Source organism: Humulus lupulus, chromosome 1, assembly GCF_963169125.1.
Source record: "Humulus lupulus chromosome 1, drHumLupu1.1, whole genome shotgun sequence".
NCBI lineage: Eukaryota > Viridiplantae > Streptophyta > Magnoliopsida > Rosales > Cannabaceae > Humulus > Humulus lupulus.
Window position 1 is genome coordinate 247270717 of NC_084793.1, and position 144179 is coordinate 247414895.

Sequence of the window (144179 nt, forward strand, 5' to 3'; positions counted from 1 at the left end):
TTAAACCTTGGCAGCTCTGATACCAAGTTGTAATGTCCTCCTAATTCAGGACCGTTTCACTATGCACTTTAAATAGTGTCAGACTTATTAATCAAGTCATTTGATCATAAACGTGTAACTAAGGATAATGTCAAGGGTTAGGGTTAAAAAATTTTGTCAAAGAAACTGTTGAATTTTCATTTAAAAGTTTATTACATACATGTGATCCAAAAATATTACAAACAGATGTTTAAAAGGGTATATACAAGTCAAAAGTACAATCAGCCAGCCTAAGCGGCAAAAGAAGGGATACGACCCTAGTTCCTCTGAGATATCCTGGGTCGTGGTGGATGAGCAGAAGCATATGTACACGCCCCAACCGAAGCTCTCAACTCATGGCTGATCAAGCTTTCCTTTTCCCTTACCTGCACCACATAACACTCGTGAGCCAATGCTCAACAAGGAAACTTAAACATGTGCATGAATAGTAATTACATATTCAAAATACTTATCTAGCATGCCCATTAGTAATAACCTACTCATGCATGCGTACAATTACAAATAGCTTATCATTGGATCAATTTGGGGCCCGCTGCCCTAAATAGTTGACCATAGAGTCAACCCAGGGCCCTATGTTCTAGCTATGTGACCATAGTTGTAATGCCCTGGATAACCAAGATTGTTACACCGTGTGTTTAAAATAGTGCAGGACTTGCTAATTAAGTCATTTAAATGAAAATGTGATCCTAAAGTCATAAACAAGTTAGGTTTAAAAGATTTTGGTCATAAATGGATAGTTTTCATTAAAATAAACGTTTAGTACACGGGATCCCAAAAGCAGGGTTTTAAAGGACATATTTATAAAATTTCCAAAAGTTATAAATAATCAAGGCCACTCTAATGGCAAAATACACATCTTAGGTTTCAGTCCCTGTACAATCCCTCGACCGTGGCAGCTGAACAACTGACAATGTACACCTCGCCCCCAGAGCTCTCCAACCCATGGTTGAACCATCTTACCCTCGCCTTTACCTGCACCACGTAGCACCCGTGAGTCGAGGCCTAGCGAGAAAACCATAATATCATAGCATGAAAAATATTTATAACCAAATAATTCATAAAACATAACCAAAGATTCAACAGTCCATAGCATTCACATAATCAGCGATAACAATTGACAAATCAACAATCTATAATCCAAGTATTCAACATGCCATAATCATAAGATTAACAACAGTAAACATATCATACAATATATAAGGTCAACGCCCTTAGGCCGCACCCTCTGTTTAATCCACTGTCTCCGGCTCACTTAGGCCAAGCCCAGTGTTTAACCCACTAACTCTGGCTCACTTAGGCCAAGCTCAATGATTATTTAATTAACCTCAGCTACCAATGGCTGAGCAGCGCCCTGTGCGCAAATATCAATTTCGGCACTCTTAGGTCGTTTATTTCATGCTCTCATGGCATATCATAATCATACAACAACTGTATTAAGATATAGGGAGCCCTTAGTCCCATTACAGCCACACAAAACGGTGTAGTTTTCTTACCTTTGATTCTGAGCGGAGAAGGTGAACTAGTTCCCAGCACGGTCCCTATCCTCGATCCTCGGCGATAAACCTAGTCATAAGGGCCATTGATATCCATCAACTTCCAATCAGAAATAAAATACCTAGGGAAATGAAATAGCCTCCGGGACCTCAATTTCTACTAAACCGGGTAGTAGAAATTATCCCGAGCACCTAGGTTCGAACCCTCGAGCCCTAACAATACTTGAAATACTTCCAAGACCAAACATCCCAGGCGGGTCGCGACTTGGCTCAGCAAGTCACGACTTGCCCCAAGGCAGAGAGCAAGCTCCCAAGCCAAAGGGGAGACGGGTCACGACTTGGCCAAGCAAATCGCAGGGCGACCCCAAGTCAGAGAGCATCCCAGGCCAGAAGGGCCACCCACTTCGCGGTGCCCCTGGCTAGGTCGCAGTGCGCCCCTTTCGACCCAGAAAATTCTGGGTTTGCTCCCCATTCTTCCCAGTCAAGAACATCAAGAACCACCTAGAATTTCACCCAACAAACTTCCTTAATTCAACTCCAAACTAACTACGAATTTAGAAATAAACCACAAACTTTAAACATTGATCTCCTAAGTAATTAAACCAAAGTCAATTACCCCAAATCAGAAGAAATCACTACTAAATTCAATCACACTATAATACCAAAGTTAATACCCAATTCAGCAGCAAAACTCTACCCAACCATCAAAATCCTCTAACAAAAACAGTGAGAAGAACTTGCCCCAATTATGGTTGACTCCTCACCAGCCTCTAGCCTTCCACCCTTGAGCTTAAACTCCTAGATTTCCCAGCTGATTCTCTCTGATTCAAAGCTTCAACTCCTCAAGACTTTCCCCAAGAATTCCCCAAGCTTTCCATGAAAATCATAATTTCCCCCTAGGCTCCCTTGAGAGAGGAAAACGTGAGATGGAGAGAGAGTAAAAGAAGAGTTGAAAGTTTTCTATAGCCTTCAAGCTAAACCTTAGGATATTACTGAATTTATCCCTTACTTAAGAAAAGACTATTTTGCCCTCCCATATAAAACTTAGTACCTTAATTACTCTTAAGGGTAAAATGGTCATTTTCCCCAATTCCCGCTAATTCCTCAAATGCTCCTAATATTTACCAATCAATCCCGTCATCCAATTAATTACCAATTATTTATCAAACACCTAATAATTCCCAAAAATACCCCCAGGCTCCCCTGAGCCTGGTATAAATCACCGTTGTGACTATTTCGCCACTCCACCCACTAGGACCGTCTCAAGCCATATGTTGCAAATATATCCACATAATAATGTGGTCTCAACATTTTATCACATATAATTTCATTTATGCCCTCAACGGGCCAAAATTACAAATATGTCCTACAAGCTAAACAAGGCCCACATGCATATTTAATACTCATAAACATGCACTTAATCATATCCATAAAATCATATAATCATGCATACCACATAATCATGCATTTTATCATTAATTCACATAAATACCAATGCCATCCCAGCGCACTAATCAAGGCCATTAAGCCTTATTAGTAATTTTGGGTTGTTACAATAGAGTCACCTGGGGCCCTTGCCCTTAGATCTGAGTAACTAGCCATGGAGTCAACCAAAAGCTTTGTTTTCCAACGACCATACGGTCGACCAACGTAATAGCACGTTCTTGATTGGGCCTAAGCCTTTTGACCAGCGCGCAACGCGCTATTGCCGCCCTAGACTAATAAGTCAAATCCTGAGCCAGGTATTCAGATACAAATATAGAGACAGATAAGTATACTTCAAACAATACAAGTATGCATACAAATTAATTATATAACACCATTAATTAAATGCAAAAATATTAATAACCATATCCCATAACGGGCCAACCCCTAACTACGCAGACCATGCGATTAATCATATAACACTTAACCAGAAATAGAGTATTCGAGTATGTTTAATCAACAAGTACAAACTTAACTCAATCACATTCATTCTCAGGGGCCCAAGCCCTAATCACATATATCACGTATTGGGTGCAGTTTTCTTACCTTAGGAGTTTGTGCAAAGTTTTCTTACCTCACGTTCATTCTCGAGGGCCCAAGCCCCCCAGCCTTTTTAGATTTCACCAACATATTATCCACGTAAATCTCCATGTTATTTCATATCTGGTCTTTGAACATACGGTTTACCAGCTGTTGATATGTGGCTCCATCATTTTTCTGTCCAAACGGTGTAACTCTATAGCAATACAGCCCCACATCCATACGGAAGTTGGTGTGTTTCTGGTCAAGTGGATGCATACTTATCTGGTTATACCCCGAGTAAGCATCCATAAAGGTTAAGATCTCATGGCTGGCTATAGAATCCACTAACTGGTAAATTTGCGGAAGTGGGAAGCAGTCCTTTGGGCATGCCTTATTTACGTCTGTGAAATCTATGCACACCCTCCACTTGTTATTAGGCTTCGGTACCAATACGGGATTGGACACCTATACTAGGTAAAAGGCTTCCTTAATGAAGTTGTTATTTCGAAGCTTCCCCACCTCCTCCTTCAATGTTTTTGTCCTCATTGGATCAAGTAACCTTCTTTTCTGTTGTACGAGCTTGAAGTGTTCGGTATTCATGTTGAGGGTGTGGCTTATAATGGTTGGGAAGATCCCCACCATATCATCATGAGACCAGGCGAATACATCTTGGTTGTTCTACAGGAATTAGATAAAGGTGGATCCTATGTTCCCGGACAACCATTTCCCTACCTAGACAACCCTAGTCTAGTGTTTTGGGTCGAGCGAGACCTCTTCTAATTCTTCGATTGGACTCACCCCGGTATCAATATCCCCAAAACGAGGTCTAATACTCCCCCCCCCCCCCCCATTTTGGGCTGCATCCTATTTCTGGTGACTTGGCCCTGCAGGCTGTGTAGTGAAAATTGCCTTCCCTGCCTTTTTTACTGATGAATTATAACATTCTCTAGCCACCAGTTGTTTCCCTTTTAGACATCCTATACCTACACAGGTTGGTAATTTGATGAGCAGATGGAAGACTGAAGTTACTGCTCAGAGGTCATACAGGGTTGGTCGGCCTATCATGGCATTGTACGGAGAGGGGATGTCTATTACCACAAACAAAGCCATTATAGTGGTTCTATTAGGTGTCATCCCTACTGTCAAAGGCAACCTTATGCTTTCTGTCGGGGCCATGCCATTCCCTGCAAACCCATACAGTAGTTGCTCGCTTGGTTCTAGATCTCAGATGCTTAAATTCATCCTCTCCATCATTCAGGCTATGATCATATTACCGATCTATACTTCTACCACCAACGGATTGTTATGTGGATGATGTACGTGACTTGTGTCTTCCTCGCTGAACGTGATGGGCTCAAACTCGTAGTGAGGCTATTCGGGAGTACGCTCCTGGACAGCCAGTACATATTCCTCTTGCTCGTGCCTAAGGGAATGAGCGTATCTTTCTCAAGCTTTGCCGGAGTTGCTGGCCAAATGCAGCCCGTGACAGATCATATCTAACTGACCATCAACTGGTGGTGGTAGGAGAGGCTAATTGCTCTAATACTTTTGAGACTATTGCTGAGGAGGTTATTGATGATGCCGGACGGCAGTCGGTCGTACATACCTCTTCAGATGGCCATTGTTTTGTCTAATGAGGAATTCTATCTCCTCCTTCAAGTGGTTTTATTTATTGGTTTCATGACCATAGTCATTGTGAAACTAGAAGAACTTAGTCATATCTTGTTTGTTAACATCCTTCCTCATTGGTGGAGGTCTTCTATACAGTACGACTACCTGTGTAGCATTAAAAACATTTGCACGGGACTCCAATAGGATGGAGTAAGTGGTAAACTTAGGAACATATTCTCATGGCTTGTGCTACTCAGAGGTCTTAGTTTTCTTATCGTCGTTCTGGTTACTGCTACTTCCAGCCCCATTACTGTGTTTGTCGTTATTAGCCCCATTCTTACCTCCCTCTGCAAGTTAGTGGTATTCCCAACATCTAATTTCTCCTGCCCAGCAGTTGTCTGAGTTGGATTATCCACCTTCCGCTTGGCTTCCTCAAGCTTGATGAATTCCTCTGGATCAAGGAATTCCTAGGTGGTACATGCAGACTTCCTTTTTAAATTGCTCCAGAACAGACTTTTTACTTTGACTCACGAATTGATAGCTATCAACTTCCCATCAGTATTGAGGGATTTTATTCTGGTGGCTTTCCACATAAAACGTTGAATGTAGTCCTGTAAAGGTTCATTATTTCTTTGCTTTGTGTCCACCAGGTCATTCGGCTCGGAGGGAAGGGGCATTGCTGAGGAGAATTGGAAATAGAATGTGCGTACAAACCTATCCTATGATGTAATCGACATTGGCTGTAGCTTGAAGAACCATTGCTGGGAGATTTCTGACAGGGTGGCCAGGAAGATCCTACACCTGGCATCATCCCAAACCCCCTGCAAATCAGTCTGTAGTTCAAAGTTGTGAATATGAGATACTGGGTCCTCTAGTCTAGTGTACATCTTCCATGTTGGCATTTTTAATTTGACAGGTATGGGCAGATAATTAATATGTTCACAAAATGGGGACCTCTCTGCCTCTCCATTTCAATATCTATTAACTTGGGAGTTGTCAAGTCCCTTACCATTTGGGTTAACAGATCCATCTAGGCCTGGATGTAAGGGTCTGCAATTGCCTGAGGTTGTGCTGCATTGCGAACCTCATCAATTCTCGGGTCCCGAACAGGCTCAAGCTAGCTATGTTGTTCGAATCTTGATTTTCCCTGTTACAATTAAGAGCATCCCGAAGGTCTTCAGCTCCCATGGGACCCATTCGGTTGAAACCGGAGTTTGGCTGACGCCTGCCCCCTGCATTCTGGCTGTCTGCTCGGCCTGGTAGGGAAGGACTCCCAGAAACCCTCCACCTCGAAGTGGTTGGTTGTTTAGGATATCCTGCCCTTGTGGGACAAACGGTCCTTCGGGCTGGTTTCCTCTCTGGCCCTGGTTATTCTTTTGGCCTTGATTATTTTGTTGGAAAACTTGGCTCACTACCTCATCATTGTCATACCCATCAACATAATGGGGTCTGTGTGCACTTCTAACTTTCAGCTCTTCCCTTCAGGATCTTGGTCGGTATTCTTGGTGCAATCTGTACAGACCAAGCTGTTGCTGGTAGTTTTGGGGCTGACCGCTCCTAGTTGGCACTGGCGCTTGGGGGTGGGCATCTTGACTTGATGCATCAGGATGTCTTTCTCGGCCACTTCCTTGCAATCTTGGCTGAAAATTTCCTGCTCGATCCTATCCCATGTAGTGCCCTGGGAGGATATGTTCATCGGCTGGTAAGGGATGCCTGTTGTTATTGGCTTGGATCCCCCGACCAAATCAGTGACTCCTGGTCAGACCCTGATTTCCATTCTGTGGCCAAGCTTCTGGTCCATGCATGACACCCTCACTAAGACTAAAATCAAGAGGACATTGTTGGTTGTGGGCAGTAGTTCCAGCTACAGTCCTCATACATTGGGTTTGCTGCTATTGCATATAATTATGGATAAATTCAGCAACCGCCCTTGTTCGACGTTCCATATCTTCTTGGCAGACCTGAATCTTTGCTGCTTCTCGAAAGCTTCGTTGATTGCTCACTGGGCAGTATCCCGCCCTTGGTTCATGGTGGCAAGCTGATCTTGCATTTGGCCCATGGCTTCCCTCATTTGTTCGATCTTAGGATCGAACCCTTTCATATGTACGTGGGGCTCATACCGTCCATGACCTCCAGCTATGGGTACTAGCTGGTCGGTACTACCTTACCTTACCTTGTAACCCTGCTTCCTTAGCCTTGGTACTATAAATGAAGTTACTATTCACATCCTGCTTCTAACTGGGAGTAGTCTAAAACAGCCTTGATCAATCTGAATATGACTTGTCCATACCATTCCTGTACTTTCTGTGTAGAGTCGAAGAACTTTACTTAGCTAGTTAGATAGTAGTATTATAGTATTTATAGTATTATCTTTGTAACTGTGGATTTTTGGTTCAGACCGGGAATTTTTTGGACACTCATAGTAGTACTTATAGATTTTCTAAGTTTAACCTATAGTTTAAGAATATTAATGTTAACCTAAGGTTTGATTATATGACTGATATTAAGGATAATATTTATTATACTATAAGGTTTAGATAAGGACCAATAGGATTTTAAGCACATGTTATGTATGGATGATTAAGGATTAAGTATTTTGAGGATTAAATTTAATAAGGGTAAAAGTTTGAATGCTATAAAGTCAGTCAGCAGCTTTGAATACGTTGAGGGCTTAGTCAAGGCTGTTTACTCCATTCAAACTTAGCTAAAAATGTGTAATTTCGTGTTTAATTAATCAGCGTGTGCCGATATATCGCAGCTATAGGGGGCGATATATCGCAGCACGTAGATACAGAAAACATGAGACGATGCACGACAGCCTCGGGCATACTGGCCCAGGCGATATATCGCCTACAGGGGGCGATATATCGCCTCCTTCAGCATATTTTGACACATTTTGAATTTGTTTTCCATTCAGCCATTCAACCTCTTGATAAGTCCAGCACCTTTTTGAACGAGTCTTCAGCCTCTGCTGAATGATTATTCAAATTATTTTCACCTAAAAGGCTATTATTTTTATTCAAGTAAAATTAAGATCATTTCATTCCTAAACTCTATAAATAGGACCTAGTACCCAGCCATTATTCACCTTTTACTCTAAGTTCAGAGGCTGCAAGTGCTAGGAGAGTGTGAGAGTTAAACACTTGGGTGGGGAAATCATAAGCTTGATCATCATAAGCTTATCAAACACTTGGGGAAGTAAGGTTTCATAGTATTTCGGTTTGAGGTTTAGATTGGTCTACAAGTCTTCAAGGTATTTCTATACCCTAGTTCATTGGTATTATGTTATTTTCTTTCTCATAGTCTTCTACTGAGTCTTCTAACATTATTCTTATTTTGGTTAGGAAATCTAAGAACTTGCACATAAGTTTTTGGTAAGTTTATCCAAGGTTTAGTCCTTCCATTCCTTTCATTTCTCTTTTTCTTCTATAGACTCACCTTTTCTTAATGGTTATTAGGAGTGTTCCAAAAGTCCCAACGCTGTCCTCTTATCCCGGTAACTTTGGTAAGGAAAATAGGATAGAAATGCATATGTTATATGTTTTATATGTTATCTTATGTTTCTTATGTTATGATAAGTGTTATGATATGTATGTATGTAGGCTTGGGCATATGACCAATATGTCTAACAAGACCCCAAATAGATTATGGGCATATGACCTACTTAGCTAGTAGGACCCCACTAATCTAATGGGCATATGACTTGATTAGTCTATGGGAACCCAAGTAATAATGGCCATTATAGTATGTGTATGATAAAGTGTTATGTTAAGTTTTTATGTTTCTTATGAAATTTATGTATATGAACTATGTGTTAGATTTTTCCTTGCTGGGCATTAGGCTCATTTCTTTTTGTTTATATGTGCAGGAAAATAGCTATAGTGGCGGTAAGATTTGAGGATGCTTGGGGAATGTGTATCAGTGTTGAATGGAGTCAAGGAGTCGAGAGTTCGATTTTCGAGGATGTAGTCCTGTTTTACCTTTTTTATGGTTTTACATGTATTTTTTCCGCACTTTCTATGTAACTCATTTTCACTTTAAATTATGTTTTGTTTTAAAGACAATGGGATCCCATATCCTACTTGATATTTTATGAGAGTAATTTTTATTTCTACAAGTTTCTAATAAATTTATGGTATTTTCGCAAATGTAAGTTTTATTAAGGATTTGTATGTATAGATTCGTTAATGGTCCAAAAGTCTAGAGTAGTGGGTCATTACATTCTGCTTGTCAAACTTACCTAGGCCACTGAAGCATTGGTTAGTTTAGTAGTCTTCACCAATAATCCATCACACCCTACTTAGTGCAAGAGGCAATTCTTGAAATGTCTCTTGCCTTGATCCTCAACTGGTTAATTCTTGAGAGCATTGTCCCACCCTCGCAACTGGGGAATAAAACCTTTATTCTAGGAAATGGGTACCTATCTTTAACACTCACTTCCTTGACTATCCATATGCGGTACATATCCTTGTATACTTTTCCCTTCTCTTGACAAATGGTGTTGATGTGTCCCATGATAAGATGCTCTGTCTGATCAACCCTCAAGTCGAACACTTCTTCAACTGAACCTTAATTCTTCCTATTGATCTAGTGGAATTCTTCATAATGTCCTGGATACCAATTCTATCTCTACCTTAATCCCGTAGCACGCTCAATTCCCTAGATCTGACAATAATCCCAACAAATCCTCGTGAACCCAACTAAAATCGTACCAGTCGATCTAGTTTTTATCTGGTCTAACTCATATAACCTCATTGGTATCTTCCTCAACAACTAGGCACCCTGTAACTACAACCGAGTCCTTTCCTTTTAACCTCAGAAGTCACCATCATACCTTTCAGTCCATGGCTGTCCCTTATTTGACAAAAAAAATCCGTACTCGGGTTTACCTCAAAACCCTCATAGAACTAGTTTAATTAGTTATTACTAATTTTCCCAGGTAGATGCTAAAATCTCAAGCCCCATGACGTGACAACCATATAGCATGTGCCACACATCAATATCTCTCCTGAGAGGTACGTAGCACCAAACTCAATCAGCTCAAGTTATAATCAGGAACAAGAACTAGAAAACCAATTGGTCGCCTCTGAAGGGCTAGCCTCAGGCTCTAACCATATCGAGATGATCACTCGAACTGGGGCAGTGCTATCTGTACTCTTTGGTCCTCCCGCCTTTGACTTTGGCCAGTTCCTCTTGATGTGCCCTACCATTCATCATTGAAAACATGCCTTCGGTTGGCATTCGCCTAGCGCAAACTAAATAACTCCTCCAAACCTCATCGTCATCCTAGCAGCTACCTTGAACACTATGAACTCTCCTGTCAGAACCAGAAGCAATAGAACTATCAGGGGTCTTTCTTTCCTGGTTACTGGGCCTCCGCCCGTACCTGATCCCGCAAATGGGGATACCATTGCCCAAGCTTAGGTAACAGTCTCATATACTTGAGTGATCCTAATGCCCTGGGCTATCCCAGGGTTCAGTCCTCAAGCTAATTGCTCTTTCCAGCCACGTCTATTGATACCAAATCAAATGCGAATTTGGTCGATCTATGAAACTCACTAACATACTCTGTCACTGTCTTACTATCTTGAACCAAGTTCATAAACTCACCAGTCTTTGCAACTCAAATTGCATCACCATAGTGCCTCTCATTGAACCATTGTCTAAGTTTCCTTCCAACCCACCATGACAACATTCCGAGCCTGGGATATAACTTCCCACCACGTTCGGGCATCCTCCCACAATATGTATGTGGCAAGCAACCCTATCTCCGCCTTTCGCTCCTATATAGCCAAGGATGGAGCTAACCATGCCCATCCACTATTCAACTCTAAACGGGCCCAATCCTCCCTCAAGAACTGGATGATAACACATCTAAAATCTTTCATATAGTAATTCCCATCTGTTTCCACCCTCAAGTTAGGTCGTAACTAGTGCCATTATTGCCAACACACACCGGGCTGCATTCCATGACGGAACCTACTATCTCAATCACCTAATCTCCTCATCTTGCATTTACAATCCTACTTGAATGCTAGCAAACACCTGTCGCCAATCCCAGGGCTGACAAATGATTATGGCCTCAACGTCCATCGTTAACACTGCCTGATCCAGTGACTGCCTTGGATACAAAACTTCCAAATTGATCTGCAATCGAGAACTTGGCCTACCAGCCCTGATACTCATATCTAGTACTAAACCAAAGCAAATCCAAACAACACAATATCCATATAATACATATACCAGAACATAAATCCAAAATACTCATTCATCACTCATCAAACCTCAATCCCACCAAATACAAACATATTTATCATAATCCCTATTGCATTTAATACAAACCAACCATGAGTCAAGCTTGTCTCTGGCAGCGAGCGTGCATGTTCGGTCAATTTCCATGAACCATAAACCTTAGCACCCTCTGATACTAAGTTGTAACGCCCTACTACCCTAGATCTGTTACCATGTGATTTTAAAATGTGTCATTACCTCGCTAATCGAGGTATTAGACTAAAAAGTGTGGTTAATTTAAAGATGAAGACTTGGTTAATGAATATTTAGGATAAAAGGGGTGGTCATTCATTAAAATTATAAAAGTGTTACATTGGGATCCCAAAATATTGTTTAGAAACATATTTACAAATCAAAAGGTTACTTTATAGTTAACCTAGGAAAGTAAATCAAACATCTATATTCGCTCCTCAAAACACCCCAACCGTGGTGGTCAGGTAGGCCAAATGTAACGACCCCAAATTCGCTATTAAGGCTTAAGGGCCTGGAGTAGTGTGCCTGGAGGGCATAATGGGATTATGTGTGTGTAACTTTTATGAATTTAATGCATGATTATGATTTAATGCACGTTATATGACTATTTGATTAATTGTGATGCATGACTATGTGAATTAGTATGCATGTAGACCTGATTGAGCATATTTGTAATTTGGCCATGTTGGGCATGACTACGTTGATACCTGTGATCTATGACTCGAGACGATCCTAGAATGAGCGGGTTAGCGGAAAATCAAAGCGGGAACCTGTACCCGTCTTGGTTTAAGCCTAGGGAGTTTAATTGAGAATTTGGGAATATATTTGATGATTAATCAGGTATTGGGTAGCGAGCAGGAATTATTAAGAACACTTGAGGAATTAGTGGGAATTTGGGTAATATGACTAAAATGCCCCTTTATGGACATAAAGGTTTAGAATTAGTAAGGGAGGGCATTTTGGTCATTTGGCTTATAAGAGATAAATTAAAGAAGGGCTTTATACTTAGTGGATTTAGTAGAGAAAAGTTATAGGCTGAAAAGAAAGAAAGAAAGAAGAGAAAAGAAAAGTGAGGGAAAAGCTGAAGGGTTTTGTCCAAGATCGATTTGTGGCTCTCCCAACCAAATTCCTTCTTTTTTCTTGGAGTCTAGCTCAGTGGAGAGCTAGGGTAGGCTGAGCATCAAGGATCCTAAGCTAGGCTTGAGGATTGGCAAGGGGTTAGCAAGATCACATTTGAATTTGAGGTAAGTTCTTGGGGATTTTCTGTTTTAGGGCTTGACTGGTTTTGAGTTGTGTTTTGAGCTAAATGGATGGGGTTTTTGGGGAAAACAGGTCAAGGTTGTAAAAGTGCAAGCCAAGGGGGTCTAGGGTTCGATTCAAGGTCGAAATTCTACCCACGGTATGATTTCTAAGACCATATCCTTGTTGTTTGAGTGATTTTCTTGTTTTTGGGTTCCTTGTGTTAGATTTTGAGTTGTGGGTTGCTTGAGCTTGGGATTGAGTTCATGGGGTGCTTGGGATGAGTGTGAGGTGTGGTTGTGTGTGTTTTTGGGTTTGGAAAAGGTTTGGGCAAGATTGGTGTTGAAATGAGAGAAGAAAATCGCAAAATGCGATTTTGGGTTTGGTCTGGCTGCAACTAGCGCTACAGCGCTAGTCAGGGGGCGCTGTAGCGCTAGCCCCTGTTCTGGTGGGGTGGTTCTGCTTGTAGCGCTACAGCGCCCTCTTTTGAGCGCTGTAGTGCTGCACTGTTCACAGAGGGGATTTTTGGGCTTTTGTGAAGGGATTTGACCTAGGGTTCGGGGCTTGATTCCGCCACTTTGTTTTGGGGATCTAGGACTTCCCGGGGGCTCGGAATTAGTCACGAGGCTAGGTTTTGGTCTTGGGATTTGGTGATGACTTTGACTTATGGATTTTTCTTAGGTAAGCGCTAGGGCTCGGGTAAGATCGTGCTCAAGGAGTCAGGTTGATCAAGGCTACCGAATCTAAAGGTAAGAAAACCGTAACACTCGAGAATAGGGCATGGCCCCACTGTGTGATTGCAGGGCATGGCCCTAGATTGTATTATGTGCAAATGTTTAACCTTAAATGAATCATGATGTGTGCGAATGATTATTTCGAATGTACTATATGTGTGATTATAATGAAATGAACGGCAAGGGCCGAGTGCGGCGTAGGCCGGGTACGGCCGTGGGGCCGAAAGTAACACTCAGCACATGGGATGCTTATAGTCAGGGTGGGACCCAAGGGATACATGAGTTATCCTCGCGGTGAGAACCGAAACCCTAGGCTTTGGTAAGGCCTCTGGGGCGGCATGGCCGTACTTGTTTATTATGATGGTTTTCCTATTTATCAGTGAATTATGCCAGCTATATGATTTGGATATGTTATGTACTATTTGGGTTTTCTTGCTGGGCTTCGGCTCACGGGTGCTCCGTGTGGCAGGTAAAAGCAAGGAGTCAGTCAACCGGCCATGAGTATGGAGAGCGTGGGGGCGGCGCGTACATGTTCGGTCTGCCCAATTGATTTGGTTGGGGGCATTTTGTATATGGCTGTATTAAACCATTCTTTTGATAACTGATCAAGTGTAAATCTATTTTTGAGTTGTAAATATTTTGTAAACCTTATTTTGGGATCCCAGATGTTTTACATTTAACGTTTTCAATGAAACTAAACATTTTCAAGAGTACAGCCATAAACTCTGGTTTATTCACACTTTTGATTTTAGAAACCACTTAGAGTCAGTCAAAAGCACGATTTCTATTTTAAACTCACTAAGTAACGGCTCTAAGGTAGTAGGGCGTTGCAACTTGGTATCAGAGCGAGCCAAGGTTTATTGGTTCTGGAGATTGACCGAACATGTACGCACGCTGCCATTGAAAAGCTCGACTCAGGGTTGATTGGTATGGTAGATTGATATATTCACGAATAGGTGTTTAATGCTTTGTGTGCCTGCCTAGATTGTTTTGAGCATGATGATTGAAATAACATATGCATGATGCCAGGGCAAGGCCCGTTGTATGCTGTATGATATTTGTATGACATTTTGGTCGATTGATCTTGGTTGTTGTTGAGATTGAGAGGTGGAAATTGGACCTTGTTATCATGCCTAATGAGCGGTGTCACTGATTTCAGGCATTTAGTTGTAATGCCTCGCCAATCGTCGAGACTTCGCGGCATTCAGGTCGAGGATGATAACCAGGGGCAGGACCCTCCACCTGCTCCTCAGAACTGGCAACAGATTTTAGCAGAGATGGAGGCTAGGTTGAAGAAGACAGAGGATGAGCTTAGTCAGTTGAGGCAACCAGCTCCTCCACTAGCCACTGTGATACCACCACCGTCGAGTGTGGTACCAGCTCCGGTTCAACCTGTGACTGAGAACATGTTGGAACCCCTGTATGAAAGATTTAGAAAACAGCAACCTCCTACCTTTGAGGGCGGAGCAGACCCACTGCAGGCTGAGCAGTGGATGAGTACAATGTCTGTGATCCTGGACTTCATGAGGGTTGAAGGAAGGGATAGGGTTGATTGTGCCAGTTATATGCTTAGAAATGATGCACGAATATGGTGGGAGGTAGTAGGGCAGCGAAGGGATACTGCAACTATGACTTGGGAAGAATTCAAGAGCATTTTTAACGAGAAATACTACAGTGTAGCCGTTCGAGCTGCGAAGGCGGATGAGTTCAGCAACCTGACTCAGGGCAGGTTATCTGTCACTGAGTACGTCCTGGTATTTGACAGATTGGCGAAGTTTGCGCCAGAGCTAGTGCCGACTCATGCGGCCAGAAGGGACAGGTTTATACGGGGATTAAATGTAATGATCGCCCGTGACGTGAGTATTACAATGGCTCTAGAGACTACCTATGCGCAAGTGGTAGACAAGGCCCTCACTGCTAAGAGGGCTGAGGATCAGATCTGGAAGGATAGCGCTGCTAGGCGTGATACCAGGAGGGTAGTGCCTTCTTCTTCTGGGCCTAGTCGGGGCAGCGGCCCCAGTGAGCAGAAGAGGAGAGTACCGGACTCATTTGCTCCTTATGGTTCTGACAGGAGGGTTCGCGGTTCTGTGGGTGGCCGCCAGGGCGAAAATGACACCTGGAGGGGCTCTCCATTGTGTCCTCGATGCAGGCGACGGCATCAGGGCGAGTGCCAGTCCAGGGCATGCTTTGTTTGTGGAAGCACCAGTCACTTGAAGAAAGATTGCCCGCAGGCTAAGAAGAAGGAGCCAAGGCAGGGTGACAGCCTCGCTCCTGCTAGGGTTTTCACCTTGACTCAGACTGAGGCAGAGGCCAGTCCATCAGTGGTCACAGGTCAGATTTTTAGCGCTGGATCCTTGTTTACTGCATTGATTGATTCTGGTGCTACGCACTCATTTGTTTCTGCTAGGGTGATTGATCAGCTGTGTAGACCTAGTATTTTGTATGCTAGGGGTTTTCAGACTATATTGCCTACAGGAGAACTGGTGGTCTCTAGGAGGTGGGTTAGAGCATTACCAGTAGTAGTGGACGGTAGAGAATTGTTTGTTGACCTGATTGAGCTAGATATGGACGATTTTGATATAATATTGGGAATGGATTGGTTGACGCGGTATGGAGCAACAATTGATTGTAGGCGACGAATGGTGACCTTTGAACCGGAAGGCGAGGCACCCTTTATGTTTGTGGGGACGGTGAATGGACCACGGGTGCCTCTGATCTCAGCACTAAAGGCTAGAGACCTGATGCAGGAGGGTTGCATAGGATTCCTAGCGAGTATAGTAGATTCCTCCAAGGTGGTGACAGTGGGACCGAATGAAACTAGAGTGGTCTGTGAGTTTCCAGACTTGTTTCCATCAGATCTACCGGGATTGCCGCCCCAGCAGGAGATTGAGTTCCGCATAGAGTTAGCTCTGGGAGCAGAGCCAGTATCCAAGGCACCTTACAGAATGGCTCCGGCAGAATTAACGGAATTGAAGATTCAGTTGCAGGAACTACTTGATTTGGGGTTTGTCAGACCAAGTTTCTCGCCGTGGGGTGCTCCAGTATTATTTGTTAAGAAAAAGGATGGATCGCTCCGGATGTGCATAGACTACAGGGAGTTGAATAAGCTGACCATCAAGAACAAGTATCCATTGCCTAGGATCGACGATTTATTTGATCAGCTTCAGGGGAGTACAGTGTTTTCAAAGATTGATCTCCGATCAAGCTACTATCAGTTGAGGATCAAAGAGGAGGACGTACCAAAGACTGCTTTTCGGACGCGGTATGGGCATTATGAATTTTTGGTTATGTCCTTTGGGTTAACCAATGCCCCGGCGGCATTTATGGATTTGATGAACAGAATTTTCAAGGATTACCTGGATAAGTTCGTGATTGTGTTTATTGATGATATCCTAGTATACTCCCAGACAGAGACAGAGCATGAGCATCATCTGCGCCTAGTGTTGCAGTGGTTAAGAGAGCATAAGCTATATGCTAAGTTTAGCAAGTGCAAGTTCTGGTTATCGCAAGTTTCATTTCTAAGCCATATTATTAGTAAGGATGGGTTACTGGTCGACCCAAGCAAGACGGAAGCAGTGAGATATTGGCCTAGAACCAGCAGTGTTCCTGAAGTTAGAAGTTTCCTTGGACTAGCAGGTTACTACCGGCGGTTTGTAGAGGGGTTCTCCAGAATTGCTACTCCGTTGACAGAACTGACAAGGAAGAAGACCAAGTATGTGTGGACAGATCGATGTGAGAATAGCTTTAAAGAGCTGAAGCGGCGGTTGATTACTGCACCAGTGCTGAGCCTGCCAACAGATGATGAGAAGTTTGTGGTCTACTGTGACGCTTCCAGACAGGGTCTGGGATGCGTATTGATGCAGGCTGGGAAAGTGATAGCGTATGCATCAAGGCAATTAAAGGAGTACGAACAGAGATATCCCACACATGACCTGGAGTTAGCTGCGGTGGTATTCGCACTTAAGGTTTGGAGACAGTATTTGTATGGAGAGAGGTGCGAGATATACACTGATCACAAAATTCTAAAGTATTTCTTTACCCAGAAGGACTTGAACATGCGCCAGAGACGGTGGCTAGAGCTGGTAAAGGATTACGATTGCGATATCCTGTACCATCCTGGGAAGGCTAATGTAGTGGCTGATGCATTGAGCCGGAGGGGCCCAGGACAGCTGTATAGTTCGAGGCAGATATCTGACAGATTAGCTGGAGAGATGACCAGAGCAGGTATAGAGCTAGTGTTTGGTAGGTTGGCCAACATTACTCTCCAGTCAACGCTCCTCGAGAGGATTAAGGAAGCACAGGGAAGGGACCCCCAGTTAGTTGAACGTAGAGAGAATGTCCTAACTGGAGCAGCTAAGGACTTCTCTATTTGTGAGATGGGTTTGTTAAATTACAAAGGACGGATTTGTGTTCCGATTGATCCAGACATTCGGCGAGAGATTCTGGACGAGTCTCATACCACTCCCTACTCTTTGCACCCAGGCTCTACGAAGATGTACCATGACCTGAAGGTTTTGTATTGGTGGTCAGGCATGAAGAGGGACGTGGTGGACTATGTGGCTAGATGCTTAACCTGTCAGCAGATAAAGGCGGAACATCAGAGGCCAGCAGGATTATTACAGCCTCTAGGGATTCCCGAGTGGAAATGGGAAGATATTGCCATGGACTTTGTAGTTGGATTTCCAAAGACCGTGGGTCAGCATGACTCGGTGTGGGTGATTGTGGACAGGTATACCAAGTCCGCCCACTTCTTACCTGTGAAGGGGACTTATACTGTGGATCAGTATGCAGAGCTTTATGTAAAGGAGATTGTTCGACTTCATGGGGCTCCGAGGTCGATAGTATCCGACAAAGACCCCACTTTCACTTCCAAGTTTTGGAAGAGCCTGCAGAAGGCTATGGGCACACAGCTCCGGTTTAGTACTGCTTATCATCCTCAGACGAATGGACAGTCTGAGAGGACAATTCAGATACTGGAGGACATGTTACGAGCTTGTGTGTTGGATTTTGAGGGATCTTGGAGTAGGTATCTCCCTCTGATTGAGTTCTCGTACAATAATAGTTATCAGGCGACTATCGGAGTGGCTCCGTATGAGATGCTGTATGGAAGAAAGTGCAGATCACCGATTCACTGGGATGAGGCAGGTGAGAGAAGGTATTTAGGTCCTGAGATGGTTCAGAGGACCAATGAGGCACTTGAGAAAATTAGAGCTCGTATGCTCACCTCCCAGAGTCGCCAGAAGAGTTATTCAGATCAGAAACGCAGGAGCGTGGAATTTCAGGTTGGTGATCATGTATTCCTCAAAGTTTCACCCCTGAGAGGAGTGAAACAATTTGGCGTTCGGGGCAAGCTAAGTCCCAGGTTTGTTGGTCCATTTGAGGTTCTAGAACGAGTTGGGGAGGTGGCTTACAGGTTAGCAATGCCTCCAGCTCTATCAGGGGTTCATGACGTGTTTCATGTATCCATGCTCCGGAAGTATGTTTCGGACACTACTCATGTGTTGAGCTATGAGAACTTGGAGTTGGATCGGGATTTATCGTACGAAGAAAAGCCTATTCAGATCCTTAGAAAGGACAAAGTCTTGAGGAGCAAGACCATCGCCTTGGTTAAAATATTGTGGAGGAATAGCAAGGTCGAAGAGGCGACATGGGAACTGGAGTCGGATATGCGGGAGCGGTATCCCGAGTTGTTCAGGTAAATTTCGAGGATGAAATTTTCATGAGGAGGGGATAGTTGTAACGACCCCAAATTCTCTATTAAGGCTTAAGGGCCTGGAGTAGTGTGCCTGGAGGGCATAATGGGATTCTATGTGTGTGACTTTTATGAATTTAATGCATGATTATGATTTAATGCACGTTATATGACTATTTGATTAATTGTGATGCATGACTATGTGAATTAGTATGCATGTAGACCTGATTGAGCATATTTGTAATTTGGCCATGTTGGGCATGACTACGTTGATACCTGTGATCTATGACTCGAGACGATCCTAGAATGAGCGGGTTAGCGGAAAGTCAAAGCGGGAACCTGTACCCGGCTTGGTTTAAGCCTAGGGAGTTTAATTGAGAATTTGGGAATATATTTGATGATTAATCAGGTATTGGGTAGCGAGCGGGAATTATTAAGAACACTTGAGGAATTAGTGGGAATTTGGGTAATATGGCTAAAATGCCCCTTTATGGACATAAAGGTTTAGAATTAGTAAGGGAGGGCATTTTGGTCATTAGGCTTGTAAGAGATAAATTAAAGAAGGGCTTTATACTTAGTGGATTTAGTAGAGAAAAGTTATAGGCTGAAAAGAAAGAAAGAAAGAAGAGAAAAGAAAAGTGAGGGAAAAGCTGAAGGGTTTTGTCCAAGATCGATTTGTGGCTCTCCCAACCAAATTCCTTCTTTTTTCTTGGAGTCTAGCTCAGTGGAGAGCTAGGGTAGGCTGAGCATCAAGGATCCTAAGCTAGGCTTGAGGATTGGCAAGGGGTTAGCAGGATCACATTTGAATTTGAGGTAAGTTCTTGGGGATTTTCTGTTTTAGGGCTTGACTGGTTTTGAGTTGTGTTTTGAGCTAAATGGATGGGGTTTTTGGGGAAAACAGGTCAAGGTTGTGAAGGTGCAAGCCAAGGGGGTCTAGGGTTCGATTCAAGGTCGAAATTCCACCCACGGTATGATTTCTAAGACCCTATCCTTGTTGTTTGAGTGATTTTCTTGTTTTTGGGTTCATTGTGTTAGATTTTGAGTTGTGGGTTGCTTGAGCTTGGGATTGAGTTCATGGGGTGCTTGGGATGAGTGTGAGGTATGGTTGTGTGTGTTTTTGGGTTTGGAAAAGGTTTGGGCAAGATTGGTGTTGAAATGAGAGAAGAAAATCGCAAAATGCGATTTTGGGTTTGGTCTGGCTGCAACTAGCGCTAGTCAGGGGGTGCTGTAGCGCTAGCCCCTATTCTGGTGGGGTGGTTCTGCTTGTAGCGCTGCACTATTCACAGAGGGGATTTTTGGGCTTTTGTGAAGGGATTTGACCTAGGGTTCGGGGCTTGATTCCGCCACTTTGTTTTGGGGATCTAGGACTTCCCGGGGGCTCGGGATTAGTCCCGAGGCTAGGTTTTGGTCTTGGGATTTGGTGATGACTTTGACTTATGGATTTTTCTTAGGTAAGCGCTAGGGCTCGGGTAAGATCGTGCTCAAGGAGTCAGGTTGATCAAGGCTACCGAATCTAAAGGTTAGAAAATTGTAACACCCGAGAATAGGGCATGGGCCCACTGTGTGATTGCAGGGCATGGCCCTAGATTGTATTATGTGCAAATGTTTAACCTTAAATGAATCATGATGTGTGCGAATGATTATTTCGAATGTACTATATGTGTGATTATAATGAAATGAACGGCAAAGGCCGAGTGCGGCGTAGGCCGGGTACGGCCGTGGGGCCGAAAGTAACACTCAGCACATGGGATGCTTATAGTCAGGGTGGGACCCAAGGGATACATGAGTTATCCTCGCGGTGAGAACCGAAACCCCAGGCTTTGGTAAGGCCTCTGGGGCGGCATGGCCGTACTTGTTTATTATGATGGTTTTCCTATTTATCAGTGAATTATGCCAGCTATATGATTTGCATATGTTATGTACTATTTGGGTTTTCTTGCTGGGCTTCGGCTCACGGGTGCTCCATGTGGCAGGTAAAAGCAAGGAGTCAGTCAACCGGCCATGAGTATGGAGAGCGTGGGGGCGGCGCGTACATGTTCGGTCTGCCCGACTGATTTGGTTGGTGGCATTTTGTATATGGCTGTATTAAACCATTCTTTTGATAACTGATCAAGTGTAAATCTATTTTTGAGTTGTAAATATTTTGTACACCTTATTTTGGGATCCCAGATGTTTTACATTTAACGTTTTCAATGAAACTAAACATTTTCAAGAGTACAGCCTTAAACTCTGGTTTATTCACACTTTTGATTTTAGAAACCACTTAGAGTCAGTCAAAAGCACGATTTCTATTTTAAACTCACTAAGTAACGGCTCTAAGGTAGTAGGGCGTTACACCAAACATGTACACACCACTCCATGCCCTCCAACTCATGGTTGTTCGACCCTTTTCCTTGCCCTTACTTGCACCACAAAGCACCTGTGAGTCGAGGCCCAGCAAGAGAACTTCACAGCAGTGCATACAATAATTCACTTCAATAAATACAAACTTAATCAATGACAACGAATAATTACGTGTTTCTATTGGAATGCATAACATTACAGTCGTATAACATCACAGTAGCATACTGGCATAACAATCTAATAGTACAGGAGCATAGCAATACAGTAACACAGCAGTACAATAACACAATTATAAAATAATACAACAGTATAATAACGCAGCAGTACAATAACACAATAGCAGAACACCACAACAACATAATAATACAGCAGCAGCCTCTGCCGATCGGGGTGCATTATCAGGCACCAAGTTCGCGGTCCTAGCCAAAGGGATGTGTACAGCACCCTTGAGGGTCTCGCCCTGGCAGCCTGCATCTCAGCCCCTTGTCACTCCCAACTTTTGCGCTTCCAGCTCTTGCCGATCAGTCATAATCACGTGTATGGCATAGCAACTATAAACAATGCATACAAAACTATACACCACACATCTCTACTAGTACAAATAGTTCTCTTACTTGGAATCCCGAGCTGACAACCCACCGCGATCCCGAGCACGATGCCTAATCCCGAGCATGAGTGGTAAAACCTAGTCACAACGTATTAATAAATATCCATCATGGTCTAAATCAATTAAAAAATGTCAGAATATAATTCTAGCCTTCGGAACCTTGAATTCTACTAAACCGGGTAGTATAATACTTCCCGAGTCTTAACATTTGGGTTCCTGAGGCTAAAACCTTCATTTGGCCAAAATTGCTAATTTGAACCGCGGCCCAACCCTTAAGGGCCGCGACACACTCAAGTCAAAGAGCCTTGGGCTCTCGCCAACGGGATACGGGCCGCGGCGCGCCTCAACATGCGTCGCGGTCCTGGGCAAACTCGGAGGCTCCCAAGCCTTTTTGTTCATGCAGGCTGCGGTGCCTGAAGAACAAGGTCGCGGCTCGGAACTGCGAACCCAAAAATCCTTGCATCTTTCATGAGCTAAACTTCCTTAAAATTCAATCTAAACATACTCTAATGCCAGAATTTAGTCCCTCAATAACTCCACTACACTTAGACAATGTCAGCACCTTAGAAAGCTAGCTAAATCACCCAATTTGAACAAAATTCAACTTAAGCCTAGAACTTAGCTAAACTTCTGTAACGACCCAAAATTACTATTAAGGCATAAGGGCCTTGATTCGCAAGTGAGGAGGGCATAATTGGTTTATCTATGATTTAATTATTAAATGCATGATTATATGATTATATGGAGATGTGAAATGCATGTTATTAAATATGCATATAGGCCCTGTTTAGCTATAAGGGCATATTTGTAATTTTGGCCCGTTGAGGGCATAAATGTGAATATAGATAATAAATTGTTGAAACCACATTATTATGTGGATGTATTTGTTGTATATGGCTCGAGACGGTCCTAGTGAGAGGATTGGGGAAATACTCACGGTGGGGATTTATACCCGGCTCGGGGGAGCCTGCGGGTATTTTTGGGAATTTAGAAAATATATCGGGGAATATTAGACATTGGATTAATAATTGGAAGTTAATCAGAGGACATGATTAATTTATAAATGTTAGGAACACTTGAGGAGTTAGCGGGAATTGGAAGCAAATGACTATTATACCCTTATGGATTAATGTATTAAGTGTTAAGTGGGAGGGCAAAATGATCTTTTGGGTTAAGTGATATTCTCATAATTTTTTTTGAACAAAACAGAAGGTGGTAGATTGACTCAAGTGAAGAAAGAAGATTTCTTAGCTCACTCTCACTCATATCTCTCTCACGTACTCCCTCTCTCTCACTCTCCCTTGATGGAATTTGAAGCTAAGGAGCAAAAGGGGCATAAGCTTAGCTTGGGCTGAAGTGCTTTGAAGGAGGAAATTGAAGGGAAGGTTAAGCTGAGGCTTGGAGGCCAAAAATTGAACTTAGAAGCTTGGGGATTAAGCTGGGAAATTGAGCTCCAATTTGAGGTAAGAGCTTTAGTCTTAATCTTTGAGTTTTGATGAGTTGATTTAGGTAAATTCTATGTTCTTGAGTAGTATTACTCTAGAGTTTTGGAGTATTTGATTCTGGTGTAGTTGAGACAGTGATGTTGGTATTGTAGCCAAGGTTTTGATGATTAAAAATTTGTAATTAAGTCTTGAATTTGTGGCTGGTTTAATGTTAAATTTTGGGAATTAATAGGGAAAATTATGGGTTCAATTGGGTGTTCTTGGCTGAGAATGAGGAAAAGGAAAACCTAGATTTTTTGGGTTTCAAGGGGGCGCACTGCGACCCAGCGTGGGGGCACCGCAGCACGTGTTTCCATTTTGGCCTGGGGATGCCTCTGACTTGGGGGCGCGCCGCGACTCACTAGGCCAAGTTGTAGCCCGCCTCCCCTTTTGGCTAGGGTGCTTGATCTCTGACTTGGGGGCAAGTCACAACCCACTAAGCCAAGTCGCGACCCTCTTGGGGATTTTAGCCTTAGAATTTTTTCAAGAATTGGTAGAGCTCGGGGGTTCGACCCTAGGCGCTCAGGACAATTTCTGCTACCCGGTTTAGTAAAAAGTAAGGTCCCGGAGGCTAGTTTCTGTCTCTTAGGTATTCTATTTTGATTGTAATTTGGTGGATACCCATTGACCCTTGTGACTAGGTTTATCGCCAAGGCCCAGGGCTAAGGATCATGCTCGGAACCATTTCACTTTCTCCGCTCGGAATTAAAGGTAAGAAAACTACACCCTTGTATGGCTGTGTTGGGACTAGGGTTCCCGACATTTGAATATAAATAAGGTATGGTTATGATATTCCATGTGAGCATGAAATAAACGGCCTAAGAGTGTCGGGACTGATATTTGTGCATAGGCGTGGCTCAGCCACTGAGAGCTGAGATCAACTAAATAATCACTGAGCTCGGCCTAAGTGAGCCGGAGTTAGTGGGTTAAATAGAGGGTACCCTGAGTATTGTATGATGATTATGATATGCTAACTATTGTTAATTTGTTGTTTATGGCCTATGATTCGTTGATTTCCATCGCTGATTATGTGTCTATCATAACATGTTGAATATCTGTTTAACTGCCTTATGGATCATTTGATTGTCTGTATTGTTTATGCTATGCTATATAGTTTTCTTGCTGGGCCTTGGCTCACAGGTGCTACGTGGTGTAGGTAAAGGCAAGGGTAAGGTGGAACAATCCTGAGTTGGAGAGCTTTGGGGGCGGGATGTACATACTCAGCTGCTCGTTCGCCATGGCTGAGGGATAGTACAGGGACAGGAAAACCTAAAATGTCTATTTTTACATTAGAGTGGCCTTTGCTTGTATTTAACTTTTGAAAGCAGTAAATGTGTCCTTTAAACCCTATTTTTGGGATCCCAGGTACTAAACGTATATGTTTATGACTAAAACCTTTTAACACTAGCTTGATTATAACTTTAGGATCACATTTTCAACTAAACGGCTTGATTAGCAAGTCTTGCACATTTATAAACACAGTGTAACGATCTTGGTTATCCAGGGCGTTACAACTTGGTATCAGAGCCATCTAGGTTTAAGGGTTCATGAAGACTGGCAGGACATGTACATTCACCGCTATAGACAAGCTCGACTCAGGGTTTGGAATTTTTATATTCGTGTTTATATGCATAAGTGTTTGAAAGGAATATGAATGCTTTGATCTTTTTTATTAATAGGGAGCATGAGATACTGATAGGGCCTGGCCCTTGACTGTTGTGTGATGATATTGAGGCATGCTTATTAGCATTGTTGTTGCTTGTGGATGAATATTTGGATAATTGTTTATGTCTTGATTGCTTGTGATTGGTTGTGTCACAATGGTGGATCATGGAAAGATTGTTACCCTGTCATCATAGTCTGATTGCCAAGTCATTGATTGCAAATTAACTTGGATAGCAATGCGTCCAAGGTGATCTATACGACTAGCCAGCACTGGGTCCGAGGCTAGAGATGATGACCAGGGCTAGAACCCTCCACCAATCCCTGAGAACTGGAAACAGATATTGGTAGACATGCAAGCCCGGCTTCAGAGCCAAGAAGAACATATCCATCTTCTGAGACAGTAGGCTCTATCAGGGAGTGCTGCATCTATTGTGCCACCTGTTGTGGCACCATTTTTACAGACAATGGAAGTTGGGAACAGGCAGGAGCCACTGTATGAGCGGCTCAGGAGGCAGCATCCTCCAACCTTCGAGGGAGGACCAGATCCATTGAAGAGCGAATAATGGATGAGTATGATTACCTCTATCCTAGATTTCATGAGGGTAGAAGGTAATGACCGGGTGGCCTATGCCACATATATGCTGAGAGAGGATGGCCGCATTTGGTGGGAAGTGGCATCACAGACTAGAGATGTTACTACTCTGGGTTGGGATGGATTCAAGGATTTGTTCAGTCAGAAGGATTATAATGTTGCCGTCAGGGCAGCGAAGGTGAATGAATTTGTGGGGTTGGTACAGGGAAATATGACAGTTACAGAGTACGCCCTGAAGTTTGACATACTTGTGAAGTTCGTACCAGACCTTGTGCCTACTGATGCAGCTAGGCATGATAGATTCATTAAAGGGCTTAATGCTATGATAGCCCGAGATGTGAGAATTACAACAGTACATGGGGGACGACTTATGCCTAGGCTCTTGAGAAGGCTCTTACCACTGAGGAATCGGAGAATAAGATTTGGAGGGAGAACGCTGCAAGACGGGAGGTTCGCAAGGCGGTGCCTCCATATTTTGGGTCTGGTAGGGGCGGGGGCCCCAGTGATCTGAAAAGGAAGACCCTTGATACTTTGACCGCTACTGGTCCTAATAAAAGGGGTCGGGGTGCTCAGGGTGGTCGCCAGGGAGGCGGTGATGCATGGAGGAGTTACCCAGAATGCACGAGGTGTAGAAGACGCCATCTAGGCGAATGTCGGGCCAAGGCCTATTATGTGTGTGGGGTGGTGGGACACCTCAAGAAGTACTGCCCAATAGTGAAGAAAGGGGAAGCAGTGAAGGTGGACAGCTTGACTCCAGCTCAAGTGTTCACCTTGACGCAGGCAGAGGCCGAGGCTAGTCCCTCGATGGTGACAGGTCAGCTTTCTAGCGCTAGCTCTCCTTTTACTATGTTGATTGACTCTGGTGCTACACGTTCATTTGTTTCTAGTAAGGTGATTGATAGATTGTGTATACCTAGTGAGTTTTCCTGCGGGGTTCAGGACTATATTTCCTACATGGGAACTAGTAGTTTCTAGGAGATGGATTAGAGCGCTGCCAGTGATGATTGATGATAGAGAGCTATCAATAGACTTGATTAAGTTAGGTATGGAGGACTTTTACATGAATTTAGGTATGGATTGGCTGGTTGAATATGGGGCTACCATTGATTGTAGGAAGAAGATGGTGACTTTTGAGCCTGAGGGAGAGAATCCCTTTGTTTTTGTGGAAGCGGTATGTGGACCCCGCATACCCATGATATCAGCGCTAAGAGCTAGGGACCTATTACAGGGAGGATGTATAGGTTTCCTGGATAGTATGGTGGATACTACCAGAGTTTTGCCAATAAGGCCGAGAGAGACCAGATTAGTTCGAGAGTTCTTGGATGTCTTCCCTGAGGATTTACCAGGGCTGCCACCGCACAGGGAGATTCAGTTTGTTATTGAGTTAGCGCCAAGAACAGAGCCAACGTCGAGGGCACCATATAAGATGGCACCATATAGGATGGCACCAGCAGAACTGAAAGATTTAAAGATACAGTTACAGGAGCTTCTGGATTTGGGATTTATCAGGCCTAGCTACTTGCCATGGGGTGCTCCGATTTTGTTTGTGAAGAAGAAGGACGGGACACTGAGGATGTGTATAGACTACAGAGAGTTGAACAAGTTGACCATCAAGAATAAGTACCCTCTACCAAGGATCAACGGCTTGTTTGACCAGCTGCAGGGAAAGACGGTATTCTTGAAGATTGATATTCGATCTGGTTATCACCAGCTAAGGATCAAGGATGAGGATATACCGAAGACAACTTTTCGAACGAGGTATGGGCACTATGAGTTTCTGGTCATGTCCTTTTGTTTAACCAATGCCCCAGCAGCCTTTATGGACCTAATGAATAGGGTGTTCAAGGACTTCTTGGATCAGTTTGTGATTGTATTCATTGACGACATCTTATTGTACTCCAATTCAGAGGCAGAGCATGAGCAACATCTTCGACAGGTCTTGCAGAGGTTAAGAGAGCACCAGTTGTATACCAAATTTAAGAAGTGTGAGTTTTGGCTACCAGAAGTGACATTCCTTGGACATATTATTGGTGAAGATGGGATTAAGGTTGACCCATCTAAGGTGGAGGCAGTTAGAGATTGGCCGAGGCCAAGGAAGGCTTCAGAGGTTAGGAGTTTCCTCAGAATAGCGGGTTACTATAGACGGTTTGTGGAAGGGTTCTCGAAGATTACTACACTGATGATGGAATTGACATGGAAGAATTTGAAGTTTGTATGGTCAGACAAGTGTGAGAATAGCTTTCAAGAAGTGAAGCGACGGCTTATTACAGCACATGTGTTGAGTCTTCCTTCGAAGGGAGGAAAGTTTATGGTACATTGTGATGCGTCGAGGTTGGGTTTGGGCTGTGTGTTGATGCATAATGAGAAGGTTATAGCTTATGCATCACGGCAGCTAAAGGAGTATGAGCAGCGATACCCTACCCATGATCTAGAATTGGCAGCGGTGGTGTTCGCACTGAAGGTATGGCAGTATTATCTGTATGGAGAAAAGTGTGAAATATATACTGATCACAAGAGCTTGAACTACTTCTTCACCCAGAAGGACCTGAACATGAGGCAGAGGCGTTGGCTGAAGTTGGTAAAGGATTATGACTGTGATATTCTTTACCACCCAGGGAAAGCCAATGTAGTGGGGAATGCATTGAAACGGAGGGACAGTTGTTTAGTTCCACTCAGATATCGAGAGAATTGGAAAAAGAGATGTCCAAAGCGAGAATGGAGTTTGTGGTGGGCCGGTTCGCCAATATTACTTTGCAGTCGACCCTGCTGGAGCGAATTAAGGAGGGTCAATTGGTAGATGCGCATTTAGAGGGAATGTCTTAGCGGGAGCGGCTAAGGACTATTCCATTTTTTAGGTTGGTTTGCTACGGTATCAAGGTCGGATCTGTGTTTCGAATGATGTGGGGGTTAAACGAGAGATGTTGGATGAATCGCACACTATACCGTACTCACTTCATCCATGCACCAAGAAGATGTATTAGGATCTATAGACGTTGTATTAGTGGCCTAGGATGGAGAAGGATGTGGTAGAGTACGTGGCCAGGTGTTTGACCTGTCAGTGGGTGAAAGCTGAGCATTAGCAACTAGCAGGATTGCTACAACCTTTGGGTATTCCCGAGTGGAAATGGGAGGATATTACAATGGATTTTGTGGGAGGATTACCCAAGAAAATGGGGCTTCACGATTCGGTGTGGGTGATAGTGGATAGATACACCAAGTCAGCTAACTTTCAGCCAGTGAAGACAACTTATACTGTGGATCAGTATGTGAAGATGTATGTGAGGGAGATTGTACGTCTCCATTGGGTTCCTAAGTCTATAGTGGCAGATCGGGATCCTATATTTACTTCCAAGTTTTGGGGTGGATTGCAGAAGTCTATGGGGACTCAGTTGAAGTTCAGTGCGGCCTTTCATCCTCAAACTAATGGACACTCTAAGAGGACAATTTAGGTATTGGAGGATATGCTCAGAGCGTGCGTGATAGACTTTGAGGGTTCTTGGAGTAAGTATCTCCTGTTGATTGAGTTTTCATACAACAACAGTTATCAATCAATGATTGGAGTAGCTCCATATGAGATGTTATATGGGAGGAGATGTAGATCTCCCATTCATTGGGATGAGATGGGTGAGATGAGATATTTTGGACTGGACATGGTTCAGAAGCCTAATGAGGCTATCGAGAAGATCCGAGCACGAATGCTTGCTTCACAGAGCAAACAAAAAAGCTACGCTGATCCTAAGCGTAGGGACGTGGAGTTCTAGGTAGGGGACCATGTGTTTCTGCGAGTCTCACCACTGCGAGAGGTGAGAAGGTTTGGGAAGAAGGGCAAGCTGAGCCCTAGGTTCATTGGACCTTTCGAGATCCTAGAGAGGATCGGGCAGGTGGCTTATAGATTAGCTCTACCACCACGTTGTTAGGATTTCATGACGTTTTCCATATTTCTATGCTTCGAAAGTACGTCTCAGATGCAACTCATGTGTTGAAATATGAAGACTTGGAACTGCAAACAGATTTATCTTATGAGGAGTGACTGGTTCAGGTCTTAGACAGGAAAGACAAGGTTCTATGGAACAAGATGATTCCTCTAGTTAAATTGTTATGGAGGAATAGTAAGGTCGAGGAAGCGACCTGGGATCTTGAGTCAGCGATGCAGGATCAGTATCCGGAGTTATTCAGGTAAATTTCGATGACGAAATTCTCAATAGGACGGGATAGTTGTAACGACCCAAAATTACTATTAAGGCTTAAGGGCCTTGATTAGAGTGTTGGGAGGGCATAATTGGTGTATGTGTAGTTTAATGATTAAATGCATGATTGTATGATTATGTGGATATGTAAAATGCATGTTTATGAATATTAAATATGCATGTGGGCCCTATTTAGCTTATAAGGGCATATTTGTAATTTTGGCCAGTTAAGGGTATAAATGTGATTATAGGTAATAAATTGTTGAAACCACATTATTATGTGGATATATTTTTTGTATATGGCTCGAGACGGTCCTAGTAAGTGGATTGGCAAAATAGTCGCGGTAGGGATTTATACCCGGCTCGAGGGAGCCTAGGGGAATTTTCGAGAATTTAGAAAATATATCAGGGATTATTAGACATTGGATTAATAATTCGAAGTTAATTGGAAGATGGGATTAATTGATAAATGTTAGGAACACTTGAGGAATTAGCGGAAAATGAAAGCAAATGACTATTATACCCTTAGATGGATTAATGTATTAAGTGTTATATGGGAGGGAAAAGTGGTCTTTTGGGTTAAGTGATATACTCCGAATTTTTTTTGAACAAAACAGAAGGTGGTAGATTGACTCAAGTGAAGAAAGAAGATTTCTTAGCTCACTCTCACTCATATCTCTCTCATGTACTCCCTCTCTCTCACTCTCCCTTGATGGAATTTGAAGCTAAGGAGCAAAAGGGGCATAAGCTTAGCTTGGGCTGAAGTGCTTTGAAGGAGGAAATTGAAGGAAAGGTTAAGCTGAGGGTTGAAGGAAAGGTTCAGCTGGGAAATTGAGCTCCAATTTGAGGTAAGAGCTTTAGTCTAAATCTTTGAGTTTTGATGAGTTGATTTAGGTCAATTCTATGTTCTTGAGCAGTATTACTCTAGACTTTTGGAGTGTTTGATTCTGGTGGAGTTGAGACAGTGATGTTGGTATTGTAACCAAGGTTTTGATGATTAAAATGTGTAATTAAATCTTGAATTTGTGACTGGTTTAGTGTTAAATTGGGGGAATTGATAGGGAAAATTCTGGGTTCAATTGGGTATTCTTTACTGAGAAGGAGGAGGAGGAAAACCCAAATTTTATGGGTTCGAAGGGGGCGCGCCGCGACCCAACTTGAGGTCATCATGGCACGTGTGGCCATTTTGGCCCGGGGATGCCTCTGACTTGGGGGCGCGCCGCGACTAACTAGGCCAAGTCGTAGCCCGCCTCCGCTTTTGGCTACGGTGCTTGATCTCTGACTTGGGGGCAAGTCGCTACCCACTAAGCCAAGTCACGATCCTCCTGGGCATTTTAGCCTTAGAATTGTTTCGAGAATCGGTAGAGCTCGGGGGTTCGAACCTAGGCGCTCGGGACAATTTCTACTACCCGGTTTAGTAGAAAGTGAGGTCCCCGGGGCTAGTTTCTATCTCTTAGGTATTCTGTTTTGATTGGAGGTTGATGGATATCCATTGGCCCTTGTGACTAGGTTTATTGCCAAGGCTCGAAACTAAGGATTGTGCTCGGAACCATTTCACTTTCTCCGCTTGGAATTAAAGGTAAGAAAATTGCACCCTTGTGTAGCTGTGTTGGGACTAGGGTTCCCTATATTTAAATATAAATACGGTATGATTATTATATGCCATGTGAGCATCAAAAAAACGGCCTAAGAGTGTCGGGATTGATATTTGCGCACAGGACGCGGCTTGGTCACTAAGAGCTGAGGTCATCTAAATAATCACTGAGCTCGGCCTAAGCGAGTCGGAGTCAGTGGGTTAAATAGAGGGTATCCTGAGTATTGTATGATGATTATGATATGCTTACTATTGTTAATCTGGTGTTTATGGCTTATGATTCGTTGATTTCCATCACTGATTATGTGTCTGGCATAACATGTTGAATACCTGGTTAACTGCCTTATGGATTATTTGATTGTCTGTATTGTTTATGCTATGCTATATGGTTTTCTTGCTGGGCCTTGGCTCATGGGTGCTACGTGGTGCAGGTAAAGGCAAGGGTAAGGTGGAACAATCCTAAGTTGGAGTTCTTTGGAGGCAGGATGTACATAGTCAGCCGCTTGTCCACCACGGTCGAGGGATAGTACAGGGACAGGAAAACCTAAAATGTGTATTTTTCCATTAGAGTGGCCTTTGCTTGTATTTAACTTTTGAAAGTTGTAAATGTGTCCTTGAAACCATGTTTTTGGGATCCCAAGTACTAAACATAATTTACCAAAGGAAACATGGAAATAACCTTACCTCAATTAAGTAATTCGACTCTTTGCTATGCCCCAATCATTCCAAGCTTCAAAACCTTCAAGCCTTCAGTCAATTTCCCCAAGGGTCCCCCAAAGTTTCGACAGAATTTCCAAGCACCCTAGAGAGAGAATTCACCAAGAGTGAGAAAGAAGTTGAGAGTGTGTGTGTGTGTGTTGTGATTTCCCCTGTTTTCTCGTTAGTTCTAGAGACTTAGGCCAAAATCAAGTCTATCCCCCCAGCTGTAAAATGACCACTTTATCCCCTAAGACCAACCCTAGCTTCCTTGTATCACCAAGGGCAAAGTCATCTTTGCCACATCCCATTAATTCCTCGTGTGTCCTATAAATTCCTAGCTAACCCCGACATACCCAAATAACTACTAAATAATTACCTGTTACCTGGTAAACCCCAGGCACATGCCAAGTTCTCAAAATACCCTTAGGCTCACCCCGAGTCGGGTATCCGACCCTGTTGTGTCTATTTCACTGATCCACTCCCCTAGGATCATCTTGGACCACACATCACAAATATATCCCCATAACACTGGGGTCTCACTCATAATACAAACATAATTACATTTATTCCCTCAACAGGCCAAAATTACAAACATGCCCCTATTCACATAAATGGGCCCACATGCATATTTAATACACACAAACATGCACGTCTAATCACATTACAACATAATTCATTTATATCATATAATAACGCATATAATCCATTACTCACTCATACAATCCCAATCAAGTCCTCCAGGCACTGTAATTAAGGCACTCAACCTTAATATCAAATTTGGGACGTTACAAATGTAGTCACTTGGATATTTGTTCATTTTCTATGAAGTTTATATAATTTCTTCTTTTTCTATCCTTTATTTATATGATTTTTGCTTAATGAGTGTGGATAATTGATCACTATTTACATGATTTATGATTTTGATTCGAGATCTAAGAGGGGAGAGTTGAATATTCTATAATCATATAGACATAAATTGCATATAGGACGATAGTACCTATAGGGTTTGTGTAGCATTTAGGGTTTCCATGATTCATGTCTGCTATATGTTAAAACTTATCACAGATATGTAGAAAGTTTGCATATAGGTTGAGATATTTTTGTCTTGAAAAAGAATTAGAATTGTTTTAGTTAACTCGCTATGAGGATAGAAATTGAAGAATTATATGCACTAATTAGTAAGATTAATAGGTTCAAAAGTTGATGAAGTTAATACTCTAGGTTTTTAATTATTGAATCAATCTTTATAATTCCATAGTTTATTTCAATTTTCAGTTTTAGGTTAAAAATCACTTTATTTTTGACAACTAAATAGAAAGTTAGAATTGGTTATCGGTACTTGATTCATAGTCTCTATGGGAACGATTCTTAATTATTATTGATATTACTTAAAACCGATTGTGTATACTTGCGCACTATATTTTTGCTATCAAGTTTTTGGCGTCGTTGCCGGGGACCATTTAATCAATATCAAAAATATTCTTGTTCTACTTTAGCTTTTCTTTAACAGTTTTTCTAACATATTTCTCTACTTGTTTCTTAATTGCAAGGTCAATTAGTATATGCGACATCAAGGATTGGAGCCACTAGTACCTGTTGATCCTGAAATTGAAAAGACCTATAAGAGAAATAGAAGGCAGAAACGGTTAGAGAGAATGGCTCAAATGACGAATATTGGGGTAAATAACATTGTTGATGCCGTTGAAGTTGATCCACCATTAATAAACTATGTACTCCCGACTGTTACAAGGATACATTCATGCATTCGTCCGCCTACTGTAGAGGCAAACACTTTTGAGATAAAGCCCTCTATTATTCAGATGGTTTAGAATTGTGTGCAATTTGGGGGGCTGCCTAATGAAGATCCTAACCTACACATCACCAACTTCTTGGAATTATGTGCTACATTAAAGATGAATGGGGTGAGTAATGATGCAATCAGGTTGAGACCATTCCTGTTCTCTTTAAGGGACAGAGCTAAGAGTTGGTTGATCTCATTTCAAGACAACTCGATTACTACATAGGAGGACCTTGCCCAAAAGTTTCTTGCCAAATATGTTCCTCTTGCTAAGTCCGCCTATTATCAAGGAGAAATTAATAACTTCCATCATCTGGATGGAGAATCACTATATGATGTTTGGGAAAGGTTTAAGGAATTACTTCAAAAGTGCCCACATCATGGTATTGAGAAATGGATGTTGGTGCACACTTTTTATAATGTTTTAGGGGTAAATACAAGGACTATTATAGATGCAGCAGCGAGAGGAGCCTTTATGAGTAAAAGTGCCAATAAGGCTCATAATTTGTTAGAAGAAATGGCCATGAACAATTACCAATGGCCAACTGAATGTGAAAATAAGAAGGTAGTTGGAGCTCTTGAGGTTGATCTGATTGCTATGCTTACTACACAAGTGATGTCGTTAACAAAACAACTACAGCAAAATAATATATCTGCTCAAGCCATGCAGCTGCAAAATAAGTTTGTCTGTGAGATGTGTGGAGGTTCGCGTCCTTTTGAACAGTGTCCCACTACTGCTAATTGCTCTGCTGATGTCAACACTATGCTTTTAAAGCAGGCACATGCTATTGGAATTTTCCAAGACCATCAAACAATCCATATTCCATTTCTTATACCCCGACTTGGAGAAACCATCCTAACATTTCTGGGAAAAATAATCAAGGAGCACAATCGCCATACGCACAAAATCAACCTCAATATCCACCCCATCAACCAATATATGGGCTAAATCCTCAACCATATTATGATCCTCACCAAGAAATGCAACAACACCCACCACTGCATCCTCAAGAGAACCCATGAGAAGCACAGTCAGACACATTGAACCAATTTATGACTGAAACAAGGTCTTCGATAAAGAGTTTGGAGACACAAATCGCTCAAATGACAAAGTTGATGTCTAAGTGGGGTCAAGGGAATTTACGAAGATCCACTGAGGTAAATCCTAAAGAGCAATGTCAAGCAGTCACATTGAGGAATGGTACTAAGTATGAAGGGCCTACAGTTCAAGAGGAATTGGAGATGCCACAGGATCAAAAGGTAGCTACTCCACAGCAAGAGAAGGTTATAGAAGATCTTCATAAGAAAGGGAAAGACAAGCCTAAAACAGTGGAGCCTACCCCAAAAATAGCATATCCTCAAAGGTTTCAAAAGGTGAATCTTGACAAGCAATTTTCTAAATTTCTCAAGGTATTCAAGAAACTTCACATCAACATACTGTTTGTAGAGGCTCTAGAACAAATGCCTAGTTATGTGAAGTTCATGAAGGATATACTGTCTAAGAAGAGGAGAATGGAAGGTTATGAGATAGTAGCCTTGACTTAATAGTGTAGTGCCATATTACAGCGAAAGCATCCTCGGAAGTTAAGGGATCCAGGGAGCTTTACAATACCTTGCACCATTGGTAATTTTCAGTGTGAAATAGTGTTATGTGACTTAGGTGCAATTATTAATCAGATGTCGCTCTCTATATTTCGAAGACTGGGACTAGGAGAAGCTCACACCACCACAGTCACACTTCAATTGGCAGATAGATCAGTCAAGCATCCTTGAGGTATTATTGAAGATGTTCTTATGAAGGTGGACAAATTTATCTTCCATGCAGATTTTATAGTACTTGACATGGAGGAAGATGAGGATATTCCTATTATCTTAGGTAGGAAATTTTTAGTCGTGGGGCAAGCATTGATAGATGTATAGAAGGGGGAGTTGAAGTTAAGGGTTCAAGGTGAGGAGGTGGTCTTCAATGTGTTCAAGGCTTTGTCTTATTATCGATCAAGTGAGAGTTGTTGCAATGTGAATGTTTTAGATGAAGAATGGTCAAAGGGGAAGCCTACAGAAGATCCTCTTGAGTTGAGTCTGATATCGATCCCAGAAGAATGTGATGGCACTGAGGCCATTAAGTAGGTGAAATGGTTGAACGCAACTGGGATGATTTACAAAAAAAAAGTATGAAGAATTGGGTCAAGGGCCTGAGCGACCACTTCCATCCATAGAGAAGCCACCAACTCTAGAGATGAAGTCTCTACCTGACCACTTCCACTATGCTTATTTGGGTGAGAAAGAGACGTTGCATGTCATTATTTCTACTTCTTTATCTACTATGGAAGAAAAGAAATTACTCAGAGTATTAAGGGCTCCTAAGTCAGCCATTGGAGGGATGCTAGCTGATATAAAGGGTATAAACCCTTCAACTATTATGCATCGTATTTTAATGGAAGATGACAACATGCCAAGTATAGATGCTCACATGAGGCTGAATCTCTTAATGAAGGAGGTGGTAAGAAAGGAAATCTTGAACTAGTTGGACGCAGGAGTGATATACCCAATTTTGGGCAGTGCATAGGTTAGTACAGTTCAAGTGGTTCCAAAGAATGGATGAATGACAGTGGTCAAGAATGATAACAATAAGCTCATTCCAACTTGTACTGTGATGGGGTAGAGAATGTGCATCGACTATCGAAACCTTAATAAGGAAACAAGGAAAGATCATTTTCCTTTGCCTTTTGTGGACCAGATGCTAGATAGATTAGCGAGCCATCCTTACTACAACTTTTAAGATGGGTACTCTGGTTATCACAAAATTCTGATAGCTCCTGAAGACCAAGAGAAAACTACATTTACTTGTCCCTACGGTACATTTGCCTTCCAAAGAATATCGTTTGGATTATATAATGCTCCAGCCACGTTTCAACGTTGTATGATGTCCATATTCTCTGACATGATGGAAAAAGGTATAGAGATTTTTATGGATGATTTTTCAGTCTTTGGTTCTTCATTTGATTGATGTCTAAAAAAATTGGAGATGGTATTGAGGAGATGTGAAGAGTCGAATTTGGTCTTGAATGGGGAGAAAGTTCATTTCATGGTGATTGAGGGAATTGTGTTAGACCATAAAATATCCAGCAAGGACATTGAGGTAGACCGTGCAAAGATATCCACTATAGAGAACCTACCGCCACCGGTTTGTATAAAAGGTGTTTGAAATTTTTTGGGTCATGCTGGGTTTTATAGAAGATTTATTAAGGACTTCTCTAAGATCTCAAATCCTTTGTCTACATTACTTACGAATGGGGTGACCTTCAACTTTGATGATGACTACTTGAGATCATTCAACACCTTGAGAGAGAAATTGATCATTGCACCGATTGTGGTATCACCGAATTGGGATCTCCCTTTTGAACTTATGTGTGATTCGAGTGATTATGCAATGGGGGAAGTGCTTGGGCAGCGAGTTGACAAGGTATTCCACACGATTTATTATGCTATTGGAACCTTGAATGATGCTCAACTAAATTATGCAACTTTAGAAAAGGAACTTCTTTTAGTGGCCAAGGTTGCACCTCCAGACATGTCAATACAGCAATTAAAAAAGTTTTATTTGGAGGTTAAACACTATTATTGGGAGGAGCCCATCCTTTATCGGCATTTTGCAGACCAGAAGATTCATAGATGCGTGCCCAAAGAAGAGATGAACTCCATTTTAACTCATTGTCATACTCTTCAGTGTGGTGGTCATTTTGGGGCAACCAGAACAGCTGTGAAAGTATTGCAGTCTGTGTTTCATTGGCCTACCTTGTTCAAGGATGCCAATATATTTTTTAAAAGAAGTAATCACTATCAATGGACCGCAAATATTTCTAGAAGGGAATAAATGCCGATGACTGGAGTGCTAGAAGTGGAATTGTTCGATGTGTGGGGAATCGACTTCATGGGACCTTTTCTGTCATCCTTCAACAATAGGTACATTTTGTTGGTTGTGGACTATGTGTCTAAATGGGTAGAGCCAGTAGCAACTCCTACTAATGATGGAAAGGTAGTTTTAAATTTTCTTCACAAACACATTTTCACCCAGTTCGAAACTCCCAGAGCAAGTATTAGCAATGAAGGGAGTCATTTTTGTAATAGGATCTTCACTGCTCTTTGTGCTCAGTATAGAGTTCATCATCGTACCACTTTGGCCAACCATCCTCAAGCTAATGGGCAAGTGGAAGTATCATACCGAGAAATCACATGCATCCTCAAAAAGATTGTCAATACTTCAAGGAAAGATTTGTCAAAGAGGCTCGATGATTCACTCTGGGCTTATTGGAAAGCATTTAAAACTCTAATAGGGATGTCACCCTATCGGTTGGTACTCGGGAAAGCATGTCATCTGCCAGTGGAATTAGAGCATCGAGCATACTAGGCTGTCAAGAAATTAAATGCAGATTTATTTATGGGAGGACAGAATAGTCTCATGGAATTAAATGAGTTAGACGAATTCTGCAACGAGGCTTATGAAAATGCAAAGATATATAAGGAGAAGACAAAGGTTTTTCATGACAAACAAGCTCTTCGCAAGGACTTTCAACCAGGAGACAATGTGTTGTTATTTAATTCACAGTTGAAGTTGTTTCCAGGTAAGCTAAAGTCGAGGTGGTCGAGACTATTCACAGTGGTCACAGTGTTCCCGTATGGTGCAGTACAAGTTCACAATGAAAAGACATGACATTTTAAGGTGAACGGTCAACAGTTGAAGCATTACATAGATGGTCAGGTGGATCAAGTTAAGTTCTTGGTGATACTTAGTCCAATTTAAGTGACAAGGCAATGTCCAACTAAATGACATTAACGACAGCGTTGTAGGAGGCATTCCTATAATTTATTTTTACTTTTGTTTTAATTTTTAATTTTTTCAGTTGAACAATTTTATTTAAATTTTTTTTTAGCTGTAAAGATTTATTTTTTATTTATTTTTAGAGTAGGTTGTATTTAGGAACCGTGCAAATCGTGAAAAATGACTAATGGCTGAGAAAAAAATCACTTTAGGGGCCAAGTCGCGACTTTCTTAAGCTGAGCTGCGACTCCTAGGAGTTGCACAATCATAGGAAAAATTTGGAGTTTTTGCAGGAATTAGGGCTGCGACTTCCCCTTAGAAGTCACGACCCTTACAAAAGTGAAAGAGCACAGATTATGAATGGGTAGAGGCGGGCTGCGACTTTCCCTTATGGGTTGCAGCGCGCTTGGAAGTCAGAGACAATCTTTATTGGGAAAAAATAAGGTGAATTGTGACTTGCTATAGTTGAGTCGCAGTGCCTGCAATTAGAAAATTGGGGAAAAAAAAAGTGGCGGGTCGTAACTTGCTATAGCTGAGTTGCGGCGCGCCTCCATCAGGAAAAGAAAACTCAGTATAAACCCAATTTTTCTTAAACTACAACCCACATTCCAAACATTTTCTCCTTCAACCCAAATTTTCTCCAATTCTCCCATCTTCATCCTCCCTAAAACAACCATAAATCAAAACTTAAACCTTCATAGATTCATATTCCCTTCCATTCCTTCTTCTAACCAAAACCCTAGATAGTCTTATATGTAGCATTGAAGAAAGGAGGAATATTTGAAGATTGTGGGCAATATCAACAAATCAAAGGTGATTAAGTGTCTAATTTTCTATGTTTTTCAAGTTCTGGGATTGAATTAGTTTGGTGATTGGTTGAAAAGAGATTTCATTGGAATTGGGGGAAAAATTGCTAGCATATATTGTGTTCTTCAAGTTGGTATTGTGATTTACCTATTTGTGTGGTGTTCTTCATTTGAGGGAAGTAAGAAATTTAAGGGGAGGTGCTGCCGGATTTTCCTTAAAAACAAGAGTGAAAAAAAATTAATTGTCATTGGGCCAAGGAAAAACCCAGCTAGAGTTGCTTCATTGAAAAAAGCCTCACGACCCTCTTCATCTAGTGCCCCACCACCACCAGAAGCACAACCACCTCCACCACCACATGAATATGACTTGACCAAATTTATTAGCAAGGATTCTTTAGAGCATTATAAGAGGTTATGTTTACGAACAGTGGTTCAGGAGAGAGGGATGGAGTACCAAGATACCCCATAACCTCAATATCCTTATTAACTAATTCACGCTAAAATTCAACGAAGAAATTGGAAAAGTTTTGTAGATAGGAATATGACGAAGGCCAATTGCTCTTTAGTATATGAATTTTATGCCAATTTCCCAGGCCAAGTGGATAGGAAAGTGTTTGTGAGAGGGATAACGGTGGAATGCGACATTGACAACATGAATGGACTATATGGGTTACCCATATTGAGAACTGAAGATGATGAATATTATCAGTTGCCTTATTATAGTGAGGTGAATTGGGATGATGTGGCTGAAACCTTAGGCATTCTTGGTGCACAGTTTTTTTTTAATGAGAGTGAGCCCAAGTATTTAAAGAGATATCAAATGAACCAAACGGCTAAGGCTTGGACTTTATTTGTGAGTACTCGCTTAATGCCTAATACTCATCTTTCTGAGGTCAGCCCCGATCGATGTCTTTTACTATATACGCTAATGAAAGGTCTTACGATAGACATTGGTCAAGTGATCTACACGAGTAGCAAGGATTTGTGTAAACTCACCACCACAGTAGGCCTAGGGCATGGTTCCATGATAACTGATTTATGTGAGGTATGGGAAGTACCCGTCTAACCTAGTGATATATATAGGAAAGCCATCAATCCTATATCTAGAGATACTTTACATAATTTTCAACCACCCTCATTGTTGCCACCTGTGAGAAGACCCCGTGAGGCCCGAGAGGCAGGCGATGACGACCAAGACCATGAGCCAGCAAATGTTCAACCAGTCGCACCTCAACAAGAAGAGCTGTGGCAAGAAGAAGAGGGGAGGAGAGAAGCTTACCCTTAATTTCTGGCAATTGAGGCGCCACCAAATGCACACTTGGCAAGGTTGGATTACATTATCCGGCAAAACCAACATACCCATAACTATTTGGGGGAACTTCATGATTATCATCGAGCCCAAGCAGACTGACAAAATGAGTTATGTTGACGCGGTTCTTCGGCAATAGGTAATTAATAGAATAAAGAGTGAGATTAGTGCTAGATAATGAACCGTAACAGATGAATGATCTCAAAGTAAAATGGTGACACGAATACTTTTTTAGGTGGTTCAAAGGTTAAAATCCTTTTAGTCCACCAGCCAATATTATTGCTATTTTTCTGATATTCTTTACAGGGTATTTCTTTACAAAATAGAATCCAACCCTTTGCAACTCCCAGGGTCTCCATATTTATAGGGAGAGGGCACCTAGGGATTGGCAAAGGGGGGTCATCCCGTGACCTTCTTACCCATCATGTCACTTCTGTGACATTCATGATTAATTCCTAAAACCTGACACTGAAGTGTGGTCTAATCAATAGGTAACGGGGATAATGGGCCGCACGGCCCAACCCAGTCGTGGGTGCCTGAACACGCACATTTATGTTGCGTGTCCGAGAATTCAGGGATGGATCAGACACGTGATGTCTGATATATGCACGTTTACATTGCATGGTTGACTTTATAAGGAGTCAGAGGTGCCAACTCAAGCTCGTACCTCGAGGTTGATGTGCTCTTAGTCCGTGGTGTCCATACTTCTGACCTGCCTCCTTAGTAATCTCATTAAGCCTTTGGCTACCTCGAGCTAGGGAGGTAGGACCTGGTAACAGCAGCTCCAGGTACGTGACATCCACGTGGCCGATATAATTATGCTATTTCTCAGCTCGCTAATAGCCCGTGGATATTCAGGTCGTACATTTGGCCCCCAAGCCCCTGCTCGTGGCATATGACGTCACCTGGGGCCACAGTGGGGGCTTTTAGGCTTCTGTGTGGACTCTTCACATTCCACCCATTACGCTGGCATCGAATACATGGAGCGTCGTGCTTGGTGAAGGTACGTCTTTCGAGAACCGCATTAAATGGCCTAGCCTATACTCGGCCGTCGTTTCATCTTTCGAGTAGTGATCCTCGTATCCTACATCAAGGCGATCCAACGGCCCTCCTCCCTTGGCCTTTTACGTATATAAAAGGGGTGGCCACCTTTCGCATGGGCTACCCGTTCATTTGAAAACTTTCTCATTTTCTCACCTTCTTCTTTCTTCTCAGTCTCAAAACCCTCTTTTTCTTCCGGTCACTGTCCTCGGCGTTCCAGAAATTCAGGCACGAGAACTCCTTTGAGACTCTGGTACCAGCAATCCCAGCAGGATTCCAACCCCGACTACCCTTTCAGTCTCACCACAACAAAACAATTCTGTAAGTCCTCCGTTTGTGCATGTTTTAAATTTTTTCCTTCACTGTTGCTTAGGTAAATTGTCTCTGTAATCGCATGCAGTATGTTATTGGTTTTTTGCTGGTATTTTAGGCGTAGGTTTTTATCCTAGGGGCATCAGCCGTAGGAAAAGCCATTTAGAAGCATGACTCATAGGGTATACTTCCTGGGGAGATTTTCTGGGTAAAATTTTTGTATGCCTGTTTGGAATAACCAGTTTTTAGGGTGCAAAATCCGACTAGCTTAGGGGACACGCTTCACAGGTGGTTTTGCACTATTTTCCTACTGAAGCTTTCCTTCCAAGGCAAACCCTTACTCTGACCCTCCTGACACACGGATTCCGAGTAATCGGGGACCCGTTGGGAGCACAGGTGCGTGTTCATAGAACCGCGTGGTCTCACTCTCCACGGGCTGAGATTACCTCTGCCTGTGTTAAGGAAACACTTCACGCTAGATTCTTTCTTATGCTTGGGTCGCCCTTTCTAAATTTTCTTCTTTTGGTCGTTAGGCGACCAGATGGGACCAAAGAAGAGCGCACCCAAGAAGAATGTGTTGGAAAAGCTTATACAGGATCTTTATTTATTTTCATGTATATCTAATATTAAACAAATTAATACGAGATAGCCTAAAACATGTTTCTAAAATTGAATTCAAAGAAACAAATAATATAATACTTACAGTATACGCAGCGGAATTAAGAGTCCTTCCTTCAGTTTCTCTAACTCTTGTATCCTTTCTGTCGCAGAGTATTATCAAGAAACTGAACCGATCTTCTATTTTCTTCACGATCTTCCAATGTATCCTTAGAACCACCTAGACTAGTGTGGGCAATTCTCAACACATGAGATAGATATAGAGAGAAGAAGAGAAAATAACAAAGTGGCTTAGAAAAGGACTTGTGTTTAGAGAGAATATAAAACTATCAGAAAATCTGACTTGTGACTTATCTGTCGTCTCTAAAATCTTCTCTCTAAGCACTCCTTTTATAGACTCAATTAGGCCATTTAATTTAATTAAAAAATCAATAAAATAACAGCCATTTTGAAGTCCTAGGTCGAAATTATCATGGGCTATAGGCCCGTGAAATTTCCCATTTTATTATAAGCCCATTGGACTTAAAATCAAGGCCTGTATTATTTTCTATTGATTTAATTAATTAAATAATTATTTAAATCCTTTATCAAATTAATTATTTATAATTTGAACCTTGATTTAAACTTATTTATTAATTTAGATACCAATTTATCTTAATTAATAAATCTGCCATAATTTCTCTTTTCTTCTCAAAATTACACAACTCTGTGAAACTATCCAAAATTGACCTGGTCAACTTTGATAATTCTAATTGATGATTAAATCAATTAATTGAGACTATCTAGATGATTTTATCCAAGGTACAATGGGGACCATGGGCCTATGAAATCAAGCTCCAATAAGTTATCATAAATTTAACAAATAAATTTACTAACTTATTAATTCCTCGTGACTCCACTATAGACTTGGAATTGCACTCTTGAATTCATAGAACGCTCTATAACAAATATAGATACGCTATTAATTATCCATTGTTACAACCATAATTGTCACTCAATCCTCTATAGACGGTCTACAATGAGATAGGACTAAAATACCGTTTTACCCCTCATTGTATTTTATCCTTAAAACACTTAGTTCCTTGTAAATGATATTTCAGTAAACTAATTTAATTACTGAAATGAGATCTCTATCATTTAACACATTGAACCAAACTAAAAGGAAACCATCGTTTCACTTCTTCATCAGAAGCTATAGATGTTCATATCTATGATTAACACTCCCACTCAATTATACTACCGAGTTCCCAAGATGTAAGTATGGGCTAGTCCGTAGGGTAAGCTGGTAACGAACAAGTCAAAGAACTCAAATAATACAATCAGTTAGAATACTGACCACTCAGAATTGAGATTGAATTGACCTATGGTCAACTATATGATATGACTAGAATAGATAATAACTGTATGTTTACTTATCTTATCAACTGTCAATATCGGTCCTGTCCGATGTAACATATACATCCGATTTTATCTACTTTGCCAATGTTCTGGAAAGAACATAACACTGTAATGTGTAAGTAGATCATATCGTAGATTAGCAAGTCAGTGTAAATCCGGTACACTGACTAATCTTAGGACTAACTTATTTTTTAACATATAATCATATTTATATTCCACTGTGATTACGTCACTATAAATAAGATTAGCTATATGCTCGGGATTTAATAGAAGTTTATATTAAACAAATAATCATGAAAATAAAACATGTGAACAAAGTGATTGACCAAGTAAAAAAATGATTTCTATTCTTTTATTGGTAATAAAATGAGATTACAAAGAATTTGGGTTTTAATTAGGGCATAAAACCCCAACAGAATGCTGGCAGCTCGTCTTCCCAGCACGCCAACAAGGGAAAGGAGGTGGCCACGGACTCCCCTATCCCCACCTTCAGTCCAGCTGTGGAGAAGGAGGTCGAGGTGGGACCCGACGCTTTCATCGAGGCTGAGAGGATCACCTCGAAGGTCACCACCCAAGGGAAAGTGAATAAAATCTTCCTTTCCCATAACATTGAGATAGGGAGGGGCGCCCTAGACGCCCGACCTCCCCTTGAAGGCAAGTGGGGCTGCGCACCGCTCGATGAGGAGTACGTCGCCTGGAGCGACGAGCACCTCAAGGCTGGGGCCTTCCTTCCGCTGGACAAGTACTTCGCGGATTTTTTAAATTACATGAAGCTGGCTCCCTTCCAGCTCCCCCCTAACTCATATCGTCTGTTAGCGGGGTTGAAGTATCTATTCCTGAAGCAGGAATGGGAGGTCCCCACACCGGCGGACATCCTCTACTTCTTCTACCTCAAGGCCAGCCCGGAGCAGCAGGGGCGAGGTGACGGGTTCTACTACCTGACCCGTTTTCCAAATTCGGATGCGGTCATCGAGCTGGCCAGCCACCCCAACGACTTTAAGGACCAGTTTTTTATGTCCAAGGGGTTTTGTAACTGCGAACACCATTACTTCAACCGCTCTCGTAAGTACCTTCTACTCTCAGCTCGTAAGTTGATTGCTGATTAGCTTCTTTTATCCGTTCCTGACTTAGAAACTACCATGCAGCCATTTTCAAGAGGACGGCCAAGTCAGTGACCCTTGGGGGTCAATATCAGACCTTGGCGGGGCTCCCCCCAAGTGAAAAGGATTATCGCCAGCTTGTGTCCGACGAGACGATGCTGGCGTGCAAGTTAATCTCTCAGGGCCAGACTTTGGCCTTGAAGAGACCGCGGGGTCTCCCTTCTGCTTGCGAGATGGCGCCCATCCCCGAGGAGGAGGCCGCGGGAGAGGATGGGGATGAGGAGGAAGAGGTGCCCCTTGTGCGGCGGAGGTGGGCTTTGGAGGTCGCCCAAGAAGTAAACGTGGAGAGGGCCCATTCTGGGGCAGCAGCCGGCCCCTCCGGGCAAGGTAATCCTTATCTGTTTAGGGATTTAGATAGGGCCACTGCAGACTTAAGGCTTGCTAGGTTTAATCCCGATCAAATCATCCACCGCCACCGAACAGACCCAGACCGCAACATTACTTTACTCCAGTGTATTGACCAGCTCGTGCTGCGTAACGAAATGGGTCGCCCTAGGGGAACGGTAGTAGTAGACAACACCCTAGCCCTTAGGTCAGCCTTCTTTGAGGAGTATGGGACCAATCTTGCCCTCCCTCCTGGAGGGTTTAGTAGCTCCAAGTCTTAGGCAGTACGTAGAAGAGTCCGATCCCAAGGCAGATCCGGACCCAGAGCCTCTTCTAGCCTGCAAAGTCGTTATCTTAGAATCCCCTGCTGAAGCTCCGAGGCCGGAGGTCGTGACCATAGATTCCTCCTCTAGCTCGGAGGGTAGGACCCCTTTCAATACACACTTGAGCTCTATTTTTCCTTTTATTTTTGTTTTTTTGCACAAATATTTTTACATACATATTAATGCCTTGTCTTTGTTTCAACAGAGATATCGCAGGCCGGGGATGACAGCTTGCGGGCCATGTTCCAAGGGGGAAATCCTCCCTCCAGGCCTATGGTGAAGAGGCTTTGGTTGACGAAGCAGGTTGTTGGGACATCCTCTAAGTCCCCGGCCAAGGGGAAGAATCCAGGCCCTTCCAAAAAGGTGCCTCCACCTCCTCCTGCTGCAAAGGAGATGGCTCCACCTCCACCGCAACCTCCCGTCCTTGCTCGGGAAAAGGAGGCAGCCACTGGGATCTTTCCAACTACGCCCCCCGAGGTGCGCGTCCCAGTGAATCCCCGGGCCTTGGAGAAAATCCCCGATGTCTTTCGTGGGACGGTCTACGAGACGGCGAGCTACACCGTGGACCACTATTATAACGCCACCTCGATGGAGCTGCGGGAGATCGAGACGAGGAGTTCTGAGAACATGATGGAGTCTTCATTGGGGATGACCCTCACAGTAAGTAAACTCTACCATTCGTTTCTTTTCATTTGCTTTATTTCAAAGGCACCTACCTTACACATTTTTTCTTTCTCGTAGGCGTCTTTGGCTCTTCACCGGAGGATATCCCGGTCTAGGGCCAGGCTCGAGGAGATGAGGAGCGAGCACCAGACTGCCCTAACCGCCCTTGCGACTGCCCAGAAATAGGAACAGGACGCCAAAGACGCCCTGGCAACCGCGCGAGCTAAGCTGGACGCATCTCGACCTAAGCTGCTGGAGGCCGAGTCTACCAAGGTCACCCTAGATGCTGCGAGGGTGGAGCTTGAAGAAGCTAAGGCCGCCCTTGCGGCGGAGAAGGCTGCGCTTGCAGCAGAGAAGGCGACCTCCACCACCTCCATGGAGAACATGCTATACCATTCTTGGGCCTTCAACCCAGATGGTGACTTTTCCTTCTTGGGGACTGAAGCGTGGGAGTCCTTCCTCGGGAAGTTCAAAGCTCACCTCCAACAAGAGGCGCCCTCCGAGATCGGGGAAACTCCATCCATGACCGAGCAGGACGGCGAGGTGGTGACTTCCACAGAGCGACCCGGCGGGGCCTAGTAATTTTTCCTTCTCCTTTATCATTTATTGATTTTTGTAACTTTATGTGATGAGGTTTTTTAACCTCGAGACAATTGGCTTCTCCAACTTTATTTTTAATTGATTTACGTCTTTTTGCCTCTATCTCATTTTTCTTCTATGCATTTGGTAATACTCTTAGTTTCTGTTGGTGTTGCGATTGACATCTTACGCTTTTCTAAAAAAAAACATCTGTTAACCAACTTGAACCAACTTCTAAGAGTTAAGTCCTGTTTGTATCCAGGACGTTAATTTGAAAACTTAGTTCGCGTAAATCCTTTATTAATATCTCGTGCTTTTTAAGAAAAACACCGATCAACCAATTTGAATTAACTTCTAAGTTTTAGGACCTGGTTACATCCAGGACGTTAATTTGAAAACTTGGTTCGTGTTAATCCTTTATTAATATCTTATGCTTTTTAAGAAAAACACCGATCAATCAATTTGAATTAACTTCTAAGTTTTAGGACCTGGTTACATCCAGGACGTTAATTTGAAAACTTAGTTCACGTTAATCCTTTATTAATATCTCGTTCTTTTTAAGAAAAACACCGATCAATCAATTTGAATTAACTTCTAAGTTATAGGACCTGGTTACATCCAGGACGTTAATTTGAAAACTTGGTTCGCGTTAATCCTTTATTAATATCTTATGCTTTTTAAGAAAAACACCGATCAATCAATTTGAATTAACTTCTAAGTTTTAGGACCTGGTTACATCCAGGACGTTAATTTGAAAACTTAGTTCACGTTAATCCTTTATTAATATCTCGTGCTTTTTAAGAAAAACACCGATCAATCAATTTGAATTAACTTCTAGGTTTTAGGACGACCTGGTTATATCCAGGATACAACTTAGTTTGCGTTAATCCCTTATCAATAGCTCGTGCCTTTTAAGAAAAACACCGATCAATCGATTTGAATTAACTGCTAAGTTTTTTAGGACGTCCTGATTATATCCAGAACATATGCCCCCCAAGTAATTAGGAAAGGGTCTTTCGTGGTTACTTGACATTACACCCACAAACATACACAATAATGAAGAAATATTTAATTCTCATTACTTAATAAACAAAAGATGGCCTCTGACTAAGCCTTACAAAGGTGTCATTGATAATATTTCTTCAAATGGATAGCGTTCCAAGTTTGTGGGACCGCTTCTCCATTAAGCCGAGCTAACTTGTAGGTTCCTTCCTTTATAACCTCGGTTATTTGATATGGCCCTTCCCAGTTCGTTCCCAATACTCCATCTTTGGGATCCTTACTGGCTAAGAAGACTCTTCTGAGGACCAAGTCGCCAATGCCAAAGGTGCATTTTCTGACCTTTGAGTTGAAATAACGAGTGATCTTTTATTGATAGTGTGCGAGCTGTAGCTGTGAATCTTCTCATCTTTCGGCAATCAAGTCGAGGGACGCGCAGAGCAATTCGTGATTGTGGTCCTGGTCATATGCCTAGACTCTATGCGAGGCTAACTTTACTTTGACAGGAAGGACTGCCTCACTCCCGAAAGCTAGGGAGAAAGGAGTATGACCTGTCGGCATTCGATGTGAGGTCTAGTATGCCCATAGTACCTGGGGGAGCTGTTCTGGCCAGACTCCCTTGGCTTCGTTTAGTCTTTTCTTAAGGCTCGCCTTTAGCGTCTTATTAACAGCCTTGACCTGCCCATTTTCCTAGGGATAGGCCACGGAGGAGAAGCTTTTTACAATGCCATGCCTCTCACAGAATTCGGTGAAGAGTTCGCTGACAAACTGCGTTCCATTGTCTGATACGATCTTCTTTGGCAGCCTGAATCGGCAGATAATGCTTTTGACCACGAAGTCGAGGACTCTTTTTGAAGTGATTGTTGCCAAGGGCTCTGCTTCTGCCCACTTGGTGAAGTAGTCGATAGCCACCACCACATAACGGACTCCTCCCTTTCCAGTAGGGAGGGCGCCAACCAAGTCGATTCCCCAGACCGCGAATGGCCACGGGGACGAGATCATCTTCAGCTCAACTGGAGGAGCTCGGGCAACTGTGGCGAATCGCTGGCACTTGTCACACTTTTTGACGTGAGAGATCGAGTCCTTTGAAAGAGTGGGCCAGTAGTATCCTTGCCTTAAGATCTTCATGGCCAAGCTTTGTCCCCCAGTGTGATCCCCACAAAAACCTTCGTGCACTTCCTGCAAAATGGTCTTTGCTTCGCTTGGCAGAACACATCGTAGGAGGGGTAGAGAGTGCCCACGCCGGTATAATATCCCATCTACCACTGTATACCTTGGAGCCTAGTAAAGTACCCACCTTGCGTCATTGCGCTCTTCAGGTAACTTTCTTGCTAAATGATATTCAAGGATAGGGGTCATCCAGGTCGGTCTGGCGTCAATCATCTCGACCTCTGCCCCGACTTCTATGCTTGGTTTTTCCAAGAACTCTACCTGTACTAACCCCAAAGTCTCTGTCTCCCTGGAGGTAGCGAGCTTTGCAAGGGCATCTTCACTGGCATTCTGCTCCCGAGGTATCTGCTCGATTGAGCCCCGTTCAAATGCAGACAGCTCGACTTTTACCTTCTCCAGGTAAGCAGCCATCTTGGTTCCCCATGCTTGGTATTCACCTAGCACCTGGTTTACCATGAGCTGGGAATCGCTGTAACAATGAACGGAGCTGGCCTTCAGCTCCTGGGCCACCCTTAGCCCAGCCAGTAAAGCTTCGTATTCAGCCTCGTTGTTGGATGCCTTGAATATGAATCTCAACGCCGAGTGGAATCTATGTCCTTCTGGGGATATCAAAATGATTCCAACCCCGGAGCCATTCTCGTTAGATGAGCCATCTATGAAGACCTTCCATGAGGCCCGGACTAAGGAGGCCTGGGGTGAATCTTCCACAGGATCTTCTCGGAATCCTGTGCATTCTGCCACAAAATTAGCCAGGGCCTGGCTTTTTATTGCAGTTCGCGGAGTGTACAAAATCTCGAACTGGCTAAGCTCAATAGCCCACCTCAACAGACGTCCCGATGTTTCAGGTTTTTGCAAAACCTGCCTTAAAGGTTGATCGGTTATGACATGTATTAAGTGGGACTGGAAATACGGCCTGAGCTTTCGGGAGACCGTAATGAGACAAAAAGCCATCTTTTCCATTAACGGGTACCGGGACTCAGCTCCGAGAAGCCTCTTGCTGATGTAATAGAATGGCTTCTGAGGCCGGTCTTCTTCTCAGACTAATACGACACTAGCTGCATCTTCTATGACGACTAGGTAAAGAAAAAGAGGCTCTCCTGCCGTTGGTTTGGACAATACGGGTGGCTCGGCTAGATGTGCTTTCCGGTTGAGGAAGGCATGCTCGCACTCCTGGGTCCATTCGAACTTCTTATTCCCCTGGAGCAGGTTGTAGAATGGCAGACACTTGTCGGTAGATTTAGAGATAAACCGATTAAGGGCTGCCACCCTTCCTGTCATGCCTTGAACATCCTTTCGCGACCGAGGTGAGGGCAGCTCGAGCAACGACCTAATCTTATTGGGGTTTGCCTCGATTCCTCTGGTATTGACAATGAAACAAAGGAATTTCCCTGACGCGACCCCGAAAGTGCACTTCTGCGGGTTAAGCCTCATGCCGTATTCTCTCAGTATCTTAAAGCATTCCTTCAGGTAAGAAACATGGTTACCAGTAGTTTCTGACTTGACCAGCATGTCATAAACATACACTTCCATGTTCTAACCGATCTGGTTGGCAAACATCCTGTTTACCAATCTCTGGTATGTAGCTCCGGCGTTCTTTAGCCCGAATGGCATGACCTTGTAACAATAAACGTTAGTTGGGGTCATGAAGCTAGTGTGTTCCTGGTCTGCTAGATTCATGGCGATCTGATTATAGCCCGAGTACGCATCCATAAAGGACATGATCTCGTGCCCCGTCGTGGCGTCTACCAATTGGTCGATCCTTGGCAATGGGAAACAGTCTTTGGGGCAAGCTTTGTTCAGGTCGGAGAAGTCGATGCAGGTCCACCATTTCTCGTTGGGCTTCGGGACCAACATAGGATTGGCGACCCAGACCGGGAACTTAGCTTCGCGGATAAAGCTGTACTTTAATAGCCGGGCTACTTCCTCTTCTAGGGCTTTAGCTCGGGTTGTTCCTAGGCGCCTCTATTTCTGGGATTTCGCAGGCACGCTTTTATCCAAATGGAGGGTGTGCATGATGACGCTTGGACTGATCCCCACCATGTCCTCATGAGACCATGCGAACACGTCTAGGTTTTCCTGCAAGAACTTAATCAACTCCGCCTTCCTCTCGCCACATAGATTTTTCCCGAGCTTTACCATCCCCGAGGGATTCTGTGGATCGATATTTACCTCCTCGAGCTCTTCAATAGCTTGGAGCTCAGATTTATCCTCGCCTATTCTGGGGTCAATATCATCACATAAGATGATATTTTCCCCTTCGGCACTCTGAGGTTTTTCAATCTCAGGATTAGGCACGAGTTCCTGAGATTCCTCATTTCCACCTTGGACGGTCATCGTTAACTGCCTGGGTTTTAATTTTCCCTTCATAGAAATGTTGTAGCATTCCCTGGCAGCAAGTTGATCGCCATGGACCGTGCATATCCTCGTGGAAGAGGAGAATTTTAGCGCGAGGTGTCGGATGGAGGTAACAGCTTCAAACGCTATTAGTGTAGGTCGACCCAAAATGGCATTGTACGCGTCGGGACAATCGATGACCACGAACTCGAGGAGTTTCGAGACTGTCCGTGGCCCATCTCCCAAGGTGATCACCAGCTCGATCGTTCCTATTGCCACCGATCCTTCTCCAGAGAATCCGTAAAGCATCATGGAGGTGGCTTTCAGCTCGGTGACAGACAAACCCATCTTTTCCAGCGTGGACCAGAACAGTAGGTTTACCGAGCTCCCATTATCAACCAGCACTCCCCTAACCTCCGATTAGCGAGCGGCACGGCTACGACCAGAGGGTCGTTATGAGGGAACTGGACGTGGCTTGCATCTTCTTCAGTAAATATGATTGGTTGCCTCTCCAATTGTTGCTGCTTTGGGAGATATTGCTCAGGGACGAACTCCACTCCATTATGAGCCTTAAGTTTGTTGACGTATCTCTTTTGGGCACCTCTGCTCGTGCCAGCCAAATGGGGACCTCCAGAGATCTTGGAGATCTCTCCTCCTATCACGGGAGGAGGGATGTTCTGATCTATCCGAGACCCAGGCTGACTGACCGGGACTTCCGGAGCTGGATGGCCTGCGGGAACTCTATTTCGCGCATACTGAGCCAAGGGTCCGGCATTGATGAGAGTTTCGATCTCATCCTTCAGGTGTCTACAATCATCGGTATTTTGGCCAATGTCGTTGTGGAACCGAAAAAACATGGAAGGGTCTCGCTTACCCTTCTGGTGCTTTAACGGTTCCGGCTTCTTCCAGAGGAGGCGAGTAGAATTTTCTAGGAAGATATTCTCCCTAGAGTGGGTGAGCTTGGTAGAAGTCGCGTAGACCGGCTTAAATTTTTCTACGGACTTGTTCTTCTTTGGGCTTTGCTTTGCCCTCGCCGCTCCCCTTTCTCTTACCTCCACCAAACTAGTTATTCTGTGTAACGATCTGGGTCACTGTCATGACCTCTGTTCCCACTCCAGCGGGCTATTCAGGGGCCTGGCTGGTCCCTGCGGCTGAGGCTTGCGCCTCCTCCAAGTTGATCCATTCCTAGGCCCTATTTAGGAATTCATTTATGGTGCTGACTCCCTTCCTTTGTATCTCTTTCCAGAGTCCCCCTCCGACGAGGATCCCAGTTCTCAAAGCCACGAGCAACGACGTTCGCGAATCTGCTCAGGTAAGCCTTCAGAGGCTCGTCGGGTTGCTGTCTTACGTTTGCCAGGGTATCAGCCTTGACGCGGGCAGCTTGGGAAGCTCGGAATGCTCTCTTGAAGTCAGCAGAGAAAGTTTTCCATGAGCTGATTGACTGCTTCTTACTCTGTTTGAACCATTGTCTGGCCGGCCCAGTCAAGGTGGAGGGAAATATTAAACACCTCAGCTCGGGGCCAATGTTGTGGGCCATCATCAAGGTATTGAACATACCCAGATGATCTGATGGATCCCCGTCTCCGTTGAATTTGGACAAGTGCGGCATACGAAAACCAGGTGGATACGCTGTTGCTGCTATGCTGGGGGCGAAGAGCTCAAGTTCGTCCCCTGAATCATATTCATCTTTTTCTTTTTCTGATAAGAGTTTCCTCATCAGCTCCTCCATCTGAGCCAGAAGCTCAAGGGTTTTGTCCTGATCTCCTTGGTTGTTCCGGGGCTGTTCAACAACTCCGGATCCATTGTACGCGTTTAGCGGGTTATTATCCCTCCTATCTTGAGATAGGTTATATGGGACGTTCCCACTGTCGCGTACTTCGGATAGGTCTTCCCTTTGGCGAGCACGGCTACTGTTTCCCACTAGGTCTCCCCTTCGAGAGTTTAGGCGGTGTCGGAGGTCGTCCCTAGGGGCGGCCTAAGGACTTTATGCCGAGCTCAAGCGCTGGTGTAGGTCTCCGCTGGATAAATTACATTGGCAGCTTCCGGTCCAATAGCTTCCATTTGAGAAGCTCGGGGCCTGCCGCTGAAGGCGAGGATCCGGGACCTCTCTAGGCGCCCTGCTACAATGGGAAGTTCCGGCAGAAGGAGGATTCCTTCTGCTGCTCCCGTGAGCCGGAATGTCTCGGACTGGCAGGGGAGGAAACGGGTATCTTATCGATGAAGGACGATGTCTAACCGGGGATGCGATCCTCATCCCGTCAGGGCGGATCAAGTTAGGCTAGGGCCGCTCTGCTCTACCATCCTCCGGGTCCTGTGCCCGGCGGTCTGAGCGGGGTGCAGGACGGCTGGCCGGGGCAGGCTGTCGCAGTGAGCCCTCCCCGGATCTCCTTCACGAACTCCCTCAAGCCCTCCCGGGCGCGCTCGAGGGTAGAAGTGAGCTGGGAGTTGAGTTCCAAACCGATCGGCTGTACTGTTGCTTGGCCCTAGGTAGTTCCTCAAAAGTGGTTTCCTGGTGGTGCGATGTGGGAGTAGAGTTTGATGTCGGGGGTCTGGCCGACCGACCGGGCCTGAACCGATTACCCCGGCGGGACTTATGAGTCCCGCCTTGCCTCTTTCCGACGTTAGTGTCGGTTGTAAGAGGGGGTAGTCGGGCCAAAACCTCTTGAATCTATTGGTTAGTTTTCGCCAGCTGACTCCTCAACTGCGAATTTTCCATTTCTACCGCCGTGTAGAAATCTGGGTTCGGATTAGGTGGCCGGGGAGCCGAACTTCCAGTGTCATCTTGGCCTATTGGCTGCTTGCCCGAGCACTGCTGAACCTCAGGGTTCTGATCATCGGAAATGGCAGCATGATGGGCCTCCTGCCCATCACGTTGGTCTGCCTCGTTACCATGTCTTGAGCGAGTGATTACCATGGTTGGGTATTTGCGATAGTACTAATCTAACAAGCTCTCAATGAAAGCACCAAACTGTTGACGCGGTTCTTCGGCAACAGGTAATTAATAGAATAGAGAGTGAGATTAGTGCTAGATAATGAACCGTAACAGATGAATGATCTCAAAGTAAAATGGTGACACGAATACTTGTTTAGGTGGTTCAAAGGTTAAAATCCTTCTAGTCCACCAGCCAATATTATTGTTATTTTTCTGATATTCTTTACAGGGTATTTCTTTACAAAATAGAATCCAACCCTTTGCAACTCCCAGGGTCTCCATATTTATAGGGAGAGGGCACCTAGGGGTTGGCAAAGGGGGATCATCCCGTGACCTTCTTACCCATCATGTCACTTCTGTGACATTCATGATTAATTCCTAAAACCTGACACTGAAGTGTGGTCTAATCAATAGGTAAGGGGGATAATGGGCCGCACGGCCCAACCCAGTCGTGGGTGCCTGAACACGCACGTTTATGCTGCGTGTCCGAGAATTCAGGGATGGATCAGACACGTGATGTCTGATATATGCACGTTTACATTGCGTGGTTGACTTTATAAGGAGTCAGAGGTGCCAACTCAAGCTCGTACCTCGAGCTTGATGTGCTCTTAGCCCGTGGTGTCCATACTTCTGACCCGCCTCCTTAGTAATCTCATTAAGCCTTTGGCTACCTCGAGCTAGGGAGGTAGGACCTGGTAACAGCAGCTCTGGGTACGTGACATGCACGTGGCGGATATAATTATGCTATTTCTCAGCTCGCTAATAGCCCATGGATATTTAGGGCGTACAAGTTGGTTTACCGGTAGTCTAACCAAGACCCGCCTCTGTTTTGACATTCATAGCAAGGTATTTTTTTTTCTTTTCTTTCACTTTTATTGTAACATTTGGGACAATGTTTAGTTTTATTTTGGGGGGAGAAACTTAAAATTTTGTACAATTTAGGTTAATTATTTTAATTTGTTTTGTGTTTGTAAGTATTGAGTATAACGTGAATCTTTTTTTACAATGATTGCCAAAGAAGATAAAATGAATGTTATGTTGTATAATCTGAAGAAAATGAATTCATAAAAACATGTGTGCTTGATTAAACTCCTTTTGTATTCCACTTTAGTTAGTCAACTTCTTTGAATACATTTTTCATGATCTTTAAATATTGCACTTGAGTTGTTTATGCATATTGAATAGGTTTGTGGATTGTTTTGGTGGAAATTTATAAATTCTAGAACTTTCTTACTTGTTTTTTGAAGTGAAATAATAAATTATGCTTGCTTAGAAAAATTATTTAAGCCATCAATTGGATCGCTTGATTCGTTCTAGCCGACCTTGTGTTTGTTTATCATTTAATTACCCTTTTTTAGCCTAATAAAATTAAGATCTTTTTTATTTTTTGCCATTATCTAAGCCTAAATGAAAACCTTATTAATATACCCATCCCTAGTATATTATAAGCATATGATTTCAAAATAATGGGTTGAAAAAAAAATAGAGAGAGTATATAAAAAAAAAATGAAAGAAAAGAGTTCAATCAAGAACTACACTCCCAATTTGAATATCAAAAAGAAATGAGTTTGAGGGAGTGTAGCTATTATAAAAAAAATAAAATATATTTATATATCTCTAAAATAAAGGATTATTGGGTTGTAGATTTCAGGATGGAAGTTGGGAGTAGATTGGTCATGTGCTTATGATATTTTTTAGCTTAAAAATTTTCTTCTCATCTACTCTTACCTAAGCCTAACGTTACAAGCCTATAAAGTCCTATTAATTTTTAAGCATCTTTTAATTTATATTAGTGGAGAATGACAAGTAAGTGAGCATATGGAATATTTGTTCAGTTTGGTTTGTTGGACGGAAATTTGGTATGCATAATTGAGTTAAATGTTTTATTTGTTGAGCATGACAAGGTAATCGTTGATGTGATTAGTTTAAAGTGGTTTAGAGGTGTAGTTTCATTGAAATTCTGGGTTGTGCATAATTTTTAGTAGTTTTCTGAGAATTATGTGACCTACATTCATGATTTGGCGGCATTGGGTTGTTCATTGGGTTCACGTTAAAAGTGTTGTGTTGTTTTTGTGTCATGTGAGTTTGTGTCCTTTGCTCAAGGGCGATCAAGGGTTAATTTTGGGGGAATTTGATAAGTCTAGTTTAGGGTAGTTTTAGAGTTTGTTTTAGTCTTAGTTTTGAGTCAAATTTTGAGTTTTGTACGGTATTATGCTTGTGTTTGTTTTGTTTTCAAGTTTTTGCTATGAATTGGCAAATGGAGAGGAAAGGAGCGGATTTGATGATGAAAATGGGTATTTTGGGAGTCTTTGGCCATTTTGTGTGAATTCAGGAGAGCCAGGAATATTAGGATGACTCTGGCGCAAAAACGAAGGTGGAAAAAAGTGAAATCAATAAATTTGGAACAAGGAGTCGCGACTTGCCCTTACAACTCACGGCTTGCATGAAGACAGAGGCAATTCGGTGAAGGGGATTAAGGACAGGCGAGTCACAATTTGGTCTATCAAGTTTTGACACCTGAGCTTCCAGAGGAGATAGGAATTCGCAGAAAAAGGACACTGGTCGCGACCCAGGAATGGGCAAATCGAGACCCGCCTCACTAAAATTTAAAAAAATGTGTTTAAGAACAATTTTTTTAGGTCATTTGTGGAGGAGTTCTTGGATTCTGGATTAGCAACTGTTTAGCATTATTAATCTATTTTTCTTCACTTTTCTCTTAGTTTTTAGTATTTTAATTTTATGTTTCTGAACAATTGTTTTATTATTTTAGTCATGTCTGATATGAACTAAACATGTGTTCTAGGGTTTAATGTAGTCACTTCGATATTTGTTAATTTTCTATGAAGTTTTTATAATTTCTTCTTTTTCTATCCTTTATCTATATGATTTGTGCTTAATGCGTGTGGATAATTGATCACTATTTACATAATTTATGATTTTGATTCGAGATCCGAGAGGGGGGAGTTTAGTATTCGATAATCATATAGACATAAATTGCATATAGGACGATAGTGCATATAGGGTTTGTGTAGCGTTTAGGGTTTCTATGCTTCATGGCTGCTATATGTGATAACTTATCACAGATATGTAGAAAGTTTGCATATAGGTTGAGATTTTTTTATCTTGAAAAAGGATTGGGATTGTTTTAGTTAACCCCCTATTAGGATAGAAATTAAAGAATTATATGTTGATGAAGTTAATACCTGAGGTTTTTAATTATTGAATCAATCTTTATAATTGCATAGTTTATTTTAATTTTCAGTTTTAGGTTAAAAATCACTTTATTTTCAACAACTAAATAGAAAGTTAGAATTGGTTATTGGTACTTGATTGATAGTCTCTGTGGGAACGATCTTACTTATTATATATATATATATTTATTGAATCAATTGTGTATACTTGCGCACTATATTTTCGCTATCAACCAACGATGCTCACATAGCCCATAGTTCACACCTCGCCAACGGGGCACATTGCGCCAACGGTGCACACATAGCCAATAGTTCCCACCTAGCCAATGGGGTGCACTGGGCCAACGATGCGCACATAGGAAATAGCTCACACCTTGCCAATAGGGAGCATTGCGCCAACAGTGCCCATTGTGCTAACTGGTCATACCCCACCAACGATGCACACCTCGCTGAGTATACACAAATCGCCACTTTCATGGAAGTGTGGACCTCATCAACTATAATGAATGGCACTCTCATTGCTTTCCAAAGAGGTCCTCGTCACATCCGAATAGGTATTCATCGCCTAGTTTGATACTAAGAGACTCTCGTCTACTTTATTTCCCCGAAGGTACCAACATCGTCTACTCTAGGGTAGCTCACTCCGAGGTCGCCCACTTTCGCGATAGCAAATAATACAGATGAACTTCATTACTCCATTTAGTGGATACAGAGACCTAAGACATTCCCACAACTTTTGGGGATTAGCTCGGTCGAGAAACAAATTTACACCGTCAACTCCTCATGTCTTTTCCACTATAAATACTTCAATGTAAATGATGGAGGGGAGAAAGATTGTTCTCTCTGCTTAGAACCAAATGTACAAAGTCACCCCCTTAGTGTTAAACACCTAGAAACTTCACTCTTAAGAGCTCTCAAATGTAAATGTACTCAAAGCTTCCAAGCTTATTCAACAATAAATAGGGAAAATTACATCAAAAGATGAATTTGCCATTTTATTTACAAAATATCGGACTATATTTTAATTACGAAAATACTGAATTTTTATGTTTTGGCTTTATTTTAAACGCTAGTTTCTATATTTCTCTTCTCTTTATTTTCCTTACCTTCAAAATTATTTTCCCACCACACTACTGGTCTGTTGAACTCAAGAAGGTTATCATCGCAACCTACTCTTCAAGGTGGTCATTTTAATATGTGGGAAACATATATTTTTTCGCCGTCACCGGAGATGATTACTGGAATCAAAAGAAACCTTTTAGTTTATTTTATATTTTGCTAACCAAAAAGTAACCAAACTTTAAACTTAAACAAAATTCAATATAAAACCAACTTCATTGGTTGCTAAAATGTATTTTGTTATTTAATGTTTAAAAGTTACTAGATGTTATTCTAAATAAACCTATTTTATATAGCAATTTTTAGGTTTCTAAAAAAGCTTATAAGAAAACCAAACTGTATCTTAAACCTCACAGAATGAGTTACAAAAAAATTAACTATACTAATTTTGGTAATAAGCTATATGGTAACTTGTTATACTTTATTGTAACTCATTAGTTTCTTAAATAAGTTTGAATGTAATGTAAAGGTTAATACAAAAAAAAAAGTAATGTAAATGTATCTTAAACAACAAGACAACATAAAATAACCTAAAACTAAAACTATTGTTTTAAAGGTGGCTAATCAAAATAGGTAACCAAAATGTATATGAGACAATATTATCGTAAAGTGGAGTTTTTTAGTCCATAAAAAAACAAAAAACTTTTTATGAAAATGTTAACAATCGGTTTCTTATTCGCATAATAAGCAACCAAAATGTTGTTTTTTTTTTTAAATCCTAGAAAAATAGAAAATTTTCAGGAAGCAAGTTGTTCCCATTTTTTCCAATTTCGGTAGTGATTATTTTGAATTTCAGTATATAGTGTTGATGTGGCACCGGTATTTATGTAAATAATGTTGTTGAATGTATTTTTGTAAATATTTTGGATTCTATGTATATAAATGTAAAATACCCTAAAATAACTAAGTGGATGTAGGTCACTTTTTTGGACTGAACCTCTATAAAATATTATTTTCATTTACTACTCTACTACAATTATCATTTATTAATAATACATCAAATACTTAATTCGACTCTCACAAATTGCAACATATTATTCTTTGGGTGTTTGACGAGTTTGACGAAAAAAACAAGTCAACAAAGATAAATAAAATTTTTAACATTTATTGTATGCCAAATTTGTCCATGTTATATTTTGTACTAAATTTGGCGCATATTTTGCAACACCATTGGAGTTATACTTTTTTTAAGATGTGCTAAATATGGCAATGCATCACTTTTATAGCACTCCATTAGAGATACTCTAATATTTACAATAATTAAAATGCAATCAAAACTAAACTTGAGGTTTATAAATAATACTAATAATAAAATTTGATACTTATTATTAATAGTATTAATTTGATTGTTATTTTGGTCCTCTCCATGCAGGTACACAACATGATGGATGAGCTGTTGTAGATGGCTCGCATGTGGACCGAGGCACAGGCATGGGAGATCGGATGCAATCAGTTGGGTCTTTCTTTGTTGATTACATTAGGCTATATGTTTTGAGCCATGAGAAAAGAATAAGGCCCATTTGACCTTAAATAAAGGACACGTGAATGATATGCCGAAAGGCAAAAAAGGACTTGGATCCAATTACATGATGTAGTGGAGATAGATGTGATCTGAGCATGAATTTGAGCCCCATGAAATGGGCTTAGTGATTGGGTCTTCAAAAATACCATCTTCTAGCCTTCGTTTTTTTTTTTTTTTATATATATACCACTTTTATTTCAGCTTCTATTTTCTCTTTTTTTTTTTCCTTCTTTTAACTTGTTTGTTGACAACATCTTTCGTCAACCAAAAAATTAAATAAGAACAATTAAGCTTATTTCAAAGATTAAAAAAGAAAAGAAATGAACTGATATTTTTTATTTAGTTCAGTATTTAACTCTACCTAGTCCACGAGTCACTATTATTAAATTTTCCAAGTTAAAGCTCTAAAAGCAATGAGTGAAACAATAAATATCTAAATCTAGGTATTTATAGACCTGGTTACAGATATTACTTCCCACATTTTTAGGGAAGTTATAATAATATCTAATTTGAATTCAAATATAAACAAATATTTAAAATACAAAATATCCCATAAAATAGGGTTAATTAAACAATGCACTAACTAAGCCACGATTGTAGGCTTGCGCTATAATGTTGGGAATTGTGCCCAGAAAGCATATGTAGTAGACATTGTTTGAAAAAATAAATAAATAAGTTGAATTTGTAATGCATATATTTTATGGACTATATTATTCTGTGATAATATTAAGTAAATATCAGAAAATTTTCCAAGTTCATATATGTGATCTCAACCACATATTGGTACGGGAGGATTATGTTTGAGATAAATGAATTTGAATAGTTCGTAATAAAATAAAGTTATGGAATCTTTAGATTATTACTGCAAGTACGGTCCACTAGTATTATGAATACATGTGATCTAGATCCGGATTACTAGTGTAGTAGGACACTTTAGTGGATGTACTTTATATATTAGAGAATATATAGAACTGGACCAGATATATTTATTAATACTTAGTTAAATACTGTTTCGAAGTATTAATTAAATATATCAACTCATGATCATATACAAATAGATTTTAATCCTGAAGTTACTATGAACTCATGTTTATGTTACATGAGTTCTTTGATTCACTCGTTAGGGTCTGTCAGAATGATAAGGCTAGAAACTTTTGTTTTGGGAACTCATTAATGAAAATGGATGGAAACATAGTATACATATATGGAATCTATACTTTCTCATAAGAGATTAAATAATGGTTCTCTTAAGGGTTGACTTTTGAGACTGAAATGTTATTGAGCTCAAATTCATAATTTAGTTATGAATTAATCTTCACTAGTAAAGTCAATGGTACTTAAGGAAACAAGATATAATTAAAAGGGTAAAATAGTAATTTTATTCCCGATTAATTATGAACCATTATTAGAGGGTTAATTTGTATGTAATGATTATATCAATGGACATTTTATTGTTATAAAGTACTCAGTAAATGAAATGTCTATAATTACAAGAGTGTAATCTCATATTTATAGTGGAGTAATCATGAGATGAATAAATTAAGATTATTTAATTAAAGAGTTTAATTAATAATCTTAAATTTATTGGAGCTTGGAATTATAGGTCTATAGGTATCCACAGCGGCTCTATCAACACTATTTAAGGCAAGAGTTTACATAAAGGGTAAGATGGTGAAAAGACATATTTAAGAAGAAATTTGTTCTTCGGGCCAAATATGCAATTATGTGATGATAGTGATTAATTAATTAATTACAAATTAGTTGTAATTAACAAAATTAATTATTATGTGATTTTTGAAATTATATAAATAATTAAATTATTATAATTTTTCGAAATTATAATAAAATTAATATTTAATTTTCAAAATAAGTATTAATTAAAATTAGTTTTAATTAATTGGTAGAATTAATTAAATATCTTTATTTGAGTGGGAGATAATAATCTCATAAGTTCAAATTGGATTTGAATTTAAAATATTGATATTAATTTAAATAATTAATTATATTTGATAATTAGTTAAAAAGATAATAGATTTAAATTTGAATTAATTATCAAGTTGTTAGACTTTATCTAATAAGGTAGTTTGAATAAATAATTAAATAATTGTGGAAAAATTAAATATCTCTAATTTATAGAGAGCTACACCACACACACAGTCCCTAGACTGTGTGTGGTGTGAGCCATATATATTTCAGGGATAAACTTTTTACTTTTATTTATTTAATTAATTAATTAATGGAAAATTCAAAAGTTAGTTTTTGATATTTTCATTAATGAGATAATTAATTAATTAAAAGATAAATTATAAATTGGTTACATATTTATTTTTTAAATTTGAATATTTTCTATTTAAGTTAGACTTATCAGAAAATAAAATGATAGAATACTCAATATAGAATTTAATCGCTCGAAAAAAAAGAACGATACTTTTCTATCTCTCCCTGAAAAAGATACAGAGCCAATCCCAGGCTTATTCTCTTGATCTTATGTGTTGAGTACATCAAGTTGAATCAGAAATATAACATCCTTTATTCTCTAAGTGCCCACACACTTCTTGAGGTGTAGAGAACGTTGTGAAAGATCTTGATGTGAGTACCTGGGAGCAGCGTGGATAGGAAGATAATTTATTTTACGAAAAGATAGCAAGGACACTTGATAGGCATCAAGAGGTATGTTCTTTATTCTTTTCTTGTTTATGATCAATGTATGTATATTAATGGATCCGCATATTTAAAAGTAGTTTAAATATGTTACAAAAAAATTTGTTGTACACTGGGCCAACCCACCACCATTCTGCTGCGTAATAGGAAACTCATTCCTAACAATTGGTACCAGAGCGGTCATTAATCTCTGCATACATTAATTATTATGTGGGCATAATATGCATTCTTATGTTATTGTAATATGTGTGAATGGATGGATGTATGTATGTATGATTAAAGTTTATTCTTAAGGGTCGTTAATTATATGGTGTTTTGGGTTTAGGAATTGTTCTTAAATTTCTAGAAAAAAAATGTAAGTCATTTTGTGGCATAGGAATTTTTTGTAATTTAATTTTTTGCATTAAATTATTTTAAAAAATTTTGTAAGGCCCGAGCCCCTGGTTCCGTTGCCTGAAGCCCGAGCCCAAGGCTGCCGTACGACCCCATGGCCTAAGGCTCCCATGCGCGCGCCCCTGCGCTGCCTGTTGCGTGCACCGTGCACCTCTGCGCCTCTCCAGCCGCCTGCTACCCTGCGCCCATGGGCCAACCACCTGCATCCGCGTGCCCCAGCCGTGCACCTCCCACCATGCCTCCTGCCCCATGCCGAGCCTCCTTGTGTCGCCAGCCCTAGGGTTTGCACCTTGTTATCAATTTAAATTGTGGGCCTAATTAATTTTAGCTCATATTTAAAAATTGTTTTGTTTTGGATTAATTGTTTGAGCCCGAATTCAAAACGGTTATGTGATAATGTTGGGACTAAGATCTCCCTCAATGTGATGTCATGAGATGGTATTAACTTATTGGACATTAAAGCCCAAAGTTAATTATTCTTAAAATTTTCTTAAGATAATTAAAAGTTATTTTAATTCAAAATTAAATGGATAAATGACTTAATAAATCAAGACTACTTTTGAAGGCCCAAAGTTGAAGATAGAGATCTCTTTATGTTTTATTTAGTTTCTTACATTTTTATGTATAATTTTGCAAGTGTTGTAATTTTTCTAGAAATACCCAAAACACCTGGCCTGCATTTTTTTATTTAGTATTTATTTATTTAAATGTTTGAATGTGATTAAATTTTTTAGTACTTTATCATGCATTTTTGACTTGTCATACATATTACCCACACAGTATTTAAAATTAGCATGCATCTCATATGAGTAGAAACATGCCTTAGGATTGTCTTTTGTGATTATATGCTTTATGTGATGGACCATATAATAATAAATATAGTTTTAACTAGTTCAAGAGCGGAAATAGATTTTAAAAGTTGTTTAATTTCTAGTATTAAATAATAAATGATATTCCTAGTAATTATAGCAAATTAAAATTGAATTAATTAGGGCATAGTTCTATCATTTTAATTTTTCTTAATTGGATTAGTAATTATTAGAATATCATTTGGTAAAAATAGATCATTTTATTTTTACAAACTAATTAAAAAGCATAAGATGTTTTGAGAATACACATATTTTAAAATAGTGAGTAGGAGAGGGAATTATGACAATAAGTCTCATGGTCTCCATTATTAGTTAGCCCTCTCGGCAGGTTTCCGACTGTGTTCTTCTCAAGGCAAACTTATTTTTCAATAATAGGATTTAATGATGTATTTCAAGTTTGACTGACCCTAAGGCACACTCTTGAGTTAAGCCATTGATCTAAAAAAATGAGTTACACTCACAAGGTGCATTAGGCTTTCGAGCGAACTAGTGTATTCTAGACCAAACAAGCGATTGTTTATAAGTCAAAAGAGAAATGTTGATTTAGGTTTTCACTTATAAATTTGAGAACTTGTCTCAAAATTAATTTGGAATTAATCTGACCTACCCTAAGGCTGGTGAATTAGTAATTATTTTTTATGTGTTCTTTAATTATTGCATTCATGCATCACGTTTACTATTCCAAAAATTAATGATATTTATTATATGCATAAATTCATCTTTGTTTATTTATTTATTTTCAGCAATCATGTCTAGCTCAAATCTTGTATCTTCTTTACTTGCAAATGAAAATTTGACTGTTGAAAACTACATGAAATGGAAATCAAACTTGAACATTGTATTAATATGTGAGAACCACGAATTTGTCTTGACTGAGGAATGTCCTGAAGTCCCTCCCGCTACTGTTGCCAAAACTGCAAGGGAAAAGTTTGATAATTGGATCATATCAAACAACAAAGCAAAGTGTTATATGCTTGCGAGTATGAGCAATATGCTCATAAAGAAGTTTAAGAACATTGAGAATGCTTATGAGATCTAGGATACCCTTCAAGATATGTTTGGGCAGCAGTCAGATCAGTGCAGGCATGAGGCCACCAGATCCTACACGACCAAGAAAATGAAGAAAGGAGTTTCTGTCAGAGAACATGTATTAGACATGATCAATATAATGCACGATGCCATTATCCATAGGCAATCATTGATGAAAGGACTCAAATGAGCATTATACTTGAATCACTTTCTCCAGCTTTTAAAGGTTTCAAAACCAACTATGTCATGAACAAATTATCATATAACATGACTAAGTTGTTGAATGAGTTGCAAACTTATGAATCTCTTAACAAAGATTTTGAAAAAGAAGGAGAAGCAAATGTTGATGATTCGAACCCATCCTCTTCAAAGGCTAAAACCAAAAAGAGGAAAAATGGATATGGAAAGGACAAGGAGAAAGAAAAATACAAGAATTCAAAGAAGCCTAACAAGTCATCCAAAGGCAAAAAGAACAAGAACATCAAAAGCTCCAAAAAGAAGACCCCGAAAAGGACTTGTTTTCACTGTGGAGTAGATGGTCACTGGAAGAGAAATTGTCCAAAGTATCTCACTGACCTGAAAGAGAAAAGGAAATAGAAGCTTGTTTAGTGGAAGACAATTCTTCATCTTGGATAGTAGATTCAGGAGCCACAAATCATGTTTGTTTTTCTCTACAGATTCTTAGTTTGATGAGGAAGCTTGATGATGGAGAGGTGACTATGAGGGTAGGCAGTGGTTAGATTGTCTCTACAACAGCAGTTGGAACAGCCTGTCTGGAATTTGAGAAGAATAAATTTCTTATTTTAGAGAACGTTTATTATATTCCTGGATTTTCTAGACACTTAATTTATGTTTCTATGTTGCATGAACAGGGTTTTAAAATTTCTTTTAATAATAATTCAATTTTTATTTCAATATATGGTTTTAAGAGATGTTCTGCAAAATCTGTTGATGGGCTTTATAAACGGCAAACTAGTGAGAAATCTGCTTATAATTCTGAATTATTTAAAACAGCTAATTCTAGATCTATTAAATGACAAAAGACTAATTCTGATAGTGAAACATATCTGTGGCAATTGAGATTGGGCCATATTGGTCTAGATAGAATTAATAGGCTTGTAAAGGATGGTCCTTTAAGAGAACTATCTATTGGATCTCTCCCTATGTAACGACCTGGATTTTCAAGACTCTATAATGCGGAAATATAAATGTTTTCATTTAACAAAATGTCTCAAAAACCCATAGAAAAAAAAACTTTTTAAAAAGTCGTATGGCCATACTTAACATTTAGTTACAAACATGTTTTATAAAGATTAGAGTGAGCCTAGTTTAGGAAAATTACACAACATTTCCAAAAATAAAAAGGCTTCCCAAAAGGTCGGTCCACATGTACATTTGCAAGGAAGACTCCAGCGCTCACTGCTCTGCCTTGCCCTTGTTCTTACCTACAACATGAAACAACTAGGTAAGCGAAAACGCTTAGTAAGATCAACTTCCAAACAAAGCAGATAGAGAAATAGGGATCCGGACCCATTCGGACCCTACACAATCAATTTCAAGAACGCTAAAGCGTCCTGGCAAACTTATGGTCATGCCTGATAACCAAGGATAAATTAATTCACATCTAGATAAAAATCCCGCACTCAGAAAAAATCCCAGAACAAGCAGATATATTATATCACAACTATATCTTATCAACAATTATATCCCTGCACTCAGAAAATCCCAGAGCAAGCAGATATATTATATCACAACTAAATCTTATCAACAATTATATCCCTGCACTCAAAAAATCCCAGAGCAAGCAGATATAATACATCACAATAGAATTCGAGACCAACGCTCGACAATTTCCAACAATTCAGGCGAACGCGCCCTCCAACATAATTGCTAATCTATAAAAGAGAACCGAGTCTCCACACTAAGATCTAGCCAATAAATATTCTCATCAAGGGTAACTATCGTGTTACCTAGGGCATCGCTACTTATCCAAGAGCGTAATCCAATTTACACGGTTTTACGGAGACTTCTATGTTAATCAGTGGTGCTGGTGAGCAGCTGCCCCTAGTGTGTTCAACCTCACTCTATCTTGGCAACCCCTAGTATCTCTAGGCACTCTCACGGAATGGCCAATATTCACGGCTGCTATCCGGGAATAACTTATCAGAGCACTTGCTCGGATTCTAACCGTCCAATGATTAAGTAAGCATGAGGGCCCCTAGGTCCCATTTATCTTGGCGCCCCTAGGTTTAACCAGCTTATCCTCATCTCATGGCCACTCGTCGCGGTAATGAACCGGACATAAATAAAATCAAGCAGTGTGACGGGGATCAACCGTCTAGGATATGACGGACTTCTACCGTTCATATTTTCTAAATCAGCACTCACTAGACTAACGTCTCTAAGCAACTTTCTATGACAGCCTATATATGTGCATGTATCCCTATACTAACATACAAGACAATAATCATTTCATGTTGCAGCCATACAATACAAGTTGACTTACTTGGAGTCCTTAGCGCTCAGCAAGTTTTCATCGTCCAACGTTCAGTCCAGTTACGCTTAGCCAATACTGTAGTTATCCATACAGTATACTCGGATTAATTATGGCACTCATAATTCATTATTATTATTTTGGGCAGTTTGGTCATTTTAATAAAAGTCATTTGTAAGGATTTACAATCCTTATTTGGTTTTAAACCTATTAAGGGAAGCTATACAAAATATTCGAGACTAAACCCTAAGTCTCGGGGAGACCTATCCTAAGGTCTCGATACCTAGGCTCGGGTATCACAATGGTATTTCCCCACAACCCGCTAAAAATCTTACTCTTTCAAGGTATCGCTATTAACCCGCACTTTCGACTAGTCGGTTAAAATATGTAAGATTTTAGCCGGTATTATATCCAGAAAATACAAATAAATTCCTTAATTATTTTTAAAGAAAATAATCTCTTTAAATTTTCCTTTTTGTTTTCTTAAGGATTTTAATATCTAAAAACCGATTTAAGAAAATTGCCTAATTTGTCTTAATTAGGAAAACCGTTATAAATTTCTCATCTTGACTAATTAATTTTCCAAAAGCAATTAATCAATTTTTACTTACTAGGAAAATAATTTATTTAATTATTTTCTCAAAATATAGGGTTTTAAACCCTCTTTTAATTTATTAACTATTAATAAATTAAATCTCTTATTTTTAGAAAGAATAAAAACTCTTTAATAAAAATAATTCATTTAAACTCAAAGGGATAATTTTAGTGAAAATATGATTTCAAGACTTACCAATTTATATCTTGAAATAAGCAAAATTTTACTTTTTACCTTATGTTCCAAAATCTTATTTTTACACTAAGTGTGAAAAACCTAATTTTCACATTTTTAACTACATACTTCGTTAGTTCATAACTTGAAATTTACTTACCCAATTGTTACCAAAATTTCCCAATTCCATTTTTGTTATGCCATTTAGGTCTTTGAAAAATCTTAGGTCAAAATGAGCATTTTTTATTGGTGAAATCATTTTCCAACAATGAGGTAAAAATGACCTTATTTTAAAGTCCTTATTTTTCCCAAAATTTGACTGTTAATAACTTTCAAACCGTTCAATATTTTCTTACCAAATTTTACAGTTGAATAATAGGTTATGCCAGAAATATGTCCACAAAATTTTAGAAAAAACTGGGTTCATTTGCCCTATACAGTGGCTGTCCAAATTTGGTTCCGAAAATAAGAATACGAAAAAAACAGTTTTTTTACCTAAACTTTGAAATAGCATAACTTACTCATTTCTAAACATTTTTTTGTGTTTCAAAAGCTCACTTTTATGTAATCAATCTCAAAAACATCACAGTAAAATTAAATTTTACAAAAACAATATACAGTGGCTGCTTGACCCCTTGGAAGTCACAGCTTAAAACATGTTTTGTTTTAGGGTATCCTACAAAACCCTTGGGGGTTTTGGTTCCCATTTTCAAAAATCAATACACATGCATCATAAAAATTATTAAACAACTACCATAACCTTATTACATCATCAACAAGAAACTCTAAGCATTATATATACAAAATAATGCTTAAAACTAAAAACCCTACAACAAACTCATCAAAAGTAAACTTTTTACCTCTTTGGTGTTCTTGCTTAAGGTTTGGACCTTCCTATAAGCTTTGACTCCTTCAAAACCTTTCAAAAACCCTAACAAACTTCCCCCAACAACATAGTCAATTAGCTATTTGAAACTCTATGCTTAAAACTTTACAAAAACCTAGATTAGTGAAAGTTTACCTTAGGGAAAATACTTCCTAGACCAAGACTTAGCCTCAAAGTTTCCTTGGTGTTCTTGGGCTTGAAAAATGGAGAGAACACTTTGAAAGGTCTTAAAAATCAGTTGAGTGAATGAGAGAGGGTGGTGTGGTCGGTTGGGGAGGGATGGAAGAGTTATATACTATCTAATTTATCTCAAAAACACTCAAGTGTTTTCCTCCCACTTGCCCACTTGACTTCTTAATTAAATGGGATTTAAATTTTATAAAAATTTGGGTTCACACCACTCTAAAACACCACATGGCCGGCCACCCTTTGCCATATATGATCATTTCATTTTTTTTTTTTTTTAATAAAGGTTTCATAAGAAGAAAAGTCCAAATTGGCTTTTGACACCTTTTTTCACTCTTATTAAGTTTTAATCACCAAACTTAACATTAATTAATTAAATTAATTGTCTCTCACATTTAATTTAATTAATCACATAGTAAAATTTAACCTAAGGTCCATTCATGGAATAAAATTGCCCATTTCGGTAAAATTAGGCATTTAACACAAAATGCCCTAAAATTTCCATTTTCTTTTAGGTTTATTATTTTTGACCAAACTTTAACTTTTATGAATGTATTTTATGCCCAAAATATAATTGCCATGATTTTTCGTTTTATTTTCCGAGATTTTTACCCGATCAGGGTTTTTGTGTCGGTCTAGGACAGAAAGTCTTATCTTGATTTTTAAAATCACAAAATTCATATTTTGGCTAGCAATAACTCATGGAATACTTACAAACAAAATATAATATTATTTAAAATAATATTCTTAACCCGGGGGAAAAATCCCGACCCGAGTCGTTTAAAGGTACCCGAAAACGTAGGACGTTACACCCTATTTGTGAATCCTGTCTAGAAGGCAAGATGACCAAAAGACATTTTTCTGCTAAAGGTTCAAGAGCTACAGAACCACTTCAGCTGGTACATGCAGATGTTTGTGGTCCACTTAATGTACAAGCAAGAGGAGGTTATGAATACTTTGTCACTTTCGTTGATGATTATTCAAGATATGGTTGTTGGGGTTTTATGCCCTAATTAAAACCCAAATTCTTTGTAATCTTATTTTATTATCAATAAAAGAATAGAAATCATTTTTTGACTTGGTTAATCACTTTGCTCACACGTTTTATTTTCATGATTATTTGTTTAATATATACTTCTATTAAATCCCGAGCATATATCTAATCGTATTTATAGTAACGTAATCACAGTGGAATATAAATATGATTATATGTTCAAAATAAGTTAGTCCTAAGATTAGTCAGTGCAACGGATTTACACTGACTTGCCAATCTCCGATATGGTCTACTTACACATTATAGTGTTATGTTCTTTCCAGAACATTAGCAAAGTAGATAAGATCGGATGTATTTGTTACATCGGACTGGATCGATATTGACAGTTGATAAGATAAGTAAACATACCGTTATTATCTATTCTAGTCATATCATATAGTTGGCCATAGGTCAATTCAATCTCAATTTTGAGTGGTTAGTATTCTAACCAATTGTATTATTTGAGTTCTTTCACTTGTTCGTTACCAGCTTACCCTACGGACTAGCCCATACTTACATCTTGGGCACTCGGCAGTATAATTAAGTGGGAGTGTTAATCAAAGATATGAACATCTATAGCTTCTGATGAAGAAGTGAAATGATGGTTTCCTTTTAGTTTTGTTCAAGGTGTTAAATGATAGAGATCTCATTTCAGTAATTAAATTAGTTGACTGAAATATCATTTACAAGGAACTAAGTGTTTTATGGATAAAATATAATGAGAGGTAAAACGGTATTTTAGTCCTATCTCATTGTAGACCGTCTATAGAGGATTGAGTGAAAATTATGGTTGTAACAATGGATAATTAATAGTGTATCTATATTTGTTATAAAGCGCTCTATGAATTCAAGAGTGCAATTCCGAGTCTATAGTGGAGTCACAAGGAATTAATAAGTTAGTAAATTTATTTGTTAGATTTATGATAACTTATTGGAGCTTGATTTCATAGGCCCATGGTCCCCATTGTACCTTGGATAAAATCATCTAGATAGTCTCAATTAATTGATTTAATTATCAATTAGAATTATCAAAGTTGACCAGGTCAATTTTGGATAGTTTCACAGAGTTGTGTAATTTTGAGAAGAAAAGAGAAATTATGGCAGATTTATTAATTAAGATAAATTGGTATCTAAATTAATAAATAAGTTTAAATCAAGGTTAAAATTATAAATAATTAATTTGATAAAGGATTTAAATAATCAATTAAATCAGTAGGAAAATAATACAGGCCTTGATTTTAAGTCCAATGGGCTTATAATCAAATGGGAAATTTCATGGGCCTAAAGCCCATGATAATTTCGACCTAGGGCTTCAAATTGGCTATTATTTTATTGATTTTTCAATTAAATTAAATGGCCTAATTGAGTCTATAAAAGGTGTGCTTAGAGAGAAGTCAAAACATAAGTTTAATCATTGGTTTTCTGATAGTTTTAGATTATCTCAAAACACAAGTCCTTTTCTAAGCCTCTTTGATTATTTTCTCTTCTTCTTCTCTGTATCTATCTCATGTGTTGAGAATTGCCCACACTAGTCTAGGTGATTCTAAGGATACATTGGAAGGTTGTGAAGAAAATAGAAGATCGGTTCAGTTTCTTGATAATACTCTGCGACAGAAAGGATACAAGAGTTAGAGAAACTGAAGGAATGACTCTTTAATTCCGTTGCGTATACTGTAAGTATTCTATTCATTGTTTCTCTTTGAATTCAATTTTAGAAACATGTTTTAGACTATCTCGTATTAATTTGTTTAATATTAGATATACATGTAAATAAATAAAGATCCTGTATAAGTTTTCCTTGCAATGGTTACCTATACTTAATGCAAAGAAAATCTGAAACTTTTGGAAAGTTCAATGAATTTCGAGCAGAGGATGAAAAGCAATTAGGTAAATCACTAAAATTTCTTCGATCTGATTGAGGAGGAGAGTACTTGTGTAATGCCCTAAACTCCAGGGACCGTTACGGTGTGCCTTGTAAATAGTGCTAAAATCGTTAATCGAGTCATTTGGCCAAAATCGTGTAACAGGGATTAAAAATTTTGGTTAAGTTATATCATTTCATTAGAACGTTTATTATATACATTTAGATCCCAAAAATATAATTTAAAGGTCTATTACAAGAAAATATTTACAACCACCCGATCTAAGTAGCAAAACAGGGTTTAACCCTAGTTCCTCTTCAAACCTCGGCCATGGTGGTTGAGCAGCTGCATATGTACACATCATCACCTAAGCTCTCCAACTCAAGGATGGTCCAGCTTTCTTTTGCCTTTACCTTCACCACATAGCACCCGTGAGCCGAAGCCCAGCAAGAAAACTCAATATGCTCATGAACAGTCATATCATGACATTAAATCATTAGGCACACGCCTAGCAGATATAGCCATATTCAAGCAGGCAAATGAGTTTACGTAATGTTGAGAATAACACATCAACTGATGATCATAATAATCATCCCGGGCTTTTAGCCCCAAACAGATTAGTGATAGTTGTAGTAGTCACTAACGTGGGTTCCGTTCCCAATAGCCATGTGACGATAGGGTCACCGGGGCTTTATAGATAAGTGATCATTTCACTAGCTTAAACAAGATAGGTGTTTGATGAACTAGTCACCAAGATAACCTACCACATGACCATAGAGTCACAACCGTGGGATTCCGCTCCCTAGCCATGTGACAAGCAGTCACCTAGGCCTTTGGCCCTGGCTCTGAGTAACTAGCCTAGACTAGTCAAGCGCTTATAATTTTTATTGACCTTAGGGTCGATCTAGCATCAATGTTCCCAGAGTCATTCAACGCTGATATCGATTAGACCTAATCTTTTATCGTCCCTGCGTTTAGGACGCTTATGCCATTTCTGACTCATAGGTCAGTATTACGCACTACAAGAAAAAATGCTTTTAATAACACCAAAAATGTGTTATCAAAACATACCATAACACTTTTTGATGAGTTAAGACCGACTATGTTATCGTAGGTCAGGGTACTTTACATAACACTTTATCATTGTTATACAGATGTGTTATTATACTGTCAACAATAACACACTTTCTGTGTTATTTTAATAAATAGATAAGTGTTTAATTATATTATTTATAGTCGTTATATAACACATTTCAATACTTATAAATTTGTGTTATACTACACTTTAGTATAACACATTTTTTGTGTTATATAATGAAGTTTGCATAACAAAATTCTTTACATAAAAAGTGTTATTGTAATATGTTATACCCAGATTTCGAGCTATGATAAATATGACCTCGAAAGGTGGATTCGCAGCAAGTGGACTCATAAGGTTTGAAGTATGCTCCAGGATTGAATATCGAGCCTGCAAGTCATGGACGACCTCGAGTATGGTGACCTCGAAGTATTCATGACCTCGAAAGATAGCTCCGGAAACGCATCCATTCTCAGGGATGACCTCGGACCAGGGGTCCCGAGCTCAAGCCATGTGACCTCGGGAGATGTCTCTAGCTCGAAAGATGACGGGAAACCTGGGAAGCTAAAGCCTTAGAGATACATGATAACCACCTTGAATATCTATAAGTGTTGTAAATACGAGATGTAATCCTCATTTATTACTGAAAATCCCCTAGAATCGTGGGATATTATTTGGTCAGTTATACGTCCCCTGGTCTTCAGGGGACGTTTCCTTTTATATCTGATTATAGGCATTTAAAGCCATTAATTTTATTCACAAAAAGAGTAACTACCCAAAATATGTGGGATAGTATTCTGCAGCCTTCTCTATAAATAGAGGGGTCATGCACCATTGTAATGGACCGAAATTCTGAACCTTGAGAGAAAACTCTGAAGAATTCATGCTTAAGAATTTTCAGAGATAATCTTGAGTTTAATAACAGAGACTCGTGGACTAGGCAGATTTAACTACTGAACCACGTAAAAATCGTGTGTTTGTATTGTCTTATTTCCATTGGCCATTATCAATTATTGTTTATGTGCTCTTCTTTCACTGTTTGACGAAAAACGGCGTCAACAGATATTATAACACAATTTTCGTATTATTTTAATATTTAGATAAGTTTAAATTCTCATTATATATTCATTTATATAACACTAATTTTTTCTATTATATTTTAATTTTTTTTATATAATTAAAATTAGCTTTCTAATATATTCTAGCACCATCAAATGAACATGATTTTCAAATAACAAAAAGTAAAAACATTCAACATTGTATTAACAATCCACAAATTAGTTTAAAACATTCGACACTGTCATCAACAACCAAATGTTCTTTAAGTATTCAAGTAGTCTTAAATACTCAACATATTGAAAAGTTACTACTTTCAGCACAAAATATTCTCCCCTGAGAGTGCATTTATGCCTAAGCTCCTAGTATTTTCCAAATTAAAAAACAACAATTGCAATGACTGTACAGTTGCAGGGAGAGGGTCCAGTGGTTAGCAATGACTGTACAGTTGCAAAGAATGGGTAGTAATCCCAGACACATTAGAAATATTAGCCACGTCCTCGACAGATTCCATGCCTATCATGCCACCAAAACGTGAATTGAGACAAAAAAAACTCCACTGTCGAGAGAAGCAACACAAGTAAAAGCTTTATTGTTATGTTAACCTCTGTAGTTGATGGCCTAAAGTCACACAGTACCCGAAGGCCAGAACCTGATGTTTTCAACAAATGTATGCAAACAGATAAGTTGAGGCTTTTACGTGCAAATCTCAAAAGAATCAGAAAGTAACATGTCCCAGATGACCCCAAACATAACACAGTACACAGGAAAAGAACAGTATTTACCACACTCGACTCTCCAATTGCCCTCTCACAACAGTTTCTTGAGCATGAAATGAGCTACCAATGCCCATTAAAGCAAAACACACCGCCTAGAGCATAAAGAAAAAAAATATCAATAAAAAGAACAAGGTAAACCAAAAAATTTATAGAAAAATCAAACAAGCCTATCAAGAAAAGAAACTCTTGGAAAATTTTTAAATAATCAAAACACAACAAATTGAAGATTCCCATTTGTGCCAATTCCAAAGTGCAAAAAATAGTTAACAGACCTTAAAGCCAATGTACAGTAAAACATATTTCAACAGAAAAATGCATGAATAGCCAAGCAGTAAAATAGTCACATGTCACTAGTTTTAACATCTATCTAGGAGGGCACAAATAAAGTAAGAAAGACTGGATTTTATAAGTAGAGGATGAAACTAGACATGCCCAAGCCTCTATCTATAATCAGTCCTCCACATGACCATAATAGCTTAAACCAAACCACAAAAGGAAACATCAAACAAGAAGTTGTTTTCAAATCACTCCATGCATAAGAGCACTCTCCCAAAAAAAAAAAAAGATGTAAAAATTATTCATTAAGACAGAAAGAAAGGAATAAATTTATGATTAAGATTCTAGACCTATCAAACATTTTTGTCTTTTTTAATAAAGGGGGTGAATTAAATAATACTAAGCTAACCTGGTTGGGCACCAAGATCTATAACATGCAGCTTTGATGTAATTTGGCCAGCATTAAAAGTCTTTGTTGCAAAGGAAATGAGAGTAGAAGGATTCTCATTCCCTAGAACCTATATAAATTCGACAATCAATCAACAAATATGCATACCAAGTGCGATAAAAAACAAGATAATTAAGAGACATAAAGAGAGGGAGAAGTTAATTTACGCACTTTAAATTGTGCAAAAGCAGCAACATGAGCTTCCAGAGCTTGACTTCTCTGTTGTTCCACTGAAAAGAGTTACATATTCCCTTTGACCAGATTTTGGCTCTGCAAACAGAGCATAGAAATAAATCAAGGACAAGAAATAGGACAATTAAAGCTCAAAGTCTGCCAAGCAATCAATAAGGTATTAAAGCATGTTACAGGAAAATTCAAAAGGACCATTTGGACAAGGCTCTTTGGCACTAACTAGTTACAGGAGAAGTAGTCCCTTCTATTCCAACTACATGGATTACATCATTACAAATGTAATATATAAATACCAAGATCATCAAATATATTGGCTTGTTGGGATACACTTATAATGCACATCACAACAAGTTTAGACAAAATCTCAAAGATTTTGCAATAGAACAATGCAAAAATGCATACAAAGCATTACAGAATGACAAAATAAAAAAATTAAATTGTTTAAATTAAATTGTATTATTCAAACTCATTGGTAGAAGAAAGAATATCATAGCAAATACTATTTAACCTTAAATAGATAATTATCAACCGTATTAAGATGAAAGTATTAGAATTCAGCCCTGCTTTATCAAGGTGAGCATTACATAACTATCATTATCAGCTTTCATTGTTTAATATAAAACTGCATTTTTAAAAAAAAATTTGCTCATTCTACTCTCTTGGCTTGCTAAACTTCTATGGTGTATAATTTTGATAAACTTCTTCATCAACAGAAGTTGAATGAAATTATACACCATAGAATAATTTTACTATCATTTCAACTGGTTCCTAAATAATCTGAATTAGAAATTTAGTACTATAGTTCTGAGAGATGGAAATTAAGAGCTAGAGAGACTAAAACCAAAATTCAGGAACGGGTTAAAACTGGGGAATGCAATCTTCAATATGAGAATCAATCCAATTTAAATTCAGTAGTTATCAAATGTTTTCACTGCCATAATCATAGCTGCCACTAAAGCAGAAGATCATATTGACATAAGTAAGTTCATACAACAAATATTTATGCTGAAAAATCTCCAACTCTCTCAAAGTTCAAGCATTACTTGGACATTGTAATTTTCAGCAGGAAGAATTAAATAAATCTTCTATTAATGGCATGATAAAGTAGCAACTGTGAAGAATGTTTAAAGATAGTTCAATAGTTAGTTATGTAAGCTAATTCAGTGAGTGACAAAGAACTAGTGCAATAACAAAGTTTTATCGTGACGCACAACTACTTATAACAAGACAGATGATAAGAATATTAGGCCTTCTCTGAGGTTTAATTATTCCAGAAAAAATAAAAAGAACTAGTTACTAATTAGGCCTATTATTATTGGCTGAATATATGTCCAATAGGATTATAAGAAATGTACTAGGCATACTAAGTGATTATTATATATATTGCCTAGTGTTCTAAGGGAAGAGATATAAAAAAAAAGTTGATTATAAACAAGAGATGCAAGAGAGTAACTTTAATAAAAAGAGAAAATCGTATACAAAGTAATAACAGGATATGAAAACTCCAATAAACAATTATAAGAATTCAATATTTAGTTTTTCTCTAAGTGGGTCAAAATTGAAAACAGCAGCTAAAAAATTCATCTTTTTTTTTTCCAAATAAATTTCATTAAAGTTATAGCTGAGAACTCTAAGTATTGATTTAATCCTGCATAAGAACCCCCATTTCGTATATCACAGTCAACATGACTAGAGTGCAAATATTTAATCAAATATACTTTGTACTTTTCACACTTGTGTTTATTTAGACATCACACGAACAAAGACAGCCAGAAATTTATAGATTATACCAGCAACATGAAAATAATGGGTTCAGCGAGGTTTTCCTACTTTTCAAGTTTTTCAAGCTTCGACCCATGACCTCTCCATGAGACCGAGCCATCCACGACCCTCTGCAAGCCTGAGCCCTCCAACCCCGTCCATAGCCCTATCTACGAGCTGCATTTGGAGTCTTGACCAAGGTCCTAAAATATGCAACATAGAAAAACAGTATATTCATGCACAATTTTCAATAATAGTGAAAGAATATATATTGTACAATTTTCAATAGAAAGGAAAGAAAGAAAGAAAAACAACATTAGTCATACAACATTATTACCATTCGTTATCAATGAGAGTCGAAGCTTTTATGTACAACTTTTCTAGTAAACAAACTAAGTGAGCTTACTAAATATGGAAATAACTAATCTAACATTACAACAAATCACATAAATGCCATAAGGTTTGTTGCATATTTATTCTTATGTGCCATTTATTATATAGCATTGATTTATATTTTGACATGTGTCTTGTGCACCTCTTGTATTTACTATATAAATGCATTATAATCACTTAGTCATCGCTAGGATTACCTTGCTTTCTTTTTTGTCCCCGATCATGATGACAGAATAGCAACATGGTAGTAAGTACCTCAAAAAACTTCAAATTCAATGCTTAGCTATAACATCAAGAGAAAAATGGCATGCTCTTACAAGTAGCAAAGTTAGGTATGATAAATGAAGAACCACTAAAAGAAACATATTCAAACACAAAAATATGAATTACTTGAAATCGACTCAAGAAAACATATACAAAGCATTTTGAGAATTCTAAATCAAATACACAATTCATATGAAACACACATACCTCAACATTGTCTAAGACTATCATATATTCATTCTTCAAATTCAATTACAAAGGTTTTCCCCTACATTTAAAAATAACATTAATTATAGCCAACCAGAGAGAGAAATAATTTACTTTCATGCCAAGATCAAACATTGTCTAGTTGTTTGAGGCATTTTCTCAAACATCTAATGTGCATTAGATCTGAGAAACAGAGAATGATAAAAGAAAGAAATTCCTAGTACTCATAAAGTCAACCTAAAATACTTATTAAATAAAAGCCTAAATACACATTCAAGCTGCATCAAAATTGGTATGATAAATGAAAGATCTACTATTACTTGTTCCTCAAAACTGTTTATTTTTACTGAAGTGTTTTGGCCACTAGCAATTTTAGTCTCTCGTTTACCTTAATCATAAATGTTTGTTCCTCAGCGATTTGTTAGTAGATTGAAGTGGCAATATAACATCTAAAATTCCATCTTGGTAGCCTAAATGGCATATTTCCTTGAACGGAAAAGAAAACAAAATTAAAAACTAGCGACAAGTTTCTCACATGGATCAAATGAGAATTTCTCAATCTTTTCTGGTGTAACATCAAGGATTAGCCCAGGTCTTATGTCAAATAACTTATGAGTAGTTTTGAAGATTATGTACGCTGAAACTTGTATATAAAAAAATTAGCTTATGGAAGTCAAAACTTTCCAACTACTACACGCATTACCAAGGGGGCTCATCTCATCCAAACCCTCTGAGTGAACAACTAATGTCTGTTTCATGCCAAATTGCTGCAATTCTTTAGCCATATTCAAAACCTATTCAATGAACCACAGAAACATGAAACAAGATATTAAAAGATTATGCTTTTCAAAGAGTTTTTTAATGTGAATTACATGCAAAGCATAGTGATATAGAATTTATAAGCCATTCAATCTATTTGCATTAAAGGATAGATATTATAAAATAAAATAAACACCTTGTTTTCATCAGTTAAACTTGTTCAACGCAGCTAGATGGGTCCTTACGATTTACACTAAAATTACAGAAGACTGAGCTAGATGATAGAGAGTATCACAAGTCACAAATGAAAAAGGCATTCAGATCTTTATTGTTTGTTCCTATGTGGACTTTATCTTTTTTGTTTTACAAACGATTCCATCATAATTTATGTAAAAGCCTTAGATATGCTAGTCATATTTGCTAGTCACCATGAACATCATATGTAGACCACAATTCAACAAAACAGGTAGAAGTAAAGTTTAAAATTATAAAAATCTGACAAAAAACTTACCAAATCTTCTGCATAGACACCCACAATAGCATATGGTACTCTTGCTGGGTTTAACATAGGACCCAATATATTAAATACAGTTTTTACTTTCAGCTTTTTTCTGACTGAGCGGACAACCTTCATTGCTGGATGATATGTTGGAGGCATCATAAATCCAATGCCTGCTTCTTTCACACTGCTTGAAACTCCCTGTTATCAGGAGATAAATTGACCATATGATAATTAGTTCAGTTACACTCTTACAAGATGAGAAGTTGTTGCTGACAAAGACATTGACAAATTTGAAATTGGTTTAGCATCTTATTAATCTACCAGCTTATTCATCTAAAACAGAAATTTACAGCACCAACCTCAAGTTCCAGGTCGATAACTATCCCTAACTCTTCTAATACATCGGCACTTCCACATCGGCCTATATCTCATCTAGCCTCCTCTTTCATTAGATTTAATTCACAAATCAATCAATACAAAAATAAATCAAAACATATACCCATCATAATCAAATATTGTTCAATATTGTACATTATTAAAAATATATAAGTTTGAAACACATCATTTATTCCCCTAAAAAGACTATACTTATCTGCATAAAATTATATAAAGCCCAAACAATCTCTTTAAGCTTCACTGGCATAGTTAAAATATTTGAAATATATACGAGGATACTCCAATAAATTATTCTATATACTTTCCTTCATAATGGCTAGGTGCCTCAATTTAACATTAAGGAGCAACAAAATAAAAATTAAGATTCATATCATCTTTAGGAATAAAATGTTTAAAAATATTATCTAAAAAATTCCTCTTCAAAGAATCAACTATTTAGGTCATTCCATAATATATACTTCCAAATTTAAAACTGAAATAAAAAAAAAGGCTTATAGAACAATAAGCAACAACTACATTAGCCTATAGAAGAATCATTCACTAAATTTCACAATCTTAGTCCATTGAGGCATTTTCACACACTTGGTTTGCATCACAAAAAAGGAAAGAAAAATATAAAAATAAACACAAAATCCATAATCAAGTAAGAGGTTTCTACAACATTCAAGCACATTAATAAAATAACTGTTACCGCTGAATATATAACCAAGTAATTGATTAAACACCACAGTCAAAAGAAAGCCTTGCATTCTATGAACAAAATATGTAACAGTAATTAAAAAATCTTGATAAGGATTATAAGAAAGTCTTTTAGGAAAAGAAAAAACAATATAAGGAAAGCTAAGAGATATTAGAATAGTGTTATTAAGTAATAGATAATTAATCCATATATGTATAATGTGAACACCTCAGCTCTAGTTGCTGAGAATATGAATATGTGGAAATTTTTACTTGTGCAGCATCAGCTCTAGTTGTCCATCTGCAATGTTGGCTCCCCCAGTGGCACAATCAACTAATACCGATAATTCAGATTTCTTATCCAGCATGAAAATTCCAAGATTAAGCTGAAGAAAGTGGAAAGCCAAATTTTATAGAAGATTATTACTACTATTAGTAGAAATATAAGAGTTCATTTAAGTTAGTAGTTGTTCTTGTTGTTTCAAGAAAATGGTAATACTTGTTAGTATCATTTGGAGCAATGGATAAGAAAATTTACTGGGTAATAGTTTCCTGCTATAGGCTGAGTAACTAAAAGAGACCAATCTTCTCTAGAATCTCGAACCTGAGAAACCATTCTCAGGGATCATATATATCAAGATAGCAAAACCAGTAACTTATGTTTAATAAGAAATACTTACTCGTTTTAGAAAATCCCTTCCATTCGAATCAGTGTAGAAAACTTTGTTCGTTTCCATATTCGTTGCCAATCGCGTGATGACCTCTTTCCCAACACCATCATCTGTGGGTATTGGACCAATCTTTCAAAATAAAGAGTTGTCAGAACTACACACACTAAGTCTATATGTCTCATTATTTGTTTGATCTATATATATATATATTTGCTTGGTCTGGTATGTTTGTACTCATTGTGAATTCAACTTCAGCATGTTCTTTGTCCTTGTAAAGCCTGGTAACCTAATATGACATAAACTGAAAAGTTATGGTTACCAAATGAAGGCTTAAAAATGAAATTATATTTTGTGAATGGTCTGATAGTTCCCAAGACTAGAAAATTGCAATCTGATAGTGTTTCATTTTTGTTTGATTCTATTATAAGAGAACAAGTTCTGGTTCTTACATTATGGCCTAAAATGTTAAACCCAAAAATATGCTAATAACCTGATAGATCCATGAATTAAACTCTTGGTGAATCTCATCAACTAAAGCTCCACGAATGACCTTTAGTGGAACCTGTAAAATGCATGAAATTATATAATAGATCAGAAGTCAAAACCATTAGAAGCTCTTGGTTAATTTGTTATTTTCAAAGCTTATTATCATAAATTGGTCTTATAATTTTTTATAGAAAATAAATAATAGCATATATATACATTGAACTGCAAGAAAGTGCTTACTGATCTTGAAACAACAGTTGGAGGTGCCCCATTAGGCCTGAAAATATATGCCCCTGAAGCCTGCAAGACAGATCATTTTAAGTACTGAAGGCATCGCTTGGACAAATTTGGGACTTGAATAACTCGACAAACATAGCACATGAAGTGCTTACCTGAGAATCAAAATCACCAGTGCTTGAACCATACCAGAGATAGCTCTGTTGTATTAGTACATCAACCTTGTAATATATGACAATCAAATGAGCATTATTTTAGCATGCAAATTTTTTTGTCAAGTCAGAGAAAAGACATAAAATAGTTCCTTACAGATGTAAAATTGACATATAAACATAAGTTAGCATTCCATTTTTAGTTCCCATTTGTGGTTGGCTTGCCTGATTTTGTAATATGTAACTACTGGGTTAAGAAATATTTCCATGGTTACTTTTTGAAATTAAACAACTTACCTCAGTTTTAGAATTGTACATCTGTTTTAGTTGTCCTGAGGTAGACGAAAAGGTCAGCTTTAAATCTCTAGGCCCAACTTCAATGGTATCATTTTGTGGATTCTTTATCTTAGAGAGTAAATTCCTGTTTACTGCAATAGTTTGGAAAAGAAACCAGAGCAATTAAACAATTAATGCCTCTTTATGCATACTGTATGATATTGTATCTTAATGGTGAGCTTCATAAGAATCAACTATATGTTCAATATAATTTGACTAGCAAGTTTGAAATATGACGAATAGAGAAATTTAAAAGATTGAAGCAATTTCAATAGAAATACTGGGTTATAAGAGGCCACAAATACATATACATGAAGAGAAATACTACTCTCTCATGAAATAAATTAAAAATCATAACTGAGAAAAAGATAGATTCATTTACCATTGAAAATAAACTCTAAAATATTAATACAAAACTAATAACCTGAAACAAAAAAGAGGGTTTGAGAAATATATGGAATGAGAGATTGTTAGTCATTGCTGAGTTTTCAGAGAAATAAAGGACGAGACTGAGAGAGGGGTGGTGTTGGAGAAATGGACGACCAATGAGCGGATCGTTGAAGAGATGGACAGTAAAAGTGTAGAGGGAGGCATTGATGGGTGGCTATTGTTGGGTTCTTAGTGCCTGGACAAACCAAATAAAATAATCCCCTGTCAAATTCCTAAACTTGGTAGAGAAATAATCTTATAATTATCATATTGGAACCAAATAATCTCGTTACTGAGTAAACCAACAATCAATGCCAAACACAAAATATTGACCAATCAAACAAAGTTATCCCATCATCATAGTCAAATTACCAAACTTGGTAGAGAAATAGTCTTGAAATCACTAGAAAAGAAAGCAATAGTATATGTGTGTGTGTGTGTGTGAATAATGAATATACCTCAAGACTCAAATGGATTCTGGGTTGGTCGATTTGCAAGCCTTACTCTTACAGTCAGGAACATTTTCAAATTTTGAGGCAGGAAGATCCTCAAACAAAGATCCAACATAGAATCTGATGCTATCCGAGCCCTTACCGGTATGAATCTTAGTCACAGAGACCCACAAAAGGAGCATCTTGGCTTCAATTCCAGTCACATTAGAAACCGACCCATAACTCAATTTCCTTATAATCTTCTTATCGTAGTACACATATCGATCGAAATACACATAGTAAGGGCTTTTGAGCTCGACCTCGAAACTATCGTCGCCCGAGAGAGAGTAAGATTGGAAATTGGGGAGGAGACCCTTTGGGAGACTGAATTTGGGGAGGAGGTCATGGACGTCTGAGATTGATGATAGGACGGGAGTGAATGGATGGTCAGAGTTCAATATGAGGACCTTGAAGGATGAAGAGAAATGGGTTTGTGAGAAAAGGGTCAAAAGTAGCAGGAAGAGAGAGATTGGAGCAATGGTTGACGTAATGAGAAGATTTGCTTTGGCTTGGTCCCTTTGTAGCCTTCTCATATTTCTTTGAATCGTTGTTTACATGTATTCTAAATGGGATTTAACTTTCCTGGAGGAGAGTGAGAGACCAAGAGAGATGGGTCTCAGAGGAAGATGAAGTATATAGAGAAAATTAAATAAAATGATAAATAAATCTTTTAAACTTGGCAGAAAAAGAAATGAAATAGGAAACATATGGCGCCCAAAATTTGAGTGAACCCGCTTATAATTTTAACACATTTAGCATAATACTTTTTCATTACTGTTAGAATTTAATGTTGTGGTAGTCCTATTTTGTTGTAGTGACGCGACCAGTGCCATCCCAGACTAGTCAGTGCCATACACAAGTAAGCAATGCTACCAAACATATATCATATGTCAAACATCTGAGTATAGGGCATTCAGCATGCTTACTTAACAATTTCTAGCATAATTAGGATCATGCATAAACACAGAGGCTCAAGCTCTGAACAATCTCATATTCAATATTCATAGCATGCCCTAATCACATGTTTCTCGTGCAACACATGCATCACATTTAATCACTTGGCATGCCTCAACAATAACCATGCATGTCACATTTAAACATCCAACATGCATCAAGAATAACCATGCATGTCATATACACAGGGTGCAGTTTTCTTACCTTTGGTCCAAGCACAGGTTACCAATAAACAAGCCACAAGCACAATCCTTACTCCAAGCCTCTAGTGATAACCTAGTCACAACCATAAATGGTGATCCAATGAGTTCAAGTTCTAAAACCAATCCCTGAACCAAGACCTAGCCTCCAAGACATCAAACCCCACTAATCTGGGTAGTAGGAATGATCCCGAGGCCTAAAGTTTGAGTTCCCAAGCTTAAAACATAATTTTGGCCATAAATACCCTCAAGCATCGCGGTCCTAACTCACTGAGTCGTGGCCCCCAGTTAAAACAAGAAAACCAGGGGCAAGCATCGCGGCGCCCTACACCTAGTGTCGCGGCCCCAGAGCTCCCAAAGCACTCCACCTGCTTCATCAAGCTTGGGCCGCAGCCCGACCTCGGACCAGTCATTTTTCTCCGACTTTAACCTTTTAAAACCTCCCAAAAACATATCCCAACATCTTCAAACTCAAAAATCAAAGTTCCCAAACATCCCCATCACCCAAAACCAACAAAACCCAAGCCTCAAATCTAACAAAAACTAATCAAAACACAAAGTCCAATCCAAGCTTAAAAACTTTAAAAACTTAAAACTTGAATTACCTCCGATTGAGTTGTTTCCAACTAAATCCTTCGGCTAACAAGCTTCTAATCTTCCCTAGGATCACTATGCCTCGATCCTTGCTTGAATCCGAGTCCTAGAACTCAAGTTACCTTCGAAAATGCGATCGAGAGACGAAAATGAAACTTTGAGGGAGAGAGAACGTACAGAACGTTCTTTTATTCTTTTAAAGGTTACTTTAAGCTTAAGTAGCCTCAAACAAATCCTAACGCTTGGGGTCCCGAAAACACCCCCGGGGACAAAATAGTCAAAACCTCCGGAATTTCCCCCTGATCTTACTAACTCCCAATTAATCACCAAATATTAATTCCCATTACCCAATAACCCGGTAATGCTCTGTAGAGTCCAAGAACTTTACTTAGCTAGTTAGATAGTAGTATTATAGTAATAATAGTATTATCTTTATGACTGTGGATTTTTGGTTCAGACTGGGATTTATTTGGACACTCATAGTAGTACTTGTAGATTTTCTAAGTTTAACCTATAGTTTAGGAATATTAATTTTAACCTAAGGTTTGATTAATATGACTAATATTGAGGGCAATATTTATTATATTATAAGTTTTAGATAAGACCCAATAAGATAATAGCACATGTCATGTATAGGTTTAGTGATGATTAAGTATTTTGAGGATTAACTTTATTAAGGTTAAAAATTTGAATACCCTAAGGTCAGTCAACAGCTTTGAAAACGTTAGAAGGCTTAGTCAAGTCTGTTTACTCAATTCAAATTAAGCTAAAATTGTGTAATTTTTTGTTTAAATATTCAGCGTATGTCGATATATCGCAGCTATAGGGGCGATATATCGCAGCACGAAGATACGAAAAACACGAAACGTTGCACGATTGCCTCGGGCATACTAGCCCAGGCGATATATCGCCTCTCTCAGCATATTTTGAAAGTTTTAAAAAACGTTCTCCATTCAAACCTTCAACCTCTTGATAAGTCCAGCATCTTTTTGAACGAGTCTTCAGCCTCTGCTGAACGATAATTCAAATGTTTTTCACTTAAAAAGCCATTATTTTTATTCAAGTTAAATAAGATCTCTTCATTCCTAAACTCTATAAATAGGACCTAATACCCAGCCATTTATTCATCTATTACTCTAAGTTCAGAGGCTGCAAGTTGCTAGGTGAGTGTGAGAGTGTAAACACTTGGGTTGGGAATTATAAGCTTGATCACTATAAGCTTACCAAACACTTGGGAAGTAAGGTTCTATTCACATTTCGGTTCAAGGTGTAGATTGGTCATAGAAGTACTCAAGGTATCCCAAACTCTAGTCCATTTCTGTATTATTTTCTTTAAAGTTCTCATAGTCTTCTACTCAGTATTCTAACCTTATTCTTATTCTTGGTTAGGAAATCCAAGTTCTTAAGCACAAGGTTTTTGGTAAGTATATTTTGATAGCATAGTTCCTTTTTCACTTTCATCCCTTTTCTTCAATATACTCACCATATTATAAATGGTTTTTAGGAGTGTTCCAAGGTCCCAAATCAGTTCTCATATCCCGGTTATTTTGGTAAGGAAAATAGGATAGGATTTATGTGTTATATGCTTTTATATGTTATCTTATGATTTTATGTTATGTAATATGTTATGTTAAGTATGATTGTAGACTTGGGCATATGACCTATATGACTAACAAGCCCCAAATAGATTATGGGCATGTGACTTGCTTAGCTAGCAAGACCCCACTAATCTAATGGGCATATGACTTGCTTAGTTTATGGGACCCCAAGTAATAATGGCCATTAGAGTCTGTATGTGACATAAGTGTTATGATATGTTTTATGTTTCTTGTGAAATTTATGTATATGGACTATGTGTTAGATTTTCCTTGCTGGGCATTAGGCTCACTCCTTTTTGTTTATATGTGCAGGAAAATAGTTTTAGTGGCGGGAAAGGTTCTTGGAAGCTTGGGGAATGTGTATTGAGGCGGAATGGATTCAAAGAGCCGAGAGTTTCGATTCGAGGATATAGTTTTTGTTTCTTATGATTTTTATATGTATTTTTCTGCATTTTATTATGTATTCTCTTTTTAATTATCATTATGTCATGTTTTGATTTTAAAACAATGGGATCCCATATCCTAACTTAAATTTTATGTAAGTTTGACCTCTGTTTTTACAAGTTTTAATAAAGTTATGATCTTATCACTTGTAAGTATTATTAGGGATTAGTGTCTATGCTTAAGTTTTCGTTAATGGTCCAAAAGTCTAGAGTAGTTGGGTCATTACATTCTCTAAATACCCCTTGACTCACTCCGAGTCAAGAATAAATCCCGTTGTGACTTTCCCACTAGCTTACCTCCTAGGATCGTCTCATGCTGGGTAACCCTGGCATAACCAAACAATAATAAAGCACCACACACTTATCACATATATGCCAAATATGCCTGAAATGGCCAAAATATGAAAATCACCCAATTACTCAAAAATGGGTTCACATGCATATTTAATACACCTAAACATTCATATTATCATTTAATAACACAATAAATCAATTATGGCCCTCCCGACCTCCTAATCAAGGTCCTAAACCTTATTAGGAAATTTTGGGCATTACAACTTGGATTTTGAATTTGAGGACCATATGCATGAGCATGGTATTCAATCCCAACTCATAGCACCTAGAACGCCACAACAAAATGGTGTTTCAGAAAGACAGAACAAAACGTTACTAGATATGGTTAGATCAATGATAAGCTTCTCATCATTACCACTGTCATTCTGGGGCTATGCAATTCATTGTGCTCTATACATATTGAATGTTGTTCCATCTAAGTCTATCCAAAAGACACCCATGGAATTATGGAATGGTTGTAAACCTAGTTTACACCATTTTCGAATTTGGGGGTGTCCTGCACATGTGCTTAATGGAAAGACTGGGAAGTTGGAATCACGCTTTGAAGTGTGCATGTTTGTGGGCTATTCCAAAGAGACTAGAGGTGGAATTTTCTATAGTCCAAAAGAAAATAGAACATTTATATCGACAAATGCAACTTTTCTTGAACATGACTATGTTAAAAACCACAAACCTCGCAATAAGGTTGTACTGGAGGAGATGGTCTCGAATAAAGATGCAAAGTCACCAACAACAACCAATGAAAAACGGCAAGAGGAAACTGCTAGTTCTAGTCAAAATAGTAGAGAGCCTCTTTGTAATGGGAGGGTTAGTAAGCAACCCATACGCTATGAACATGAAGTTCAAATGCTTGTGTCTGACACAAACAAAGATGACCCATTGACATTTAAAAATGGAATGAATGATTCTGACAAGGACAAATGGCAAGGCGCTATGAACCAAGAAATGGAATCAATGTATTCCAATTTTGTCTAGGTTCTTGAAAATCCACCTGAGAATATCAAACTCATTGGTTGCAAGGGGATATTCAAGAAGAAAAGAGGAGTGGATGGGAAAGTAGAGACTTTCAAAGCAAGGCTTATAGCCAAATGCTACACACAGAAAGAAGAAGTTGATTATGAAGAAACTTTTTCTCCTGTAGCCATGCTAAAATACATTTGTATAATCTTATCTATTGTTGCGTGAATGGATTATGAGATTTGGCAAATGAATGTCTAAACAGCTTTTCTGAATGGCTACCTTGAAGAAACCATTTATATGTCTCAACCAGAAGGGTTTGAAAAGAGAAAAAAGTTTGCAAGCTTCTTAGGTCCATCTATGGACTCAAACAAGCTTTTAGATCTTGGAATCTTAGATTTGATTACACATTTAAAACATTTGGTTTTGAACAAAACATTGACGAACCTTGTGTATATAAACAAATCAAAGATGGTGTAGAAGTATTCCTCGCTATTTACGTTGATGATATATTACTGATTGGCAATGATGTAACATCACTATCAAAAGTAAAGAACTGGTTAGCGGGACAATTCCAAATGAAAGATTTGGGAGAAGCCAAGTATGTTCTGGGCATTAAAATTCTTAGAGATAGACATAATAAGACTTTGGCATTGTCTCAAGCAACTTATATTGATAAGGTGCTAGAATGCTATAATATGCAAAACTCCAAAAAGGGTGATATGCCAACCCGTTCTAGAGTAGTCCTTTCTAAGGAGAAGTGTCCCAAAACACCTCAGGAAGAGGAAGATATGAGACAGTATCCATATGCCTCAGCGATAGGCAGTCTAATGTACACCATGTTGTGGACAAGACCTAACATTTGTTATGCAGTAGGGACAGTCATCCATTATCAATCCAATCCTAGATTGAGTCATTGGATTGCAGTGAAGAATATTCTCAAGTATCTTAGAAATACTAGAGATTATATGCTTGTATATTCAGGTGGAGACCTGAACCCCACTAGTTACACTGATTATGATTTTCAATCAGACAGAGATAGTCGAAAATCGACATCTGGATCAGTGTTTACTCTTGGAGGAGGAGCAATAGTCTGGCATAGTATTAAACAAACCAGCATTGCAAATTCACCATGGAAGTCGAGTATATAGCAGCTTGTGAAGCAGTTACGGAGGCTGTGTGGCTCAATGAGTTCTATTCCGATTAGAAGTAGTGCCAAATGTTGGTAAGCCACTAGTCCTATACTGTGACAATAGTGGGGCAGTAGCTGACTCATAGGAACCATGAAGTCACAAGAGGGGAAAGCACATCGAGAGGAAATATCACTTGCTCAGAGAGATAGTTCTTCGAGGAGATGTTGCGGTTATGAAGATAGCTTCAGAGCATAATCTTGCAGATCCTTTCACAAAGACTTTATCCATGAAATCTTTTAAGGAGAATGTAAGAAACATGGGAATGAAAGAGATACCTCATTTAGGGCAAGTGGGAGATTTTTGGGAATTGTGCCCTGAAAGTATATGTATTAGACATTGTTTTAAGAAATAAATAAGTTGAATTTGTTATGCATATATTTTATGGACTATATTATTTCGGTGATAATATTAAGTAAATATCATAAAAATTCATAAGTTCATATATGTGATCTCAACCACGTATTGGTACGGGAGGATTGTGTTTGAGATAAATAAACTTGAATAGTTCGCAGTAAAATAAAGTTATGGAATTTTTAGATTAATTACTGCAAGTACGGTCCACTAGTATTATGAATACACGTGATTGTTGGATTTAGCTTATACAGGATCTTTATTTATTTTCATGTATATCTAATATTAAACAAATTAATACGAGATAGCCTAAAACATGTTTAAAATTGAATTCAAAGAGAAACAAAGAATAGAATACTTACAGTATACGCAGCAGAATTAAAGAGTCCATCCTTCAGTTTCTCTAACTCTTGTATCCTCTCTGTCGCAGAGTATTATCAAGAAACTAAACCGATCTTCTATTTTCTTCACAATCTTCCAATGTATCCTTAGAACCACCTAGACTAGTGTGGGCAATTCTCAACACATGAGATAGATATAGAGAGAAGAAGAGAAAATAACAAAGAGGCTTAGAAAATGACTTGTGTTTAGAGAGAATCTAAAACTATCAGAAAATCTGACTTGTGACTTATCAAACTTATGTTTTGACTTCTCTCTAAGCACTCCTTTTATAGACTCAATTAGGCCATTTAATTTAATTAAAAAATCAATAAAATAACAGCCATTTTGAAGCCCTAGGTCGAAATTATCATAGGCTATAGGCCCGTGAAATTTCCCATTTGATTATAAGCCCATTGGACTTAAAATCAAGGCATGTATTATTTTTTATTGATTTAATTAATTAAATAATTATTTAAATCCTTTATCAAATTAATTATTTATAATTTGAACCTTGATTTAAACTTATTTATTAATTTAGATACCAATTTATCTTAATTAATAAATCTGCCATAATTTTTCTTTTCTTCTCAAAATTACACAACTCTGTGAAACTATCCAAAATTGACCTGGTCAACTTTGATAATTCTAATTGATGATTAAATCAATTAATTGAGACTATCTAGATGATTTTATCCAAGGTACAATGGGGACCATGGGCCTATGAAATCAAGCTCCAATAAGTTATCATAAATCTAACAAATAAATTTACTAACTTATTAATTCCTCGTGACTCCACTATAGACTTGGAATTGCACTCTTGAATTCATAGAACGCTATATAACAAATATAGATACGCTATTAATTATCCATTGTTACAACCATAATTGTCACTCAATCCTCTATAGACAGTCTACAATGAGATAGGACTAAAATATCGTTTTACCCCTCATTGTATTTTATCCTTAAAACACTTAGTTCCTTGTAAATGATATTTCAGTAAACTAATTTAATTACTGAAATGAGATCTCTATCATTTAACACCTTGAAACAAACTAAAAGGAAACCATCGTTTCACTTCTTCATCAGAAGCTATAGATGTTCATATCTATGATTAACACTCCCACTCAATTATACTACCGAGTTCCCAGGATGTAAGTATGGGCTAGTCCGTAGGGTAAGCTGGTAACGAACAAGTCAAAGAACTCAAATAATACAATCAGTTAGAATACTAACCACTCAGAATTGAGATTGAACTGACCTATGGTCAACTATATGATATGACTATAATAGATAATAACGATATGTTTACTTATCTTATCAACTGTCAATATCGGTCCAGTCCGATGTAACAAATACATCCGATCTTATCTACTTTACTAATGTTCTGGAAAGAACATAACACTATAATGTGTAAGTAGATCATATCGTAGATTGGCAAGTCAGTGTAAATCCTGGGCACTGACTAATCTTAGGACTAACTTATTTTGAACATATAATCATATTTATATTCCATTGTGATTACGTCACTATAAATAAGATTAGCTATATGCTCGGGATTTAATAGAAGTTTATATTAAACAAATAATCATGAAAATAAAACATGTGAGCAAAGTGATTGACCAAGTCAAAAAATGATTTCTATTCTTTTATTGATAATAAAATGAGATTATAAAGAATTTGGGTTTTAATTAGGGCATAAAACCCCAACAGTGATCTAAATCAGGATTACTAGTGTAGTAGGACACTTTAGTGGAGGTACTTTATATATTAGAGAATATATAGAACTGTACCAGATAATTTTATTAATACTTAGTTAAATATCGTTTCGAAGCATTAATTAAATATATCAACTGATGATCATATACAAATTGATCTTAATTCTGAAGTTACTATGAACTCCTGTTTATGTTTGTTTAACGTCCAAAACGTGCATCCACTAAGTGGTGGTTGTAGTATAGATCAGGCGATCGATTCCACAAGGAGGCAAAGAAATAAAGTTAATCAATAAATAAAGTTAAGAAATAAATAATGTGAGGAAAATAGAACAAGTGATATTTTTGTTATTTTTGAGATTTAAGGATTAGAAATAAAGATAGAATAAAGTGTGATGTAACAATAGGTAACAAGTAGGAAGGATCAAGAGTCACCATTATGCATACTTATTTATTTAGATCTTTGATTCACAAAAATTACACAAATGGATAGTTCACATCCCAACTATTCGTTTGGAAGATTTAACATTGAAGCCCAAATATATTTTACAAAAATATATTCAAGTGATTATTATTCTTTACCATGGAAAGATGAGATAAATCTTATGAGAAATCTAAAAATGACATTATACCATTGGCAATAATGCAATAAAAGATTGGACATAAACCCTAACACAAATATTACTTTTACTATTTATAAATACATAGAAAGAGCATGACTAATTCTATATAGATTTTAGCAAAAGTAAATATATATGAATGAGATGGAGAAAATGATAAAGATATTATCTATATTATTTTCACTAATTTGATAATACATAGAAAGTACTTGACAAAATGTATATACTATTAGTAAACATAAATATAGATAACAAAATGAAGGAATAGAGATGAAGAAGTAGAGATGAAAGAAAATAAATCACTCAAATATATATACTTTAGGCACATAGTGAATCAAAAATACCAAACAAAGTCATAGTGCATATAGGATCATCCTAACCATCCTAAGAAGGTTAGCCTATTATGCTAGACATTCTCATGAAATTCTAGAGAGAAAATATGAGAAATGAGACTAAAATTTGGTAGAGTTTTACTACCTAAAAATTACATACAAAATGTGAAATGAGAGTCCCTATTTATAGAGGAAGAAAATGACTAAAAAGAAATTAAACAACAAAATGGGGTTTACAAATAAATCTGAAATATTAATAATAAAATATGATTTTGAAAAATCAAATCTTATTATAAATATTAACCTAGTTATTTTGGTGTATGGTCAATATGCCCTTTTTCTAAAATACCACAAAATATGAACTTTAAAGCTCAAAGAGGAAAGGTGCAAGGCCCAAAGTGCACAAAAAGTTGGGCCAAGGGTGGTTGGTGGAAGCTGGTCCATTGACCAAGCCCAGCCAACGGAGAAGCACCACGTGGTGCGGCTGGGGAAGAGAAATCTGGAGAGATTGGGCTGCTAGAAGTTTGGGCCGCTGGGTGTCACATTGGAGCTTCGGATGGGCTTGCTGCGTTGGGATGGCAGAAGGTTGCTTGGACTCAGGCTGGGCCTTCAGCTGAAGGGAGTTGGGGCGTGGTTGCTGTGGGTTACTGGAGGAGCTGGCTTTTGGGCTGCGGGTTGCCAAATGGGGTCGAGTTAAGGCAGTTTGGAGTTAGGCTGGAGTGGGGTGGGCCAGCTGCTTAGGAAAGAAAACAACATATTACTCCTCAAAAATGCCATTTTTAATTTAATTCTTTTCTCTTTTTCCTTTTTCTTTTCTTTTGCTTTTATTAATGTCAAAATGCAACATACTTTATACAAATTAGATTAAAATTAATATTTTCCTTTAAAGTAATATATCAAAATAAATTTAAGAAATTATTTATTAAAACTTAATTTAATTTAAACTTTAAGCTTAGTAAAATGTCATTTTTAAGTACTAATCAATGTTATATGAGCTCTTTGATTCACTCATTAGGGTCTGACAGAATGATAAAGCTAGAAACTTTTGTTTTGGGAACTCATTAATGTAAATGGCTGGGGACATATTATACAAATATGAAATCTATACTGTACACCCTAATTTTCCACGGGCTATTAGCGAGCTGAGATATGGCACAATTATCTCAGACACGTGGAGGCCACATGCCCGAAGCTGCTGTTGTCAGGTCCTACCTCTTTAGCTCGAGGTGACCAAAGGTTTATTAAGATCGCTAAGGATCCAAGTCAGAGGTATGAAGATCGCGAGTTAAGAAGGCATCCAGCTCGAGGCCGAGCTTGAGTTAGAAGCCATGACCCTTTATAAAGTCAACCACGCAATGTAAACGTGCATATATCATGTTGGCAGTGAAATCTCGACAACGAAATTAGGTCAGAAAACTCAAAGGAAATGCGGCGATGTTTAGATAAGAACCTATAATTAACTTATGAAAGGAAAAACACAGATGAACAATGGAGTGAAAAATGTATATTGCTTAATAGCCTCTGCATACAATGAATCTTCCAACCCCCTTTCAGGTGGAGTTAGGGTTCATTTTATAGTAGGCTCTAATGGCCCTGGGTACATGGTGGTCCAGGGGACCAGATAGTACACGGGTACACTAACAGGAGAGTGGTTCCAGGGGTAGTGGTGTCGGTTCTGGAACATGGTCAGAGTTCGTGGGAGCACCTCAGCTTTTGTACCTGATCATGACTCGACTACTTGCCTTGTACGAGTTTCAGAGACGTGGTTGTGGCGTTGCCATTCATCGTACTGTTCCCAACCACCACTATTTGTCGGGTACGGTGAAATCTCGACAACGAAATTAGGTCGGAAAACTCAAAGGAAATGCGGCGATGTTTAGATAAGAACCTAGAATTAACTTATGAAAGGATAAACACAGATGAACAATGGAGTGAAAAATGTATATTGCTTAATAGCCTCTGCATATAATGAATCTTCCAACCCCCTTTCAGGTGGAGTTAGGGTTCATTTTATAGTAGGCTCTAATGGCCCTGGGTACATGGTGGTCCAGGGGACCAGATAGTACACGGGTACACTAACAGGAGAGTGGTTCCAGGGGTAGTGGTGTCGGCTCTGGAACATGGTCAGAGTTCGTGGGAGCACCTCAGCTTTTGTACCCGATCATGACTCCACTACTTGCCTTGTACGGGTGTCAGAGACGTGGTTGTGGCGTTGCCATTCATCGTACTATTCCCAACCACCACTATTTGTCGGGTACAGGTGTCAGGCTTGTCCCTTGATCCTTGCAGGCATGTACGTACCCCTTTAGAGGTACCTTGTTTGTATTCTTTTTGTCTCTTGTGGGCCACCTTGAACACTGGAATCATGCGCGCGAGGCCTTCGGACGAAGCCCACTGGGGCGAGGCCGCCATATGTGCGTGACCCTTTGGATGAGGCCCTTTTGGGGCGAGGCCACTAGGCGTGCTTAGTCCTTGGGCGAGGCCCTTTGGTGCAAGACCACTTGGCATGCGTGGACCTTGGCCGAGGACCTTGGGGGCGAGGCCACATTATGCATGCGTAACCCTTGGGGGCGAGGCCACATTATGCATGCGTGACCCTTGGGCGAGACCACTTGGCACGCGTGGCCCTTGGGCGAGGCCCTTTGGGGCGAGGCCATTAGACGTGCGTGGCCCTTGGGGGCGAGGTCACATTATGCATGTGTAACCCTTGGGCGAGGCCCCCTGGGGGCGAGGCCACATTATACATGCGTGACCCTTGGGTGTGGCCCTTGGGGGCGAGGCCACATTATGCGTATGTGACCCTTGGGCGAGGCCCCTTGGGGGCGAGACCACTTGGCACGCGTGGCCCTTGGGCGAGGCCATTAGACGTGCGTGGCCCTTGGGCGAGGCCCTTGGGGGCGAGACCATTAGACGTGCGTGGCCCTTGGGGGCGAGGCCACCCCGCGCGCGGAGCAGGGGCGTCACGCGTTCAGCGTGCGCGGGTCTTTGGTGGCCCGCGAGGGGCTCTTGGTACTTGTTTTGGGTCACCTACAAGTACCAGATTTTTAGCACCCACACTTGGTTTGAGGCTAGCGAGGGTAAACCTCAATTTTTTCTTTTTGGTGGATTTTTGGCATCCACACTTGCCCCCCAGTCTATAGGGAGGCCTTTAGGCGTTCTTGTAGACTCTTCTCTTTCTTTTGATTTTTTATTATGTGTATACATATATATTTTTTTTTTATGCTCGAGGTCCTTTGGAACCCACGCGAAAGGGGGTTCGATAGGTCTCTCTTTGGTGCACCTTGGTTGCACCTATAAGGATATATGGACCCCTTGGGTTCTAGTTACCTCTTATATATTTTTGCGCACGCTCATTATTTGTTGCGAGAAGCGTCCTTCTCGTCATTAGGCATAGTACTATTTTTGCAAGCGTCTTCTTGGAGACCCTTTTTGCAAGCGTTTTCTTTGAGACCCTTTTTGGAAGCGTCTACTTTGAGACCCTTTTTGCTAGCGTCTACTTTGGAGACCCTTTTTTAGGGCGTCTACTTATGAGACCTTTTTTGCAAGCGTCTACTTTGGAGACCCTTTTTGCAAGCGTCTACTTATGAGACCCTTTTCTCAAGCGTCTTCTTTGGAGACCCTTTTTGGAGGCGTCTGCTTTCGAGGTGATCTCCCCTCGGGTGGGGACTTTCATGGCTAGATGGTCTTCGTTCAATCTCAAACTTGGTCAGCGACCCCTCTAGCTCGATGCCCCCCTTCTATATGGAATCCCTAGACATATTGGTAGTATGGCCACTGGAGGAAGGTTCACTTTCTTCGACATGGAAGTTCTTATGGCCCTCTTCCACACGTATGTACTTCTGTGCTCTCTCTCGAAGTCGTCCAAATTCAAAACTTCTCTTTTGAGCATGTTACTCCATAACTTGCTTCTTGGACGAACTTCGGCTGTAATAGCCATCTTGAGCTCCGCTTTGGTTAAATCTCCCACCTTTGTTGCTTCTATACCGAACCTATGGATGTAGTCCTTCAAACTTTCATTCTCGCCTTGTTTGATGTTAGCGAGGCTGGTAGTTGGCATGACGTAGTCACACGCTACATGGTGTTGCTGAAGAAATTCATCAGAGAATTGTTGCCATGACTTTATTATTTCTGGCCTCAACCTCCTGAACCACTTGTACGCCACTCCTTTGAGCGTAACGACGAAGCAATGACATTTTGCTCTGCTGTTGACCCCTCTTAACCTCATCAAGTTATTGAAGGAGTCTAAGTGATATTTTGGGTCTGTAGTACCCTCATACGGAGTCATGCGAGGCTCTCTAAAGCCAGCCGGCATTTGTTCAGCCTGAATCTCCCTTGTGAAGGGTGAATCACGGTCGAATTCTCCGTCATCCATGTTCCCCCCAAATGCAGTGGTGATCTTGCCTCGAGGGCTTCGCATTTTGGTGTCTAGTCCCCTCCTCTTTTTGCATAAGGATTTTTGCGGGTTCTCGGGCTGATCCCTTGCCTTGGTTGTGTCCCTCAGTGGAACCGCGAGGGGTACGTCTCTTACTTCTGACCTCTCCCCATGGAGCCCTTTTCTTAGGCCAGGGGGGCCTCTTTTGAGGGGACTTCGGCCTCGTTCTTACGACCATCACCTTCCCTCTGCCTTTGCTCCCGGGGACATTTCGTTGGCCTAGGTCCCCCCTGGTACTTTGCCTGGGGGGTTTTACTGGTGGAGTGTCGGGTTCTCCCATCATCTACTGGTACAGTGGTCTCCACCCCATCCTCGCCTTTCTCCTTCCTCTTAGGCAAGGTCACGCTCGATTTACCCTGCAGCAGGCCATTCAGGACCTCTTGCATGTTCTCCAAGGTGGTCTCCAACCTTTGGTTCTTACGGTGGAGCTCACGTATTTCCTCTTCATAGAACCGAGATCTCGATCTCAAGCTCACGGAATGGACCCGGGGATGCTTGTCATGCCTACGGGTAGAGGGGCCCGGGTCTTGCCGGCCGGAGTTCGGTACCTGCGGTGGTTTTGGAAGAGGGAGCTCATTAGCATTTTCCGGTGGTGCTCTTGGAGGACCTTCTCCAGGTGGAGCGGCTGGTGACGAGGCCACTTTATCACCTCCGTGAACCTCTGGGTCCTTCGAGGGCTCCACGTCTCTGGGTGGAGGAGCGTCCTTCATGGAGGCCTTCAGCTGGACTCCGTTCAGGTGAACCTCTATCTCTCGTGGCTCCCTGAGTCGCTTTGAACGTCTTGGCATTTCTTCTTGCCAGAAACAATGGTGGAACAGTAGCTTGAAACTAATGTTCCCACAGACAGCGCCAAACTATTGACGGTGAAATTTCGACAACGAAATTAGGTCGGAAAACTCAAAGGAAATGCGGCGATGTTTAGATAAGAACCTAGAATTAACTTATGAAAGGATAAACACAGATGAACAATGGAGTGAAAAATGTATATTGCTTAATAGCCTATGCATATAATGAATCTTCCAACCCCCTTTCAGGTGGAGTTAGGGTTCATTTTATAGTAGGCTCTAATGGCCCTGGGTACATGGTGGTCCAGGGGACCAGATAGTACACGGGTACACTAACAGGAGAGTGGTTCCAGGGGTAGTGGTGTCGGCTCTGGAACATGGTCAGAGTTCGTGGGAGCACCTCAGCTTTTGTACCCGATCATGACTCCACTACTTGCCTTGTACGGGTGTCAGAGACGTGTTTGTGGCGTTGCCATTCATCGTACTATTCCCAACCACCACTATTTGTCGGGTACAGGTGTCAGGCTTGTCCCTTGATCCTTGCAGGCATGTACGTACCCCTTTAGAGGTACCTTGTTTGTATTCTTTTTGTCTCTTGTGGGCCACCTTGAACACTGGAATCATGCACGCAAGGCCTTCGGACGAAGCCCACTGGGGCGAGGCCGCCATATGAGCGTGACCCTTTGGATGAGGCCCTTGGGCGAGGCCCTTTTGGGGCGAGGCCACTAGGCGTGCTTAGTCCTTGGGCAAGGCCTTTTGGTGCGAGACCACTTGGCACGCGTGGCCCTTGGGCGAGGTCCTTGGGGGCGAGGCCACATTATGCATGCGTGACCCTTGGGCGAGGCCCTTGGGGGCGAGGCCACATTATGCATGCGTGACCCTTGGGCGATGCCCCTTGGGGGCGAGACCACTTGGCACGCGTGGCCCTTGGGCGAGGCCCTTTGGGGCGAGGCCATTAGACGTGCATGGCCCTTGGGCGAGGCCCTTGGGGGCGAGGCCACATTATGCATGTGTGAACCTTGGGCGAGGACCCCTGGGGGCGAGGCCACATTAAGCATGCGTGACCCTTGGGCGTGGCCCTTGGGGGCGAGGCCACATTATGCGTGCGTGACCCTTGGGTGAGGCCCCTTGGGGGCGAGACCACTTGGCACGCGTGGCCCTTGGGCGAGGCCATCAGACGTGCGTGGCCCTTGGGCGAGGCCCTTGGGGGCGAGACCATTAGACGTGCGTGGCACTTGGGGGCGAGGCCACCCCGCGCGCGGAGCAGGGGCGTCGCGCGATCAGCGCGCGCGGGTCTTTGGTGGCACGCGAGGGGCTCTTGGTACTTGTTTTGGGTCACCTACAAGTACCAGAATTTTAGCACCCACACTTGGTTTGAGGCTAGCGATGGTAAACCTCAATTTTTTCTTTTTGGTGGATTTTTGGCATCCACATATCAGACATCACGTGTCTGATATATCCCTGAATTCTCGGACACGCAGCATAAACATGTGTGTTCAGGCACCCACGACTGGATTGGGCCATGCGGCCCATTATCCCCCTTACCTATTGATTAGACCACACTTCATTTGTCAGGTTTTAGGAATTAATCATGAATGTCACAGGAATGACATGATGGGTAAGAAGGTCACGGGATGACCCCCTTGCCGACCCCCAGGTGTCCTCCCCTATAAATATGGAGACCCTGGGAGTTGCAAAGGGTTGGATTCGATTGTGTAAAGAATACCAGAAATATAGCAATAATATTGGCTAGTGGAGTAGAAGGATTTTAACCTTTGAACCACCTAAAAAAAGTATCGGAATCATCAGTACATTTTAAGATCATTTATCTATTTCGGTTCGTTACATAGCACTAATCCCATTCTCTTAATTTCTTAATTACCTGTTGGCGAAGAACCGCGTCAACATATTGGTGCTTTCATTGAGAGCTTGTTAGATTGGTGCTATCGCAAATACCCAACTATGGTGATCACTCGCTCAAGACACAGTACGAGGCGGACCAACATGATGGGCAGGAGGCCCATCATGCCACCATCTCCGGTGAGAAAAACCTTGAAGTTCAGCAGCGGCCGGGCAAGCAGCCAATAGGCCAAGATGACACTGGAAGTTCGGCGCCCCGGCCACCTAATCCGAACCCGGATTTTTATACGGCAGTAGAGATGGAGAATGCTCAGCTGAGGAGTCAGCTGACGAAAGCTAACCAACAGATTAAGGAGGTGTTGGCCTGACTACCCTCTCTTGCAACCAACGCTAACGTCGGAAAGAGGCAAGGCGAGACTCATAAGTCCCGTCGGGGTAATCGGTCCAGGCCTAGCCGGTCATCCAGACCCCCAGCATCCAACTCTACTCCCTCATCGCACTGCCGAGAGACAACCTTCGAAGAACTACCCAGGGCCGAGCAACAGTATAGCCGCTCGGTCCGAACTTCAACTCCCAGCTTACTACCACCCTCGAGCGCACCCAGGAGGGCTCGAGGGAATTCTAGAAGGTGATCCAGGGAGGGCTCACAGCGAAAGCCCGTCCTGGCCAGCCGTTATGCGCCCCGCTCAGACTGCCAAGCGCAAGACCCGTAGGTTGGCAGGGCCGAGAGGCCCCTACCTAACCTGATCCGCCTTGACAGGACCAGGATTGCATCCCCGGTCAGACATCCTCCTTCACCGATAAGATATCCGTCTCCTCCTCGACCTGTCCGAGATATTCCAGCTTATGGGAGCAGCAGGAGAAACCCACCTTCCGCAGGACCTTCCCGTCGTGGCAGGGCGCCCAGAGAAGTCCCGGATCCTCATCCCCATAGGCGGGCTCCGAGCTTCTCAAACGGGAGCTAATGGACCAGAAGCCGCCATAGTGACCTTTCTGGCGGAGACCTGCACCAACACCTGAGCTCGGCGCAGAGTCCTCAAGCCACCCCGAGGGGCGATCTCCAAGATCGTCTTACCTCTCAAAAGAGAAACCCAGTTGGAAATGGCAGCCGTGCTCGCCCAAGGGAAGACTTGTCCAAGGTACGCGACAGCGGGAATTTCCCATATAACCTATCTCAAGATAGGAGGGACGATAACCCGCCAAACGTGTACAATGGATCTGGAGCTATTGAACAGCCCCGGAATAACCAAGCAAATCAGGACAAAACCCTTGAGCACCTGGCTCAGATGGAAGAACTAATGAGGAAGCTCCTGTCAGAAAAAGAAAAGGACGAATACGATTTGGAGGACGAACTTGAGCTCTTCGCCCCCAGCATAGCAGCAATGGCATACCCGCCCGGTTTCCGTATGCCGCACCTGTCCAAATTCAATGGAGACGGAGATCCGTCAGATCATCTGGGTATGTTCAATACCCTGATGATGGCCCACAACATTGGCCCCGAGCTGAGGTGTTTAATATTTCATTCCACATTGACTGGGTCGGCCAGGCAGTGGTTCAAACAGAATAAGAAACAGGCAATTAGCTCCTGGAAAACTTTCTCTACTGACTTCAAGAGAGCATTCCGAGCTTCCCAGGCTGCCCGCGTCAAGGGCGACTCCCTGGCCAACGTGAGGCAACAACCCGACGAGCCTCTGAAGGCTTACCTGAGCCGGTTCCCGAACGTCGCTGCTCGGGCTAGAGACACAGATGACAGCTCCAAGCTCATGGCTTTGAGAACTGGAATCCTCGTCGGAGGGGGACTCTGGAATGAGATACAACGGAAGGGAGTCAGCTCCGTAAACGAATTCCTAAATAGGGCCCAGGGGTGGATCAACTTGGAGGAGTCCCAAGCCTCAGCTGCGGGAACCAGCCAGGTCCCTCAGCAGCCCGCTGAAGTGGGAATGGAGGTCGTGACAGTGACCTAGAATGTTACACAGAATAACCAGTTTGGTGGAGGCAAGAGAAAGGGGAACGGCGAGGGCAACCAGCACGGCCCAAAGAAAAATAAGTCCGTAGAAAAATTTAAGCCGATCTACGCGACTTATACGGAGCTCACCCACTCTAGGGAGAACATCTTCCTAGCAAACTCTGCTCGCCTCCTCTGGAAGAAGCCGGAGCCGTTAAAGCACCAGAAGGGGAAGCGAGACCCCTCCAAGTTTTGCCATTTCCACAATGACGTTGGCCACAATATCGATGACTGCAGACACCTGAAGGATGAGATCGAAACGCTCATCCGAGCCGGCCCCTTGGCTCAATACGCGCGGAACAGAGTTCCCGCGGCCCGTCCAGGTCCAGAAGTCCTGGTCACTCAGCCCGGGTCTCAGGTAGATCAGGACGTCCCTCCTCCAGTAATAGGAAGAAAGATCTCCACAATCTCTGGAGGTCCTCATTTGGCTGGCACGAGCAGAGGTGCCCAAAAGAGGTACGTCAACGAACTTAAGGCTCATAATGGAGTAGAGTTCGTCCCCGAGCAGCATCTGCCAAAGCAGCAGCGATTGGAAAGGCAACCAATCATTTTTACTGAAGAAGATGCCAGCCACGTTCAGTTCCCCCATAACGACCCTCTGGTCATAGCAGTGCAACTCGCTAATCGGAGGATTAGGAGAGTGCTGATCGATAATGGGAGCTCGGTAAACCTTCTATTCCGATCCACGCTGGAAAAGATGGGTTTGACTATTGCTGAGTTGAAGGCGACCTCCATGATGCTATATGGTTTCTCTGGAGAAGTATCAGCGGCTATAGGAACGATCGAGCTGAGGGACCTCGGACAGTCTCAAAACTCCTTGAATTCGTGGTCATCGACTGTCCCGCCGCATACAATGCCATTCTGGGTCGACCTACACTTATAGCTTTTGAAGCCATCACCTCCGTCCGCCACCTCGCGTTGAAATTCCCTTCTTCCACAGGGATATGCACAGTCCATGGCGATCAGCTTGCTGCCAGGGAATGCTATAGCATTTCCATGAAGGTAAAATTGAAACCCGGGCAGTTAACAATGACCGTCCAAGGTGTAGAAGAGGAATCTCAAGAACCTTTGCCTAATCCTGAGATTGAAAAACCTCAGAGCGCCGAAGGGGAAAATATCATCCTAGGTGAGGATATTGACCCCCGAATAGGTGAGGATATGTCCGAGCTCCAAGCTATTGAAGAGCTCGAGGAAGTAAATATCGATCCACGGAATCCCTCACGGATGGTTAAGCTCGGGAAAAACCTCTGTGGTAAAAGGAAGGCGGAGCTGATCAAGTTCCTGCAGGAGAACCTGGATGTATTCGCATGGTCACACGAGGACATGGTGGGAATCAGTCCAAATGTCATCATGCACACTCTTCATTTAGATAAGAGCATTCCTGCAAAGTCCCAGAAACAGAGGCGCCTGGGAACAACTCGAGCTGAAGCCCTAGAAGAAGAGATAGCCCAGCTCAAGAAATGCAGCTTTATCCATGAAGCCAAGTTTCCGATTTGGGTCGCCAATCCTGTGCTGGTCCCGAAGCCCAATGGGAAATTGCGGACCTGCATCGACTTCTCCGATCTAAACAAAGCCTGTCCCAAAGACTGTTTTCCCTTACCAAGGATCGACCAATTGGTGGACGCCACGGCAGGGCACGAGCTCATGTCCTTTATGGACGCGTACTCAGGCTATAATCAGATTGCCATGAATCTGGCGGACCAGGAACACACTAGCTTCATGACCCCAACTAACGTCTATTGTTACAAGGTCATGCCGTTCGGACTGAAGAACGCCAGTGCTACGTACCAGAGATTGGTGAATAGGATGTTCGCTAGCCAGATCGGGAAGATCATGGAAGTATACGTGGACGACATGCTAGTCAAATCGAAGACTGCCAATCACCATGTTTCTGACTTGGAGGAATGCTTCAAGATACTAAGGGAGTACGACATGAGGATTAACCCACAGAAGTGCACTTTTGGGGTCGCATCTGGAAAATTCCTGGGTTTCATTGTCAACACTAGAGGAATCGAGGCAAACCCCGATAAGATCAAGTCATTGCTCGAGCTTCCCTCACCTAGGTCGCGAAAGGACGTCCAAGGTATGGCAGGAAGGGTGGCAGCCCTTAATCGATTTATTTCTAAATCAACCAACAAGTGCCTGCCATTCTACAACCTGCTCCGGGGAAATAAGAAGTTCGAGTGGACAGAGGAGTGCGAAAGTGCCTTCCTCGACCTGAAAGTGCATCTGGCCGAGCTGCCCGTATTGTCCAAACCAATGAAAGGGGAGCCTTTTTTTCCTTTACCTAGCTATCACAGAAGATGCAGCTAGTGCCGTATTGATCCGAGAAGAAGACCGGGTTCAAAAACCAGTCTATTACATCAGCAAGAGACTTCTCGGGGCCGAATCCCGATACCCGTTGATGGAAAAGATGGCATTATTTCTTATCACGACCTCCCGAAAGATCAGGTCCTATTTCCAATCCCACTCAATACACGTCATAACCGATCAACCTTTAAGGCAGGTTTTGCAAAAACCTGAAGCATCGGGGCGCCTGTTGAAGTGGGCTATTGAGCTCAGTCATTTCGAAATTATGTACACCCCACAAACTGTAATAAAAATCCAGGCCCTGGCCGACTTTGTGGCGGAATGCACAGGATTCAGAGAGGATTCTGTGGAAGATTCACCTCAGGTCACATCGGCCCAGGAGTCATGGAAGATCTTCGTGGACGGCTCATCTAATGAGAACCGCTCCGGGGCTGGAATCATTTTGATATCCTCAGAAGGCCATAGATTCCACTCGGCGTTGAGATTTGGATTCAAGGCATCAAACAACGAGGCCGAATACGAAGCTTTGCTGGTTGGGCTAAGGATAGCCCGGGAGCTGAAGGCCAGCTCCGTTCAATGCTTCAGTGATTCCCAGCTCGTGGTAAACCAGGTGCTAGGAGAATATCAAGCACGAGGGACCAAGATGGCTGCTTACCTGGCCAAGGTGAAAGTCGAGCTGTCCACATTTGAACGGGGCTCAATCGAGCAGATACCTAGAGAGCAGAACGCTAACGCAGACGCCCTCGCCAAGCTCGCTACCTCCGGGGAGACGGAGACCTTGGGGTTAGCACCAGTAGGGTTCTTGGAGAAACCAAGTATAGAAGAGGTCGGGGCGGAGGTCGAGATGATTGACGCTAGACCGACCTGAATGACCCCCATCCTCGAGTATCTCACTGAAGGAAAGTTACCCAAGGGGCGTAATGACGTACGGCAGATACTGTACCAGGCTCCAAGGTATACGGTGGTAGACGGGGTGCTATACCGGCGTGGGCACTCCCTACCCCTCCTACGATGTGTTCTGCCAAGCGAAGCAAAGACCATCTTGCAGGAGGTGCACGAGGGTTTTTGTGGGGACCACACTGGGGGGCAAAGCTTGGCCCTAAAAGTCTTAAGGCAGGGGTATTACCGGCCCACTTTGTTGAAGGACTCAGTATCATACGTCAAGAGATGTGACAAGTGCCAACGATTCGCCATGATTGCACGAGCTCCCCCAGTCGAGTTGAAGATGATCTCGTCCCCGTGGCCATTCGCGGTCTGGGGAATCGACCTGGTTGGCGCCCTCCCTACTTGAAGGGGTGGGGTCCGCTACGCTGTGGTGGCTATCGACTACTTCACAAAGTGGGCTGAAGCCGAACCTTTGGAAAAAATCACTTCCAGGAAAGTCCTCGACTTCGTGGTCAAAAGCATTATCTGCCAGTTCGGGCTGCCAAAGAAAATCGTATCCGACAATGGGACTCAGTTTGACAGCGACCTCTTCATCGAATTCTGTGAAAGGTACGGCATTGAAAAAAGTTTCTCCTCCATGGCCTACCCCCAGGCTAATGGGCAGGTCGAAGCCGTCAATAAGACACTAAAGGCGAGTCTTAAGAAGAGGCTGGGCGAAGCCAAGGGGGTCTGACCAAAACAGCTCCCCCAGGTACTGTGGGCATACCGGACCTCGCATCGGACTCCGACAGGTCACACTCCTTTCTCCCTGGCTTTTGGGAGTGAGGCAGTCCTACCTGTCGAGATAAAGGTATCTTCGCATAGAGTCCAGGCGTATGACCAAGACCACAACCACGAACTACTATGCGTGTCCCTCGACCTGATTGATTAAAGACGAGAAGATTCACAGCTCCATCTCGCGCATTACCAGCAAAAAATCACTCATTACTTCAACTCAAAGGTCAAAAAACGCGCCTTTAGCATTGGCGACCTGATCCTCAGAAGAGTCTTCTTGGCCGGTAGGGATCCCAAAGATGGAGTATTGGGACCAAACTGGGAAGGGCCATATCAAATAACCGAGGTCATAAAGGAAGGAACCTACAAGTTAGCTCGGCTTAATGGAGAAGCGGTCCCGCGAACTTGGAACGCCATCCATTTGAAGAAATATTATCAGTAACACCCTTGTAAGGCTTATTCAGAAAGGCCATCTTTTGTTTATCAAGCAATGAGAATTAAATCTTTTTTCATTATTGTGTATATTTGCGAATGTAATCTCAAGTAACCACGAAAGACCCTTTCCTAATTACTTGGGGGGCATATGGTGCCTGGATATAACCAGGTCGCCTTAAAGACTTAGAAGTTGATTCAAATTGATTGATCGATGTTTTTCTTAAAAAAACACGAGATATTGATAAAGGATTAATGCGAACTAAGTCCTATCCTGGATATAACCAGGTCCTAAAACTTGGAAGTTGATTCAAATTGGTTGATCGACGTTTTTCTTAAAAAGCACATGATATTAATCAAGAATTAACACGAACTAAGTTTTCAAATTAACATCCTGGATATAACCAGGTCCTAAAACTTAGAAGTTGATTCAAATTGGTTGATCGGTGTTTTTCTTAAAAAGTACAAGATATTAATCAAGAATTAACAAGAACTAAGTTTTCAAATTAATGTCCTGGATATAACCAAGTCCTAAAACTTAGAAGTTGATTCAAATTGGTTGATCGGTGTTTTTCTTTAAAAGCACAAGATAATAATCAAGAATTAACACGAACTAAGTTTTCAAATTAATTTCCTGGATATAACCAGGTCCTAAAACTTAGAAGTTGATTCAAATTGATTGATCGTTGTTTTTCTTAAAAAAAAAGCACGAGATATTAATAAAAAATTAACGCGAACTAAGTTTTTAAAAGCAATGTCCGGGGTGCAACCAAGACTTATCTTAGAGGTTGGCTCAAAATTGATTATGTTTTTTCCTAGAAAAAGCATAAAGTATCAATCGCAACACCAACAAAAACTAAGACTATTGCCAAAACGCATGAAGATAAAATGATGCAAATCAATTAGAAGCAAGAAGTTGGTAAAACCAATTGTCTCGAGGTTAGAAAACCTCATACGAAATTACAAAAAAAAATGTATACAAAGGATAAAAGGAAAAGAATTCCTAGGCCCTGCCAGGCTGCTCCGATGAGGTCACCACCTCGCCCTCCTGCTCGGCGGCTGCAGAGTTCTCCCTGGTCTTGGAGGGCGCCTTGTGCTGTAGGCGAGCTTTGAATTTCTCCAAGAAGCTCTCCCACGCATCCGCCCCCATGAAGGAGAAGTCACCATCTGGGTTATAAACCCAACAATGGTACAGCATAGCCTCCATGGAGGAGCTGGAGGCTGCCCTCTTCGTCACCAGGGCGGCTTTGGCCTCCTCGGCCTCGGCTTTCACCGCATCCAGTGCGACCCAAGCAGCCCTGACCTCCTCGAATTCAGTCCTCGCAGCAGCTAGCGCGACCTTGGTAGCCTCGGCCTCCTGCAGCATAGGCCAGGACGCATCCAGCTCGGTCTGCATGGTGGCCAGGGCATCCTTAGCCTCCTGCGCCTGCTTCTTGGCAGTCTCAAGGGCGGCCAGGACAGTCTGGTGTTCCCCCCTCATGTCATCGAGCCTGGCCCGAGATCGGGATATGCTCCGGTGGAAAGCCAGGGCACCCTGCAAAAAGCCAAAAAGATGATAAGGCAACTGCCTTAGATAAAAAATAATAAACATATGATGCATAGCGAGAAAGGAATACCAAAGGCGAGGTCAGCTTACCGTGAGAGCCATCCCCAGAGACGACTCCATCACATTCTCCGGGCTCCTTGTCTCGATCGCCCACAGGTCCCTCTCGGTGGCATTGTAATAATGGTCCACGGTGTAGCTCGCTGTCTTGTAGACCATTCCCCGAAAGACATCGAGGATCTTCTCCAAAGCCTGGGGGTTCACTGGGACGCACACCTCGGGGGTTGTGGCCGCCAGGGTCCCGGGGGGCACCTCCATTTCCCGAGCGGGGTCGGGAAGTCGCAGGGGAGGAGGGGGCATCTTCATAACAGGAGGAGGCGGAGGTAGCTTCTCTGGAGCTGCCGGAGCCTGATTCTTCCCTTTTGCAAGAGACTTTGAAGTACTGGTGATGGCCTTCTTTGCCAACTGGAGCTTTTTCACCGAGGGCCCAGAGGTCCCGGAAGGGCTCCCTCCAGGGAACATGGCTCCCAGGTCATTGCCTCCGGGCTGAGACATCTCCTTTGAGAAAGCAAAGGCAAAGTATTAATATACAAGTAGAAATATTTATGCAAGACAACAAAAGTTAAAGGGAAAACAGATCTCAAGTATATTGAAAGGGATCCTACCCTCTGAGCTAGAGGAGGAATTTATGGTTACGACCATCGCCCCCGAAGCTGCAGCGGGTGATTCTAGGATAATGACTTCGCGGGCTGGGAGAGGTTCCGGGTCCGAATCTGGTTCGGGACTAGACTCTTCTACATATTGCCTAAGGCCCAGAGCTATTGTGCCCTCCCGAAGGGAGGGCCACAACCGAAGATTGGTCCCATACTCCTCGAAAAAGATTGACCTGAATGTTATGGTGTTATCTACAACTACAGTGCCCCTAGGCGGCTATTTTGGTAATCCAGCACGAGCTGGTCGACGTACTGGAGTAGGGTTATATCGCGGTCTGGATCTGTAATGCCCCGGATTCCCTATTATGGTTAATGGCCGGATTAGTAGGCCGAGAGGGCCATAACTGTTTAATTATGCCATTAAATGTGTTTATGCATGTTTATGAGAATTATATTATCATATGATGTTAAATGCATGTTTGTGAGTCCACATTTGTTTACAGAGGTATTATGGTAATTTGGCTCGTTGAGGGTATAATTGAATATTTGTTGTATGTTAATGATATATTGTGAGACCACATTATAATGTGGATTGGTTCGAGAATTCCGACATGAGACGATCTTTAAACATGATTTATCGGTTTGGTCATAACAGGTTTGAGCTCGGGGCTCGGGGTGAGTCTCGGGGTGAATTTAAAGGTTATAGCGTTACCGGGGATTTTAGGGTAACGGGTTATGAAATATTGGTGTTTGAGGATTTTGAGATTAGCGGGAAATGGGGAGTGTTAGTTATAATTAACGGGTTTAGCGGAATGTACCAATTTTGCCCTTAGGGAGGCTTTGGAGGCTTAAGATGACATAAGGGGTATTTTGGTCTTTTTAGGGGAGGATATATATGACTAAGTGACTTGAAGGCTGTAGAATAAAACAGAGTAAAACAGAGGTGATTTCTTTCCCTTCCCGTACCTTCTTTTCCTTCATCTTCCTTGTGAGATTTTGTGGGCTTGTTGAGGATTTGAGCTTGGAAGCCAAGCCTTGGTACCTTGGGAGAGTGTTTCATTGTTGAAGAGCACCATAACCTGAGCTTAAGGTAAGCTTTTAGCCACTGGTTTTTACATATACTCTGTTTTCGTTTTAGTTCTTAGATCATGAGTTTTGGTTGTGGAAAGTGTGAATCAAAGAGGGTTTTGATGTTAGTTTGATTGGGGTTTGATGCGAGTGAGCTAAGGGTGTTATTGGGGGTTTAATTACATGTTTGAAGGTGGTTCTATGTTGGTTTGAGGGGCTGGTTTGAGAGGAAGGAGCTCAGGGAGAAAACTGGTTCGAGTTTGGGTGTTCTTGCTTCCTGGGCTGGGTGCCGCGGCACGGCTTTAGCGTGCCGCGGCCCATGAGCGTCTGGCAGAAGGGGGGGGCGGGGGGGGGGGGGGGCTTTCTGTTTGGGGCGTGCCGTGGCACGGCTTTTGGGGGCCGCGGCCCATAGGGCCAAAATTGCTAAAAGGTGGTTTTTAGCTTAGGGATTCAAACCATAGGCCTCGGGGTTGGACCTAGTACCCGGTTGGGTAGTATTTGAGGTCTCAGGGGCTGGGATTTGGTTTGGGAAACCCCGGTTATCATTTTTATTGATGAATCCTATATTTTGGTTATGACCAGGTGACCGTCGAGGAATTTAAAGGTTGATCGTTCTCAAGGGTCGTTCATATAATTATTCTCACTCGAACCAGAGGTAAGAAAACGGTGTTTGAATACAGTTGCACCCTGTATAGGTATATGGCATGTATGGTTTGATATTTGAGGCATGCTGGTTGATATATGTGGACATGGATTGCATATTAAATGTTGTTGAACGTTGTTTACCTGTTGAGACACTGACTAGTCAGGGACTGACTCTAAAGTCGAGAATCATGCATTGAATGACTCTATAGCATTAATGCCAGACCGACCCTAGGGTCGAGGAACTTATAAGCGCTTGCCTGGCTTACAACCAGATGAATATAGCCAAGGTATGAGACCCCGGTGACTATTTGTCACATGGCTAAGGGACGTTTTCCATAGCTTCGACTCCAGAGTCGTGAGGAAGGTTATGTTGGTGACTAATCACCATGCACCTGTCCTAAACGAACTTATAGATGAATCACTATTCAGTTAAGCCCTGGTGGCCCTATCGTCACATGGCAAGAGGGAGCGATGCTCATTGCTGTGACTTTTAGCTATTGTCACCTATTTGTTGGACTGATAGTCCTGAGTGGTTATTATGATTGTTGTTGATATTATATCATGTTTTGTTATGTTTTCTTGCTGGGCCACGGCTCATGGGTGCTATGTGGTGCAGGTAAAGGGAAGGAAAAGCTTGGCCAGCCTTGAGTGGAGAGCTTGGGCGATGTGATGTACATACAGGGCCGCTTGACCGCCACGGTCAAGGAATTCTCAGAGGGACTAGGGGTTTTCCCTATTTTTGCCGCTTAGGCCGGCGGAGATTGTATATGTGGAACTGTAGTAACTCTTTTGTAACATGAACTACTTGTAAACATTTTAAAAAGGCTCATGAGCAGTTTATTTACTTAATGAAAAGTGCCCTTTCCTTTTTACTGGTTTTACACCTTAACCTGTTAATGACACCTAGATCACGTTTTTAACCAAAGGACTCGGGTAGCGGGTCAAATTTCCGATTCACCGATCACCGTAACTGTTCTGGGGTAGCCAGGGCGTTACAGGATCACTCCGATGACGTTGGACGGGCTGGTTGGGATTGAACCTAGCTAACCGAGGATCTGCGGTGGCCCTATCTAAGTCCCTAAACATGTAAGGATTACCTTGCCCAGAGGGACCGGCTGCTGCTCCGGAGCGGGCCCTCTACTCGTCCGTTTGTTGGGCGACTTCCAGAGCCCGTTTTTGCCTCACGAGGGGTGCCTCGTCCTCTTCCTCTTCTCCCGCGGCCTCCTCCTCGGGGATGGGTGCTATCTCGTGAGCTGGGGGGAGGCCCCGTGATCTCCTCAAGGCCAAAGTCTGGCCTGGGGAGATTAGTTTGCACGCCAGCATCGTCTCGTCTGACACGAGCTGGCGGTAGTCCTTTTCGCTGGGGGGCAGCCTCGCCAATGTTTCGTATTGACCCCCGAGGGTCACAGATTTTTCCGTCCTCGCAAAAATGGCTGCATGATTCTCTTTAAGTCAGAAACTAATAGAGGAAGAAAACCAATAATCATCTCACGAGCTAAGAGCAAGGGGTACTTACGGGGGCGGTTGAAGTAGTGATGTTCGCAATTGCGGAACCCCGTCGATAGGAAGAACTGGTCTTTGAAGTTGTTGGGGTGGCTAGGCAGCTCGATGACCGCAGCCATGTTTGGAAAATGGGTCAAGTAGTAGAACCCGTCACCTCGCCCCCTCTGCTCCGGGCTGGCCTTGAGGTAGAAGAAGTATAGAATGTCTGTCGGGGTGGGAACCTCCCATTCCTACTTCAGGAATAAGTACCTCAACCCCGCTAACAAATGGTACGAGTTGGGGGGGAGCTGGACCGGGGCAAACCTCACGTAATTGAGGAAGTCGGCAAAATACTGGTCAAGCAGGAGGAAGGCCCCGACCTTGAAGTGCTCATCACTCCAGGCCGCGTATTCTTCATCGAGCGGCGTGCAGCTCCGCTCGCCCTCTAGGGGAGGTCAGGCGATTAGAGCGCCCCTCCCAATCTCGATGTTGTGGGAAAGGAATATCTTATTCACTTTCCCCTGATCGGTGATCTTCGAGATGATCCTCTCAGCCTCGAAGAAAGCGTCGGGTCTCACCTCGAGCTCCTGCTCCACAGCCGGCCCGAAAACGGGGATGGGGGAGTCCGTCGCCACCTCCTTTCCTTTGGATTGTTGAGAAGACGAGCTGCCAGCGGTCTTCTTAGGGGCGTTCTTCTAGGGTCCCATCAAGTCGCCTAGCGAACAAAAGAAGAAATTTTAGAAAATGCGACCTAAGTATAAGAAATAATCTAAAGTGAAGAGTTTCCTTTGCACGGGCTGAGGTAATCTTAGCCCGTGGAGAGTGAGACCACGTGGTTCTATGAACACGCGCCTGTGCTCCCAACGGATCCCCGATTACTCGAAATTCGTGTGTCAGGATAATAGTTTTCCTTGGAAGGAAAGTTTCAGTAGACAAACAGTGCAAAAACTGCCAGTGAGGCATGTCCCCCAAGCTACCCGGTTTTGCACCCAAAAGGCTGGATATTTCAAACAGGCATACCAAAAATCCTACCCATAAAATTTCCCCAGAAAGCATACCCTATGAGCCATGCTCCTAAATGGTTTTTTCTACGATCGATGCCCTAAAATAAAAACCTACGCCTATCATACCCACAAAAAAACCAGCAGAATGTTGCATGCGGCTACAGGATCAATTTACCTAAGCTATAGTGAAGAGGAAATTTAAAGCATGCATGAGCAGAAAACTTACAGAGTGTTTTGCTGTGGGGGGAATGAAGGGGTCGTCTGGGTTGGGGCCTCGTCGGAATAGCTGGTGCCAAAGCCTCAAAGGAGCTCTTGCGCCTGAACTTCTAGAACGCTGGGAACAATAACCGAAAGAAAAAGAGGGTTTTTTGAGGATGAGAAGAAAGAAGAAGATGGAAAATTTAGAAAATTTTCAAATAAACGGGTGACCCATGCGTAAGGTGGCCACCCCTTTTATATACGTAGAAGGCTAAATGAGGAGGGCCGTTGGATTGCCCTCATGTGGGATACGAGGCTCTCTACTCGAAAGGCGAAACGACGGCCGAGTATAGGCTAGGCCATTTAATGTAGTTCTCGGAAGACGTACCGTCACCAACCACGATGCTCCACGTAGTCGACGCCTGCGTAATGGGCGGAATGTGAAGAGTCCATAAGGAAGCCTAAAAGCCCCCACTATGGCCCCAGGTGACGTCATATGCCACGAGCAGAGGCTTGGGGGGCAAATGTACGCCCTAATTTTCCACGGGCTATTAGCGAGATGAGATATGGCACAATTATCTCAGCCACATGGAGGCCACATGCCCGGAGCTGCTGTTGTCAGGTCCTACCTCTTTAGCTCGAGGTGACCAAAGGTTTATTAAGATCGCTAAGGATCCGAGTCAGAGGTATGAAGATTGTGAGTTAAGAAGGCATCCAACTCGAGGCCGAGCTTGAGTTGGAAGCCATGACCCTTTATAAAGTCAACCACACAATGTAAACGTGCATATATCAGACATCACGTGTCTGATATATCCCTGAATTCTCGGACACGCAGCATAAACGTGCGTGTTCAGGCACCCACGACTGGATTGGGCCATGCGGCCCATTATCCCCCTTACCTATTGATTAGACCACACTTCATTTGTCAGGTTTTAGGAATTAATCATGAATGTCACAGGAATGACATGATGGGTAAGAAGGTCATGGGATGACCCCATTGCCGAGCCCCAGGTGTCCTCCCCTATAAATATGGAGACCCTGGGAGTTGCAAAGGGTTGGATTCGATTGTGTAAAAAAATACCCTGTAAAGAATACCAGAAATATAGCAATAATATTGGCTGGTGGAGTAGAAGGATTTTAACCTTTGAACCACCTAAAAAAAGTATCGGAATCATCAGTACATTTTAAGATCATTTATCTATTTCGGTTCGTTACATAGCACTAATCTCATTCTCTTAATTTCTTAATTACCTGTTGGCGAAGAACCGCGTCATCATATACATTCTCGAAAGAGATTGAATAATGGTTCTTGTAACGCCATAAACTCCAGGGATCGTTACGATGTGCCTTGAAAACAGTGCTAAACTTGCTAATCGAGTTATTTGGCCAAAATAGTGTAACAGGGATTAAAAATTTTGGTTAAGATATAACATTTCATTAGAACGTTTATTATATACATTGGGATCCCAAAAAAATATAATTTAAAAGTCTATTACAAGAAAATATTTACAACCAGCCGATCTAAGAGGCAAAACAGGGTTTAACCCTAGTTCTTCTCCTTCAAACTTTGGCCGTGGCGGTCGAGCAGCTGGATATGTACACATCGTCACCTAAGCTCTCCAACTCAAGGATGGTCCATCTTTCTTTTTCCTTTACCTGCACCACATAGCACCCATGAGCCGAAGCCCAACAAGAAAATTCAATATGCTCATGGACAGTAATAACATGTCATCAAATCATAAGGCTCACGCCTAGCAGATATAGCCCTAGTCATGCAGGCAAATGAATTCCACGTAATGATGGGTATCTAGGAAAAGGAATCCTTCCCTCCTGATGGGATGACTATCAAGTCAATCACAATCAGATAAGTGATTTATCACTGGTGGTTCCGGTAACCATGCCGGGCTGATAGCCCTGAATAAAAGAGTGACAGTGGTACAAGTCACTAAGGTGGGTTCCATTCCCTTTATAAATAAGTGATCCTTTCACTAGCTTAAACAGGATAGGTGCATGATGATTAGTCACCAACACAACCTTCCTCATGACCCTAGAGTCATAACTCTGGAACACTGTTCCCTAGCCATGTGACAAGCAGTCTCCTAGGCCTTAGGCCCTGGCTCTAAGTAACTAGTCCTAGACTAGCCAAGCGCTTATAATTTTCATCGACCTTTGGGTCGGTCCAGCATTAATACCCCATATGAGTCATTCAACACTGATATCGATTAGATCTAATCTTCATTCGACCCTGCCTCCTCGATGCTTATGTCATTTCTGACTCTCAGGTCAGTGACACGCGGCCAGTGCCGATCCTGAACAGTTGGTGCCACACACAAGCAAGAAATGCTACCAAACATATATCATATGTCAAATATCCGAATATAGGGCATTCAGTATGCTTACTTAACAACTACCAGCATAATTAGGACCATGCATAAACACAAAGGCTCAAGCTCTGAACAATCTCATATTCAATACTCATAGCATGCCCTAATCACATGTTTCTCGTGCATCATATGCATTACGTTTAAACATCCAACATGCATCAAGAATAACCATGCATGTCACATATACACAGAGTGCGGTTTTCTTACCTTTGGTCCAAGCACAGGTTACCAATAAACGAGCCACAAGCACGATCCCGATTCCAAGCCTCTAGTGATAACCTAGTCACAACCACAAATGGTGATCCAATGAGTTCAAGTCCTAAAACCAATCCCGGAACCAAAACCTAGCCTCCAAGACATCAAACCCCACCAATCGGGTAGTAGGAATGACCCCGAGGCCTAAAACCAAGTTTCCGAGGTCAAAACACTCAAACGGGCTCAACACCCTGCCTGAGCCGCGGCCCTAGGACCTTGAGCCGCAGCCCCCAGCCATTCCAGGAGCAAGGGCCGCGGCGCCCCACACACGGGGCCGCGACGCCCAGCAAGGCCAACAAGCCCCCACCAGCTTCTTCGAACTAGGCCCTCGGCGCCCAAGAACAGGGCCGCGGCCCCCAACCCAGAACCAGCCATAACCCCAATTTTAACCTTTAAAAACCTTCCAAAAACATATCCAAACATCTCCAAACTCAAAAATCAAAGTTCCCAAACATCCCCATGATCCAAAACCCACAAAACCCAAGCTTCAATTCAATCAAAAACTCATCAAAACACAAAGTCCAATTCAAGCTTAAAAACTTTAAAAAAACTTAAAACTTAAAAATTGAATTACCTCCAATTGAGTTGTTTTCAACTAAATCCTTCGGCTAAAAAGCTTCTAATCTTTCCTAGGATCGCTATGCCTCGATCCTCGCTTGAATCTGAGTCCTAGAACTCATGTTACCTTTGAAAATGCAATCGGGAGACGGAAATGGAACTTTGAGGGAGAGAGAACGTACAGAACGTTCTTTTATTCTTTTAAAAGGTTACTTCAGGCTTAAGTAGCCTCAACCAAATCCTAATGCTCGGGGTCCCGAAAACACTCCCGGGGACAAAATAGTTAAAACCTCAAGAATTTCCCCCTGATCTTACTAACTCCCAATTTATCACCAAATACTTATTCCCATTACCTAATAACCGGGTAATGCTCTAAATACCCCTTGACTTACTCCAAGTCAAGCTTAAATCCCGTTGTGACTTTCCCACTAGCTTACCTCCTAGAATCGTCTTGTGCTGGGTAACCCTGGCATAACCAAATAATAATAAAGCACCACACACATACCACATATATGCCAAATATGCTCAAAATGGCCAAAATATGAAAATCACCCAATTACTCATAAATGAGTTCACATGCATATTTAATACACCTAAACATGTAAATTATCATTTAATAACACGATAAATCAATTATGGCCCTCTCGGCCTCCTAATCAAGATCTTAAACCTTATTAGGAAATTTGGGGCATTACAGTTCTCTTAAGGGTTGACTTTTGGAACTGAAAGGTTATTGAGCTCAAATTCATAATTTAGTTATGAATTAACCTTCACTAGCAAAGTCAATGGTACTTAAGGAAACAAGATATAATTAAAAGGGTAAAACAATAATTTTATTCCCGATTAATTATGAACTATTATTATAGAGTTAATTTGTATGTAATGATTATATCAATGGACGTTTTATTATTATAAAGTACTTAGTAAATGAAATGTCTATAATTACAATAGTGCAGTCTCATATTTATAGTGGAGTAATCATGAGATTAATAAATTAAGATTATTTAATTAAAGAGTTTAATTAATAATCTTAAATTTATTGGAGCTTGGAATTATAGGTCCCTAGGTCCCCACAGCGACTCTATCAACATTATTCAAGTTAAGAGTTGATATTAAGGGTAAAATGGTGAAAAGACATATTTAAGAAAAAATTTGTTCTTCAGGCCGAATATGCAACTATGTGATAATAATGATTAATTAATTAATTACAAAATAGTTGTAATTAACAAAATTAATTAATAATTAATTATTATGTAATTTTCAAAATTATATAAATAATTAACTTATTATGATTGTCAAAATTATAATAAAATTAATATTAAATTTTCAAAGTTAGTATTAATTAAAATTAGTTTTAATTAATTGGTAGAATTAATTAAATATCTTTATTTGAGTGGGAGATAATAATCTGATAAGTTCAAATTGGATTTGAATTTAAAAGATTGATATTTATTCAAATAATTAATTATATTTGATAATTAGTTAAAAAGATAATAGATTCAAATTTGAATTAATTATCAGGTTGTTGGACTTTATCTGATAAGGTAGTTTGAATAAATAATTAAATAATTGTGGAAAAATCAAATATCTCTAATTTACAGAGCTACACCACACACAGTCTGGCGTGAGCCATATATATTTCAGGGATAGATTTTTCACTTTTATTTATTTAATTAATTAATTAATGGAAAATTCAAAAGTTAGTTTTTGATATTTTCATTAATGAGATAATTAATTAATTAAAAGATAAATTGTAAATTGGTTACAGATTTATTTTTTAAATTTGAATATTTTCTATTTCAGTTAGACTTATTAGAAAATAAAAATATAGAATACTCAATACAGAATTTAATCGCTCTAAGAAAAAGAACGATATTTTTCTATCTCTCTCTGAAAAAGATATAGAATCAATCTCAGGCCTTTTCTCTTGATCTCATGTGTTGAGTACATCAAGTTGAATAAGAAATATATCATCCTTTATTCTCTAAGTGCCCACACACTTCCTGAGGTGTAGAGAACGTTGTGGAAGATCTTGGTGTTAGTATCTGGGAGCAGCGTGGATAGGAAGATTGTTTATTTTACGAAAAGATAGCAAGGACACTTGATAGGCATCAAGAGGTATGTTCTTTATTCTTTTCTTGTTTATGATTAATGTATGTATAGTAATGGATTCGCATATTTAAAAGTAGCTTAAATATGTTACAAAAAATTTTGTTGTATACTGGGTCAACCCACCACCATTCTGTTGCGTATTAGGAAACTCATTCCTAAAATATAACCACCTGTCATCCATCATGAATGCACTTTCGAGCCTACACCATGGTTCATGCTCACCATCACAATGTTATCTGCATCACCATCCTCTGAGCTTTCAAGGTTGATCTCTGAATTGGGTTGTTCTTTTCGAACTAACACCCCATTCTGAGGTAAGCTTATAACATGACACTTGCGTGAGTCACTTGTATAGATGAACATGCTTATTTTACTTTGCTCATTCGACTTTTATTCCTGCGAGCCTACATTTCAAGATTAAATAAATCCATCTCAAAATTTCGAGTGTAACATTGTAAGAAAAAATATATTTTAATTCCTACAAAATAATAAAAATTAAATTAAAATAAAATAAATATTTTTCAATGAATTTATTTTAAACTTTAAGATTAATAAAATAATATTTTTGAGCACCAATTATTAATCAAATGTATACTGCCATATTATAAAAATTAAGGTTATAATTTCTCCCCGTGTTGAAAACAAATAAGGTCCTATCGGTAAGGATTAAAGTAACACCCTATATTAGGATTTTCCTAACAATAACAAATTTACCACTAAATTGTTTTCTTTTAAATAAGAAACTTAAGCGTTACCTGTATATGTATGAATTAATGATTGTTGAATTGCCAGTTATCTTTGCCTGAATTTATGCAAGCAAGAAGAAACAAACAAAGAAAATTTTCTTGAATAATATAGTTTAAATTTTTTAGCAATGAGAACTAATGGCTTGATAGGATTTGATGATCTTGCAGTTTCACATCATCATTACCAGTCGACGCATTTACACATTGATTCTCCAATGTTTCATCATCTTGATATTCACTCCAAGACTCTACTTCTTCTACGATCTACTCATACTTATTATTCACGATGTTTGGAAAATTAGAGACCAGTCTTCTCCTATACCTCTTTTTGGCAACGATCTTTGAGAATTTCACAACCAGTGATGCTTAAACTCTTCAATAGTGTCTTTTGGAGGAACTTTGGGAGTGCTTGTTGTTATAGTATGAAATTTGTAAGGATTGTAGGTTTGGCATCTTTGTCAAGTAACTATCTTCTTCTGCTTCTTCTTCTCCATTTGCTTTTTAATCCCACTCTATCCAATCAGGGAGGTTACTGAAACTAAGCTCTTTCAACTTAGGGAAAAACAATCAGCCCACCTTCGTTATCCCACCATCATCTTCATCTCTTAAAAACTCACACCCAACCTTTCTATAACAAATGGCATGTACTCTACACTGAGTGTCAAAAAGAACATCTCCAATAGAGTGTCAAATTTGTGATGCATTGCTAAAATATAGCTTACTTTACAAAAAAACTTGCTCCAATGGTGTGCCAAAGGTTGTGCCAAATTTGGCACATGCTAAAAGTTTGGCCAAATTTGGTACACAATATAGCATGGTGTATATTTTGCATCACCATAAATGCTATATTTTTTTATTTACTTTTATGCCATTTTTATTATTTTAGTATTATTTTTATCAATTCACATTAAATGTTATATTTTTTACATTATTATCTTATACTATCAACTATAAAATATAAAGAAAAATTATTGTTTTTTATATATTTTCAATAAATATCAAATTAGCATTAATGAAATATTAAATTTTACAACAATTTTTATAATTGTACATTAAAGCATAATTGTGTTAAATATATAATATATTGACTTTTTGTGTCAAATATAACAAACTATTAGTCTAGAGGTGGTAAAAATTCACAATAATTGTAGTAGTACAATTTGAGCCTTTGCATATTGGTTAACGAAGCCAACCAGCCAGGGGAGATAGTGGTGCCTCGGTAACTACCAATTTCCAAAGATTTCAAGTTGGGATGTGGCTGCAATTCTCAAGTATCATTTCATTTTCTCTTGGCCTTTGGAACTTTTCAATAAATGTACTTGTGTAACACTATGTTTGGTAGGGAGAAGAGATGGGTGGATAGAGAGGGGTGAAGGGAGAGTAATGGGAAGAGAGGTTTAATTCTTTTGTTTGGCAAGAGGGAGAGAGGAAGAGAAATGAGAGATGGAGGGAGACCTTCTCCCTCCAAAGCTTAAAAATTCAATCCCTCCAAAAATAGAGGGATACAAGAAAAAGACAAAAAATAATATATAAAATGGCATATATACCATTTTAAAAAATAATAAATATTTATATTAAATAGATAAAATTGTAATTTTAATAATTAATTTCTTCTCCATCCTTCCAACTTCACCCATAATATCAAACAACATAAATAAGAACAATTATCTTTTCCATCCATCTTGCTCCACATCTTTCTTGAACTCTCCATTCATCCTACCTACCAAGCCTAAATTACAAAGATATTTCTCTCGTAAGTTTATCTCAATCACATTCAAAACTTTAACACAACAAAACCAAAATTTCCAAGAAATAATTATACACAGTAAAGTATGTTTAATTTTTCAATACATAATGTGAAAAAATAATACTAGAAACATACATTGTTTATCCATATAATATGTACATTGTTTATCCATATAATATGCACATTGTTATAAATAATAGATATATATGGATGTCCAAATCTTTTCAATTAATTACCATTAATTATAATTACTATTCATTTTCTTTAGTTTCTTAATTTATGGCTCACATATTTATATAAATAGGGGATCACCCCCATTGAAATAAAGTACTCTGAAAATTCTCTCATTCACTCTGTCTCATCTCTTCTCATATTTCTTTCTCTAGATTATATTATTTTATAATACGTTATCAGCACTAGTCTCTTACCAAGGTATATTGTGTGTTATAGTTCTTGATCAGTTATTTCAATGTCACGTTATTCTGAAAATATATATATACATATATATACGTGATTGAAACTATTTCAAGCATCTGTTATTATATACATATATTATTTTATTTTGCTTGTCATAAATATTTGTTATCCCCGTTTCTCCCCAAGTGTACGGATCCACACTCTAAGTTTATGGGTCGCCTTCCAGGGACTTAAGGCCCAAATCAGGCCTAGTAGACGAAGACAGAACGAATATTGGCGGCCCAAGTCTCTGTAAAGCCCAAAGGGCATCCTGGAATATAAGCCAAGACCATCGCCTTGGCATGTTGCATACTCCCAGGACCACGTCCTGGGATGTTTCCCAGGATGCGAAGAAGAGGTCGTGGCTCCCAAGTCCGAGATTAAATCGGGACGGCTGTGGAAGAACCAGGGTCCTGGTAGACGAACCGGGACCCTGGTAAATGAAGAGGGATGTTGGTAAACATACCTGGAACCGGTGGCCAGGTTGGGCGTGATAAAGTATCCTTGATACTGACATCACCCCCAAGAAGTGTGGATCTATGCCCCCATAGTTAACCTGCAGAAGAGGTTACATCGGGAATGTACACTGTCGGTTTAGAACTGTACTGCCACTACTCTGAGAGATCCTATCCCCCGAATCTCCCTCAAAGCCCATGACACCCAGACTGACGCAGCATCTACGTGAGCCTTTTAGTATGGTTATGTTTGGGCAGGGCCAATGGGCCTTGGTTAATGTAACTTTTATATTTCAATCATTTGTATTATGCCTCCATCAGAGAGCAAATAATATTTACACCCTTATTGGGCCCAGATTAATCCGGCCCAAGCCCAGTGCACTCACTTGCCTATAAATATGAACAGTGGTGCACTGGGGAAAATGATCGAAATCCCTTCGAAGAGGCATACACTCTGCTCAAATTCAGAGAGTTCATGACTTAAGCTCTTAAAAGCTATAATACAATCGACTCGTGGACTAAGGCTCTTTAACGCCCCAACCACGTAAAACTCCTTGTGCGATAATCTTTATTTATTATTATCTATGCTCTTTTATCTTTGATAATTCTAGTTTCTGAAAAACTCGGTAAACATTTTGGTGCTTTCATTGAGAGATTGAAGAAATCTTGAGTTGATCTCAAACATCTACAACAATGGTGAACACAAGACACACCACTTTCGACCCTACTAACCAAGAACAAGGCAATGGAGAGCCACTTCCCAGCCAACCTCTTCCTCAGAACCAACCTGAGGACATACCTTATCAGATGCCCCAGCTTGACGAGTCATAGAACTATGAACGTGGGGCAGATTATGAGGAAGATTACTATGAGGAAGAGGAGGGGAATGAAGGGGAATACCATGATCTCGAAGCTGAGGATCCAGCGATCCCAAAAGAAGTAGACCCCGACCAGGAGGACCCGGAGGTGACAAAACTAAGACAACAAATCCTGGACCAAGAGGCCAGGATTTCTGAACAAAAAGAAGCCACTCAACAGATGCAAGAATCCCTCTTGGCCCTACAAGCCTTCATCGCCGCCCAAGGGTTGGCAGCCAGTCCTCCAGTTGTTCCATCTCCAGGAAGACAACCGCCTGCTCCGCAGGCTAGGAATAACATCCCCAGACATGTGAAGCCGATTCCTCCCCCGGGACAAGCTCCCGAACAAGGCCTGACTAATCCGTCCCAAGAAAAAGGGAAGGGAAAAGCAGCCAACCCCGAGGGAAAAGAAAACCCCTAGAGGAGAACTCCTCTCATCCAGAGAGCAGGGACCAACCCCCGGCCACTCCCTAGGAAAGAGAAGGTGCGTCCCGTCCTAGGACAGGACCACTTGATCAATCCGCAAGGGACGCGCTCACACGGTACCAGGCCCCGGGCTGCCCCTAGGCAGACTGGACAGGAACGGTTATTCCGCCCATGAGCCTTCGTGAATAAAGATCACCAAGGACGCCAACACGGTAATGAGCCAAACACCCTTTGCTCCGGGGATGACACGTCCCAGATAGACCTGCGCGACGGGCTGAACGCTCAAAAGGAGCGAGCTCACAAGGAAAAGATCTACCCCTGAGGAGGGGACTTGAGAAATAATCTCAAAGAAAGAAGGAACGAAAGAGTTCCCCTAGATGATGGTACGGCCATAGAATTCATGGAACAGCTGGCCGCCTCTGCCTAGTCCGTAAACAGGAGGGAGGAGATTTCGACTCCAAAGAAGAGGAAAAGGAGCCCTGCGCCAAGCACATCCTAGATGTGGTACACCCCAAAGGGTTCAAAATGCCAGTTCTACCTACCTACACTAGGAACACCGACCCCAGAGACCATCTATTGCGTTATAATCGGTTAATGACCGTAGCCCATGTCTACGACAACGGCAAGTGCCTCTGCTTTTCGATTACTCTAGACAGACTTGCAGAGGAATGGTGGAAGAAGGTCAAGCCAGGATCCATCCAGTCCTGGTCCGGATTATAGTCGACATTCTGCAAACAATTTGTGGCCGCCATGAGAATGGATATGCAAATCAGCGCCCTCGCTAACATCAAGCAGCTCCCCACGGAGACTCTGAGCGCCTATATCCAGTGTTTCACAGAGGAAGCCTCAAAAACCAAGGTGGACGATGGGCAGCACCTGGTGGCCCTACAATCCGGGATACGGGCCAGGTTTCCCCTCTGGGACGACATGCAGCGCAGTAAGGCAGCCACCCTCGAAGAATTTATAAGGAGGGCACAAGGCTTTATCAACTGGGAGGAGGCCCGAATCCAGGCATTCGGATGGCAGTTGGCTCCCCAGCCAAGTGCCCAAACCTTCCTGGGGTACGGGGTACAATATCCGACCCCGCAGTACCTAACTCCCCCAATAGGGCTAGGATTGGCGGGTACGCCTGGAATGACTTTTACAGCACCAACGGTCTACGGTCTTGGATGGGGGGAACTGAGGCAAGTGTAAACCCCTCCCGGGGAAAGAGATCCGGGAAAGGACAAAACCGGTCCGAGCCCTCTAAGAAGGGAAAGAGGGGCTACGAGCCCCAATATTCAAAATACACCAATTTAGTGGATACCAGGGAAAATATATACCTGGCCACGGAAAGGACGGTTCATTACTGGAAGCCCTCCCCCATGTTCAAGGGGGGAAGAATCCAAGGGATACCAGCAAAAGGTGCGTGTACCATAAGGATGTGGGCCACACAACCGAAAAATGCCGACAGCTGAAGGACGAAATCGATAATTTGATCAAGCTCGGGCATCTCCACCAGTGGCTCAGGATGCCCGTGGGTATTCCAGGATTGCCAGCAGTCCTCGAACAGTCCACGATCCCGGGTGCACCCGAAGCATACCCATCTCCCCAGGGGGGATACGCGATGGGCCTTAGAGCACAGGTCCCTCATGAGGCCCCCACTGTGCAGGCGCCCAAACTTGGAATGCCCTACCCTGCCGGGACCGCACCCCCGCGAATAGATAGTCACGTAGCCACCATCTCGAGCGGGCCCCATCTGTGAGGACCGTCCCGGAATGATCAAAAGTGCTACCTCAGCGAGCTTGACCACGACCAAGAGGTATGCGCCTTGGTCCAAGCACCGGCTCAACGCCCGAAGTGGATAAACCTCCCCATCACCTTCACGGAAGACAACACCCACAACCTCCATTTCCCACATCATGATCCTCTAGTCATTAATGCCCAAACAGCTAACAAGATGGTGTCTCGAGTATTGGTGGATGACGGAAGCTCCATCAACATCTTGTTCAAGCCAGCCTTTGACGCGATTGGCTTGACTGAGGCAGATCTGGCCTCATGCCCAACCCAGATCTACGGTTTCAATGGAGATTCGATACTCCCGATGGGAAAAATCCAGTTGCATGTAACACTGGGGAACAAGATCCAAGGCTTGTTCAAATTTTGTACATTTGTAGTGGTGGACTGCCCTACCACGTATAACATCATCTTCAGTCGGCCCGCACTAGTCAACTTCGGGGCTATCACCTACATCTGTCACCTCTGCATGAAGTTCCCCTGCAACAACGAAGGAGTAGGAACAGTCCGGGGAGATCAGAAGAGCGCCCGGAAATGTTACCACGTATCCGCCCGGCCCGTTTACATGGTCTGCGAAGAACCTCTTGAGGAGGAAAATGCCAATCTAGTCCCGCCTCCTCCCCCGGCAAGATGGATTGTCTAGGAAGAAGACGAGCTGGACCCGCGGATAGGGGAGGACCGCGTACTGGAGCCCATGAAGGAAATTGAGGAGGTGTGCATCAGCGACACCGACCGAACCAGGGTAATCCAATTCGGTAAGAACCTAAATGTAGAGGTCTGGGCCACCATCATCGCTCGGGTGAAAAAGAACCAGGATGTCCTGGCCTGGTCTCATTCAGATATGACTGAAATCGACCGCAATATCATCTGCCACACCTTGAATATCGACAAGGATGCAACCCTGGTCTGGCAGAAACGGAGACCCCTAGGGGCGGAAAGAGCGGAAGCTCTCAAACTGGAAGTTGAAAAGTTATACTCGATCAACTTCATCCAAGAAGCTTTATATCTCGTGTGGCTAGCCAATCTAGTGCTGGTGCCTAAGCCGAACGGGACTTGGAGAATGTGCATCGACTTCACGGATCTCAACAAAGTTTGTCCTAAAGATTGCTTCCCGCTCCCTCAGATCGATCAGATGGTGGACGCAACATCCGGCTATGAAATCTTGAGCTTTATGGATGCCTATTCAGGCTACAACCAGATCTCTATGCATGTAGCAGACCAGGAACATACCAGCTTCCAAACCGACAAGAGGGTGTACTGCTACATCGTCATGCCCTTTGGACTCAAAAATGTCAGAGCCACATATCAGCAACTCATCAACAGAAAGTTCCGAGCCCATCTAGGAAGGAACATGGAGGTCTACATCGACGACATGCTGGTCAAGTCCAAGACCTCCGAAGGACACGTTGATGATCTGGCCGAAGCCTTCGCGATCATTCAAAGGTATGGGATGAAGTTGAATCCCAAAAAATGCACCTTTGTCGTGGAATTCAGGAAGTTCCTGGGATTCATAGTAAGCTACAAGGGAATAGAGGCCAATCCGGACAAAATCAAAGCACTGATTGACATGCCTTCGCCACGGAAGCACAAAGATGTTCAGAGCCTGACAGGGCGGATAGCCGCTTTGAGCCGTTTTGTCTCAAAGGCCACAGACAAGTGCATCCCGTTCTTCAACGTCCTTCGGGGAAGCCAAAGTTCGAATGGTCGGCAGAATGCGAAGAGGCTTTCCAAAGACTAAAAGAACATCTGGCACGATCACCAATACTAGCAAAGCCGGTGGAGGGAGAACCATTGTACCTTTATTTGGTCGTGACCGAACACGCCATCAGTGCTGCACTAGTACGGGAAGACGGGAAGGCCTATCTCCCAGTTTATTACGTAAGAAAAAAGTTATTAGGTACGGAATCACACTACCCACTAATCGAGAAGTTGACATTTTGCCTACTAATTGCGTCCCAGAAACTTAGGCCTTATTTTCAGGCCCATGCCATAAGAGTTATGACCAACCATCCCTTTGCGATAAGTGTTGCAAAAACCCGAATCCTCGGGAAGACTCTTGAAGTGGGCCACGGAACTGAGTCAGTTCGACATTGCGTATGTCCCTAGAATATCAATAAAGGGACAGGCCCTAGCCGACTTCATTATGGAATGCTCCGGAATCACCAAAGAGGACAATCTCGTCGATCCCACAGTACCCTTGTGGAAGGTTTTCGTAGACGGAGCCTCGAATGAAAATGGAGCAGGAGCCGAGATCATCCTAGTGTCGCCACAAGGACACCCGTTACAAAGCGCCCTGCGGTTCCAGTTCAAGGCATCGAACAACGAGGCCCAGCACGAGGCCATGTTGGCCAGACTGCGCCTGGCCCAGGAAGTAGGGGCCGCAAACCTGGAGATCTATAGCGACTCCCAATTGGTTGTCAGAAAAATTTCGGGAGAATACCAAACAAAAGGGGAAACGATGGCAACTTATGTGACATGGACGCGAGAGATACTTAAATCTTTCAAGAAGCACTCCATCCGCCAGATCCCTAGGGAACAAAATGTGTTTGCAAGCACGTTGGCAAAACTGGCCACGGATGCGGAGGCAAAGCTCTTCGGGCTTGTCCCAATCAACCATCTCCCCACACCAAGTATTCAAGCTCCCACAATCAACGTTATAGACTATTCCACGTCCTGGGTGGGACCCATCATCCAATACCTGACAACCGGGGAGTTGCCCACGGACAGGGCAGCAGCCAGGAAGCTTCAATACCAGGTCCTCAGGTACGTCATGATGGAAGGATAGCTCTATCGCAGAAGGCTATCCATGTCATATCTCCGATGCCTATTCGAGACCGAAATGATTGCAATCATGCACGAGGTGCACGAAGGTTTCTGTGGAGATCACACAGCCGGACTCAGCTTGTCCAAGAAAATCCTACGATAAGAATATTTCTGGCCAACCATGAAGAAAGACTGTGTTGATTACGTCCGCAAATGCGAACAATGCCAAAGGTATGCGAAGATCCTGCGAGCCCCTCCAACCGAAATAACTTTAATGACGAGTCCCTAGCCCTTCACGGTATGGGGCATCGACCTAGTAGGATCGCTCCCGACCGGAAAAGGTGGTGTGAAGTATGCTATCGTGGCCATCGACTACTACACCAAGTGGGTCGAAGCGGAACCCATGAACATCATCACCTCGAAAAAGGCCCTGAACTTCGTCATCAACAACATCATGTGCCGGTACGGGCTCCCCTACAAGATTGTGTTCGACAACGGGAAGCAATTTGATAACATCCACTTCACTAACTTCTGTGAAATGCATGGCATCGTCAAAAGCTTCTCTGCAGTCACTAGACCTCAAGAAAATGGGAAAACAGAGGCTGTCAACAAGATCTTGAAGGGAATGCTGAAGAAAAAGCTACAAGCCTGCAAAAGCAAATGGCCAGAGGAGTTGCCCCGCGTACTATGGGTGTACCGGACCACCGAACGAACTTCTACTAGGCACACTCCTTACTCCATGGTATACGGATGCGAAGCCATCATCCTGGTAGAAACAGATATCTTATCCCACAGGAGGGACATGTATGATCCCTCTCAGAATCACGCCTTACTCCAGGAATCTTTCAACCTTATTGAAGAGATCCGAGAAGAATCCCAGGTTCAGCTGAAGATGTATCAAGGTAAGATCACTCGACACTTTAACTCGAAAGTTAAGAGCCGGAGGTTTGAAACCGGTGATCTAGTCCTAAGGAGAGTCTTCCCTGCAACCCAAGATCCGAGAGTGGGGGTTTTGGGCCCAAACTGGGAAGGACCATACGAAATCCAACATGAAGTATGTTCGAGAACGTACCACTTAAGGCGACTCGACGGAACCGAAGTCCCAAGGGCCTGGAACGCGGAACATCTCCGTAAGTACTATCAGTAGTCAGGAGAGCATGTTTCAGCGTTTAATTTTTCTTTGTGAACAATGTATGCCCCAGGGCGATCTCTTGAACAATAAAAATGATGTGTACAAAACATTATAAAAAAAAAGTATATTGTGAAACAATGAATGTTCTCGTCCGTCTCCATAAACAAGTGACCCAAGACCATATCCATCCATACGAGCAAGTCTGAGAACAAAAACAAAATAGGAAGCTAAATTCTCTCTGTTCGGACCGTACAAACGAATGGCAATGGAAATCTAACTCCTACCGAAAGGACGCAAGGCTAACGCCTAGTCCCAACCCGGACCGACAAGGTCCGGGGGGTACAAACCTGAAAGGATGCAAGGCTAGCGCCTAGTCCCAACCCGGACCGACAAGGTCCAGGGGGTACAAACCTAAAAGGACGCAAGGCTAGCGCCTAGTACCAACCCAGACCGACAAGGTTCAGGGGGTACAAACCCGAAAGGATGCAAGGTTAACGCCTAGTCCCAAACCAGACCAACAGAGTCTGGGAAGTACAAACAAGTCCTAACGAGAGGATGCAAGGCCAACTCCTAGTCCTAACCCGGACAGACGCGGTCCGGGGGGTAGGAACTGGATGGGACACAGGCACAAAAACCAGTCCCATCATTGACACGAATGGTTCGGAAGGTTCATACCCGAATGGGATGAAAGGCACAAAGCCAAGTCCCATCTCGAACTTGAATGGTCAATTAGTCCCTAATGGGTCGGGCCATTTGAACCTGGGCAACATGATTAAAATGAGTAAAAAAAAAAAAAATACAATGGTCCTGGCCGTTGGAACCAGGACCGAACACTTGACTCTTTCATACAAAGGGAAAGGTTTTGCCAAAGGAAAATCAGATATATGTATAAATATGAATTGTCTTGGATGCACCTGCATTCATAAAAATGTTACAAAAAAAAAAAAGAGAAAGAAAAACAAGTAAAAGACTCGGGCCTAGGCTTCAACGTGCCCTGATGCCTCCGGGTTGGCTCCATTTGCCTCTTCCTCATCCAAAGGTTCCGCGTCAGCTTTCTCCTTGGCCTCAAATTTGGCTCTCTTTGCGGCAGGGTCAGGGTAAAGCAGGAGGTTCATGTTCTTGTCCTAGAGCCAGGCCATGTAGATGGCCTCATCAAAGGTAGCCTCTAGCAAGGCATCCGCTTACTCTTTCTCTTGGCGGGTCTCCCCGTGCATTTTCACCTCCAGCTAAAGTTGATCATCCAAAGCCTGGATCTGAGACTCGAGACCGGTGATCCTCTCCCGATCCTGGGAAGACTGGGCTTCGGCCACCTCCAGGAGAGCCTTAACATGGAGAAGCTCCTCCTCCAGACTAACCACCAGCTTTTTATGCTCGGCTTCTCTCCGAGACGAAGTCTCTTCAATTTGGAACCGGATCCGAGCAGCCTCTTTGCGGTCCACTTTGGCCTAAGCCACCTCCTTGGCCAGGGCTTCTTTAGCGGCTTCCCGTTGGTTCACGACCGCTTCTAGCTCCAGCTGGCCCGTCTCCAGTTTCATCGCCATATCAGCCACCAAGTCGGCATTTCAATGGGCCAGTAAAGCATCCTGGAATGAATTGAAATTAGAAAAAGTTGTAGAACTAAAAATACGAAAAAGCAAAGAAGGTATAAACAGATAACTCACAGCGGTGGCCTAATGGCGGATAGCCTGGGAGATGAATAATGCGTCCTGGTTGGCTATGGTGGCGTACCGATTCAACTGGAGGTTGGACATAGTAGCCCCACCTGCTCTAGCAAGTCCGCGGCGAATGGAGTCGTGTCCTGCCCTAGTTTGGGAAGAAATCCAGTCTCAGCAACAAGTCGATCCACGATCGATTGGGGAACGCTGAAGGCTTTCGGGCGCTCGGAGAACTCGACCTTGCGACGAATTGTCAAGGCCCGGTAGACCTCCTCCCTCTTCCCCCGACCAATCTCCTAGGTCCGGGACACCATTTTTGACCGCTCTTCCCGCAAGATCATCTCTCCCTCTTCAGGTAGAGCCGGATTGATGGGAAGCACAAGCGCTTCTGAAAGTTCCTGGGTGGAAAATTGACTCTCCCCGAAAGACTCCTTGGCCAAGGAAGAGTCTTTGGTTTTGGCCCTCTTCACCCCCTTCGCGAACTCATTTGCGGCCGAGTCTGCAGCTCTCTTCTCGGATCCTTGACTAGTCAGAGGGTCCTCCTCCAGATCGATCACCGAAGGTCGTGCAGGGAGAGGTGGCACGATTTTGGCGTGGATTGTCGAAGTGGGAAACGCGATTGGGGCCTCCCCGACCGGGTTCATCTCTAGCACCGAATCCCCGAGAACCGCGTCCAGCACCTTCGCCTTGGGCACCCCTTTGGCAGCTTTCTTAGCTGAAGCCCTGGCCTTGGTGGCTCGAGCCTCAAGGGCCTATTTCATCTTCTCCACCGGGTTAGACATGTCGAATTCTTCTTAAATGGAGAAACATAAAGAGAATTAGCAAAAAATGAGTTAGGATAAGTGAAAGTAAAAACTAAGCTAAAAGTCCTCCGGGACGAACCCTTATCTAGAACTTGGACTCGATTCAATTCTCCTAAAGCGAAGGAATAAACTCGGTCTCCCATGTCATCCGGGTCTAGGAAGTTCCTATATTGAAGGAACCTGGATGAGTACATGAGGGTTTCCGGGTCTACAGTGATGGGGGATGAAGGTATTGTTTCTCCATCAGCACCGAACAGGGGGCCTTGATAAACTAGTCTATCCCTAACTAAGTCCCCAACACGGGGAGCATAAGTCAAAAGCAAAGGTGAATTACCTCGCCCTGATACACTAGCACCGGGAGTCCCCGTGTTTGGTTAAGCCTCATCAAAAAGGGCCTCCAGCTCCTTGGAGGTGGTACTCTCCTATTGTTGAGCTTGGTCTCTCTTCCTTTTTGCCGCGTCTACCAGGGCCACGGCTTCCCAACCCTGATGTGTTCGAGGGCTAGTTCCTCCCTCAAGGCTGGATGTTTCTCGCATAGTATCCCTCGGAGTCTAAGGGCCACGATCGTCTGGTTGGCCACCAACATTCCAACCACTCGAAGGTTTTCGGTGTTAACGTAGCCCCCTACGTCCAGGTCCTCTGCGCTCAGCGTGGAGTAGAACTGCCTCCTGTCAAGGATCGACTAGGTGAGGGGAGCCTCACCATAGGGTCCTGTCATCCAAGGCAGTAAGTTGAAAGATGGGGATAAAGATTGAAAAACAAAATTAAACTAGGAAACGGGAAGCTACTTACCCACTCGCTGGAAATCCAGCGTCATTATGGGGTTCTTATCTAAAAGGAACCCACATGTCATGAACCAGTAGTGTCTGACATCCGGGGGTGCTTCCAAGAGCTGGTGGGGGCTGCGTAGTTGCCACGAGGCTTCAATCTGTAGAAGCCATCCAAGGTCTTGTCCTTGGCATTAAGTTGCGGCTCCAGCTTGTAGAAGTACAGAACTTCAGTAGGAGTCGGGTCCACAATTCCCTTCACCACGCAGAAAATGCGCCATCCCGCAAGCAGTCGGTATGCTTGAGGCAAGAGCTGGAATGGCACAATCCCCATGAACTTGAAGAATTGCACGAAGTAATCATGAAGCGGGAGAGTGGCTTCTGCACTGATGTGGCCCACACTCCAGACCCCGAATTCGCCCATGGCTGTATGGGCTTTTTCTTCTTTTCTGGCTAGACAGTTGTAGAACAGTCCAGGAGTCGATTCCAGGCCCAAATGTTTTTCCAAGGCGTATAGCATTCGATAGTTCTGGAATAAGTTCTTCACCCCATCCATCTCCCATCTGTTGCCACTGGGAGCTTTATGTCCTAACAGAGTGAAAGGGGCTGTTTGAACGTGTTCTTCTAAATGGAGGGTGACGCCAGAAGTCATAGTTGATGATCTAAGAATAAAAGGAAGCAAACCAAACCAAGCAGTCAGCACCAAAACCCGAAAAGGTCGGTTAAGGTACGAGGGCTCTCCTACGAACTGCTTGGAAGAGTCCCCTCTGGATCGGATCCGGGATCACCAAGGATCTGGAAGATCCCAATCGGGAACAAATAGGAAAGGCTCTTGCTAAAGTTTTCCTAAGTCGGGCTATTACTGTTTGTCTAGGGACAGCCTGAACCTGAGAGGATCCGGGACAGCCCAGACAGCTTTTTCCTCACCTACTCTAATGCACCCAGAGCCAGCCTAAGTAGAGGCACTGGCTCTAGCAACCTTATGGTTATAAAAACAGTATGACGATCTGATAAACGCGAGGAAATAAAAGCAAAAAGTTAGGAAAACTTATTGGAAAGGACTAGTCGTGAAGAATGGCATATTTCCGGCGACAGTGACGGCAGAATCACAGTTTTGAACAGGTGAAGGCGATGCAAAAGTTCGTCTAGTGGGCAAGCTGAGGTCATCCGTTCAGGCAAAGGCGCGGAGATTAGGCACGTTGGAAATAAATGACGGCGAAGGTGAAGTAGCTGATGGTGAATGTCGTCGGCGAGCTCGGACATAAAAGGTCCCTTGTGTGATTTCGCTTTAAGAGTGTAAAGATTTTAAATGAGAATATAAAGGTATTTATAAGAACCGAAAGGTTGTTTTTTATCTAACAGCTCGGCACGATCCCACCCATCGGACAGTCCTGGATCATTCAGAGACATTAATTGGCCTACTCGAGTACCGGGTCACGGTTACCCAAAGGTGCGATCCGCGCCGCCCCGATCCAACGACCCAGAGGAAGAGCATCTCAAAGGTCATCCCATCCAACAGTCCTCTTTGACGCAGAGATAATAAAAAGGTCGTTTACGCAAATGGGACGCTTCGAAAGTCGAGCTGACATTTAACTGCCAACACAGTAACCAATAGAATGTTTTCTGACCCTTCAAATTCGAGTGCCATCGACGCGCCAGTCACAAGAGGACATGTATGCACATCATGATGAAGTCGAATGAGCGGGAGGCATCCAAAAGACCTTGAAGTAGATGAACTGAAGCTCTGGTAAACGAACCCGGATCCTAGTAAACGGATCAGCCTTTTGGACTCGGTCTGGGACGTTGAAACAGGCACTCACTCCACAAGTGTTCAGCAAGCAATTCCCCCCGGCAGCGAACCCGTCACCTTGGGAATGAACTGGGAAGTACAGAGCTGATCCAGGAGGGCAACAAGCCTCCACCGCGCAAGCACAGATGAAGGCTTGGGGGGTAATTGTTATCCCCATTTCTCCCCAAGTGTACGGATCCACACTCTAATTTTATAGGCTGCCTTCCAAGGACTTAAGGCCTAGATCAGGCCCAATAGACGAAGACAGAACGAATATTGGTGGCCCAAGTCTCGGTAAAGCCCAAAGGGCATCCCAGAATATAAGCCAGGACCGCGTCCTGGGATGTTTCCCGGGATGCGATGAAGAGGTCGTGGCTCCCAAGTCCGAGATTAAACCGGGACGGCTGTGGAAGAACCTGGGTCCTGTAAACGAATCGGGACCCTGGTAAATTAATAGGGATGTTGGTAAACGGACCTGGACCCAGTGGCCAAGTTGGGCGTGATAAAGTATCCCTGATACTAACATCACCCCAAGAAGTGTGGAGCTATGCCCCCATAGTTAACCTGCAGAAGAGGTTACATCGGGAATGTATGCCGTCGGTTCAGAACTGTACTGCCACTACTCTAACAGATCCTGTCCTTTTAGTATGGTTATGTTTGGGCAGCATTCTGCGTACGACACCCACGACACCCAGACTGACGCAGCATTCTGCGTGAGCCTTTTAGTATGGTTATGTTTGGGCAGGCCCAATGGGCCTTGGTTAATGTACCTTTTATATTTCAATCCTTTGTATTATGCCTCCATTAGAGAGCAAATAATATTTACACCCTTATTGGGCCCAGATTAATCTGACCCAAGCCCAGTGCACTCACTTGCCTATAAATATGAACAATGGTGCACTGAGGAAAGGGATCGAATTCTCTTCGAAGAGGCATACACTATGCTTAAATTCAGAGACTTCATGACTTAAGCTCTTAAAAGCTATAATACAATCGACTCGTGGACTAAGGCTCTTTAATGCCCCAACCACGTAAAACTCCTTGTGCGATAATCTTTATATATTACTATTTAAGCTCTTTTGTCTTTGATAATTCTAGTTTTCGAAAAACTCGGTAAACAATATTGTCTTGTTTGATTTTGTGAATTCATACGTGATATATATATATATCTTTTGACATATCTAATATATTATTATACCCTATGTATATATTATATAATTGATATGCATCTGTTAGGAATCCTATAGTATAATATATATTTGTATGAGTTTTCTTTTGTATTATGTGCACGTTTACTGATCAATGCATACTTAATTCATTTTTTGACTTTTACATATATATGAGCATATTCCTCTATGTTAATTGATTCGTATAAATGCCTAATTTTCTTTTTTTGTTCTCCATCTTTTCTTTCTTGCATAATTATATTTTTATATATATATTTATTTATACGTGCCTTATTTTTTTATGCTCTTTATTTATCTCATTCATATATTTTAAGTACATACATATTATGCTTATTTTTCTAATACTTTAAATTTTACATTGATATAATTTTCTTCATGGAAAATCTTACAAAACTCGACTTTGTGGCACTTGATATTTCCGGAAGAAATTATTTATCGTGGATTCTTGATGCTAAAATCCACTTAGATGCTATGGGTCTTGGAGACACCATCAAAGATCAAAATACTGAAATAAAACAAAATAAGGCCAAAGCTATGATTTTCCTCTGACATCATCTCCGTGAAGGGTTAAAGTCTGAATATTTAACGATAAAAGATCCTCTTACTCTTCAGAAAAATTTGGAAGAAAGATATGACCATGAGAAAATTGTCATACTACTAAATGCTAAGAATGAATGGTTGCACCTGAGGTTGCAAGATTTCAAATCAATAAGTGATTATAACTCTGCAATGTTTAATATCACTTCTAAGTTACTTTTGTGTGGAGAAAAGATTACTGACTATGAAACGTTAGAAAAAACATATACTACTTTTCATGCCTCAAATGTGCTCCTGCAGCAGCAATATAGAGAACGAAATTTTAAAAAATATTCAGAATTGATTTCATGTCTTCTAGTAGCAAAACAAAATAATGAACTTTTGATGAAAAATCATGAATCTCGCCCAACCGGGTATGCCCCACTCCTTGAAGCGAATGCTACAATATCTACAATAATAGTCATGGTCGTGGCCATAATCAAAGTCGTGGATGTAGTCGTGGCTATAATCAAAGTCGCGGTCGCAGTCGAAACAATGTTTGGCATCGTAATGGTCAGAATAACAACTCTTATACTCCAATGAAAATCACAACTACTGAGAACAAGGGAAAAGGGCCTCAAAATTATAATCTTAAAAATTATGAAAATTTATGGTTCAAATGTGGTATGAAAGGACACTGGTCACGTACCTGTCGTACGGCAAAGCACCTTGTTGATCTTTATCAAGCATCTGTGAAAGGGAAGGAGAAAAGTATAGAAGCAAACTTTGCCTATGAAGATGGTGATCTTTTCAAAGAGCCTTTGGATATTACACACTTGGATGTTGCATATTTTTTTAATAAAGATCCCATTAAAAGCAACATGAATATATATAATGGAGATGAGAATGTCTACAATTAGAGTCATTTTCCTTTGTCATGTTCTTTTCATTTATTTACTTTTAAGGTGTTTTATTTTATTTGGGATGTTTATGTAATGAACTTTTTTTGTATAAGTATTTATATTTTAAACTTATCATTTTTTGTTGTTGTTGTTGGTTAATGAAGAAATGGACATTTGTCATCTTATACATGATTCCACAAATAATGGTGAAGATATATGTTTGGCAGATAGTACAACCACTCATACAATACTTACAAGCGATAAATATTTTTTAAATTTAACAAGAATGGAGGCAAATGTTAATAAAATATCAGGTACTGCAAGTTTAATTGAAGGTTCCGGAAGATCCATTATATTGATGCATTAAGGAACAAAAATTATTATAGAAGATGCTTTATTATCCACCAAATAATAAAGGAATCTATTAAGTTTTAAAGATATATGTCGTAACAGATATCATATTGAGACAATAGATGAAAGTAATATTGAGTATCTTTGCATTACATCTATTGCTTCAAGAAAAAAGTGTTTATTAGAAAAATTGCCTGCTTTGTCTTCAGGTTTGTACGTTACACGTATAAGTACAATAGAAACTCATGTTATTGTGAACGAGACATTCACATACCTGAAAAATTTATTTATTGTTTGGCATGACCGGTTAGGCCATCCCGGTTCAATCATGATGCGTAGAATTATAGAGAACTCACATGGTCATCCATTGAAGAACTAGAAGATTCTATTATCTAATGAGTTCTCATGTGCTGCTTGTTCTCAAGGAAAGTTAGTCATTAAGCCATTACCAGTAAAAGTTGGAATTAAATCCCCTGGATTTCTTGAACGAATTCAGGGTGACATATGTGGGCCTATTAGCCCACCATATGGACCATTTAGATATTTTATGGTATTGTTAGATGCATCAACTAGATGGTCACATGTTTGCTTATTATCTACTCGTAATGTAGCATTTGCAAGATTGCTTACTCAAATAATTCGATTGCGAGCACATTTTCCAGACTATGCAATCAAGACAATTCGTCTTGATAATGTTAGTGAATTTAGAACACATGTTTTTAATGATTATTGTATGTCAATAGGGACAAAAGTAGAACATCATGTTGCTCATGTACATACACAAATTGGTCTAGCAGAATCATTCATTAAACGACTCCAGTTAATCGCAAGACCATTACTTATGAGAACAAAACTCCCAATTTCAGCTTGGGGACATGCTATTTTACATGCTGCAGCACTTGTACGCATTTGGCCAACATCATATCACAAATTCTCCCCATTACAATTGGCTTTTGGTCAGGAGGCAAGTATTTCCCATCTAAGAATCTTTGGTTGTACAGTATATGTTCCGATTGCTCCACCACAATGAACAAAGATGGGTCCTCAAAGGAGGCTGGGAATATATGTTGGGTATGAATCTCCGTCTATCATTAAATATCTTGAACCCACAACTAGAGATATATTTACGACACATTTTGCCGATTGTCATTTTGATGAGACAAGTTTCCCAGCTTTAGGGGGAGGGGAAAAGAAACAGTTGGAAAAATAAATTACATGGAATGCACAATCATTATCTCAATTTGATCCTCGTACAAATCAATGTGATCTTGAAGTTCAAAGAGTAATTCATTTGAAAAATATTTCAAATCAATTACCAGATGCATTCACTGACCCAAAGAAAATTACAAAATCACATATTCAAGCTGAAAATGCTCTAGCTCGAATTGAAGTCCCAGAAGGACAATTTGCTAATGAGACTAAAGCACGCTTGAAACGTGGTAGACCAGTCGGTTCCAAAGATAAAAATCCTCGAAAAAGAAAGGGAGCAAATAATCAAGATGCTCCTAATGAAGAGGCTGATAATTTCGAGGAAGATGTTGACATAAACAAATCTCTTAAAGAGATTCAGGTACTTGAAAATATTAGAAATAATGAGATCTCAATAAATTATGTTAACACGAAATAATGGGACCGACTCGAAGTAGTTGTCGACAATATTTTTGCTTATAGTGTAGCACTAGAAATTGTAAACGAAAACGAGGATCTAGAACCTAAATCTGTCAAAGAATGTCAAAATAGAAAAGATTGGCCAAATTGGAAAGAAGCAATCCAAGCTGAATTAAATTCACTTGCTAAACGCAAAGTATTTGGACCTATAGTCCAAACACCTGAAGGTGTGAAACCTGTTGGATACAAATGGGTATTTGTACGAAAAAGAAATGAGCAAAATGAAGTTGTAAGATACAAAGCAAGACTTAGTGAATATTTAATAAAGGAAGGATATACAAATGATCCTATTTGCCCATGTGTTTTTATAAAAAGTTCAAGTTTTGAGCTTGTTATCATTGTTGTTTATGTTGATGACTTGAATATTATTGGAACTCTTGAAAAACTTTCAGAAGTTGTAGAATATTTAAAGAAATAGTTCGAGATGAAAGATCTTAGAAAAACAAAAAAAAATCTTGGTTTACAAATTGAGCATTTAAAAAATGGGATTTTCATTCATCAATCAACTTATGTTGAAAAGATTTTAAAACGGTTTTATATGGATAAATCACACCCATTGAGTAGCCCAATGGTAGTTAGATCACTTGATGTGAAAAAGGACCCTTTTTGACCTAGAAAAGAACATGAAGAGCTCATTGGTCCTAAAGTACCATATCTTAGTGCAATAGGAGTATTAATGTATCAAACTAACTGTACAAGACCCGATATAGTATTTTCTGTTAATTTATTAGCAAGCTTTAGTTCTGCTCCAACATATAGACATTGGAAAGGGATTAAGCACATACTTCGCTATCTTCAAGGTACTATTGATAAATGATTGTTCTATTCTAATAATTGTGGGTCATAACTAATTGGCTACGCAGATGCAGGATATTAATTTGATCCACATAAGGCTAGATCTCAAACATGCTATTTGTTCACATGCGGTGACACTGCTATATCTTGACGGTCAACAAAGCAAACTCGGGTGGCTACTTCCTCAAATTATGCTGAGATACTTGCAATTCACGAGGCAAGTCGAGAATGTGTATGGTTAAGATCAATGACACAACATATTCGAGAAACATGTGGATTAACAGCCAATAAAGAAGTGCCAACAGTTCTTTATGAAGATAATGTTGCTTGCATCGCTCAACTGAAAGGAGGGTACATTAAAGGAGATAGAACTAAACACATTTCACCAAAATCCTTCTTTACACACAATCTTCAAGAGAATGGTGATATCTTTGTTCAACAAATTCGATCAAGTGACAATCTTGCAGATTTATTCACAAAATCATTACCAACATCAACATTCGAGAAGATGGTACACAAGATCGAAATACGTCGATTAAAAGATCTCTAAGAATGCCAAAGTGAGGGGGAGTGATTTCATACTGCACTCTTTTTCCCTTAACCGATTTTTTGTCTTACTAGGTTTTTTCGGCAAAGTTTTTAATAAGACAGTTATTATGGACATCCAATGGGGAGTGTTATAAATAATAGATATATATATATATATGGATCTCCAATTTTTTTCAATTAATTACCATTAATTATAATTACTATTCATTTTCTTTAGTTTTGTAAACTATGACTCACATATTTGTATAAATAAGGAATCATCCCATTGAAATAATTCATTCACTTTGTCTCATCTCTTCTCCTATTTTTTTTTCTCTAGATTATATTATTTTATAATACACATAAATTATATAAGGGTAGGTAACCATTTGGTACCTCGTGTTTTTGCAAAGTATCATTTTTGTACCCTCTGTTTTCAGTAATGCTCATATGGTACCCTGTATCTTAAAATCGTACATATTTGGTACCCTAAACTCAAATTTAATTAATAAAATTTTACCAATTTAATCAAACTGTTCTCAATTATGTAAGTTCCAAATTTAAATTTAATTACTTAATTACATATAACTGATGGCAGTTTGATCATATTGACAAAATTTTATCTATCAAATCTGAGTCTAGGGTATCAAATATGTATAATTTTAAAATACAGGGTACCATATGAGCATTATTGAAAACAGAGGGTATTAAAATGATACTTTGCAAAAACATAAGGTACTAAATAAGTAAATTCCCATTATATAATGTGCCCTACATTTTAATAACCTATAAATTAAAAATATTACGGTACTATCTTGAAAAACATGAATGATCATATATTACCGTGCGCATGTGTCCTACCCATCATAGTTCTATTTATTTTTAATATATATACAGTACATTTAATAATGACACGTACGTTAGTGTGAAATACATAACTAGATGTCTTTATTATAATTAAATTTAATTTATTGCAGGCTTTAATTAGCTTTAGACTTTTATTTATTATATGATATGATAAGAAAGTTGTAACAAAGTTATGGTCATCTTTCGTTATTTAGATAGGATGTTTGAACCATTATATATCTACTACTTGCATGCCTATCTTTACTACTTGTATGCCTATATTTACTAATTACTACCCCTTAAAATATTTTCACAGATTATCCAGATTTTTACACAATACCATCATTTTCATTCATAATTTGGATCTTGGTGAAATATTCCTCTTACCCTTTTATGTTTTCTTTTTATTTTGTATTTTAGTTAAATTTGATTTTTTTTTTTAAAAAGGGCAAAATTATTACCTTACTTTAAAGTCTAAACTTTTGCAAGTGCAACCAAACAAATATAATTAAATTATTAGATAATGGTAAGCAAAAGAGGAAAGAGGAAAAAAATAATAAGAATAAAAATAGTTATTAAGAAAAATACTTTTATTTATTATTTTTTACACTTCGTAGTTAATTAACTGTCTTTTTATGATAATGTAATATATTTTTTCAATTAGTTATATTTGTCAAAATATGGCGACACTCTATGGAATATTAATATATATATATATATATGATATTAATATAAGGGTTTTTTTTTTTTAAGGAGCATATCAATATAATTTAATATGGGTTTTAAAAGTGAAATTTTGAGTGTGTGTTAAGAAACTGATTTTTGTTTTTAAAAGTTAAAAAAAAATTGAGGTGTTTGCCTTGTTTTCATAAAATAAATTTTGAAAATACAATTACAAAAAATAGAAAATTTTGAGAACAACAAAAATTTATTTTCTGTTGTTCTCAAATTTTTTATCTTTTTTTTTTCTCATATCACTTTTTTAATTATTACTATCTAACATCATTTATTATCACATCATTTTCTCTCTTATTAGTTTCTCTCTTCACTTTATTTATATCATTTTCTCTCTCATCACTTTCTCTCTCCTTACCTTTTCTCTCTCTCGCTATTTTCTCTCCTCACTTTCTATATTTTCATTTTCTCTTTCATCATATTCTATCTTCTTATTTTCTCTTGCTTCACTTATTATGTCATCATTTTCACTTTCATCACTTACTATATCCCCACTTTCTCTCTCATCACGTAATATATCTTCATTTTCCCTCTCATCATTTTTTCTCTTTTGTCATTTCCCCTCTCATCATTTTTTCTCTACTCACTTTTCTCTCTTCACTTTATCTCTCATTTTTTCTTGAATCAATTTCTCTCTTCTCAATTTCTATTTCTTCAAATTTTCTCTCCTTACTTTCTCACTATTTATTTTTCATCATTTTTTCTTTCAAATTATTTTATATAATTATTTATTACAAACTTTTAAAAAACATTTCTCTTTGTAAATATATTTGTTAATTTTTTTAAGATTTTAAAAAAATAAAATCAAAAAATGGTTTTTAGAAAACATTAACCAAATACTTTTTGTTTTTTGAAAAATACAAAAACTAGTTTTTATTCTCATTTCTGATAACACAACTTTGAAAACAAAAAACAAAAATCAATGCCGAACAGGCCTTATTTCTCTCAATTATCCCTCCAATCAAGTAACTAAATATATATGATATAATGTTAAATATTCCTAATATTGATCATTATTAGAAATAAATAAAATTATTGGTTATATATTATTTATTAATAAATATTAAAAGTTGGAATATTTGACAATACATAAAATTGGATTAACTAAATATTTGCTTATCATATTATTAATATTTAGAAGGTAATGTCAATTATTGTTATTGCTGAACATTATTAAAAATAATTAAAATTATTGGTTATATATATTAATAAATAATAAAAATTGGAATAATAAAAAATAAAAAATAAAAATAGACACATTAGAAAAAATAGAATGTAGAGAAGATAGCCTGCCACATATCACTAAAGCAAACAAGGAAAGTAGTAGTAGATTAGCGAGTGGTCGAAGTTACGTATAGGCATGTGAGATTGTAAGCGTTTAAAGTGGCTTCGCTTGCGCAATCCAACATCTTTCTTTACTACTTACTATTTACTCTCTCTTCATTCAAATTTTTCTTTCACATTTTTATTTTTAAAATTTAAATAAATAAAAGGTCTCTTCAAATTACCGAACTCACACACTGAAACACAAAACTCAAGACTCAGAGTCAGACCAAGAAAACGAAGAAGAAGAAGAAGATAATGGAGAAAGGCACACCAGTGACGGTGAGGAAGCCTCACTCTTCCACTTCCGATCTTCTCACCTGGACGGAGGCTTCTCCCTCCTCTGCCTCCACCGCCCCTACCTCTGCTCCTCGCTCTCATCAGGTATTTTCCCTCCTAACACTCTTTATTGCCTCTCTCCTTTCATTGATTCAATTCTTTC

The 144179-nt window shown here is 40.8% G+C and overlaps 2 protein-coding genes and 1 non-coding gene across 35 annotated transcripts in view; 1 reads left to right on the forward strand and 2 right to left on the reverse strand.

Moving 5' to 3' along the window:
* Window positions 1-34329: 34329 nt before the first annotated feature.
* Window positions 34330-34435, reverse strand: LOC133813179 (small nucleolar RNA R71). Its single transcript, XR_009884217.1, has one exon. It is a non-coding gene; the product is annotated as a small nucleolar RNA R71 (small nucleolar RNA).
* Window positions 34436-75159: 40724 nt separating this feature from the next.
* On the reverse strand, window positions 75160-85137 carry LOC133805043 (alpha-mannosidase-like). 33 transcript variants are annotated; one of them, XM_062243193.1, is made up of 16 exons: window positions 83945-84141; window positions 83482-83612; window positions 83188-83253; window positions 83036-83095; window positions 82800-82871; window positions 82319-82438; window positions 80574-80762; window positions 80007-80097; window positions 79692-79789; window positions 79304-79364; window positions 79030-79096; window positions 78509-78642; window positions 76658-76756; window positions 76448-76556; window positions 75769-75854; window positions 75160-75635 (listed from the first exon to the last, which is right to left on the reverse strand). In XM_062243193.1, exons 2-9 carry the CDS (start codon window positions 83500-83502, stop codon window positions 79725-79727), a joined length of 684 nt encoding a protein of 227 aa, XP_062099177.1. In that variant the 5' UTR covers window positions 83503-83612; window positions 83945-84141; the 3' UTR covers window positions 75160-75635; window positions 75769-75854; window positions 76448-76556; window positions 76658-76756; window positions 78509-78642; window positions 79030-79096; window positions 79304-79364; window positions 79692-79724. The 33 variants fall into 33 exon arrangements, with proteins under 33 accessions (XP_062099177.1, XP_062099163.1, XP_062099216.1 ...); XM_062243179.1 differs by having other exon boundaries at window positions 79030-79115; XM_062243232.1 differs by lacking the exon at window positions 79692-79789.
* A 58705-nt stretch (window positions 85138-143842) lies between these two features.
* Window positions 143843-144179, forward strand: part of LOC133805223 (uncharacterized) — a 2579-nt gene continuing 2242 nt past the window's right edge. The window contains exon 1 of the mRNA XM_062243350.1: window positions 143843-144121. Within this exon, the coding sequence (XP_062099334.1) occupies window positions 143996-144121 (126 nt within the window). The 5' untranslated portion in view covers window positions 143843-143995. The remainder of the gene's footprint in view (window positions 144122-144179) is intronic.

Coding starts and splice junctions, on each gene's coding strand:
- LOC133805043 (XM_062243154.1), bottom strand. CDS start 83,502: ATGTACAATTCTAAAACTGAG. Junction 82,439..82,799: donor TTAATTCATGGATCTATCAG/GTTATTAGCATA, acceptor TTATTTTGAAAG/ATTGGTCCAATACCCACAGA. Junction 80,763..82,318: donor GAAGGGATTTTCTAAAACGA/GTAAGTATTTCT, acceptor TCCTGATAACAG/GGAGTTTCAAGCAGTGTGAA.